This window comes from Nomascus leucogenys, unplaced genomic scaffold, assembly GCF_006542625.1.
Source record: "Nomascus leucogenys isolate Asia unplaced genomic scaffold, Asia_NLE_v1 Super-Scaffold_285, whole genome shotgun sequence".
NCBI lineage: Eukaryota > Metazoa > Chordata > Mammalia > Primates > Hylobatidae > Nomascus > Nomascus leucogenys.
Genome location: NW_022095770.1, coordinates 3694030 through 3821532, shown reverse-complemented (window position 1 = coordinate 3821532; position 127503 = coordinate 3694030). Strand labels below are relative to the sequence as shown.

The following is a 127503-nucleotide window of genomic DNA, read 5'->3' as shown; positions in this document are numbered from 1 at the left end:
CTGGAGTGCAATGGCACGATGTCGGCGCACTGCAACCTCCGCCTCCCGGGTTCAAGCGATTCTCCTGCCTCAGCCTCCCGAGTAGCTGGGATTACAGGTACCCGCCATCACGCCCGGCTATCTTTAGTAGAGACGGGGTTTCGCCGTGTTGGCCAGGCTGGTCTCGAACTCCTGACCTCGCTGTCCGCTCTCCTCGGCCTCCCAAAGTGCTGGGATTACAGGCATGAGCCACCGCACCCGGCCAAGACTAGCTTTTCAAAGGCTATTGGTATCAGGAATGCCTTATGAAAGATTAGTTTAACCTGAGATACTAGATGCAATAATTACTTCCTAAGAAAGATAGTGGCGCATTGTAACATGACGCCCAAAGCGAGCCTATAGCACAGTTAATTCCCCTTTTCTCATTTTTTTAGTTTCAAAACTTTTTCTGGCTGGGCGCAGTGGCTCACGCCTGTAATCCCAGCACTTTGGGAGGCCAAGGCAGGTGGATCATCAGATCAGGAGTTTGAGACCAGCCTAGCTAACATGGTAAAACTCCGTCTCTACGAAAAATACAAAAATTAGCCAGGTGTGGTGGTGCGCTCCTGTAATCCCAGCTACTCGGGAGGTTGAGGCAGGAGAATCGCTGGAACCCGTGAAGCGAAAGTTGGAGTGAGCAGAAATGGCGTCACTGCACTCCAGCCTGGGTGACAGAGTGAGACTCTGTCTCAAAAAAAAGAAAAAACTGTATCCTTTACTATCCTCAAACTAAGTGTTCTTTACTTAATAAGCATCTGTGGAGTCCTAATATGTGTATATTTGGAGCTGGTAATACAAACATGAAAACACGGCTGGTCGCAGAGCTACTCAGGAGGCTGAAGCAGGAGAAGCGCTTGAACCTGGGAGGCAAAGGTTGCAGTGAGCCGAGATCGTGCTACTGCACTCCAGCCTGGGTGGCAGAGCAAGACTCTGTCTCAGACAAATAAACAAACATGAAAACACAACCCTAGCCCTTGATAGGCTAATCTTATTTAGAGTTCTGAAAATATGATTGGTCACTATAATCATAGGGGCTCAAAATTTTTTTTTTTTTTTTTTTTTTTTTTTAAGACGGAGTCTTGCTCTGTGCCCCAGGCTGGAGTGCAGTGGCGCGATCTCGGCTCACTGCAAGCTCCGCCTCCCGGGTTCACGCCATTCTCCTGCCTCAGCCTCCCGAGTAGCTGGGACTACAGGCGCCCGCCAACACACCCGGCTAATTTTTTGTATTTTTAGTAGAGACGGGGTTTCACTGTGTTAGCCAGGATGGTCTCGATCTCCTGACCTCGTGATCCGCCCGCCTCGGCCTCCCAAAGTGCTGGGATTACAGGCTTGAGCCACCGCGCCCGGCCTTCAAAATTTTTTTTATAAATTATTATGCCTTAAGTACCAATGCCAGATACCCAGCTACACTTTCTCATGGAAACTCTTTATACAAATAAAAAAAAAATTCTGTACTAAGTGTTGCTAGGAAATTTTTAACTTTATAAAGCTTATAAATAAACTTTACTAACTTCTGGTTACAGAATGGAATGAGAAGTTATCATTTGTCATCTGAAAATGCAGATGAAAGACACCATTGGAAAAGTTCTACTCTAGAAGATAAGAGAGCAATGTCCTTTGGGAGGCTGAGGCAGGTACTTGAGGTCAGGAGGTCGAGACCAGCATGGCCGAAATGGTGAAACCCCATCTCTACTAAAAATACAAAAAAAATTAGCCGGGTGTGGTGACACATGCTACTGGGGAGGCTGAGGCAGGAGAATCGCTTCAATCCGGGAAGTGGAGGTTGCAGTGAGCCAAGATTGTGTCATTGCACTCCAGTCTGGGCAATAAAAGCAAGACTCAGTCTCAAAAAAAAAAAAAAAAGCAATGTCATTACACAAGAAAAGTATTCAAGGTACATATAGGAACAGTCTTTATATATAGCAAAATGGGTACAATGGGCAAATTGTAAGTAACTAAGCTTTGAAGGAGACTCCAAAGGACTCTTTTTTTTTTTTTTTTTTGAGACAGTGTCTCGCTCTGTCGCCCAGGCTGGAGTGCAGTGGCACAATCTCAGGTCACTGCAACCCCTGCCTCCTGGGTTCAAGCAATTCTCCTGCCTCAGCCTCCCAAGTAGCTGGGACTACACGTGTATGCCACTATGCCTAGCTAGTTTTTTTGTATTTTAGTGGAGACGGAGTTTCACCATGTTGCCCAGGCTGGTCTCGAACTCGAGCTCAGGCAATCCACCCACGTTGGCCTCCCAAAGTGTTAAGAGTACAGGCATGAGCCACTGTGCCCGGCCCAGAGGACTCTTTAAACCTAAAATCTAAACTAACAAATTGGTTTGTTGGGGAAAAAGAGCTATTGAAACTTTAGTTAAGGCCGGGCGCGGTGGCTCACGCTTGTAATCCCAGCACTTTGGGAGGCCGAGGCGGGCGGATCACGAGGTCAGGAGATCGAGACCACAGTGAAACCCTGTCTCTACTAAAAATATAAAAAAAAAATCAGCCGGGCGTGGTGGCAGGCGCCTGTAGTCCCAGCTACTTGGAGAGGCTGAGGCAGGAGAATGGCGTGAACCCGGGAGGCGGAGCTTGCAGTGAGCCGAGATCGTGCCACTGCACTCCAGCCTGGGCGGCAGAGCGAGACTCCGCCTCAAAAAAAAAAAAAAAAAAAAAAAAAAAAAAAAAAAAAAAGAAACTTTAGTTAAATATTTCTTCTTGTGTACAGCCTAAATGGAAACTTTCTGACTTGTTTTAGTAGATTTGCAGGCTAAGTATTGCCATCACCTGACTGATCACTTGGGGTTCAGATAGTTGCCCTGACTCTCTGCCCTTGAAGGTTATGCAAATAAAGCAAATGGCGCAGTCCTGGAATTTCTGAGTTCAAAGTTTTTCTGTAGAATGAAGCAACGCTTATTTTACAAAAGCACTATTCTCACCAGTTATTGGATCAATACCTGCAGTTTACAGTAGATACTGTGTTTTAAAATTTAGATACAGCCTGAGATTTTCTGGTGCAGAATTTTATTCACCAAAAAGAGGAATACCATGTTAGGGAGATTATTTAAAAGAAAAAAAGAGAGAGAGAGAGAGAGAAAGGAAAAGAAGGAAGGGAGGGAGGGAGTAAGGAAGGGTAGTTCAATACAAAGTATTGGTTTAGGATGTAGAATTGAAGTGTCCCGGCTCCAGGCACTTCCTACTCTTCAGTGTAAACATGGTCCAATCTAACTCCTTCTCAGTCTCAGTTTAACCTATATTAGATGTCAATAATATAGGCAGGGCGCAGTGGCTCACGCCTATAATCCCAGCCCTTTGGGAGGCTGAGGTGGGTGGATCACTTAAGGTCAGGAGTTCGAAAACAGCCTGGCCAACATGGCTAAACTCTGTCTCTACTAATAATACAAAATAATAGAAAAGAATTAGCCGGGCATAGTGGCGCATGCCTGTAATCCCAGCTACTTGGGAGGCTGAGGCAGGAGAATTGCTTGAACCCGGGAGGTGGAGGTTGCAGTGAGCCGAGATCCTGCCACTGCACTCCAGCCTAGGCCACAGATTGAAACTGTTCTCAATAAGCATAATAATAATAATAGGCCTGGTGTAGTGCGGTGGCTCACGTCTGTAATTGTGCCACTGCACTCCAGCCTGGGCGACAGAGGGAGACTTAGTTTCAAAAAAATAAAAATAGTAATAAAAATAACATAATTTCATTAGTTTATTTATTCAATCAAAACTTATTGACGGGATTAAAAGAGTTCCGTGAAAAATATTAAAGTGCTATAGAAATTCAAGATATTATAAGTTCAAAGTTTCAGGGATAAAGCTTCATTCATTCATTCGTTAGTGGTCTCTAATTGGCTCCAAGAGGCAGTAACAGATAATTTTGAAAGGTTCAGCCAGGTGCAGTGGCTCACGCCTGTAATACAAGCACTTTGGGAGGCCAGGGCGAGCAGATCATGAGGTCAGGAGACCGAGACCATCCTGGCCAACACAGTGAAACCCCATCTCTACTACAAATACAAAAAATTAGCCGAGCATGGTGGCGCATGCCTGTAATCCCAGCCATTTGGGAGGCTGAGGCAGGAGAATGGTGTGAATCCGGGAGGTGGAGCTTGCAGTGAGCCGAGATCGCACCACTGCACTCCAACCTGGGTGACAGAGCAAGACTCTATCTCAAAAAAAAGAAAAAAAGAAAAAAAGTTTCTGCTGGTGTTTAATCTGGATAATCAATTTAATTCTTCCAGATTTTGACACATCACCATGCCTTCTGTCATCTTCACTTTTCCATTCTACTGTGGGTACATCGTGAATTAAAAACTTTATCTCAGCCAGGCGCGGTGGCTTGCACCTGTAATCCCAGCACTTTTGGAGGCCGAGGCGGGGGGGATCACAAGGTCAGGAGTTCAAGACCAGCCTGGCCAAGACGGTGAAACCATGTCTCTGTTAAAAATTAAAAAAAATCATCTGAGCATGGTGGCAGGCGCCTGTAATCCCAGCTACTCAGAAGGCTGAGGCAGAGAACCGCTTGAACCCGGGAGGCAGAGGTTGCAGTGAGCCGAGATGAAGAAACTGCACTCCAGCCTAGGCAACAGAGGGAGACTCCATCCCAAAAAAAAAAGGCCAGGCGCGGTGGCTCACACTTGTAATCCCAGCCCTTTGGGAGGCCAAGGCAGGTGGATCATGAGGTCAGGAGTTCAAGACCAGCCTGACCAACATGGTGAAACTCCGTCTCTACTAAACATACAAAAATTAGCCAGGCGTGGTGGCATGCGCCTGTAATCCCAGCTACTAAGGAGGCTGAGGCAGGAGGATCGCTTGAACCCCGGGAGGCAGAGGTTGCAGTGAGCCAAGATAGTGCCATTGCACTCCAGCCTGGCAACAGAGCGAGACTCCATCTCGAAAAAAGAAGTAAAAAATAAAAATAAAAACTTGATCTCATTTAAAAGACAGAAAAATCAGGGTGAATTTTGTTGAACTCATGACAACAAACCCATGCCAACACTTACTGTGGCTGACTGGTCACTACATTTAATCAGCCCAGGAAGTCTCATGCCATCTGTCATCATGTAAAACATTCAAGGCCAGACACAGTGGCTCATGCCTGTATTCCAAGCATCTTGGGAGGCCAGGTGGGACGATCCCTTGAGCCGAGGACTTCAAGAGCAGCCTGGGCAACATAGCAAGACCCCATCTTTACAAAAAATAAAAAAAAATTAGCCAGGCTCTGTGGCTCACGCCTATAATCCCAGCCAGGAGAGGTTGAGGCTGGAGGATTGCTTGAGCTCAGGAGGTGAAGATGGCAGTGTGTCAGCCGGATGCGGTGGTTCACACCTGTAATCCCAGCCCTTTGGGAGGCCAAGGTGGGTGGATCACCTGAGGTCAGGAGTTCGAGACCAGCTAGCCAACATGGCGAAACCCCATCTCTACTAAAAATACAAAAATGAGCCGCGCATGGTGGCAGGCACCTGTAATCCCAGCTACTCAGGAGGCTGAGGCAGGAGAATCGCTTGAACCCAGGAAGTGGAGCTTGCAGTGAGCTGAGATCGTGCCATTGCACTCCAGCCTGGGGGACAAGAGCGAGACTTCATCTCAAAAAAAAAAAAAAAAAAAAGACTGCAGTGTGTCATGGTCATACCACTGTACTCCAGCCTAGGCAACAGAGCAGGACCTTGTCTCAAGAAAATAAATCCAGGGCGTCCTGGCAACACTGTACTCCAGCCTGGGCAGCACAGCAAGACCTTGTCTCAAGAAAAAATATCCAGGGTGTCCTATCCTCCTATAGCAGTGAATAAGGAGTGTCCACAACTGAGTTCCAGTACTTGTGTTTTTCTTTTTTTTTTTTTTTTTTTTTGAGACGGAGTCTCGCTCTGTTGCCCAGGCTGGAGTGCAGTGGCGCAATCTCGGCTCACTGCAAAGCTCCGCCTCCCAGGTTCACGCCATTCTCCTGCCTCAGCCTCTCCGAGCAGCTGGGACTACAGGCGCCCGCCACCACGCCCAGCTAATTTTTTGTATTTTTTAGTAGAGACGGGGTTTCACCGTGGTCTTGATCTCCTGACCTCGGGATCCGCCCGCCTCGGCCTCCCAAAGTGCTGGGATTACAAGCGTGAGCCACCACGCCCGGCCTTTGTCTTTTTCTTTTCTTTTTTTTTTTTTGGAGACAGTTTCACTCTTGTTGCCCAGGCTGAGTGCAATGGCACCATCTCATCTCACCGCAACCTCCACCTCCCGGGTTCAAGCAATTCTCCTGCCTAAGCCTCCTGAATAGCTGGAATTACAGGCATGTGCCACCACGCTGGGCTAATTTTTGTATTTTTAGTAGAGACGAGGTTTCTCCATGTTGGTCAGGCTGGTCTTGAACTCCTGACCTCAGGTGATCTGCTTGCCTTGGCCTCCCAAAGTGCTGGGATTACAGGCGTGAGCCTCCATGCCCAGCCCGTGTTTTTCTTTTTTCTTTTCTTTTTTGAGGCAGGTTATTGTTCTGTTACCCAGGCTGGAGTGCAGTGGCATGATCATGGCTCATTGCAGCCTTGACCTCCTGGGCTCAAGTGATCCTCCCGTCTCAGCCTCAGAGTAGCTGGGACTATAGGCAAGCACCACCATGCCTGGTTAATTTCTTGTTTTTGTTTGTTTGTTTTTTGTAGGGGTGGAGTCTCGCTCTGTCGCCCAGGCTGGAGTGCAGTGGCATGATCTTGGCTCACTGCAAGCTCTGCCTCCCGGGTTCAAGCAATTCTCCTGCCTCAGCCTCCCGAATAGCTGAGAATACAGGCCCACACCACCACGCCTGGCTAATTTCTTTCTTTCTTTTTTTTTTTTTTTTTTTTTTTGAGACAGAGTTTCTCTTTTGTTGCCCAGGCTGGAGTACAATGGCCCAATCTCAGCTCACTGCAACCTCCACCTCCTGGGTTCAAGCGATTCTCCTGCCTCAGCCTCCCGAGTAGCTGGGATTACAAGCATGGGCCACCATGCCCGGCTAATTTTTTTGTATTTTTAGTAGAGACAGGGTTTCTCCATGTTGGTAAGGCTGGTCTCGAACTCCCGACCTCAGGTGATCCGCCCGCCTCAGCCTCCCAAAGTGCTGGGATTACAGGCGTGAGCCACCAAGTCCGGCGGCTAATTTCTTTTGTATTTTAGTAGAGACGGGGTTTTACCGTGTTGCCCAGGCTGGTCTCAAACTCCTGAACTCAGGCAATTTGCCTGCCTCGGCCTCCCAAATTGCTGGGATTACAGGCATGAGCCACCTTGCCCGGTCTGTTATTTCTTGTATTTTTTTGTAGAGACAGAGGTCTCAACATGTTGCCCAGGCTGGTCTCCAATTTCTGGGCTCACGAATTCCTCCCATGTTGGCCTCCCAAATTGTTGGTTTTACAGATGTCAGCCACCACACTCACCCCTTTTTTCTTTTTGTTAGCCACTTTTTTTTTTTTTTTTTTGAGATGGAGTTTCGCTCTGTCGCCCAGGCTGGAGTGCAGTGGCGCAATCTCGGTTCACTGCAAGCTCTGCCTCCCGGGTTCACGCCATTCTGCCCCAGCCTTTCCAAGTAGCTGGGACTACAGGCGCCCGCCACCACGCCTGGCTAATTTTTTGTATTTTTAGTAGAGACGGGGTTTCACCGTGGTCTTGATCTCCTGACCTCGTGATCCGCCCGCCTCGGCCTCCCAAAGTGCTAGGATTACAAGCATGAGCCACCGCGCCCGGCCGCCACTTTTTTTTTTTTAGACGGATTCTCACTCTGTTGCCCAGGTTGGAATGCAGTGGTGCAATCTTAGCTCACTACAACCTCTGCCTCCCAGGTTCTAGTGATTCTCATGCCTCAGCCTCCTGAGTAGCTGGAATTACAGGCGTATGCCACCATGCCCAGCTAATTTTTTTTTTTTGTATATATATATATATTTTTTTTTTTTTTTTTTTTTTTTTGAAACAGAGTCTTGCTCTGTCACCCAGGCTGGAGCGCAGTGGCACACTCTTGGCTCACTGCAACTTCTGCGTTCTGGGTTCAAGCAATTCTCCTGTCTCAACCTCCTATCTGTGATTACAGGCGATCACCACCACTCCTGACTAATTTTTGTATTTTTAATAGAGACAGGATTTTGCTGTGCTGGCCAGGCTGGTCTCGAACTCCTGAACTCAAGTGGTCCTCCCACTTCGGCCTCCCAAAGTGCTGGGATTACAGGCATGAGCCACCGTGCTTGGCCTCTAATTTTTTTTTTTTGAGGCGGAGTCTCGCTCTGTTGCCCAGGCTGGAGTGCAGTGGCGTGATCTCCCCTCACTGCAATCTCTGCCTCCCAGGTTCACGCCATTCTCCTGCCTCAGCCTCCTGAGTAGCTGGGACTACAGGCACCCGCCACCACGCCCAGCTAATTTTTTTGTATTTTTAGTAGAGATGGGGTTTCACCGTGTTAGCCAGGATGGTCTTGATCTGACCTCCTGATCTGCCCGCCTCGGCTCCCAAAGTGCTGGGGTTACAGGAGTGAGCCACCGTGCCTGGCCTATTTTTGTATTTTTAGTAGAGACAGGATTTCACCGCATTGGCCAGGCTGGTCTTACTCCTGACCTCAAATGATCCTCCCCTCTTGGCCTCCCAAAGTGCTGGGATTACAGGCATGAGCCACCGCTCCCAGCCACTTTTTTTTTCTTGATAGCATTAATTTTACTTCCATAGAAGATCAAAAAGTTGTTGTGGAAAACTTGGTCTTTTTATTTTTTTAATTTTTTTATTATTTATTTATTTATTTATTTATTTATTTATTTTGAGATGGAGTCTTGCTCTGTTGCCAGGCTGGAATGCAGTGGCGCGATCTCGGCTCGCTGCAACCTCTGCCTCCCGGGTTCAACCTCTGCCTCAGCCTCACCAGTAGCTGGGACTGCAGGCGTGCGCCACCAAGCCCAGCTAATTTTTGTGTTTTTAGTAGAGACGGGGTTTCACCATGTTGGCCAGGATCGTCTCCATCTCTTGAACTTGTGATCTGCCCGCCTTGGCCTCCCAAAGTGCTGGGATTACAGGAGTGAGCCACTGTGCCTGGCCTGATCTTTTTATTTTAGAACCAATATTTATGGACTCAATCATTTAGGGATGGCGGGCGTGGTGGCTCACGCCTGTAATCCTAACGCTTTGGGAGCCAAAGTGGATGGATTGCTTGAGCCCAGGCGTCTGAGGTCAGACTGAGCAACATAGCGAGCCCTCCATCTCTACAAAAAAATAAAAATAAAAATTAGCTGGGCTGGTGGCCTGCGCCTGTAGTCTCAGATACTCAGGAGACTGAGGTGGGAGGATCACCTGAGCCCATGAGGTGAAGGTTACAGTGAGTTATGATTGTGCCACTGCACTCTAGCCTGGGAGACAGAGCGAGACCCTTCACACACACACACACACACACACACACACACACACACACACTCACAAAATTAGGCAAAAAAAAAAAAAAAATGTTTTGGACAACCCTGTGAGCAAAAGGAACGATTACAGAGAGTGATTTTTGAGAATTGAGACTACCTTAATTCAGAATGTTTTCTAGTCCTGAATTTACCAGCTGAACGTCTCCGTTTTGGACAAGCCCCTTCACTTCTCCACGCCTTAGTTTTCTCACTTATACAACCTATTTCAGAGGACTGTTGTTAAGATAGAATGACTTAAGGTACGCGAAAGTTTTTAATAAATGAGGGGCCAGTGTAAGATAGTGTTATTTTCTTGTTAATTAATACTATGCTTTTCTTGTTCATATTATAATCTTTTGTATGAGGATGAAAGGCTAAATTATCCAATAACAGCCATGGGAGGATCTCAAGATGGGATGAGCTTTTAAATTCTGAGATTTGAAGCAAAGATTGGTGAGGAGACAGCGCCATAGGATGGAAGAGCTTGTGTTTTAGTCTCAGAAAGACATGAATTTGAATGTTGACTGTGGCACTTGGACCAAATGATTCAACTTCCCTGAGGCTGGGATTCCTTTAGTATAAAACAGGGATGAAAATCTCATGTTTTGCAGGATAATTTTGAAAATTAGAGATAATGTATGTAAAATGCTTGGCACGTAGCACACACCCTATATGTGGGAAGCACTGGTAAAACTTTACTCAGGGAGTTGGGTTGAAATGTGCCGACATTTGTCTTTTGCTCTGTAAAAAATAATCTCGCCGGGCGCAGTGGCTCACGCTTGTAATCCCAGCACTTTGGGAGGCCGAGGCGGGCGGATCACGAGGTCAGGAGATCGAGACCACGGTGAAACCCCGTCTCTACTAAAAAATACAAAAAATTAGCCGGGCGTGGTGGCAGGCGCCTGTAGTCCCAGCTACTCGGAGAGGCTGAGGCAGGAGAATGGCGTGAACCCGGGAGGCGGAGCTTGCAGTGAGCCGAGATTGCGCCACTGCACTCCAGCCTGGGCGACAGAGCGAGACTCCGTCTCAAAAAAAAATAAAAATAAAAATAATAATAATAATAATCTCAACCGGGCGCGGTGGCTCAAGCCTGTAATCCCAGCACTTTGGGAGGACCAGGCGGGCAGATTGCTTCATTGTAGGAGTTCAAGACCAAGGATCGCGGATCGCTTGAGTCTAGGAGTTCGAGACTAGCCTGGGCAACATGGCGAAACCCCATCACTACGAAAAATAGAAACAAATTAGCATGGCGTGGTGGCGCGACTCTATAGTTCCAAGTACTGGGCAGGCTGAGGTGGGAGGATTGCTTGAGCCCAGGAGGTGGAGGCTGCAGTGTGCCGAGATCGTGCCACTGCACTCCAGTCTGGGCAATAGAGAGACCTTGTCTCAAACAAACAAAAAAACGGCCCGGCGCGGCGGTTCGCGCCTGTAATCCTAGTACTTTGGGAGGCCGAGGCGGGAGGATCACTTGAGGTCAGGAGGTCGAGACCAGCCTGGCCAACATGGTGAAACCCTGTCTCTACTAAAAACACAAAAGTTAGCCGGGCGTGGTGGCGGGCTCCTGTAATCCCAGCTACTCGGGAGGCTGAGGCAGGAGAATCGCTTGAACCCGGGAGGTGGAGGTTGCAGTGAACCGAGATCGCGCCACTAACACTCTAGGCTGGGCGACAGAGCGAGACTCCGTCTCAAAAGAAAACAAAAAACAAAAAAAAGTCATCCTGGTAGTTAAAAGATTTGTTAAAAAGGATGTTAAAATTAGTTTGTCACGGAGCCTGGGAGTGTTTGTTTAATCAGTTACCGATAAAGTTTTGGTTAAAAAAAAAAAAACTCGGTTTGTTCCGTTGCAATAAAGCTTTGCTCAAACGCGGAGCTCCGGGAGTTCATCGCGAGACTCAGGTGAAACGCGTTTCTAGTTTGGGACCTGATCTCGCGTTGTTTGATAAGCAGGGGAATGAGGTGAAAGCGAAGCACGAAACATCGCGAGAGGCTACTGGACTCTCGCGACGATTTCTGGGATTGCCCCTCCCCCCTTCTCCAAGGGCCGTTTCGGTTTAATCCAGTGTGTGACTGAGTCTGTGTGAGGGAGAGAGAGTGTGTGTGTGGTGTGGAGGTGAAACGGAGGCAAGAAAAGGGGCTCCGTCAGGAGCGAGGGACAAAGGGGGCGTGAGGCACCTAGGCCGCGGCACCCCGGCGACAGGAAGCCGCCGTGAGCCGGGCTACCGGGTAGGGGAAGGGCCCGCGTAGTCCTCGCAGGGCCCCAGAGCTGGAGTCGGCCCCATAGCCCCGGGCCGTCGGCTTCTCACTTCCTCGACCTCCCGGGCGCCCGGGCCTGAGGACTGGCTCGGCGGGGGGAGAAAAGGAAACAGACTTGAGCAGCTCCCCGTTGTCTCGCAACTTCACTGCCGAGGAACTCTCATTTCTTCCCTCGCTCCTTCACCCCCCACCTCATGTAGAAGGGTGCTGAGGCGTCGGGAGGGAGGAGGAGCCTGGGCTACCGTCCCTGCCCTCCCCACCCCCTTCCCGGGGCGCTTTGGTGGGCGTGGAGTTGAGGTTGGGGGGGTGGGTGGGGGTTGCTTTTTGGAGTGCTGGGGAACTTTTTTCCCTTCTTCAGGTCAGGGGAAAGGGAATGCCCAATTCAGAGAGACATGGGGGCAAGAAGGACGGGAGTGGAGGAGCTTCTGGAACTTTGCAGCCGTCATCGGGAGGCGGCAGCTCTAACAGCAGAGAGCGTCACCGCTTGGTATCGAAGCACAAGCGGCATAAGTCCAAACACTCCAAAGACATGGGGTTGGTGACCCCCGAAGCAGCATCCCTGGGGACAGTTATCAAACCTTTGGTGGAGTATGATGATATTAGCTCTGATTCCGACACCTTCTCCGATGACATGGCCTTCAAACTAGACCGAAGGGAGAACGACGAACGTCGTGGATCAGATCGGAGCGACCGCCTGCACAAACATCGTCACCACCAGCACAGGCGTTCCCGGGACTTACTAAAAGCTAAACAGACCGAAAAAGAAAAAAGCCAAGAAGTCTCCAGCAAGTCGGGATCGATGAAGGACCGGATATCGGGAAGTTCAAAGCGTTCGAATGAAGAGACTGATGACTATGGGAAGGCGCAGGTAGCCAAAAGCAGCAGCAAGGAATCCAGGTCATCCAAGCTCCACAAGGAGAAGACCAGGAAAGAACGGGAGCTGAAGTCTGGGCACAAAGACCGGAGTAAAAGTCATCGAAAAAGGGAAACACCCAAAAGTTACAAAACAGTGGACAGCCCAAAACGGAGATCCAGGAGCCCCCACAGGAAGTGGTCTGACAGCTCCAAACAAGATGATAGCCCCTCGGGAGCTTCTTATGGCCAAGATTATGACCTTAGTCCCCCACGATCTCATACCTCGAGCAATTATGACTCCTACAAGAAAAGTCCTGGAAGTACCTCCAGAAGGCAGTCGATCAGTCCCCCTTACAAGGAGCCTTCGGCCTACCAGTCCAGCACCCGGTCACCGAGCCCCTACAGTAGGCGACAGAGATCTGTCAGTCCCTATAGCAGGAGACGGTCGTCCAGCTACGAAAGGAGTGGCTCTTACAGCGGGCGATCGCCCAGTCCCTATGGTCGAAGGCGGTCCAGCAGCCCTTTCCTGAGCAAGCGGTCTGTGAGTCGGAGTCCACTCCCCAGGTGAGCTGTTTGTCTAACAGTCCTTATTTAGGATGGGTTGCGAGGAATTGGCATTCAGCGTGTTAACATTGTGTGGAAGCCCGCAGTGTTCATCATTGACTAGAACACTTTCCTGTTGGCTAGTCATTCCAGTGTGTGAATCTGTCTCCCCTTAACCCAGAATTCGAGAAGTGAAGAGTACGTAGGCCTCAAACCACCAAAGGTAGGTACTTCCAGTGGGGTCTTCAGTTGTAAGCTTCTGAGTGAGAAACGTCAAAGGCTTCTGCTTAGCGAGTGGTTGGAGTTGATACTAGTTCCCAGAGCATGTCTAGCTATTTCTGTTGCTTAGTTTTAAATTTTTAAAAATCACATTGGTATTTGTGCTTTAGACTCTATGGGACCTGGTTGAAGACTTAAGAAATTTGTATTGAAGTTACTTGCCTAGTTTATCCTATTTGTGTTGTCCACTGAGTCCCCAAACCTGTACATTTATTCATTTCCTACTTGGCACTGTTTTAATAATTTACAAAAGAGTCCTGTCTTTTAAGTGATGTTTAGTGGAAATTCAGCTGATTAGTCTGTTATCCTTTTAGTGGTATAACCTAGCAGAAATTGGTTCCAAGGACAATTTGGTTTTCTTTACAGCATCATCACTGACCTACCTTGTGACCGCTGACAATTTTCAAAATCTTTCTCTAAAACACATGGTAGTAATGCCTTCTTTATATTTTTGCGAGAAAGGCATGCTAGTTTGAAATTTTGTTGTTAGAGTGAATTATTTGGAAAACTGTGTTCTTGTTCCTAGGTAATGAGATGTACCTCCTTTGTGGCCTCACCTCTGTTCACAAAAACAGACTGTGGGCTTTAGTTAGACCTTTGTGGAATCCTAATGTTGCTTTGTGACCTTTAGCAAATAAGTTAATTTATCCTTGCCTGAGTTGCTTCAGGTGTAAAATGGGAATAATAAATACCTACTTTTAAGGGTTGTGATGATTAAATTAGTCAATTTGAAGTGCATAGCACAGTGCCTTGTACATAATATCACTCAGTAAATTATGAGTGAGGATGTTGAACACTAGTAGAGAAATTGTGCTAATTTGAAAAAAATTCATGCATGACTTTTTTTTTTCTTTGAAAGACAGGATCTTGCCCTGTTGCCTAGGCTGGAGTGTAGTGGCATCATCTTGGCTCGCTGCAGCCTTGACCTCCCAGGCTCAAGCAATCCGCCCACCTCAGCCTCCTGAGTAGCTGGGATTACAGGTTCATGCCACCACGCCTGGCTAATTTTTTTTTTTCTTTTTTTCCTTTTTTGTAGAGACTGGGTTTTGCCCTGTTGCCCAGGATGGTCTTGAACTCCTGAGCTCAAGAAATCCTCCTGCCTCCCAAAGTGCTGGGATTACAGGCATGAGCCACCACACCTGGCTCATGCATGGCTTTTGTATTTCAGTGTAATTTTTGCTGACTTAAAGTTACAATTCATAAATGGTGTGAGTACATCAAGCTGCAGAGTGTTCCTAGCTGTCAAGGGTTGGAGTTCTTAATGTTTCCTCCTCCATTTTATTATAAAAAATTTTCCAGCATAGAAAGGTTGAAAGAATTGTAGCGAACACCCATATATGTAACACCTAGATTCTACAATAAATATTTGCTGTATCCAGCCTGGGTAACATAGTGAGTCCCCGTTCTCTACAGAAAAAAAGAAAATTAGCTGGTCGTGGTGGTGCACATCTTTAGTCCCCACTGCCTGGGAGGCTGAGGTGGGAGGATTGCTTGAGCCTAGGAAGTCAAGGCTGCAGTGAGCTGTGATCACATCACTGCACTCCAGCCTGAGCAACAGAGTGAGACCCTGTCTCAAAAAAAAAAAAAAAATTGGGCTGGGAGGAGTGGCTCACACCTGTAATGTCAGCACTTTGGGAGGCCGAGGCGGGTGGATCACGAGGTAGGGAGCTTGAGACCAGCCTGGCCAATATGGTGAAACGCTGTCTCTACTGAAAATATAAAATTAGTCGTGTGTGGTGGCGTGCGCCTGTAGTCCCAGCTACTCAGAAGGCTGAGGCAGGAGAATCAGTTGAACCGGGGAGGCAGAGGTTGCAGTGAGCTGAGATCGTGCCATTGCGCTCCAGCCTAGGTGACAGAGACAGAATAAGACTCCATCTTAAAAAAAAAAAAAAAAGCTGTATGTTTTGTAATCTATCTACCTGTCCATAAATCTATCTTTTGTTTTCATTTATCTCAAAGTAAGTTGCAGACATCAGTATACTTCATTCTAAACACTTTAACATGTTTACCATTAGCTGGATTACCCTTTTTTTTTTGGAGGGGTGAGGAGTAAAATTTATATACAGTAAAATGCCTAAGTCTTAAATGTAGCATTTGTAAAGCTGCTTAGTTTTTTTGTTTGTTTTTTGGCTTTTTTTGAGACAGAGTCTTGTTCTGTCGCCCAGGCTGGAGTGCAGTGGTGCGATCTCGGTTCACTGCAACCTCTGCCTCTCAGGTTCAAGCTATTCCCCTGCCTCAGCCTCCTGAGAGTAGCTGGGATTACAGGCGCCCACCGTCACATCTGGCTAATTTTTGTATTTTTTTAGTAGAGACAGGGCTTTACCATGTTGGCCAGGTTGGTCTCCAACTCCTGACCTCAGGTGATCCGCCAGCCTTGGCCTCCTAAAGTGCTGGGATTACAGGCTTGAGCCAATGCGCTCAGCTCACGCTGCTTAGTTTTAAGGAAGTCTAAAAAGTATTCTTAGAATATTTGTTTCTTGATAGAGTAGTTCATTAAGGCTGTAAAAATTGTTAACTGTTTAGGGTATGGGAATAGAGAAGAGTGTGCTAAGACTAAAACACTAAAAGGAGTTTCAGTAAGAAGTGCTTCTTTCTGGTAATTCCTTTTGGATTCTTAGATAAAACAGCATATCTCATGTTCTCTTAAGAGAGTAGAGGAGGCTGGGCATGGTGGCTCATGCCTATAATCCCAAGCACTTTGGGAGGCCAAGGCGGGCAGATCACCTGAGGTAAGGAGTTTGAGACCAGCCTGGCCAACGTGGTGAAACCCTGTTCTTACTAAAATACAAAAATTAGCCAGGCATGGTGGCATGTGCCTATAATCCCAGCTACTCAGGAGGCTGAGGCAGGAGAATCGCTTGAACCCGGGAGGCAGAGGTTGTAGTGAGCCAAAGTCATGCCACTGCACTCCAGCCTGGGCGACAGAACGGGACTGTGTCTCAAAAAAAAAGAAGGTCAGGCGCAGTGGCTCACGCCTGTAATCCCAGCACTTTGGGAGGCTGAGGCGGGCGGATCACCTGAGGTCGGGAGTTCGAGACCAGCCTGACCAACTTGGAGAAACCCTTTCTCTACTAAAAATACAAAATTAGCTGGGCGTGGTGGCACATGCCTGTAATCCCAGCTACTTGGGAGGCTGAGGCAGGAGAATTGCTTGAACCCAGGAGGAGGAAGTTGAGATGAGCCGTGATTGCAATAATTGCGCTCCATCCCGGGCAACAAGAGTGAAACTCCATCTAAAAAAAAAAAAAAAAAAAAGCAGAGGAATCTCTACTCACATAATTTAGTCAGTAATAGTAAAAATAAGTTTAGAAAAAATTGGAGACACAATATGGTAGCATAGCATGCAAATATAAACATTATATAATATTCCGAGAGACACATGCACGCTTTTAGTTGGCTTATAGAGAGGATTATATGTTTGTATGTGTGCATTACATGTTTTTCTTCATTGATTGAAATTCTAAACAGTACAAAAATTTTGTAGAGTCAGAGGAACATACAGATCCCTTCTATGATATTCTCTGTGTTCTTTTCCTTGGGAGACAGTCAAAATGAAATAAGCAACATTTTATTTTATTTTATTTTTTTAATTTGAGATAGAGTCTCTGTCGCCAGGCAGGAGTGCAGTGGTGCGATCTCGGCTCACTGCAACCTCCGCTTCCCGGGTTCAAGCGATTCTCCTGCCTCAGCCTCCCAAGTAGCTGGCACTACAGGCATGTGCCACCATGCCCAGCTAATTTTTGTATTTTTAGTAGAGACGGGGTTTCACCATGTTGGCCAGGATGGTCTCGATCTCAAGACCTCTTGATCTGCCTGCCTCAGCCTCCCAAAGCGCTGGGATTACAGGCATGAGCCACCGCGCCCAGCCAAACAACATCATTTTAAAAGACTGAAAATGCTTTTGCACAAATGCAGTGACTTTGCATCCGCCAGATTAGCACTGATTAATAGTTGAGTGGAACCTAACTTAATTCGGTGAGTGGGGGGGAAATACATTTGTTTTTGAAGACATTTCTTGAAGACACATTGCTTATTGCTGGCTATGTTTACCTATTTGTTGTCTACTCCTCTGCTTTTCTCTAGAAGAGTGAACCTGGAACTTAAATGTAGCATTTGTATCACTAAAAATACCACAAGTAGGCCGGGCGCGGTGGCTCACGCCTGTTATCCCGGCATTTTGGGAGGCTGAGGCGGGCAGATCACGAGGTCAGGAGATTGAGACCATCCTGGCTAACATGGTGAAACCCTGTCTCTACTAAAAATGCAAAAAAATTAGCCAGTCGTGGTGGCAGGTGCCTGTAGCCCCAGCTACTCGGGAGGCTGAGGCAGGAGAATGGCGTGAACCCAGGAGGCGGAGCTTGCAGTGAGCCTAGATTGCGCCACTGCACTCCAGCCTGGACGACAGAGCAAGACTCCATCTCAAAAAAAAAAAAAGAAAAGAAAAGAAAAATACCACAAGTATATGGCCATCCAAATCTATTAACAGTAGGCTTCTGTGAGAAATTGAAGGGTTTCTAGCAGACTTCCTTAGGAAGATTTGGTCATGCTGACTAAAACAGTAGTACTTGGTAGCTAGCTAGCATTAGTGTTTTGGGTTTTACACGTTTTCCCTGGGATAGAGATGTTACTTAGCTGTATTTCAAGCAGAGAAAACCTCTTGTTTCAGCCAAATATGTACGGAAGGAATATTAGTTTTCTTAAGGGTAAGTGGATATTTGGTCAATATCAGTACCTTTCAGTATTTTATATTCTCATGTTCGTGTTTGTGTTGTTGTTTTTTAGTTCTATTGATGCCAACAATATTTTTAGTTTTAGTTTTTTTTTTTGAGACGGAATGTCTCTCTGTCACCCAAGCTGGAGTGCAGTGGCGTGATCTTGGCTTACTGCAACCTCTGCCTCCTGGGTTCAAGCAATTCTCCTGCCTCAGCCTCCCGGGCAGCTGGTATTACAAGCGCACACCACCATGCCCAGCTAATTTTTTTGTATTTTTAGTAGAGCTGGGGTTTCACCGTATTGATCAGGCTGGTCTCAAACTCTTTTTTTTTTTTTTTTGAGACAGAGTCTCGCTCTGTCACTCAGGCTGGAGTGCAGTGGCGCAATCTCGGCTCACTGCAAGCTCCGCCTCCCAGGTTCACGCCATTCTCCTGCCTCAGCCTCTCCGAGTATCTGGGACTACAGGCGCCCGCCACCACGCCCGGCTAATTTTTTGTATTTTTAGTAGAGACGGGGTTTCACCGTGGTCTCGATCTCCTGACCTCGTGATCCGCCCGCCTCGGCCTCCCAAAGTGCTGGGATTACAAGCGTGAGCCACCGCGCCCGGCCTTTTTTTTTTTTTTTTTGAGACGAACTTTCACTCTGTCACCCAGGCTAGAGTGCAGTGGTGTGATCTTGGCTCACTGCAACCTCTGCCTTCCAGGTTCAAGCGACTCTCCTGCCTCACCCTCCGAAGTAGCTGGGACTACAGGCGCATGCCACCACACCCGGCTAATTTTTGTCATTTTAGTAGAGATGGGGTTTTACCATATTGGTCAGGCTGGTCCTGAACTCCTGACCTCAGGGGATCCACCCGCCTCGGCCTCCCAAAGTGCTGGGGTCACAGGCGTGAGCCACCGCACCCAGCCGTGGCTGGTCTCAAACTCTTTTTTTTTTTTGAGACGGAGTCTCGCTCTGTCGCCCAGGCTGGAGTGCAGTGGCGCAATCTCGGCTCACTGCAAGCTCCGCCTCCCGGGTTCACGCCATTCTCCTGCCTCAGCCTCTCCGAGTAGCTGGGACTACAGGCGCCCGCCACCACGCCCGGCTAATTTTTTGTATTTTTAGTAGAGACGGGGTTTCACCATGGTCTTGATCTCCTGACCTCATGATCCGCCCGCCTCGGCCTCCCAAAATGCTGGGATTACAGGCGTGAGCCACCGTGCCCAGCTTCCAATAATAATTTTATATTTTAACTAACTTTTGGAAGCAAACTTGCAAAAAGCAGTATAGGTAAAAGAAAATCATCGCTGCCATTATGCAAGTTGTTTCCCTTACACATATATGTTGTTTTGAAACATTTTGGTTCTTGTCAGTCTTACTATATGTCAGTCTTACCATATCTCCCTGATCAAAGATAAAGGAAGATATGATCTAGAATGGAAGCAATTTGTTTTAGACTACTGGGAAAATTTGGTTTTGTCCAATTATGCTTTTAATGTTTTTATTTTATTTATTTATTTTTTTGAGACGGAGTTTCACTCTTGTTGCCCAGGCTGGAGTGCAATGCCGCAATCTCAGCTTACCACAACCTCTGCCTTCCAGGTTTAAGCGGTTCTCCTGCCTCAGCCTCCCGAGTAGCTGGGATTACAGGCATGCACCACCATGCTCGGCTAATTTTGTATTTTTAGTAGAGACGGGGTTTCTCCATATTGGTCAGGCTGGTCTCGAACTCCCGAACTCAGGTGATCTGCCTGCCTCGGCCTCCCAAAGTGTTGGGATTACAGGCGTGAGCCACAGTGCCCGGCACTTTTAATATTTATTTATTTATTTATTTATTTAGAGACAGATTTTCTCCCTGTCGCCAGCCTGGAGTGCAGTGGCACGATCTCTGCTCACTGCAACCTTGGCTTACTGCAACCTCCACCTCCTGGGTTCAAGCGATTCTCCTCCCTCAGCCTCCCAAGTAGCTGGGAGTACAAGCATATACCACCACACCCAGCTAATTTTTGTATTTTTAGTAGTTACAGGGTTTTACCATGTTGGCCAGGATGGTCTTGATCTCCTGACCTCGTGATCTGCTGCCTCGGCCTCCCAAAGTGCTGAAATTATAGGCGTGAGCCACGGCACCCGGCTTTTATTGGTTTTTTGTTTTGTCACACATTGAGCCCTTAGCAGGTTAGGCTTTAGTAAAAAGTCATGAGAATTAATGACATTTTGGTTTCAACTTAAAATGATCTGCCCCATAGATTCCCAGATTTTATTTCCAAAGCCTTCCTTAAGAAAATTAATCAAACATGCAATAATACCTTTAGGAGTTTCTAAAAAGTCTATTGGAAATCATTTTATAATAAAGATATTAGGAGCCCTCCTGTTTTTGAAAAGTTCTAAGAAGTTATTTTGGTAAAACATTTTCTCCACTTTATTTGTTTTGTAAATCCTAAGTCTTATGTGTTGGGAATTTGTTTAGTACTTTATTTTAAACTTTACAACTTTATTATAAACTGAGGATGCAAGGAACAACATTTTTCTTGGCTCTGCCAATTAACTCTCTAGCTAACAAATTTAGGTTTTGGTGAAGCATGCCTGTTGCTTTTAACTTCCTGATAGATATAACCTACCTTTACTATGGAGTATGACTTCTTTTTTTTTTTTTTTTTTTTTTTGAGACGGAATTTTGCTGTTGTTGCCCAGGCTGGGGTGCAACGGCGCAATCTCAGCTCACCGCAACCTCCGCCTCCTGGGTTCAAGCGATTCTCCTGCCTCAGCCTCCCAAGTAGCTGGGATTACAGGCGCCCACCGCCACGCCTGGCTAATTTTGTATTTTTAGTAGAGACGGGGTTTCTCCATGTTGGTCAGGGTAGTCTGGAACTCCCAATGTCAGGCGATCCACCCATCTTGGCCTCCCATAGTGTTGGGATTACAGGCGTGAGCCACCGCACCCGGCCGATCATGACTTCTTTATCCTGTTTTTACTTTATCAAAGATTAAATTCAAAATTCTGAAAGTAATCATTGTGAGTATGGCTGTTTCTTTTCCAATGTGGGAAAAAAAATAGTGACCCATCTTTTTTCAGATGAATAAGTAGTAGATAATTTTATTGTTATATGATTCAGATATGTTTTCATGTAGGATTTAGTTTAATAAAATTTTTTTTTTTTTTTTTTTTTTTTTTTTTTGAGATGTAGTCTCACTCTGTCGCCCAGGCTGGAGTGCAGTGGCTCACTGTAAGCTCCACCTCCCAGGTTCATGCCATTCTCCTGCCTCAGCCTCCTGAGTAGCTGGGACTACAGGTGCCTGCCACCACACCCAGCTAATTTTTTGTATTTTTTAGTAGAGATGGGGTTTCACCATGTTAGCCAGGATGGTCTCGATCTCCTGACCTCGTGATCCTCCCGCCTCGGCCTCCCAAAGCCAGTTTAATCTATTTTTTAAATGAACTTTATTTTTTTAGAGTAGTTTAAGATTTACAGAAAAATTGTGAAGATAGTGCAAAGAAGTCTCATATATCCCTGCATCCAGTTTCCCCTATTGTTAACATCTTAGATTAATGTGGTACAGTTGTTACAGTTAATGAACAAATATTGATACATAATTATAAACTGGAGTCCATACTTTATTTAGATTTACTTAGTCTACCTAATGTCCATTTTCTGTTCTAGGATCTTACTCATTATACCATCTTACATTTAGTCCTGTCTCCTTGGGGTGCCTCTTCATTGGGCTGGTTTCTCAGACTTTCCTTGTTTTTGATGGCACATAATCTATTTTAAGATTGATAAGTTACAGTTCTTCATAGTCTGTTTTGTTGATCTGTTTTCCTCCATATACTACTGTAGTCTATTCATTTAAAACTGCCTTTTTATTTTTCCAGTAGGAAATCCATGAAGTCCAGAAGTAGAAGTCCTGCATATTCAAGACATTCATCTTCTCATAGTAAAAAGAAGAGATCCAGTTCACGCAGTCGTCATTCCAGTATCTCACCTGTCAGGCTTCCACTTAATTCCAGTCTGGGAGCTGAACTCAGTAGGAAAAAGAAGGAAAGAGCAGCTGCTGCTGCTGCAGCAAAGATGGATGGAAAGGAATCCAAGGGTTCACCTGTATTTTTGCCTAGAAAAGAGAACAGTTCAGTAGAGGCTAAGGATTCGGGTTTGGAGTCTAAAAAGTTACCCAGAAGTGTAAAATTGGAAAAATCTGCCCCAGATACTGAACTGGTGAATGTAATACATCTAAACACAGAGGTAAAAAATTCTTCAGATACAGGGAAAGTAAAGTTGGATGAGAACTCCGAGAAGCATCTTGTTAAAGATTTGAAAGCACAGGGAACAAGAGACTCTAAACCCATAGCACTGAAAGAGGAGATTGTTACTCCAAAGGAGACAGAAACATCAGAAAAGGAGACCCCTCCACCTCTTCCCACAATTACTTCTCCCCCACCCCCTCTGCCAACTACTACCCCTCCACCTCAGACACCCCCTTTGCCACCTTTGCCTCCAATACCAGCTCTTCCACAACAACCACCTCTGCCTCCTCAGCCAGCATTTAGTCAGGTTCCTGCTTCCAGTACTTCAACTTTGCCCACTTCTACTCACTCAAAGACATCTGCTGTGTCCTCTCAGGCAAATTCTCAGCCCCCTGTACAGGTTTCTGTGAAGGCTCAAGTATCTGTAACAGCTGCTATTCCACACCTGAAAACTTCAACGTTGCCTCCTCTGCCCCTCCCACCCTTATTACCTGGAGATGATGACATGGATAGGTAAGTGAACTGGAAAAAACCCCCTTGATCTAAACATAAAGCGTTTTCTGTTTTAATCTTTGTCAACACTACCCTCATGGTTTTATGAACAGGAAATGTCTTTGATATTTTCAGTGGGAAGTCTATATTTATGACATTATTACTCGGGAAGAGAGAATTAGCATTTGAGGCCTGGTTAACCCATTTTATCATTAAGTTTATTTTATTTATTTTATTTTATTTTTATTTTGAGACATGGTCTTGCTCTGTCGCCCAGGCTGTAGTGCAGTGGCGTCATCTCGGCTTACTGCGACATCTGCCTCCCAGGTTCAAGCAATTCTCCCACCTCAGCCTCCCCAGCAGCTGGGACTACAGGCATGCACCACCATGCCTGGCTAATTTTTGTATTTTTAGTAGAGATGGGGTTTCACCATGTTGGCCGTGCTGGTCTCGAACTCCTGACCTCAAGTGATTTTCCCGCCTTGGCCTGCCAAAGTGCTGGGATTACAGGCATGAGCCACCATCTCTAGCCTAAGTTTATTGATAATGCTAATTTTGATTAAAATTTTAAAAAATCAAGAGTTTTTCCCTTAAATTTTTGTTGAAAACATTAATACCTATAGAAAAATTAAAAGAATAATAGGCTGGATGCAGTGGCTCATGCCCATAATCCCAGAACTTTGGGAGGCTGAGGCAGGTGGATCACCTGAGGTCAGGAGTTCAAGACCAGGCTGGCCAACATGGTGAACCCCCATCTCTACTAAAAATACAAAAATTAGCTGGGCGTGGTCGTGGGCCCCTGTAATCCCAGCTACTTGAGAGGCTGAGGCAGGAGAATTGCTTGAACCCAGGATACAGAGGTTGCAGCTAGCCAAGATTGCATATTGCCATATTTGCTTTAACTGTGGATATCATGACACTTTACTTCTAAATACTTCAATGTCTCTCTCCTAATAATAACGTTGTTCTTCATAATTACAATATCTTCATCACCCTGAAAAATTTAACATTGACTTAATAACATCAATAGTTATATAAATAACATGCTATCGGCCAGGCGCGGTGGCTCACGCCTGTAATCCCAGCACTTTGGGAGGCCAAGGCGGGTGGATCACGAGGTCAGGAGATGGAGACCATCCTGGCTAACACGGTGAAATCCCCTCTACTAAAGATACAAAAAAATTAGCTGGGTATGGTGGCAGGCGCCTGTAGTCCCAGCCACTCGGGAGGCTGAGGCAGGAGAATGGCGTGAACCTGGGAGGCGGAGGTTGCAGTAAGTCGAGACCCTGCCACTGCACTCCAGTCTGGGTGATAGAGCGAGACTCCATCTCAAAAAAAAAAAAAAAAAGCTATCAATAATCATAATATTTAACCAAATGGTCCTAGTAGCCCCCAAAATGTCTTTATTGTTGGTTTTTGTTTTCAGTTGGAATTCAAAATAACTCACAAAATGTCTTTTATAGCTGGGTTTTGTTTTTTCTCTCCTGATCCAGGGTCCAAACTAGGATTATTTTGAAAAGGGCTGCTTTTTAAAAAAAAAAAAAAAAAAATTATTCTATACAAAGTAAAAGAATAATATGTAAAGTATTTGCTAATTAGAATATAATTCACAATGGGATGATGGGAAGAGCTTTAATTTTAATGAGTCTTCTGAATATTGAGAACTGAAATGATTATGAAGCATGAATCTAATTTTATAGAAGGCATTAACAAAAATATTTCTTTAAGGCTGGGCTTGGTGGCTCACGCCTGTAATTTCAGCACTCTGGGAAGCCGAGGTAGATAAGATCACTTGAACCCAGGAGTTCAAGACCAGCCTGGCCAACATGGTGGAACCCCATCTCTACTAAAAAAATACAAAAATTAGCCAGGCGTGGCCAGGTGCGGTGGTTCACGCCTTTAATCCCAGCACTTTGGGAGGCCAAGGCGGGTGAATCACGAGGTCAGTAGTTGAAGACCAGCCTGATATGGTGAAAGCCCTGTCCCTACTAAAAATACAAAAATTAGCTGGGCATGGTGGCTGGTGCCTGTAGTCCCAGCTACTCAGGAGGCTGAGGCAGAAGAATTGCTTGAACCCAGGAGGTGAAGGTTGCAGTGAGCTGAGATCGTGCCACTGCACTCTAGCCTGGGCAACAGAGCCAGACTCCGTCTCAAAAAAAAAAAAAAAAAAAGAAAAATTAGCCAGGCGTGGTGGCAGGCGCCTGTAATCCCAGCTACTGAGAAGGCTGAGGTAGGAGGATTGCTTGAACTCAGGAGGCGGAGGCTGCAGTGAGCCGAGGTCATGCCACTGCACTCCAGCCTGGGTGACAGAGCGAAACTGTCTCAAAACTATATATATGTATTTCTTTAATATCTTGACAGGACTAACTAGGCAAGTACCACCAAACACACTTGCTTTAGCAGTGACATGTGATGGCAGTCTTTGTGTTACAGTTTGCTTATTCTACTGTGATCCTGTGCTCTTTGGGATGTGAATTGCATTTATTGAAACAAACTTTTCATTGTAAGCACAAAATTAAGTGCTACTGATCTTGCATCCTAGCCTAATTCCCAAGCCTTCATTCCTTTCAAGGTGATAATTGTAATTTTATTTCATTTTATTTTGAGACAGGATCTGGCTCTGTCCCCCAGGCTGGAGTGCAGTGGTGCGATCTGGGCTTATTGCAGCTTCTGCCTCCCAGACTCAAGTGATCCTCCCACCTCAGCTTCCTGACTAGTTGGGATTACAGGTGCACGCCACTACACCCGGCTAATTTATTTTTTGTAGAAATGGGGTTACATCATGTTGCCTAGGTTGATCTGGAGTTCCTGGACTCAAGTGATCCGCTTGCCTTGGCCTTCCAAAGTGTTGGGATTACAGGCATGAACCACCACTCCTGGCCAATATTTGTCATTTGAATGATGATACATTGCAGCCCTCTGGGTGAGAAAGTATGTTTTTTTCGTACCCTCTGTTCTTTAAAGAAGATGCAAGTACAGTAAATGGAAAGGGGGAGAAAAACTATTTTAAGGAATGGCTCCATCCTATTTATAGAAAGAAATATGATGTCTCCTTTTTTTTTTTTTTTTTTGGTGTGACCAGACTGCCAAAATCTGATTTTTTATTTTTATTTTTTTTGAGACGGAGTCTCTTTCTGTTGCCCAGGTTGGAGTGCAATGGCACAATCTCAGCTCACTGCAACCTCTGCCTCCTGGGTTCAAGTGATTCTCCTGCCTCAGCTCCTCTGAGCAGCTGAGATTACAGGCATGTGCCACCATGCCTGGCTAATTTTTGTATTTTTAGTAGAGACAGGGTTTCACCATGTTGGCCAGGCTGGTCTCGAACTCCTGACCTTAAATGATTCTCCCACCTGGGCCTTCCAAAGTGCTGGGATTGCAGGCATGAGCCACTGCACCCAACCCAAAATGTGATTTTAAAGAAAAATTCCATATACTCTTTCTAACATTAATAGGTATTTATGGACTGAGCTTTGTGGATGTAATCCCAGTACTTTGGGAGGCCACAGTGGGAGGACTATTTAAGGCCAGGCGTTCAAAACCAGCCTGGACAACAACATAATGAGACCCCATCTCTATAAAACATTTAAAAATTAGTTGGATGTGATGGCAGGTACCTTTAGCCCTAGCTACTTGAGAGGCTGAGGCAGGAGGATCACTCGAGCCCAGGAGTTCAAGGCTGCGGTGAACTATGATTGGGCCACTGTACGCCAGCTTGTGTGAAAGAGACCCTGTCTCTAAAAATAAAATTTTAATTAAAAAAGGGTAATAACAAATTCTGCCACGTGACGAAAATTACAGAAGAGAAGAAGAGAACCTGAAATTTTTTTTTTTTTTTTTTTTTTTTTTTTTTTGAGATGGTGTCTCACACTGTTGCCCGGGCTGGAGTGCAGTGGCGATCTTGGCTCACTGCAAACTCCACCTCCCAGGTTCAAGCGATTCTTCTACCTTAGCCTCCCGAGTGGCTGGGATTACAGGTACCCGCCACCACGCCCAGCTAATTTTTTGTATTTTTAGTAGAGACGGGGTTTCACCATGTTGGCGAAGTTGGTCTCGAACTTCTGACCTCGTGATTCGCCCGCCTAGGCCTCCCAAAGTGCTGAGATTACAGGTGTGAGCCACCTTCCCAGGAACAGAACCTCAAATTTATGTGGAAAAAATTAACTTGAGGTCCAAAATATAGACAGATAAAAGCCATAGATAAAAAGATAAAAGCCATATTTTTATGGTTTTTGTTGGAAAAGGAAATAGTTGAGCATTGTCCAAAGGGACTCTAGCCCTTTAGCTATAGGAACCTCATTTCAATACTTGTTTACATAGTGGCTAGAATATTAATGTGGGTAAGAATCTTGATTTTTTTTTTTTTTTTTTTAACTTCAGGAAAATGTTTAGGAAACAAAAAGAATCTTGATGATTTTATTTTATTTTTTTTTGAGACAGATTCTCTCTCCATAGCCAGGCTGGAGTGCAGTGGCAAGATCTCGGCTCACTGCAACTTCCCAGGGTTCAAGCGATTCTCCTGCCTCAGCCTCCGGAGTAGTTGGGACCACAGGCACGTGCCACCACACCCAGCTAATTTTTGTATTTTTAGTAGAGGTGGGGTTTCACCATATTTCTCCTGGATGGTCTCAATCTCTTGATCTCGTGATCCGTCCACCTCAGCCTCCCAAAGTACTGAGATTACTGGCATGAACCTCCACGCCCCAACTATTTATTATTTTATTTATTTATTTTTTGAGATGGAATTTTTGCCCTTGTTGTCCAGGCTGGAGTGCAGTGACGTGATCTCGGCTGCATCCGCCTCCTGGGTTCAAGCAGTTCTCCTGCCTCAGCCTCCCAAGTAGCTGGGATTGCAGGCAACTGCCACCATGCTCAACTAATTTTGTATTTTTAGTGGAGACTGGGTTTCACCCTGTTGGCCAGGCTGGTCAGGAACTCCTGACCTCAGGTGATCTACCTGCGTTGGCACCACAAAGTGCAGAGATTACAGGCATGAACCACCATGCCTGCCATTTTTTTTTTTTTATTTTGAGACAGAGTTCTGCTCTGTCGCCCAGGCTGGAGTGCACTGGGGCAATCTCAGCTCACTGCAACCTCCGCCTCCCAAGTTCAAGCGATTCTCCTGCCTTAGCCTCCTGAGTAGCTGGGATTACAGGTGCCCACCACCACGCCTGGCTAATTTGTGTATTTTTATTAGAGATGGGGTATCACCATGTTGATTACAAACTCCTGACCTTAAATGATCCACCTGCCTCGGGCTTCCAATGTGCTGGAATTACAGGCGTGAACCACCAGGCCTGGCCCTAATCTAATTATTATTATTATTATTTTTTGAGACAGTCTCACTCTGTTGCCCAGGCTGGAGTGCAGTGGCGCCATCTTGGCTCACCACAACCTCCACCACCAGGGTTCAAGCGATTCTCCTGCCTCAGCCTCCTGAGTAGCTGGGACTACAGGTGTGTGCCACCATGTCTGGCTGATTTTTGTAGTGTTTTTGTTTTTGTTTTTGTTTTTGTTTTAGATGGAGTCTGGAGTCTCACTCTGTTGCCCAGGCTGGAGTGTAGTGGCATGATCTTGGCTCACTGTAACCTCCACCTCCTGGGTTCAAGCGATTTTCCTGCCTCAGCCTCCCAAGTAGCTGGGACTACAGGCGCATGCCACCATGCCCAGCTAATTTTTTTGTATTTTTAGTAGAGACGGGGTTTCACTATGTTGGTCAGGCTGGTCTCGAACTCCTGACCTCAGGTGATCCACCCGCCTCGGCCTCCCAAAGTGCTGGGATTACAGACGTGAGCCACTGTGCCCAGCTAATTTTTGTATTTTTATTTTTATTTATTTTTTATTTATTTATTTTTTTGAGACAAGAGTCTCGCTCTGTCACCCAGGCTGGAGTGCAGTGGCTTGATCTTGGCTCACTGCAAGCTCCGCCTCCTGGGTTCACGCCATTCTCCTGCCTCAGCCTCCTGAGTAGCTGGGACTACAGGCGCCTGCCACCATGCCCAGCTAATTTTTTTATTTTTTAGTAGAGATGGGGTTTTGCCGTGTTAGCCAGGATGATCTCGATCTTCTGACCTCGTGATCTGCCCACCTCGGCCTCCCAAAGTGCTGGGATTACAGGCATGAGCCACTGCACCCTGCCTATTTTTGCATTTTTAGTAGAGACGGGGTTTCACTACATTGACCAGGCTGGTCTTGAACTCCTGACTTTGGGGTCTGCCTGCCTCGGTCTCCCAAAGTGCTGGGATTGCAGGCGTGAGCCACTGCACCGGGCCCATCTAATTATTTTTAAACATGATTTTTTTTTAGCCATCTCCTCCTCCACCTCTTTTTTTTTTTTTTTTTTTTTTTTAAGAGACGGAGTCTTGGTATGTTGCCCAGGTTTGTCCTAAACTCCTCAACTCATGTGATCCTTCCAACTTGGCATCCCTAAATGCTGGCATTACATGTGTGAGCTGCTGAGTTTGGCCATGATTTTTTTTTTTGAGATGGATTCCTGCTGCCACCCAAGCTGGAGTGCAGTGGCTCAATCTCAGCTCACTGCAACTTCTGCCTCAGGGGTTCACATGACTCTCCTGCCTCAGCCTCCCCAGTAGCTGGGACTACAGGCACATGCCACCACACCTGGATAATTTTTTTGTATTTTTAGTAGAGACAGGGTTTCATCATGTCAGCCAGGCTAGTCCTGAACTCCTGAACACCTGCCTTGGCCTCCCATAGTGCTGGGATTGGAAGCATGAGCCAACGCGCCCAGCCCTGGCCATTGTTATTATCAGTATTCTACATATAAATAAATTATTAAAGGTAGAAAAATGGAAATAGGCCAGGTGCTGTGGCTCGCTCCTATAATCCCAGCCCTTTGGGAGGCTAAGGCAAGAGGATTGTTTGAGCCCATGTGTTTTAGGCTACATAGCCAGACCCTGTTTCTACCATTAAACAAGAAAAGGCATGATAGCATGCACCTGTGGTCTGAGCTACTTGGGAGACTGAGGTGGGACGATTACTGGAGCCTGGAAGGTCGGAGCTGCAGTGAGCCATGATCGCACCACTGCACTCTAGCCTGGATAACAGTGAGATGTTGTATCAAAAAAAAGGAGATGAGGATGTCTTCCATCATCAGTTTTATTTTTTTATTTTAAATTCATGATGTGTTTCTGTTTCTATTTTGTATGTGTGTGTGTGCTGCTATATCCATGTACCAGCTGCTCCTATCTTTGACATGAAAAGTAATTTTTACATAGGAAAGCTTTTTAGAAGGAAATCTGAAGGCCGGGTGCGGTGGCTCACGCCTGTAATCCCAGCACTTTGGAAGGCTGAGGCGGGCGGATCACGAGGTCAGGAGATCGAGACCATCCTGGCTAACACGATGAAACCCTATCTCTACTAAAAATACAAAAAATTAGCTGGGCATGGTGGCGGGTGCCTGTAGTCCCAGCAACTCGGGAGGCTGAGGCAGGAGAATGGCATGAGCCCTGGAGGCGGAGCTTGCAGTGAGCCGAGATCGTGCCACTGCACTCCAGCCTGGGCGATGAGCGAGACTCTGTCTCAAAAAAAAAAAAAATCTAAAAGTTTTGTAAGGAGCTCACTTATATTCTCTGTTTTCTCACTCGAGACTGCAGCAGCATCAATGTTTGAGAATGTGACTTACACATCATTTTATTACCTACAGTACCTTATGGGTGGAATACAGAATGCAATTAGTAATGTTGGTTATTTTAATTGATGGGTAAATAAAACTTAGAGCCAGCATCAGGGCTTGTGTGAAATGACAGTGGACTTGTAAAAGAAATCAGTGTGCACATAAAGAACATAAAGCTTACATTAGAGGATTTGTCTGTGTTTTTTTGTTTTGTTTTGTTTTTTGTTTTTTTTTTCCCCCGAGACAGAGTCTTGCTCTGTCGCCCAGGCTAGAATGCAGTGGCATGATCTTGGCTCACTGTAATCTCTGCTTCTCGGGTTCAAGCAATTCTCCTGCCTCAGCCTCCCAAGTAGCTGAGACTATAGGTGGTCACCACCATGCCTGGCTAATTTTTGTATTTTTAGTAGAGACAGGGTCTCCCCATATTGGCCAGGTTGGTCTGAAATTCCTGACCTCAGGTGCTCCACCCACCTTGGCCTCCCAAAGTCCTGGGATTACAGGCATGAGTCACCACACCGGCTTTTATTTTTGAGACAGAGTCTCGCTCTGTCACCCAGGCTGGAGTGCAGTGGCACGATCTCGGCTGACTGCAACCTCCACTTTCTGGGTTCAAGCGATTTTCCTGCCTCAGCCACCTGAGTAGCTGGGATTATAGGCCCCACCATCATGCCTAGCTAACTTTTATATATATATATTTTTTATTATTATTATTTTTTTTTGAGACGGAGTCTCGCTCTGTCGCCCAGGCTGGAGTGCAGTGGCGCGATCTTGGCTCGCTGCAAGCTCCGCCTCCCAGGGGTTCACGCCATTCTCCTGCCTCAGCCTCCCGCGTAGCTGGGACTACAGGCGCCTGCCACCTTGCCCGGCTAATTTTTTGTATTTTTAGCGGAGACGGGGTTTCACCGTGTTAGCCAAGATGGTCTCGATCTCCTGACCTCGTGATCTGCCCGCCTCGGCCTCCCAAAGTGCTGGGATTACAGGCGTGAGCCACCACGCCCGGCCTAATTTTTATATTTTTAGTAGAGATGGGGTTTTACCATCTTTTCCGGGCTGGTTGCAATCTCCTGACTTCATGTGATCCACTCATCTGGGCCTCCCAAAGTACTGGGATTATAGGCTCGAGCCACCATTTCCAACCTAGAGGATTTAGTGTCATTTTGGGAAAAGAATGAAACTTTACTTTTTTTTTGAGACAGAGTCTTACTTTGTCGTCCAGGCTGGAGTGCAGTGGCGTGATCTTGGCTCACTGTAACCTCCATCTCCATCTCTGAATCCCAAGCGATTCTCCTGCCTCACTCTCCCAAGTAGCTAGGATTACAGGCATGTACCACCATGCCCAGCTAGTTTTTTCTTTTTTGGAGACAGAGTTTTGCTAGTTGCCCAGGCTGGAGTGCAATGGTGCAATCTCAGCTCACTGCAACCTCTGCCTCCTGGGTTCTAGCGATCCACCTTCCTCAGTCTCCCAAGTAGTTGGGATTCCAACTAATTTTTTGTATGTGTAGTAGAGATAGGGTTTCACCATGTTGGCCAGGCTGATCTCGAACCTCTGACCTCAAGTGATCCACCTGCCTTGGCCTCCCAAAGTGCTGGGATTACAGGTGTGAGCCATCACGCCCAGCCGAAACTTTTCTTTTCTTTCAAACATGTATTTTGAGTAGGAGTGTACTAGCTCAGGTATCAAATGCAAGAGTGAATTTAGCTAATGGTATTTCAAAAGCCTTTCTCATTTGTGGTCTATAATTATTGATTTCAAGAAGCAAGGCAGCCCACGTCCAACATAGTACAATCTACATGACCATAGCTATTAGTGGATATATTTCTGCCTTAAGTAGATCATCTGTATACTTTTCTTAGAAATTTCAGTTAACCAGCTGGGAGTGGTGGATCATGCCTGTAATCCCAGCACTTTGGGAGGCTGAGACTGGCGGATCACCTGAGGTCGGGAGTTCGAGACCAGCCTGGCCAACATAGAGAAACCTCGTCTCTACTAAGAATACAAAATTAGCAGGGTTTGGTGGCGCATGCCTGTAATCCCAGCTACTTGGGAGGCTGAGGCAGGAGAATCCCTTGAACTCGGGGGGCGGAGGTTGCGGTGAGCCGAGATCATGCCATTGCACTCCAGCCTGGGTAACAAGAGCGAAACTCTGTCTCAAAAAAAGAAGAAAAAAAAAAGAAATTTCAGTTAACCATATAGAATTTTTAAAGTCTTCTTTCTCTTTTTTTTTTTTGTGACAGAATCTCACTGTCACCTAGGCTGGGGTACACTGACGTGATCTTGCCTCACTGTAATCTCCACCTCCCGGCCTCAGCCTCCTGAGTAGCTGGTACTACAAGCACAAGCCATGCCTGGCTGGTTTTTTTTTTTTAACATTTTTGGTAGAGAGCAAGTTTTGCCATGTTGCACAGGCTGGTCTCGAACTCCTGAGCTCAAGCAGTCTGCCCACCTTGATCTTCCAAAGTGCTGGAATTACATGTGTGAGCCACTACGCCCAGCACTTCTGCGCTCGCTCTCTCTCTCTCTCTCTCTCTCTGTCTTTCTCTCTCTTTTTCTCTTCTTTTCTTTTTTCTTTTTTTGACAAAGTCTTGTCCTGTTGCCCAGGCTGGACTGCAATGGCACTATCTCGGCTCACTGCAACCTCCGCCTCCCGGGTTCAAGTGATTCTCCTGCCTCACCCTCCCAAGTAGCTGGGATTACAGGCAACCGCCACCACGCCCGGCTAATTTTTTGTATCTTTAGTAGAGATGGGGTTTCACCAGGTTGGCCAGGCTGGTCTCAAACTCCTAACCTTATGATCTGCCTGCCTCGGCCTCCCAAAGTGCTGGGATTACAGGCATGAGCCACCACGCCTGGCTTGCCTTTTTTTTTTTGTTTTTTTTTGTTTTAACAGAGTTTTGCTTTTTTTGCCCAGGCTAGAGTGCAATGGTGTGATCTCCACTCACTGCAACCTCCACCGCCTGGGTTCAACCAGTTCTCCTGCCTCAGCCTCCTGAGTAGCTGGATTACAAGCGTGTGCCACCACGCCCTGCTAATTTTGTGTTTTTAATAGAGACGGGGTTTCACCATTTTGGCCAAGGTGGTCTTGAACTCCTGACCTCAGGTGATCCACCCGCCTTGGCCTCTCAAAGTGCTAGGATTATAGGCTTGAGCCACCGCACCTGGCCTTGCTCTGTTTTTCTAATAGCCTTGTTCATTTGGAGCATACTGAACTTCAGGGGGGTCTACATTATTTTTAAAGGCTGTATCTCTATAAGTTCAGTAAACTCCAGATGAACCAGGATTTTCCTAGTAGAATGGGATGCTTGGTTTCCATTTTTTATGTACTTAACTAAACTTTTTTTTTTAGGGAACACTTCACGAATTTGTGTCATCTTTGTGCAGGGGCCATGATAATCTTTTCTGTATTGTTCCGGTTTTAGTGTATGTGCTGCCGAAGTGAACAATCAACTACATTTTTTTTTTTTTTGAGGCGAAGTGTCTCTCTGTCACCCAGGCTGGAGTGCAGTGGTATGAGCTCAGCTCACTGCAACCTACGCCTCCCAGGTTCAAACAATTCTTGTGCCTTAGCCTGCCAAGTAACTGGGATTACAGGCATGTGCCACCATGCTTGGCTGATCTTTGTATTTTTAGTAGAGAGGGGTTTTGCCATATTGGCCAGGCCTGGTATCTAACTCCTGGCCTCAAATGATCTGCCTGCCTCAGCCTTTCAAAGTGCTGGGATTACAGGTGAGAGCCACTGTGCCTGCCTCAACTAAGTTTTTTTTTTTTTTTTTTTTGAAATGGAGTCTCACTCTGTCCCCTAGGCTGGAGTGCAGTGGCACGATCTTGGCTCACTGCAACCTCCGCCTCCTGGATTTAAGTGATTCTGCTGCCTCAGTCTCCTGAATAGCTGGGATTACAGGCTTGGGCCACCACGCCTGGCTAATTTTTGTATTTTTAGTAGAGACGGGGTTTCACCATGTTGGTCACGCTGGTCTCGAACTCCTGCCCTCAAGTGATCCACCCGCCTTGGCCTCCCAAAGTGCTGGCATTACAGGCGTGAGCCACCTCTCCCTGGCTCAACTAAATTTTTGATAAAAGTTTGTAAATAGTGGTGAAATCACTGTTTCTTTTCTTTTCTTTTCTTTTTAAGAAACAAGTTTTCCCTTTGTCGCCCATGCTGGAGTTCAGTGGCCTGTGCACGGCTCACTGTAGCCTCTACCTGCTAGGCTGGAGCGATCCTTCCACCTCAGCCTCTCAAGTAGCTTGGTCTACAGGCACGTGCCATCATGCCTGGCTAATTTTTGTACTTTTTTGTAGAGATGGAGTTTGACTGTGTTGTCCGGGCTAGTAGAACTCCTAGACACAAGCAATACACCTGCCTTGGCCTCCTAAAGTGCTAGGATTACAGGCATGGGCTACCATGCCTGGTATGAAATCATGTTTTAAACAACCAACTTCAAGGGGAAGGAGATAAGTGATCATATTTACAGTAGTTTATGCTGTTAAAATGGGCAAATTATCTCATTGAAAAAATTAGTGTTTTTTATACAGTTATGATTTATTGATTGATTTATTTATTTTTTGAGGCAGATTCTTACTCTCATGATCCGCCTGCTTTGGCCTCCCAAAGTGCTGAGAGTGCAAGCGTGAGCCACCACCCCTGGCCTAAATATTTATAAATTTTATATTTTTTCTTTTTTTTTTTTTTGAGACAGGATCTTGCTCTGTTGCCTAGGTTAGAGTGCAGTGGCATGATCTTGGCTCACTGCAACTGATGCCTCCGGGTTCAAGTGATTCTCATGCCTCAACTTCCCAAGTGGCTGGGATTACAGGCATGAGCTACCACACTTGGCTAAGTTTTTGTATTTTTAGAAGAGACAGTGTTTCACCATGTTGGCCATGCTGGTCTCAAACTCCTGGCCTTAAGTGATATGCCTACCTCGGCATTCCAAAGAGCTGGGATTACAGGCGGTAGTCACCGTTCCTGGTCTATATTCTTTTTTTATTAACAGTATTTTTATTAGAAGTGTTTCCATTGCACCCACAGATTCAGTTCTGTCATCACAGATTCCAAAATACTATTCATATTCTAAAAGTTCGGCACTCCTAGAGCTTGGTAGGTTTTTCAATTACACATGTATTATGAAACCTGATTACCGAATGTGAATTTGTATATAAGTATAAATGGAGAACTAGGAAATACTGATATAGATAGGGTACATCAGCACTTCCTGGTAGTGACTTTTCAAGTAATGACTGTGATGTATGGTATCTGCTCCCCTATGATAGACTTACTTTGCATGTACCACATATCCTCAACCGTTTATAATACTGAGTGTCGTATGCTAAAGGTGATAATGTTAAACATTGTAGTTTTGAGGCTGTCATTAAATTTTCAAGGTTTTTAGTACATTGGAATTTATTGAAACAGGATTTTTTTTTTTTTTTGAGACAGAGTCTTGCTCTGTCGCCCAGGCTGGAGTGCAGCGGGGTGATCTTGACTCACTGCAACCTCTGCCTCCTGGGTTGAAGCAATTCTCCTTCCTCAGCTTCCCAAGTAGCTGGGATTTCAGCAGTGTACCACCATGCCCAGCTAATTTTTGTACTTTTAGTAGAGATGTGGTTTCACCATGTTGGCTAGGCTGGTCTTGAACTCTTGACTTCAGGTGATCTGCCTGCTTGGCCTCCCAAAGTGCTGGGATTACAGGCATGAGCCACTGCACCTTGCCTCTTTTTTTTTTTTTTTTTTTCTGTGAAACAGAGTGTTGCTCTGTCACTTAGACTGGAGTGCAGTGGCACAATCATGGCTCACTGCAACCTTGACCTCCTTCCCTGGCTCAAGTGATCCTCTCGAGAGCCTCAGCCTCCACAGTAGCTGGGACCAGAAGTGCATGCCACCACTCCCAGCTAACTTTATTTTTTTTAGAGATAAGGTCTTACTATGTTGCTCAGGCTGGTCTTGAACTCCTGGGCTCAAGCAATCTTCCTGCCTTGGCTCCCAAAGTAGTGGGATTACAGGCATGAGTCACCATGCTCAGCCTGATTTTTCTTGTTCTTCTAGTGAAGCCAAACCAAGAAGAAATCTATTTTGAATAATGAGGAATTGAGATTTGTAAAGAATATTCTGACAGTGGTTGAGAAATTACAAGTTTTTTTTCCCCGAACATCTTAAAAATTAGAATAATTTAAAAAATCTATATTGGTGGGGCACTCTACTAAAAATACAAAAAACTAGCCGGGCGTTGTGGCACACACCTGTAGTCCCAGCTACTTGGGAGGCTGAGGTAGGAGAATTGCTTGAACCCAGGAGGCAGAGGTTGCAGTGAGCTGAGATTGCACCACTGTACTCCAACCTGGGCAATAGAGGGAGACTCCGTCTCAAAAAAAAAGAATCTATATTACATTGTGACTCAAAGAGTCTTCTGGTAATAAGTTTTGTTCCTAGGATGGAAAAATTTGAGTGCAGATTATAATAGTGTTGCATGTTCATCTCTCCCAGTATTTCAACAGAAAGTTTCAGATGATCATTTTCTACTCCATTGACTATCCCAGTTCTGGTTGATGTGGTACAAACTAACCTCTGTTGTATTGTTCTGTCTGATTTACGAGGGATTAAAACGATAAAAATTGGCAGGAGTCAATAGCTGTTGAGATTTATGTTCTTATATTTTGACTAAATGACATTATTTTATGGAAAATTCACACACAAGGGGCAACAGTATTCTTTAAAAAGATACATTGCAAGAGATAGATCTTTGTGGTCTAGAAAATGTTCATGCAAAGCACCAATATTTTCCTTTATAACTACTTGTCATAAAAATAGAGAAGATTCCCTGTGGTTAAGGTTCTCAGATCTTTTTCAACCATCTGATAACTGTGAAGGAATAGAGAAGACCTATCTGGCCTGATTTTATTTGTAGACATGAGTTAGTCTGTTGTACTATAGATGTCTTATTTTTTCTGAGGACGTGCATGACACAATTTTTTTTTTTTTTTGAAATAGAGTCTTGCCCTGTCACCCAGGCTGGAGTGCAGTGGCACGATCTCGGCTTACTGCAACCTTAACCTCCCCAGTTCAAGCGATTCTTAGACCTCACAAGTAGCTGGAACTATAGGCACATGCCACCATGCCCAGCAAATTTTTCTATCTTTAATAGAGATGAGGTTTCACCATGTTGGCCAGGTTGGTCTTGAACTCCTGGGCTCAACTGATCCGCCTGCCTTGGCCTCCCAAAGTGTTGGGATTATGAGCGTGAGCCACCACACCTGGCTCTTGGCACAAAATTTGTCTACCACTTATTAATAAATTGAGATAGGCAAAAAATTGTATCTGGGCCATACGTGGTAGGAGGCGAGGCAAGAGGATCACTTGAGGTCCAGGATTTTGTGACTAGCCTGGGCAATATGGCAAGACCTTGTCTCTACAAAAAATTTTAAGAATTAGCTGGGTGTGGTGGTGTGTGTTGTGGTCCCAGCTTCTTAGGAGGCTAAGGTGGAAGTGTCGCTTGAGCCCTGGAAATCGAGGCTGCAGTGAGCCATAATTGTGTCATTGCATTCCAGCCTGGGCAACAAAGTGAGTCCCTCTCTCAAAAAAAAAAAAAAAAAAAAAGATTGAAAACTGACTTTTCTGATCTATTCCTGGAAAGCTATCTTTTTACAAAACCCCACTGACTACTATAATTTGCTGATTATTGTGAGAGGCTTCTGCCACCAGGTGACTTAATAATTCTGAAATAATTGCTTGGACCCTTTTTCTTTAGATTTTTAGTTTGATGATTGTCTATTTTGGCTGGTCAGAGAGGCTTGCCTTCTGCTTTGAAGTGAACGGAATGATTCAGTATATTTTTTATTAGTTTTGACTTACAACTTAGCTATATTTCTATTTTTTTGTAAATATCTTCGACAATTTATATTTCTTACAGGCAAAGCATTCTAAAATACTATTTCTTTTTTCCAAGATTTTTGCACCTCTTTAGCGATAGAGTAGTATTAAATTGTTGAGCTCTTCTTGTTTGTTAAATCTTTGCTAAAATGTAAATTCGATGAACTCCACGAGTTGCAGTGATACTTTGTGAATTTAAGATAATTACTTCCTGCATTTTATTTCTATTTTTAAATTTTTTATTTTTTGAGACAGAGCTGCCCTTTGTTGCCCAGGGTGGAGTGCAATGGCATGGTGATGGCTCACTGTAGCTTTGACTTCCTGGGCTCAAATGATGCTCCCACCTCAGGACTGCAGGTCGCCATCTGCCCCCAAGTAGCTGGAACCACACACTTACACCACCATGCCCAGCTAATTATTTTTGATACGAGTCTTGTCACCCAGGCTGGAGTGCAGTCGTGCGATCTCGGCTCACTGCAACCTCCTCCTCCTAGGCTCAAGCAGTTCTCCTGCCTCAGCCTCTCGAGTAGCTGGAATTACAACACCACACCCAGTTAATTTTTTTTTTTTTTTTTTTTTTTTTTTTTTTTTTGAGATGGAGTCTCACTCTGTCTCTCTGGCTGGAGTGCAGTGGCACGATCTCAGCTCACTGCACCCTCCATCCCGGGGGTTCAAGCAATTCTCCTGCCTCAGCCTCCTGAGTAGCTGGGAGTACAGGTGCACCCAGCTAAATTTTGTATTTTAATAGAGATGGGGTTTCACTGTATTGCCCAGGCTGGTCTCGAACTCCTGAGTTCAGGCAGTCTGCCCACCTCGGTCTCCCAAAGTGCTAAGATTACAGGCGTGAGCCATTGTGCCCGGCTGATTTCTGTATTTTCAATGGAAACAGGGTTTCACCAGGCTGGCCAGGCTGGTCTTCAACTCTTGACCTCAAGTGATCTGCCCGCCTCAGCCTCCCAAAGTGCTGGGATTACAGGCGTGAGTACTGTGCCTGTTCTAATTAAATTTTTTTTTTTTTTTTTTTTTTTTTTTTTGAGACAGAGTTTCACACTGTTGCCTGGGCTGGAGTGCAGTGGCACGATCTTGACTCACTGGAATGATTCAAACGATTCTCCTGCCTCAGCCTCCTGAGTAGCTGGGATTACAGGCACCTGCTACCACGTCCGGCTAATTTTTTGTAGTTTTAGTAGAGATGGGGTTTCCCTATGTTGGCCAGGCTGGTCTCAAACTCTTGACCTCGTGATCTGCCCACCTCAGCCTCTCCCAAAGTGCTGGGATTACAGGCTTGAGCCACCGTGTCCAGCCTATTTTTTTTTTTTTTTTTTAATTTTTTGTAGCATGGGGTCTCACTGTGTTTTCCAGGGTGATCTCAAACTCCTGGCCTCAAGCAATCCTCTTGCCTCAGCCTCCCAAAGTACTGGGATCACTGGGGTGAGCCACCATGCCCAGGTGAATTTTATTTCATCTCAATAAAAATCCAAATAAAATCTTAGGAACTATATATTAAGAGTTTGATAAAGGGAACTGCAAGTAATATCACAAATATTTCATTGTTTTTAAAATATACTATAGATTTCTTTTTATAAAATGTATCTCAGCCAGGCACGGTGGCTCACACCTATAATCCCAGCATTTTGGGAGGCCGAGGCGGGTGGATCATTTGAGACCAGGAGTTCAAGACCAGCCTGGCAAACATGGTAAAACCCCATCTCTACTAAAAATACAAAAATTAGTCTGGCATGGTGGCACACGCCTGTAATCCCAGCTACTTGGGAAGCTGAGGTAGGAGAATTGCTTGAACCCAGGAGGCAGAGGTTGTAGTGAGCCAAGATCACGCCACTGCATTCCAGCCTGGGCGACAGAGTGATACTCTGTCTCAAAAAAAAAAAGAAAAAATTTAGTTGTGATAAATTATATTTTTTTATGTTGTATTACAGGCTTTTTTCCTTAAAAATGAGATCTTTCTAACCTTTTAGTAACCAGGCATTATGATCTTTGAAAATTTTTATTTGTGTATCTTTAATTGTAATTTTGTCATCTCTTCTCCTTTATTGTTTAGTCCAAAAGAAACTCTTCCTTCAAAACCTGTGAAGAAAGAGAAGGAACAGAGGACACGTCACTTACTCACAGACCTTCCTCTCCCTCCAGAGCTCCCTGGTGGAGATCTGTCTCCCCCAGACTCTCCAGAACCAAAGGCAATCACACCACCTCAGCAACCATATAAAAAGAGACCAAAGTGAGTTTTTGGAGGAATCTGTCTTTCATGATAGTTTTCTCCCTTCCTTTTGAACTAAATCTCTCATGTTTCCTCTATAACCCACACCACTAAGATCATAGAAGTTTGGTCCCAAAGTATACCTTTTATTTTATTTTAATGGACAAAAGCCTTTCTTGGAGACTCAGGTCATTCATCTGTGCACTCAGATACCTAGCTATGTGTTTAGAACAACAGAAAATTCCCAAATCCAGATATACTGTGAATGTTTATCTCATTATGTCTTTTTTATTCATAGTATTTAGAGTACTAAGGAAGAATAAAAGCTTTTTAAATTCAGGATGTGTCAATCATGTACCCATTAATCAAAAATTAATAGATATGGGATTTTTTTTCCTGAAAGCATATAAATTGTCATGTCGTAAATAGAGTACAATCTGGGTCTAATCTTCTGATTGTTAGCATTTCTCTGTTAATAATAGAAATAGGTATCATTTATTGAGCACGTATTATTGTCGTAGATTTATATATATATATTTTTGAGACAGAATTGTGTTCTTTGTTGCCCAGGCTGGAGTGCAGTGATGCTATCTCTGTTTACCGCAACCTCGGCTTCCCTGGTTCAAGCGATTCTCCTGCCTCAGCCTCCCGAGTAGCTGGGATTACAGGCACATGCCACCACGCCAGGCTAATTTTTGTATTTTTAGTAGAGATGGGGTTTCACCATGTTGGCCAGGCTGGTCTCGAACTCCTGACCTCAGGTAATCCACCGCCTTGGCTTCCCAAAGTGCTGGGATTACAAGCGTGAGCCACTGCGTCCAACGCCTTATATTTTCATAGCAGCCTTAGCATGTAGCGATTAATTTCCCATTTTATAGTTGAAGCCATACCTGAGAGAGGTCAGAAAGCAAGCAACTAATCTATTATTTCAGTTTATGTCTTCCTAAAGCTATAGCCCGGTGTCTTAGCCACTGTGAGAGACTGTTTTTTGTTGTTGTTGTTGTTGTTTTGTTTTGTTTTTGAGACAGAGTCTCACTCCGTCACCCAGGCCGGAGGCGCCTGCCACCATGCCCGGCTGTGTCTTTATATATTTCATATCATTTCATTTCTGACTTTTTAGTAAAAAATGTATAAAAGATACAGGAGTGGCTGGGCGTGGTGGCTCACGCTTGTAATCCCAGCACTTTGGGAGGCCGAGGCGGGTGGATCATGAGGTCAAGAGATCGAGACCATCTTGGCCAACATGGTGAAACCCCGTCTCTACTGGAAATACAAAAATTAGCTGGGCATGGTGGCGCCTGCCTGTAGAGTACTAAAAAGAAAAAAAAAAGATACAGGAGTTAGTGAAATCATCATAGAAGAATCCTTTTTTCTTTGACTAGATTTCATTTTCTTTTCTTTTCTTTTTTTTTTTTTGAGTTGAAGTCTCGCTCTGCCGCCCAGCCTGCAGTGCAATGGCGTGACCTTGGCTCACTGCCACCTCCGCCTCCTGGGTTCAAGCGATTCTTCTGCCTCAGCCTCCTGAGTAGCTGGGACTAAAGGAGCCTGCCACCACGCCTGGCTAATTTTTTGTATATTTAGTAGAGACGGGGTTTCACCATGTTAGCCAGGATGGTCTTGATCTCCTGACCTCGTGATCCGCCTGCCTTGGCCTCCCAAAGTTCTGGGATTACAGGCATGAGCCACTGCGCCTGGCCAATTTCATTTTCTTTTTTTTTCTTTTTGATAGGTGTCTCGCTGTGTCGCCCAGGCTGGAGTGCAGTGGCGCATTCTTGGCTCACTGCAAGTTCCGCCTCCCGGGTTCATGCCATTCTCCTGCCTCAGCCTCCCGAGTAGCTGGGACTATAGGCGCCTGCTACCATGCCTGGCTAATTTTTTGTATTTTTTTTAGTAAAGACGGGGTTTCACCGTCTTAGCCAGGATAGTCTCGATCTCCTGACATCATGATCCGCCGGCCTTGGCCTCCTGAAGTGCTGGGATTACAGGCATGAGCCACCGCGCCCAGCCTTCATTTTCTTAAATAACTATTTTGTTGTTTTTACTTTTTAGAATTTGTTGTCCTCGTTATGGAGAAAGAAGACAAACAGAAAGTGACTGGGGGAAACGCTGTGTGGACAAGTTTGACATTATTGGGATTATTGGAGAAGGAACCTATGGCCAAGTATATAAAGCCAAGGACAAAGACACAGGTAAATATTGCCACAAAATTTTAGATGTCAGAATATTAACAATTTAGCAATACTAATATCTTAAGTGGATTTAGCAAAAGTAAATTCTGAGGTGTTATTTTTTTGTTTTTTTTCTCTTGAAATGGAGTCTTGCTTCCCAGGCTGGAGTGCAGTGCTGCAATCTGGACTCACTGCAAGCTCCGCCTCCCGGGTTCATACCATTCTCCTGCCTCAGCCTCCCGAGTAACTGGGATTACAGACCGTGGCAACCACACTCGACTAATTTTTGTTTTTTTTTTAGTAGAAACAGGGTTTCACTATGTCGTCCAGGCTGGTCTTGAACTCTTGACCTCAAGCAATCTGCCCGCCTCGGCCTCCCAAAGTGCTGGGATTATAGGTGTGAGCCACAGCGCTGGGCCTTTTTTTATTTTTATTTTTTGAGACAGAGTGTTGCGCTATCATCCAGGCTGGAGTGCAGTGAGTGGATCAATCTCTGCTCACTGCAGGCTCCGCCTCCTGGGTTCAAGCGATGCCTCTGCATCAGCCTCCCGAGTAGCTGGGGTTACAGGCATGCACCACCACGCCCAGCTAATTTCTGTATTTTTAGTAGAGATGGGGTTTTACCATGTTGGCCAGGCAGTCTTGAACTCCAGGCTGGTCTCGAACTCCTAACCTGAAATATCCACCCACCTCAGCCTCCCAAAGTGCTGGGATTACAGGCGTGAGCCACCACGCCTGGCCAAATTTTTAGTTCTAATTTTGTCTCCAAAAGTTACTGAGTAGATCAAAGGTTTCCAAAAGAATACCATAACTTTTAAAACTCTCCAGCTGGGTGTGGTGACTCATGCCTGTAATTTCAGCACTTTGGGAGGCCAGGTGGGCAGATTACGAGGTCAGGAGATTGAGACCATCCTGGCTAACATGGTGAAACCCCGTTTGTACTAAAAGTAGAAAAAATTAGCCAGGCGTGGTGCCATGCGCCTGTAGTCCCAGCTACTCAGGAGGTGGAGGCAGGAGAATCACTTGAACCTAGGAGGCGGAGGTTGCAATGAGCGGAGATTGCGCCAGTGCACTGCAGCCTGGGTGACAGAGCAAAACTCCATCTCAAAAACAAAAAATCCATGTCTTAAGAAAAAAATTAAAGCCAGGAAAGGGAATATAGAATTTCCTTTTTTGTTTTCGTATTGACAAGGAGTCTCACTCTGTCACCCAGGGTGGAGTGCAATGATGCGATCTCGGCTCACTGCAACTTCCGCTCACCGCAACCTCTGCCTCCTGGGTTCAAGCGATTCTCCTGTCTCAGCCTTCCGAGTAGCTGGGATTACAGGCATCCACCACCACGCCCAGCTAATTTTTGTATTTTAATAGACGGGGTTTCACCATGTTGGCTAGGCTGGTCTCGAATTCCTAACCTCAGGTGATCTGCCCGCCTTGGCCTCCTAAAGTGTTGGGATTACAGGTGTGAGCCAGTGCACCCGGCCTAGAGTTTACTTTTTAAAGGTGTGTAAGTATCTCGTGTGTAAGCATTAAAATAAGAACTAAGTTTGTCTTCCAGAGCAAGGGCATATATTGCTGGTTCACAATAGTGGCCAAAAATGCTCATTGATAATAACAGTTTACATTTGTTTTGGCAGGAGAACTAGTGGCTCTGAAGAAGGTGAGACTAGACAATGAGAAAGAGGGCTTCCCAATCACAGCCATTCGTGAAATCAAAATCCTTCGTCAGTTAATCCACCGAAGTGTTGTTAACATGAAGGAAATTGTCACAGATAAACAAGATGCACTGGATTTCAAAAAGGACAAAGGTACTAGCAAAGAATTACATTTTTACAGGGTAGACTGGTCCAATCTTTGCCTTTCTTTTTTTTTCTTTCTTTCATTCTTTTTTTTTTTTTTTGAGACAGAGGCTCGCTCTGTTGCCCAGGCTGGAGTGCAGTGGCGTGATTTCAGCTCACTGCAAGCTCCGCCTCCCGGGTTCACGCCATGCTCCTGCCTCAGTGTCCTGAGTAGCTGGGACTACAGGCACCCGCCACCACACCCGGCTAATTTTTTGTATTTTTTAGTAGAGACGGGGTTTCACCATGTTAGCCAGGATGGTCTCAATCTCTTGACCCCATGATCCGCCCGCCTGGGCCTCCCAAAGTGCTGGGATTATAGGCATGAGCCACCGCGCCTGGCCCTTTCTTTCTTATTTATCTATTTATTTTGAGACAGAGTCTCACACTGTCGCCCAGGCTGGATTGCAGTGCTGCGATGTCGGCTCACTGTAACCTCTGCCTCTCGGGTTTAAGTGATTCTTGTGCCTCAGCCCCCAAGTAGCTGGGATTTCAGGCATGCACCATCATTCCGGGCTTATTTTTGTATATTTAGTGGAGAGGAGGTTTCACTATGTTGGTCGAGCTGGTCTCAAACTCCTGACTTCAAGTCATCCGCCCGCCTCGGCCCCTCGAAGTGCTAGGATTACAGGAGTGAGCTACCATGCCTGGCCTTGTGTTTTTTTTTTTTTAATTATAAAATAATAAGTGAATGAATGGATATGATGCATGTATGCCTTTGGTGGAAAAACTGAAAATATAGAAGAAGAAGAAAAAGAAGATGATAGTGGCCGGGCGCAGTGGCTCACGCCTGTAATCCCAGCACTTTGGGAGGCTGAGGTGGGCAGATCACAAGGTCGGGAGATCAAGACCATCCTGGCTAACACAGTGAAACCCCAACTCTACTAAAAAAATACAAAAAAAATTAGCCGGGCATGGTGGCGGGCGCCTGTAGTCACAGCTACTCGGGAGGCTGAGGCAGGAGAATGGTGTGAACCTGGGAGGCGGAGCTTGCAGTGAGCCGAGATCGGGCCACTGCACTCCAGCCTGGGCAATAGAGCGAGATGCCGCCTCAAAAAAAAAAAAAAAAAAGATGGTAGTAATTTATCTCCCACTTCCTCCCAATATACTACCATCCATGGAAAACCACTGAAGTATTAATACATTTTGGTATATTTGCTTTTAGTTCTTTTTGTTTTTGTTTTTGTTTTGAGACAGAGTCTCACTCTCTCACCTAGGCTGGAGTGCATTGGCCCGATCTTGGCCCACTGCAACCTCCACCTCCCAGGTTCAAGCGATTCTCCTGCCTCAGCCTCCTGGGTAGCTGGGATTACAGGCACGTGCCACCACTCCCGGCTAATTTTTATAATTTTAGTAGAGACCAGGTTTCACCATGTTGGCCAGGCTGGTTTCGAACTCCTGACCTCAGGCAGTCACCCACCTCAGCCTGCCAAAGAGCTGGGATGACAAGGGTGAGCCACCACACTCAGCCCTGCTTTTAGTACTTTATGCCATATCTACTGTATTTATTTTAACAAAGCTAAGATTAAAGGTTATTTCGTGTTGTATAACTTGTCATAAGCAATTTCTCATATCAAGAAATTTTAATGTTTATGCATAAACATAGGTGAACCCAAATTTACCAGTTCCTGTTGAGCAATTAGTTGCCAATTTTCAGTTTAAAAAAAAAAAAAAATAGGCCAGGCGCAGTGGCTCACCCCTGTAATCCCAGCACTTTGGGAGGCCGAGTTGGGTTGATCACCTGAGGTCGGGAGTTCGAGACCAGCCTGTCCAAGATGGTGAAACCCTATCTCTACTAAAAATACAATAATTAGCTGGGCATGGTGGCTAGCACCTGTAATCTTCAGCTACTTGGGAGGCTGAGGCAGGAGAATCACTTGAACCTGGTAGGAGGAGGTTGCAGTGAGTTGAGATCACGCCATTGCACTCCAGCCTGGGTGACAAGAGCAAAACTCTGTCTCAAAAAAAAAACCCAAAAAAACAAACAACATAATAGCAATGCCTTGAGTATGTTTCTGCATAAATCTTTGCATTATGATTTATCTTCATTGTATAGCATTTTTGATATAGAGTTATTTGGTCAAATGGATTTTCATATTTAATGTCAGATCCCTTTTAAGAAAATTAGTATGTCCAGTGGGTGTCCATCTCAGTGTATCCTCCCGAACATTGAGTATATCTTTTTTTTTTTTTTTTTTTTTTTTTAATTTTGAGAAGGAGTCTCACTCTGTCGCCCAGGCTCGTGTACAGTGATGTAATCTTGGCTCACTGCAAGCTCCACCTCCTGGGTTCAAGTGATTCTCCTGCCTCAGCCTTTGGAGTAGCTGGGCTTACAGGCGCACGCCACCACGGCTGGCTAATTTTTGTATTTTTATTAGAGACAGGGTTTCACCATTTGGCCGGGCTGGTCTCAAACCTCTGTCCCTAGCTGATCTGCCCACCTCGGCCTCCCAAAGTGCTGGGATTACAGGCGTGAGCCACTGCACCCGGCCAACTATATCTTTTTAAAAAATTATCATCTGGGCTAAGTGTGGTTGCTTATGCCTATAATCCCAGCACTTTGGGAGGCCAAGGCAGGTGGATCACTTGAAGTCAGGAGTTTGAGACAAGCCTGGCCAACGTGGTGAAACCCCTCTCTACTAAAAATGCAAAAATTCGCTGGGCATGGTGCTGGGCACTTTTTTTTTTTTTTGAGACGGAGTCTCGCTCTGTCGCCCAGGCTGGAGTGCGGTGGTGCGATCTCGGCTCACTGCAAGCTCTGCCTCCCGGGTTCACGCCATTCTCCTGCCTCCGCCTCTCTGAGTAGCTGGGACTACAGGCGCCCGCCACCATGCCCGGCTAATTTTTTGTATTTTTAGTAGAGACGGGGTTTCACCATGGTCTCGATCTCCTGACCTCATGATCCACCCGCCTCGGCCTCCCAAAGTGCTGGGATTACAAGCGTGAGCCACCACGGTTGCTGGGCACTTTTAATCCCGGCTACTGGGAAGGCTGAGGCAGGAGAATTGTTTGAACCCGGGAGGTAGAGATTGCAATGAGCCAAGATTGTGTTACTTCACTTTAGCCTGGGCAACAGAGCAAGACCCTGTCTCAAACAAAAAAAATTGTCATCTGGATAGGTTAAGTATGATATTATTATTTTATATACTATTTTAATTTAATTTTTATTTTTTGAGACAGAGTCTCAGTGTGTTGCCCAGGCTGGAGTACAATGGTGATCATAGCTCATTACATCCTCAACCTCCAGGCTCAAGCAATCCTCCATGCCTCAGCCTCCTGATGAGCTAGGGCAACAGGCATGCACCACCACATCCAGCTGATTTTTTTATATTTTTAGTAGAAACAGGATCTCTCTATGTTGCCCAGGCTGGTCTCTAACTCCTGGGCTCAAGCAGTCCACTTGCCTTGGCCTCCTAAAGTGCTGGGATTACACACTTCAGCCACCGCACCCAGCCAGTGTCATTTTGGATTATATTCCTTATATTTTGGGTCTTCTCTATGTTACTAGTTTTATTTACTTTCTCTCCCTCTCTCTTTCTCTCTTTTTTTTTTTTTTTTTTTTTGGGACAGAGTCTTGCTCTCTCACCGAGGCTGGAGTGCAGTGACACGATCACAGCTCACTGTAACTGAACTCCTGGGTTCAAGTGGTCCCCCTGACTCAGCCTCCCAAGCAGCTAGGATTAGACACCACTCCTGGCTGATTTTTAAAAATTTTGGTAGAAACAGGATTTTGCTATGTTGCCCAGCCTGGTCTTTTTTTTTTTTTTTTTTTTTTTTTGAGATGGCGTCTCACTCAGTCGCCCAGGCTAGAGTGCAGTGGTATGATCTTGACTCACTGCAGCTTCCATCTCCTGGGTTCAAGCAGTTCTCCTGCCTCAACCTCCCAAGTAGCTGGGATTACAAGTGTGCGCCACCACACGCAGCTGTTTTGTGTTTTTAGTAGAGATGGGGTTTCACCATGTGGGCCAGGCTGGTTTCGAACTCCTGACCTCAAGTGATCCACCCGCCTCGGCCTCCCAAAGTGCTGGGATTACAGGCGTGAGCCGCCACGCCCGGCCATCCTTCTGTTTTCTTAATTTTTTTGTAGACAGAATCTTGCTTTCTCACCCAGGCTAGAGTACATTGGTGCAATCACAGCTTATTGTAGCCTCAAACTCGTGGGCTCAAATGATTCTCTTGCCTCAGCCTCCCAAGTCGCCAGCAATACAGGCAAGCACCGTCATGCCTAGCTAATTTATAAATTTTTTTGTGGAGATGGTGTCTCACTATTTTGCCCAGTCTGGTTTCCAAAGCTCAGGCAATCCTCTCACCTCAGCCCCTCACCATGTGGGGATTGCAGGCATGAGCCACTGAACACAGCCCTCAATTTAAAGGATTGAATTAGTTGATTCATTTTTCTCTCAATTTTTAAATGCTACGATTTTCTTTTTTTTTTCTTTTTTTTTTTTTTTTGAGACAGAGTCTTGCTCTTTTTGCCTGGGCTGGAGTGCAGTGTCGCTGTCTTGGCTCACTGCAATCTCCGCCTCCTGGGTTCAAGCGATTCTCATGCCTCAGCCTTCCTGTAGCTGGAATTACAGGTGCACGCCACCACGCCCAGGTAATTTTTGTATTTTTAGCAAGAGTTAGGGTTTTACCGTGTTGGGCAGGCTTGTCTCGAACTCCTGACCTCAAGTGATCTGCCCGCCTTGGCCTCCCAAAGTGCTGGGATTACAGGCATGAACTATTGCACCCAGCCTCTTTTTTTTTTCTCTAGACGGAGTTTTGCTCTTGTTGCCCAGGCTGAAGTGCAATGGTACAATCTCAGCTCACTGCAACCTCTGCCTCCTGGGTTCAAGCGACTCTCCTGCCGCAGCCTCCCGTGTAGCTGGAATTGTAGGCGCCTGCCATCATGCCTGGCTAATTTTTGTATTTTTTTTAGTAGAGATGGGGTTTCACGATGTTGGCCAGGTTGCTCTCGAACTCCTGACCTCAGGCAATCCTTCTGCCTTGGCCTCCCAAAGTGCTGGAATTACAGGCATGAGCCACCATGCCTGACCCGTACTATGAATTTCACTAATAATTTATAACACATTTATTATGCTGTCCCTGGCATATTGAATCCCATTAACTTGTATAAAAACCTTTACAAAATAGTCATCAATTGTATGTAACAAATGGGCATGGTTGTGTTACAAATACAACTTCATTTACAGCAACAAGCAGCAGGCTGGATCTGGTCTAAGGTCTGTAATTTGCTAACTGACTTAGGTCATTAAAGTATAGTAAGACAGGCTGAGCACAGTGGCTTATGCCTCTAACCTCAGCATTTTGGGATGTTGGGGTGGAAGGATTGCCTGAGCCAAAGAGTTAAGAGACCAGCCTGGGTACCATAGCAAGACCCTGTCTCTACAAAAATGAAAAACATTAACTGGGTGTGGTGGCCTGTGCCTGTATTCCCAGCTACACGAGAGGCTGAGGCGGAAGATTCGCTTGAGCCCAGGAGTTTGAGGCTGTAGTGAGCCATGATCATGCCACTGCACTCCATCCTGGGCAACAGAATGAGAACCTGTCTCAAAAAAAAAAAGAGAAAAGAAAAAGGCTGGGCACGGTGGCTGACGCTTGTAATCCCAACACTTTGGGAAGCTAAGGCAGGCGGATCACCTGAGGTCCCGAGTTTAAGACCAGCCTGACCAACATGGTGAAATCTTGTCTCTACTCAAAATACAAAAATTAGCCGGGTGTGGTGGCACATGCCTGTAATCCCAGCTACTTGGGAAGCTGAGGCAGGAGAATGGCTTGAACCCAGGAGGCGGAGGTTGCAGTGAGCCAAGATAGTGCCACTGCACTCCAGCCTGGGTGGCAGAGTGAGAGTCTGTCTTAAAAAAAAAAAGCCTAGTAATGCAACCTGATCAGGGCACTTGCCGCCATGAAGAGATGAGTAGTCCATACAGTACTAGACTAGGAATCAGAAGATTAATTCCTTTTTCTTTTTTTTTGAGAAGGAGTCTTGCTTTGTTGCCCAGGCTGGAATGCAGTGGCACCATCTCAGCTCACTGCAGCCTCCAGCTCCTGGGTTCAAGTGATTCTCCCACCTCAGCCTCCCAAGTAGCTGGGATTACAGGCACATGCCACCATACCCAGCTAATTTTTGTATTTTTTTTTTAATCAAGATGGGGTTTCATTCACCATGTTGGACAGGTTGGTCTCAAACTCCTGACCTCAAGTGACCCGCCCTCCTCGAGCTCCCAAAGTGCTGGGATTACAGGCATCAGCCACTGCGTCCAGCCACAGAAGATTAATTCAAATATTAGCTCCATTATTTATTATTAGGAAGGACTAATTATTCAACTACTATTCATTTCAGTTTCTTCATCTATAAAATTCAAGGGTTTTTTCTAGAGAGCCTATGGTCAACTCAAAAATTATATTAGGACTTGAGGCATTGTTATTTCAGCATTCTTTTTTTTCTTGCTTTTAATTTTTTTTCGTCTTACGTAGGTGCCTTTTACCTTGTATTTGAGTATATGGACCATGACTTAATGGGACTGCTAGAATCTGGTTTGGTGCACTTTTCTGAGGACCATATCAAGTCATTCATGAAACAGCTAATGGAAGGATTGGATTACTGTCACAAAAAGAATTTCCTGCATCGGGATATTAAGTGTTCTAACATTTTGCTGAATAACAGGTAACATAGTAACCAAATAAGATTAAGCACTTTCCTCTTCTCCTCTGACCTTTTTAGTTTCAAATGGTTAATTGGTATTATAATTAGACCTAATAGTGCAGTATTCACACACTAGTGATATTCCCTGCGTTCAGTGTGGGAGAAACATAACTGCTCCTTTAGCTGTTCTTGAGCCTTTCTCAGTTACCAGCTTTCTGAGTAAACATTGATGTGCAGTTGATGATTGGCCTTTTCTGCCCAGTACTTACTCCTAGGTTTTAATAGTGTAAACAAACAGGAATTTGGTTATGAACAGGTGTTAATTCATCAGAAGTTTTTATCATTTGCTTTCTTCTTTTCTGTTTATTTGCCTGTACTGCATTGGTGGTAATATCAGATGTATTATGCACACTAGGTTTTTTTTTTTTTTTGGAGCCAGAATTTCACTCTTCTTGCCCAGGCTGGAGTGCAGTGGCGTGATCTTGTCTCACTGCAACCTCCACCTCCCAGGTTCAAGCAATTCTCCTGCCTCAGTCTCCCAAGTAGCTGGGATTACAGGTGCCTGGCACCATGCTCTGCTAATTTTTGTATTTTTAGTAGAGATGGGGTTTCACTATATTGGCCAGGCTGGTCTTGAACTCCTGACCTCGTGATCCACCCACCTCAGCCTCCCGAAGTGCTGGGATTACAGGCATGAGCCACCGTGCCTGGCATACTAGTTTTTGCTTTATTTATTTTTTTTGAGACAGAGTCTCGCTCTGTCGCCCAGGCTGGAGTGCAGTGGTGCGATCTCGGCTTACTGCAAGCTCTGCCTCCCAGGTTCATGCCATTCTCCTGCCTCAGCCTCCTGAGTAGCTGGGACTACAGGCGCCCGCCACAATGCCCAGCTAATTTTTTGTGTTTTTAGTAGAGTCGGGGGTTTCACCGTGTTAGCCAGGATGGTCTCGATCTCCTGACCTTGTGATCCACCCACCTCGGCCTCCCAAAGTGCTGGGATTACAGGTGTGAGCCACCGCGCCCAGCCCTGGCACACTAGTTTTTTTAATAGCCCTACTTGCTGAGGGATAAAGAACAAGTCTGGTACCATTTAAATCGGGGAAGTGTTTCGTTCTTTAGATAATTAGGTTGGTTACATCTATTTTTGTCTGATTGACTCATTGTTTTAAACATTTCGGTTCAGTTTTTTTTTTGTTTTTCTTTTTTTTGAGACAGAGTCTCGCTCTGTCACCCAGGCTGGAGTGCGGTGGCACAATCTCGGCTCACTGCAAGTCCTGCCTCCTGGATTCACGCCATTCTCCTGCCTCAGCCTCCCCAGTAGCTGGGACTACAGGCGCCCACCACCACGCCTGGCTAATTTTTTGCATTTTTTAGTAGAGACATGGTTTCACTTTGTTAGGCAGGATGGTCTCGATCTCCTGACCTTGTGATCCGCCCACCTCGGCCTCCCAAAGTGCTCGGATTACAGGCGTGAGCCACCGCGCCTGGCCGGTTCAGTTTTATCTAACAGACATTATCTATATAGGAATATGGAAAGATTATGACACATTTCCCCTCTTTATGGTGTACAATAACCAATCTCGCATGGTTACCTGGGACCGTCCTGGTTTTAGCAGTAAAAGGCTCGCATGCGACAATTGAACACTGGAACTCAAAACTTTTGCAGGAGAAATAAACAAATAAATTACTCAATTCAGTAAACATTTATTAAGCTCAATTTTTTTTCACTTTGAATTTGAGAGTATCTGGAAAGATGCAGCCTTGAGGAATGAATAAGAATTTATCTGAATAACTGACAGTGGGTGATCAAATTTCTAGGCAGAAGCAGCTGCATGCACAAAAGTACATAAACATGAAAATAACATGTTATGTCTGGAAAACTGTAAACAGGTCAGTATTTCTAGAGCAAGAAGAGGGAAGCACATAATGGCCAAGAGATGAAGGTGGATAGTTACATGGAGCCCATTTATGGATCTTGTATGCCCCACTGAGGAACTTAAACTTTATCTGTATTTGACAGGGATCAGCATCACTTGAACCCAGGAGGTAGAGGTTGCAGTGAGCTGAGATCAATCCACTACACTCCAGCCCAGGCGACAGAGCAAGACTCCATCTCAGAAAAAGAAATAATCTTAGACTGAGTCTCACTCTGTCGCCCAGGCTGGAGTGCAATGGCAGGATCTCACTGCAGCCTCCAACTCCTGGGTTCAAGCGATGCTCCTGCCTCAGCCTCCTGAGTAGCTGGGATTACAGGTGCCCGCCACCATGCCCAGCTAATTTTTCTATTTTTAGTAGAGATGGGGTTTCACCATATTGACCAGGCTGGTCTCGAACTCCTGACCTCAAGTGATCTGCCCCCCTCGGCGTCCCAAAGTGCTGGTATTACAGGCGTGAGCCACTGCGCCCAGCCAAAAGAGTATTTCTTTATGTTGCTTTCTCTGACTCATAATTCCCAGTAAAGTTGGAAGTGAGTGACCCTACATCTATAGTAAATAACGCATTAAGAACTTAATAGCTATTAGCTTGCAACTTTCTGGCCTATAGTATAATATACTTTCTGCTGTTCTCTTTACTCCTCCATGAGGAGCTGTCTCAAAGCAGGGAATAATTGCAGCTCCGTTTAGTGTCCTTTCTGGTGGGTAAGGCCTCTTTTGGTTCCTGACCTTCCAGAGTCAGAAAGCTGATGAGGTTCCAGACTAAATTGAATTTCCTTGTGAGGTTGCTAAGCAGGATACAGGAATCCTGTGGTCTAGCCTGATCCATCCAGCCTCTTCCCTTACCCACTTAGCTCTGTCTACTCAGACCTGTGGGTGAGATGGCCTGGAGACAATGGTGAAGGGTCATCAGCTGGGCAAGGAAGAGAGAGAACAGTTGGCAAGAGAGAGAGAAGAGCAGAGTTGGATTCCAAATGAGACCAAATCATTTTATATAGAAGAGAGACACAGTCAATCTTCTGTTTTGGAAAGGTCACCAAATTATCAGTTCATGCTGATAAACTGGAGGCAGAGAGACCCTCTAAGAACTTTGTAAGAAATGGTCAGTGCTGGAAATAACCCAGACACCAGTAGTAGGGATGGACTCAGTAGATCTCTAGACTTCGCTTGAGTGAGTGAATGGTAGATAATGAATTAGAGAAAGTAAGATAACTCACAGGTTTCCTACTTGAAAAACTAGCTAGATGGGTGGCACTACTAGTCAATACAAGGAAGATGGAAGAGTAGGATGGATGGAGTAACAGGCAAATCTCTTTTGGATATGTCTTTTATATATCCAGGGTAGTGATATTTAATAGCATATGGTCATTTGGGAATTCCAAACTACCAGTACAGATTTGGTAGTTACAAAACATAGAAAAGATGTCAGAAATGTAACCCAGGAGAAATGGTCAGAGAGATAGGAAGAAAATAAGGGAAATATGAATGCAAGATAGGCAAGTTTAAGAAGGGAGTGGTGATTGATGTCAGATGATGCAGGCAAATTATAAGAGAATCTGAAAATTAAAAGGTCAGTAGTGATATTAGTGTGGAGTAAGGGGATGAGTAGCACAATTAATGTGAAGGTACTGGTAGGGGGTGTCTTTAATTTTTAATTTCAAGGATGGCAGAGATTTGAATATATTTAAATGCTAAGGGGAGGCCAACGTGGTGGCTCACATGTGTAATCCTAACACTTTGGGAGGCTGAGGTGGGCAGGTCACTTGATGCTAGGAGTTCGAGACCAGCTTAGCCAACATAGCAAAATTCTGTCTCTACTAAAAGTACAAAAATTAGCTGAGCTTGGTGGTGCACGCGTCTAATCCCAGCCACGTGGGAGGCCGAGGCATGAGAATTGCTTGAACCTGGGACGCAGAGGTTGCAGTGAGCAGAGATTGCACCACTGCACTCCAGCCTGGGTGACAGAGCAAGACCCTGTCTCAAAAAAAAAAAAAAAAAAAAAAAAAAACGCTAAGGAGGAAGAAAATCTATGAAAAGGGAGCTGTTAAAGATTTGGGGGCCAGGCGCAGTGGCTCACACCTGTAATCCCAGCACTTTGGGAGGCCGAGGCAGATGGATCATGAGGTCAGGGGTTCAAGATCATCTTGCCCAACATGGTGAAACCCCGTCTCTACTAAAATACAAAAAATTAGCTGGGCATGGTGGCACGTGCCTGTAATCCCAGCTACTTGGGAGGCTGAGGCAGGGGAATCACTTGAACCCAGGAGACAGAGGTTGCAGTGAGTTGAGATCGCGCCACTGCACTCCAGCCTGGCAACAGAGCAAGACTCTGTCTCAAAAAAAAGAAAAAAAAAGGCCAGGCTCGGTGGCTCACGCCTGTAATCCCAGCACTTTGGGAGGCCAAGGCGGGCAGATCACGAGGTCAAGAGATCGAGACCATCCTGGCCAACATGGTGAAACTCTGTCTCTACTAAAAATATAAAAATTAGCTGGGTGTGGAGGCACGTGCCTGTAGTCTCAGCTACTTGGGAGGTTGAGGCAGGAGAATCACTTGAACCCGGGAGGCGGAAGTTGCAGTGAGCTGAGATCGCACCACTGCGCTCCAGCCTGGTGACAGAGCGAGACTCCGTCTCAAAAAAAAAAAAGATTTGGGAAAGAACCAAAAATAATTTAAAGGAGCAAGGTTTTAGAATAGATGGGATCAAGGCCACAGGTGGAGGGATTGATTATCCTTGGTCAAGAAAAGAGATTGACATACTTTTTATGTACCGTTGACCCTTGAACAACGTGGGTTTGAACTGTGGCATGTCCACTTATACACAGATTTTATCCAACCAAAGACGAATAAAAAACAGTGTTTGCAGTATATGAAACCTGTTTATATGGAGTACCAGTGTGTCATATATGCAGGTTCTATAAAGCCTACTGCAGGACTTGAGTTTGCTTGAATTTTGGTATATGTGGGAGTCTTGGAACCAATCACATCAATATACTGAGGGATGACTGTAATTAAAAGGAAAGAGGAAAGTAAGATTATAGATGGAAGTAAGTTTACTGGTAAAAGGTAGGATGTTAAGGACCTCTCACCTAATGACTTTAATTTTTTCACTGAAAAAGGTCATTTACCAAGTAAGTGTAAGAGGGTGGGGGATAGATTAGAGCATTAAGGAGAATGCCAGAGGGCCGGGCGCGGTGGCTCACGCTTGTAATCCCAGCACTTTGGGAGGCCGAGGCGGGTGGATCACGAGGTCAGGAGATCGAGACCACGGTGAAACCCCGTCTCTACTAAAAATACAAAACAAAAATTAGCCGGGCGTGGTGGCGGGCGCCTGTAGTCCCAGCTACTCGGAGAGGCTGAGGCAGGAGAATGGCGTGAACCCGGGAGGCGGAGCTTGCAGTGAGCCGAGATTGCGCCACTGCACTCCAGCCTGGGCGACAGAGCGAGACTCCGTCTCAAAAAAAAAAAAAAAAAAAAAGGAGAATGCCAGAGGTCTGTAATGACAGCCATACTGAATGGAAGTTGCTGATTACAGACAAGTAAAAGGACTAACCAACAGAATTCAGGAATTAACAAAGAGAGGAAATCACACATTTTGCAGTGACACCATACAATATGATTATATGATTTTTTTTTTTTTTTTTTTTTTTTTTTTTTTTGAGATGGAGTCTCACTGTGTCACCAGGCTGGAAGGTAGTGGTGCTATCTTGGCTCACTGCAACCTCTGCCTCCAGTTTCAAGCACTTCACCTGCCTCCGCCTTCTGAGTAGTTGGGACTACAGGTGCATGCCACCACACCTGGCTAATTTTTGTATTTTTTTTTTTTTTGAGACGGAGTCTTGCTCTGTCCCCCAGGCTGGAGTGCAGTGGCGTGATCTCGGCTCACTGCATCTCCGCCTCCTGGGTTCACGCCATTCTCCTGCCTCAGCCTCCCGAGTAGCTGGGACTACAGGCACCTGCCACCGCGCCCGGCTAATTTTTTGTATTTTTAGTAGAGACGGGGTTTCACCATGTTAGCCAGGATGGTCTCGATCTCCTGACCTCGTGATCCGCCCACCTCGGGCTCCCAAAGTGCTGGGATTACAGGCGTGAGCCACCGCACCTGGCCCTAATTTTTGTATTTTTGGTAGAGACGGGGTTTCACCGTGTTGGCCAGGCTGGGTCTCAAACCTCTGACCTCAAGTGATCCACCCACCTCAGCCTCCTAAAGTGCTAAGATTACAGACGCGAGCCACCACGCCTGGCCAATTATATGATTTTTGTTTTTACACTTGTGTTCAGCTCTCTAGGTAGAGCAGAAAAGGCAAATTTTCTAATAATCCAGAATTAGGGACTTAGGGATTAGCTATATCACAAGCTAAGGAAACCAGGAAGACAGTAGTTTGGTTAATTAACCAAGGGGTCCAGGCAGGCAAGGGAAGGAAGTATTATGTGAAAGAGGCCTGAACTGGGAGTGAGTGGAGGCACTGTGTACTTGAAGGTCTTCTCAAAAGGCAAAAATGTTAAACCATGGTCTCAGAAAGGATTCTCCAGATATTTCTATATTCACCTTATTCCTTTGAGACAGGACATAAGCAATATGATGGCACTTCTTTTGTGTTTTATTTTATTTTGTTTATTTACTTATTTTATATTTTATTTTTTGAGATGGAGTCTCGCTGTGTCACCCAGGCTGGAGTGCAGTGGCACAATCTCGGCTCACTGCAACCTCCACCTCCTGGATTCAAGCGATTCTCCCACCTCAGCCTCCTGAGTGGCTAGGACTACAGGTGTCCGTCGCCACGCCCAGCTAATTTTTGTATTTTTAGTAGAGACGGGGTTTCACCATGTTGGCCAGGCTGGTCTCAAACTCCTGACTTAAGTGATCCGCCTGCCTCAGTCTCCCAAAGTGTTGGGACTACAGGCGTGAGCCACTGCACCTGACCTGTTCTATTTTATATTGCAAAAAGTTACGAGTACTTCCACACTGCATACTGAGTCACCTTAATGGTTTAGTTGGAAGGAAAAGCAGGAGTCAGTAAAAGTGCTATCAGCGGCCGGGCGCGGTGGCTCATGCCTGTAATCCCAGCACTTTGGGAGGCCGAGGCAGGTGGAGCACCTGAGGTAGGGAGTTCAAGACCAGCCTGACCAACATGGAGAAACCCCATCTCTACTAAAAATACAAAATTAGCCGGGCGTGGTGGCGCATGCCTGTAATCCCAGCTACTCGGGAGTCAGAGGTTGTAGTGAGCCGAGATAGCGCCACTGCACTCGAGCCTTGGCAACAAGAGTGAAGCTCAGTCTTAAAAAAAAAAAAAAAAAAAAAGTGCTATCAGCAGGTTCTATAGCAGACTAAATTCGTTTAATAAACATTTATTTAGTACCTAGTATGAGCCAGGCAGGAAATACGTTAGATGCTGGTGATATTCAGGTCTACACTGATTTCTGTAACTATGTATCCATTTCCATTTTGACTTTCAGTCCTACTATGTGCCTTGAATCTTACATCATTTCAGGCTTTCAGAGTAAGGATGCCAAGTAATTTGAGGAATCATCTTTGTCTTAATATAAGTTAACTATTTCTTTTTGCTTTTCTCACAATTTGCTTATAAATTGAACTTAATGTAATGGTGTTTGGCGCAAGTAGATAAGGTACCTTTAACTTCACTAGGAATAAGCATTGATTTAATGTAGAAGTTTGTTGCTAGTAGTTACCTTGTTTTAATATTGTCCTATGTCCATATTTTGGGGAGCACCTCTTGGCCTCTTTTCTGTACTAAATGTTGAGTATGCCCTGTGCTTGAGACGAGAATTCTTTTGGATTTCAGATTTTTTTTAGATTTTGGAATATTTACATTATATTTACTGGTTCTGAACATCCAAAATCTGAAATGTTCCAGTGAGCATTTCCTTTGAGTGTCATGTTGGCACTCAAAAAGTTTCAGATTTTGCTTCAGACAGAGAAGCGGGGGGAAAGGTTCTGAAAAATTTTGGATTTCCGATTTTTGGATTTGGATGCGCAATCTGTATCTCAATTTTTTGCCTGATCTGAGCTATTAGACACCTACACCAGCTTCCTATAAGAGAGCAAGCTGGCTTTTCATGTCCCAAGAAGTAGCAAGGCTGTAAATATGACTAAACAGGTTACATGAATTTAGATAAATATCATTAATCCAAAGTAGTCAATAAGTAGTTGTTGGGTTTTTTTGCATTGCCCACCGCCTCCAATAAATAAATAGTTTTTAAATAGATTCCCAACATTTTGTCTTGCAGTTTTCAAAAATATTCCTTCATGCAGGAGGAGAGAGAGCATTAGGAAAAATAGCTAATGCTTGCTGGGCTTAATACTTAGGTGATGGGTCAATAGGTGCAGCAAACCACCATGGCACATGTTTACCTATGTAACAAACTTCATGTACCCTGGAACTTAAAAAAAAAATTCCTTTATATCACTGTCAAGGATAGAACACTGAGCAGAGGCCAGTCATGGTGGCCCATGCCTGTACTCCCAGCCCTTTGGGAGGCTGAGGAGGGAGGATCACTTGAGCACAGGAATTTAAGACCAGCCTAGGCAACATAGGGGAACTCTGTCTCTACAAAAAATAAAATAATTAACTGGACATATTGGTGCACGCCTATAGTCCCAGCTACTCGGGAGGCTGAGGCTGGAGAATCAGTTGAACCCAGGAGATCATCAAGGCTGCAGTGAGCCAGGGTTGCACCATTGCACTCCAGCCTGGGTAATAGAGTGAGACTCTGTCTCAAAAAAAAAAAAAAAAAAAAAAAAATTACTGAGCAGAGTGAAACATGGTTGGGATCTCCTTGAAGTGATTCTCAAAGCCGGATTCTCAGGCCAGCTGCATTGACATCACATATGGGCCTGTTAGAAATGCAGATTCATGAGCCATGTTCTACTGAGTCAGCATCTCTAAGAATGGGACCCAGGAAACTGAGTTTCTTTGATTGTTTTTTTCAGAGATAGGGTCTTGCTCTGTTGCCCAGGCTGGAGTGCAGTGGCCTCCCAAAGTTCTGGGATTACAGGTGTGAGCCACCATGCCCAGACTGTTGGCCCTCTTAAATCTTTCTCAATCTAGAACAGCTCATTTCTTTTTTTTCCCAACAATAAGTATTTAATCTAGCAGGTTATAGGTACTGTTGTTTACCATGAAATAAATTTAGCTAAGGAGTCAAATTCAGAAAATGTAATAATAGTTGTTTTTTTTTTTAAAGCCTAAGGCATTATAATTGAAGTAGTCAAAAAAGGTTTAATTAGGGGGATTGAGTGTTAAGAGTAGAAGTAATCATGAACTGGGTATTGTATAAAATTTTTTAAAAAGAAAGAGAAAAGAGTAGAACAAAGAGAGCAGAAGTTAAAATTCATTTTTGTAATTCCTTTAGCTCCTAACTTGGCGCGTGACTTTTCAGGTGTATTTTGGAGGCCACTGCTATTGCTTATGAAAATAATTGTTTTTTGTTTTACAGCGGGCAAATCAAACTAGCAGATTTTGGACTTGCTCGGCTCTATAACTCTGAAGAGAGGTAAGGCATTAATTAAAATTACATGTGGGAAATAAGATTTGTTTTGTTTTGTTTTGTTTTGAGGCAGGGTCTTACTCTGTTGCTCAGGCTGGAGTGCGTGGCTTGATCTCGGCTCACTGCAGCCTCAACCTCTGTGGTCTCAGGTGATCCTCCCACCTTAGTCTCACAAGTAGCTGGAACCACAGGTGGGTGCCATCACACCTGGCTAATTTTTGTATTTTTAGTAGAGACAGGGTTTTGCTATGTTGCCTAGGGTAGTCTTGAACTCTTAGGCTCAAGCTATCTACCTGCCTCAGCCTCCCAAAGTGCTGGGATTACAGACATGAGCCACTGCACCTGGCCAAGAATCTCTTTTTTTTTTTGAGACAGAGTCTCACTCTGTCACCTGCGCTGGAGTGCAGTGGCGTGATCTCGGCTCACTGCAACCTCCGCCTCTTGGGTTCAAGCAATTCTCCTGCCTCAGCCTCCCATGTAGCTGGTATTACAGGTGCCTGCCACTACACCCAGCTAATTTTTTGTATTTTTAGTAGAGACAGGGTTTCACCATGTTGGCCAGGCTGGTCTCAAACTCTTGACCTCGTCGTGATTCATCTGCCTCGGCTTCTCAAAGTGCTGGGATTACAGGCGTGAGCCACCACTGCGCCCGGCCAAGAATCTTTTTTGTTCCTAGATGTTCTAGTATTCTGCAAGTCGTAGCAACTGTCAGAGTTCCCTAATTATCTGAAAGCGTTATCACTTACATTTTAGGCAGCAAATTTTATCTAAATTCTTGAATCGTCCCTTGGCTGGAATAAATAAATTAGAATGGAAGTTATTTTTTTCTCTCTTTTCTCTTCTCTTCCTTTGTCGTTCCCGGAGATTTGCTCTTGTTGCCCAGGCTGGAGTGCAATGGCACAATCTTGGCTCACTGAAACCTCTGCCTCCCGAGTTCAAGCGATTCCCCTGCCTCAGCCTCCCGACTAGCTGGGATTACAGGCATGTGCCGCCATGCCCAACTAATTTTGTATTTTTAGTGGAGATGGGGTTTCTCCATGTTGGTCATGCTGGTCTCGAACTCCCGACCTTAGGTGATCTGCCTGGCTTGGCCTCCCAAAGTGCTGGGATTACAGGCGTGAGCCACTGCGCCTGGCCTTTTTTCTTTTTTTTTTTAATAGGCCGGGTGCGGTGGCTCACACTTGTAATCCCAGCACTTTGGGAGGCCGAGGTGGGTGGATCATGAGGTCGGGAGATCAAGACCATCCTGGCTAACATGGTGAAACTCTGTCTGTACTAAAAATACAAAAAATTAGTGGAGCTTGGTGGTGGGCGCCTATAGCCCCAGCTACTTGGGAGGCTGAGGCAGGAGAATGGCGTGAACCTGGGAGGCGGAGCTTGCAGTGAGCCGGGATGGCGCCACTGCACTCCAGCCTGAGGGACAGAGCAAGACTCCATCTCAAAAAAAAAAAAAAATAGAGATGAGATCTTGCTATGTTGACCAGGTTGGTCTTGGACTGGCCTCAAATGATTCTCCCCTTTAGGTCTCTCAAAGTGCTGGTATTACAGGCATGAGCCACCACGCCAGGCCTGGAAGTTATTTCTTCATCTCCTACTTCTGACCAGTTTGCTTTTGGAGTGTTAGGTTGCTCTGGATTTGTTTTTCAGTCTCATCTTCATTTGGCACCTATTTCTGTTTGCATTTAGTTATGTGAATATTTTTCATCAGAAGCCATTGTAAGTTTATGTCATGGTTGTTTTTTATATTTCAGTCGCCCTTACACAAACAAAGTCATTACTTTGTGGTACCGACCTCCAGAACTACTGCTAGGAGAGGAACGTTACACACCAGCCATAGATGTTTGGAGCTGTGGGTAAGGTTCTGTTAACTTTTTCTTTTGTCTGTAACTTACATACTGTTGACTTGTACTTTATTTTCTCTGTACAATGGCTTTTTAGAGCTCTTCTTAAGTTCAGAAGGATGGCGATAAACTTTTGGCCAGATTTCCAGGAAATCTGTTGAATATTTCTTAATGTCAGAGACCCTTTTTTTAAAAAAAAGATTTCTTCTTTTTTTTGTTTAAACTTTGTTTGAATTGAGATCCAAATAAGATATCCAAGTAAGGTTCATAGCTTGCAGTTGATTACATCAAATCTTTTAATTTTACATTCCCCTTCTATGTTAGCTAATTTTGATTTATTTTGTTTCCTTATAATTTCATTAGAAGAAACTATTTCACTTGTCCTATCCAGCCTTTTATAGTCTGGATTTTGCAGATTGTGTCTTTGTGATGATATATATGTATTTTTTAGCATGATTTTTTATCTTTTTGTTGTTTGAGATGGAGTCTTCCTGTGTTGCCCATTCTGGAGTCCAGTGGCTGTTCATAAGTATGATCATAGCATGCTATATCCTTGAACTCCTGGGCTCAAGCAATCCTCCTGCCTCAGCCTCCTGAGTAGCTGTGACTACAGGCACATGTTGCCATACCCAGCTTATCTGTTTTACTTTTCGCAAATTGTAAATGGATTAAAGGTTGATTCCTAACCACCCACCCAGGGTCAGGGTAGTAGACCCTGAAACTACTTTACAGTTGGTTTTGAGTACTTCTAACAAAAGTTATATAATAAGTGGTACATCAGAGTTGGGAGGTGGGGAGCAGTAGAAGCCTCTGCCCAGAGAGTACAAGCAGTAAATGAGTATGTTGTCTGTGGAGAATTTTGAAACAACAAAACAAAACAATCCAGTACAAACTAGTCAGCTTTTTATTATGGCCTTATTAGGGCAGTTCTAAATGAGCAGATTTATACACACGTACCATAATATGTAATTGTCTTTTTTTGGGATGTTGTCAGTTACTTGGCCATTGCCCACATCTGTTAATTAATTTGTGGTTATTTTATGATGGTCACATTCTAATTATATCATTTCTTATTGGAATACTTATATAAAGATATCCTCCCATCTGTTTGGCTGAACTCAGGTCTAAATAATATAGAAAATGTAGGATAAAAGTTAATTCTTTCATTTTATATAACGGTTTTCAAAATAATGAAGTAGTTTCCTAGTATCCTTCAAAGATGACCAATGAAAAATGTTTTTGTTTTTGGTTTTATTATGAACTCGTGGATTTAAACTTATTTCATGTATCTTAATCCATTGTGGTTATTATGCTTATTCTTGTTCAAACTGTCCGGTCTGGGGCCAGTGGGAGCTTATTCAGGTTATATTTTGAGTCCTTTTGACACACCATAGTAGTGTTACAGTAGAAAACCATCTTGTTTTTGGTTCCACGCTTGTCCTGTTCATTTCCTCCCCCAAACCTGGAATCCATTTCTCTAAGGAGTCTTAGTTCCTGTTAGTGGAAAATGATATTTAGAAACTACAGTTTGTGTGTTGGGGCATGGATGTTTTAAATGGGCCATGTTTGTTAATTGTATCTTACGTTGTATGATTTATGCCCACTCACACACTGTCCTTGACCTTTATACTTTACAATTCTGACATATATACTTCCCAGTGGAACAAATCACTTCTTTCCATTCTTTTCCTTCCTCTATTAATGTCAGTCTTTAAGAGGAGCACTACAGGGGTTTTATTTTAAAATTCAACGGAGTGATGGAGAAAGAGCATAATTTCTGTGGTAGCCTACCCAAATCAAATAAAGCTTTAGTTAAATTTTACTAACTCAAGCTGGGTGTGTTTTTGTTCTGGACAATTTGCTTTAACAGTATTAGCATTTAAATTGTCACAACCAGGCTCTAAAGTTAACGCCCCATTAAGATGCATGAGGAAAGTTCATAGCTCTGTTCGGTACTATTATTTCAGTCTGTGCAGCCTGCCACCTCAGAGCTGTAGCAAAGTGTTGATTACATAACGAAGATGTCTTCCCACCAAAGGACTGGAAACCAAAAGAAAAGAAAACAGAAAAACACAATTGGAAATTAAAACTACAGAAAGTTAGACATTCTTCAAAGCCCAGTGGCTCATTGAATTAAGATTTTGTTTGAGTTTTGATGTGAACTTACTACTTTGGTGATTCATGGTAGTCTCTCTGAAGATATTTTTATGGGATTTTTTGTAGAGAATTGGTATGACAGTTCAGTGTGCAAATTAGAATCAAGAGGAGAAACTAGAAAGACTAGTACAGCAAATTATGTCAGGAGTCTGAAAACCTAGTGGTTTTTTTTTTCTTTTTTTTCTATTTTAAATGTCTCTGATTTTACCTGCTGTGACGACAACACTGCACTTAGAACTTGATGTGGCAGTTAATGTTGAAAACAGAATTAAATTTTACTTTTTTTTTCTTTTTATAGAGTTGGGATCTCACTACGTTGCCCAGCGTGGTCTCAAACTCCTGGGCTCAAGCAATCCTCCCACCCTGGCCTCCCCCAGTGCCAGGATTACAGGCATCAGCCACTGGGCCTGGCCTAAATTTTACTTTTACTTTTCCATCTCTGAATAGGGTTTGAGAGAATATAGGAAGTAAGAATTTGTCTTTGAAGTTGTTTTAACGTAATTCGTTTAAAGGTCCAAATTCTAACAGAAAAGTGCTACTTAAAAAGCTAGGTTTGTTTTGCTTTCTCAAATTAAGTCAAACTAAAGAATTTTAAAATAAAAGTATAAATTTGGTTTTGTATTTGTCTCATTTCAAAGCATAGATCAGACAGATTCATCGACCATTTTTTTTCTTTCCCCACTTTAAAAAAATGAAAAATTTCAGGCATATAACAAAAAGTATGGAATACTCATGTAATCTTTTTTTTCTATTTTAAAGAGATGTGGTCTTCCTATGTTGCCAGGCTGGTCTTGAACTCCTGGCTTCAAGTGATCCTCCTGCCTAGGCCTCCCAAAGTGCTGGGATTACAGGCATGAGCTGCTGTGCTCAGCCTTTATTTTAATTTATTTTGAAATAATTTCAATGTATGGAAAAGTTACAGGAATAGTACAGAAAACTTTAGTATAGCCTTATCAAATTCATTCAATATTTAAAACTTTTTTATTGAAGTATAAAATAAACTGCATATATTTTGATATGTTTTGACATAATATATCCACCAGTGAAACCATCAACACAGCCAAGATAATGATCACCCACCACAGTTTCCTTGTGCCCTTTTGTAATCCCTTTCCTCTACCCATACCCTCCCTTTCCCAGGCAAACCACTGTTCTGCGTTCTGTCACTATAGATTAATTTCTATTTCTAGAATTTTATACAAATGGAATTATATAGTATATACTCCCCCACTCTTTTAATCAGCATAAATGATTTGAGATTTATTCATGTTAGATTCACTAGATTCTACTAAAAATACAAAAAAATTAGCCGGGTGTGGTGGTGTATGCCTGTAGTCCCAGCTTCTTGGAAAGCTGAGGCAGAGAATCACTTGAACCCAGAAGGCAAAAGTTGCAGTGAGCGGAGAGTGCGCCACTGCACTCCAGCCTGGGCGACAGAGTGAGACTCTATCTCAAAAAATAAAAATAAAAAAAGTCCAACTGATCCTAGCTGATGACAGTAAATTATTTTATTTGCAATACAGTGCCAAGAGGGCTATAGTATAGTGCATCTTCTACACAGCAGATTAATAACAAAAATGAATTCAAACTTTATAGAAACTAACCACAGAGAGCATCCTTGTTTATTTATTTATTTTTTGTTAGTATTGTTCTTTAATTTTGAGCATCCTTGTAAAATTGTCTTTAGTTATTTCCTTAATTACAATGGCATGATAGAAAAGGACTCTTGACTCCCTTTCTCTGATCACAGAGTGTCCTTAATAGGTGGCAAAAGTTTGATCTGCTGGTAAATTTAAATCCTTTATACTGTCTGTTTCACTGCAAGAAATATTTTCTCTTTGGAAACTCAGACACTGAAATTTGGGGCCATTTATCTTGCTTGCAACCCAACATATTAATAATATAAAAATTTTTTGAGACACTTTAAATAGGCTCTAAGAATTTCTCTTCTGACCTCTCAATTTTACCTTTTCTAGATGTATTCTTGGGGAACTGTTCACAAAGAAGCCTATTTTTCAAGCCAATCTGGAGCTGGCTCAGCTAGAACTGATCAGGTACAACTGTACATGTGCTCTTGAGTGCCCAGGTGTGATAGGTATTCTCATCCTCCAGTTTCTAACACTTTCTAGTCATTCTGAATGAGTTTATGTTTCTTATGTCCAAGTAAGTTTCTCTTAGTCAGGTTTACCATATATTTTGTCATAGGCTATACATATAAAGAAGTTTTATTTCACCTAATTTTTAGATCTTACCTTGCGTATTTTTTATTAGCTCTTCATATAAAAGCATACCATTTTTGGGATGGCTCTTCCATTCATAGCTCAGATTAGATTAAATTTATTCAGCAAACATTTATTGAGCCTGTTATACAACAGATTACTTTTAACATTAAACTTTAGGATTCAGAGATAAAAAATAGGTCCCCGCCTCCAAAGAATTTAGAGTTTAGTAAGGTATATAGCATGTAAATAGTTATAAAATACAACCTATAATAGAAAATTTGGGGAAAGCCCAGGATTGGGCTGGCATTTGGGTGGGTTTGTTTTTGTTTTGTTTTTTTCAGTAAAATTAAAGGGAAGAATATAGCAGGCTAATGTTTTTTGTTTTTTTGTTTTTTTTTGTTTTTTTTGTTTTTTTGTTTTTTTTTTTGAGACGGAGTCTTGCTCTGTCCCCCAGGGTGGAGTGCAGTGGCACGATCTCGGCTCACTGCAAGCTCCGCCTCCCAGGTTCAAGCCATTCTCCTGCCTCAGCCTCCCAAGTAGCTGGGACTACAGGCGCCCGCCAACACGCCCGGCTAATTTTTTGTATTTTTAGTAGAGACGGGGTTTCACCGTGTTAGCCTGGATGGTCTCGATCTCCTGACCTCGTGATCCGCCCGCCTCGGCCTCCCAAAGTGCTGGGATTACAGGCGTGAGCCACCATGCCTGGCCAATGTAGACGTTTTTTAAAGGTGATAAAGGTGATTTTGTTGTTGTTGTTGTTATTTAGTAAACGGTTGATTATCTCTGAAAATTTTCAGTCTTATACTCTCTTCTCATCTCACAGTTTACCCTGTAGGGATACTATAGGACCAACTTAGCCCTTTGTAATTAGTATTAACTGAACAGAACAAAACTGGTAATAAAAACCTGTATGGGGGGATTAAAACATTTCACAAATCCAAATAATGTGGATCATTTAGGATTATTATCCCAGTATTTTTTCTTTGCTCTGTTATAAACAGTTCTTTGTATTCTATGCCTTTCTGTCCTTAAAGCAGTAATGTCATATTTTCCTTTCTGCATGCCCTCTAATGTAATAAGCAAAGATTCCCCAGACCTCAGGAGGTAATAATTTCTGCTTCTGAAACCTCCAGAATTCATGATGTTGACTCACTCACTCCATTGTTCTTGCTTTTGCTTTGTTTTCAGCCGACTCTGTGGTAGCCCTTGTCCAGCTGTGTGGCCTGATGTTATCAAACTGCCCTACTTCAACACCATGAAACCGAAGAAGCAATATCGAAGGCGTCTACGAGAAGAATTCTCTTTGTGAGTTTGGGGAAAATGTACATCTCATTTCTGTGTCTGGCTGGTGCTGGGACTTGACTTTTTCCTGGTCTGGGGAGTTAATGTTGTCCCAGTTTATCATGGCAACACAGTGTAGGAAAACATTTTAGTTTTGAACAGTATATGAGTTTTATCATAGCCCTTTTGTAATTTTCTCTTCTGAAGGCTTTCGACAATAGAAAACCATTTTATTTTGAACAATATATAAATTTTCTCATAGCGTTCTTGAGCTTCCCATGAGAAAAAGAGAATGGAATTGTTGGCTTCATGGGTTTTGTTTGTTTGTTTGTTTTTTAAATTGAGACAGGGTCTTGCTCTGTTGTCCAGGCTGGAGTGCAGTGGCACGTTTAGGGCTCACTGCAGCCTTGAGCTGCTGGGCTCAAGCAATCCTCCCACCTTATCCTTCTTTTTTTTTGCTTTTTTTTTTGAGACAGAGTCTCACTTTGCCGCCCAGGCTGGAGTGCAGTGGCATGATCTCGGCTCACTGTAACCTCTGCCCCCCGAGTTCAAGTGATTCTCCTGCCTCAGCCTCCCAATGTAGTTGGGATTACAGGTCTCTGCCACTGCGCCCAGCTAATTTTTGTATTTTTATTAGAGACGGGGTTTCACCATGTTGTGATCCACCCACCTCGGCCTTCCAAAGTGCTGGGATTATAGGCGTGAGCCACCACGTCCGGCCCCACCTTAGCCTTCTGAATAGCTGGGACCGCAGGCACCCACCACCACACCTGGCATTTTTTTTTTCTGTGTAGAGATAGGGTCTCCTAATGTTGCCCAGGCTGGTCTTGAGCTCCTGGGCTCAAGTGATCTTCCTGCCTCAGCCTCCCAAAGTGCTGGGCTTAAACTTTGAGAGGCTGAGGCAGGAAGATCACTGGTTGTGCTACCACGCCTGGCCATGTTTTGGTTTTGTTTTCTTCTTACTTTTTTCCCTCTCTGTTATTTTATTTTACTTTTTTTTAACTTTAATAGATGGATAGAACTGGCCATATTTTTGTATGTGTCACCCAGGTTGGAGTGCAGTGACGCGATCTTGGCTCACCACAACCTTCGTCTCCCAGGTTCAAGCAATTCTTCTGCCTCAGCCTTCCAAGTAGCTGGAATTACAGGCACCCGCCACCATGCACAGTTAATTTTTGTATTTTTAGTAGAGATGGCATTTCACCATGTTGGCCAGGCTGGTCTTGAACTCCTAACCTCAAGTGATCTGCCCACCTTAGCCTCCCAAAGAACTGGGATTATAGGTGTAAGCCCACCACACCTGGCCAGAACTGGCCATATTTTTTACTTGTGTTATAGCACAGCATTTCTCGTTTGTTTGTTTTTGAGACGGGGTTTCGCTCTTGTTGCCCAAGCCAGAGTGCAATGGCGTCATCTCGGCTCACTGCAACCTCCGCCTCCTGGGTTCAAGTGATTTTCCTGCCTCAGCCTCCTGAGGAGCAAGGATTACAGGCGTGTGCCACCACACCCAGCTAATTTTTTGTATTTGTAGTAGAAACGGGGTTTCACCATGTTAGCCAGGCAGGTCTCGAACTCCTGACCTCAGATTATCCACCCGCCTCAGCCCCACAAAGTGCTGGGATTACAGGCATGAGCTACTGTGCCCGGCCCAGCATTTCTTAAATCCTGTGTGAGAGCAAATCTGCTTACTTGTGTTAGCCAACCTCCAGCTTCCTTTCTTTGGTTTTACATGGAAATTCAAAGACTTTGTTTTTTTTTTTTTTTTTTTTTTTGAGACTGTCTCACTCTGTCACCTAGGCTGGAGGAGTGCAGCAGTGTGATCTTGGCTCACTGCAACCTCTGCCTCCTGGGTCCAAGCTATTCTCAGCCCTCCGAGGAGCTAGGATTACAGGCGTGCATCACCATGCCTGGCTAATGGGATTTCACTATGTTGGCCAGGCTGGTCCTGAACTCCTGGCCTCAAACGATCCACTCGCTTCAGCCTCCCAAAGTGCTGGGTGGGGCTATAGGCGTGAGCCACCATTGTGCATCCTTTTTTTTTTTTTTTTTTTAAAGAGATGGGCTCTTCCTCTGTTGCCCAGGCTAGAATGCAGTTGTGCAGTAAGAACTCATTGCAGCCTCAAATTCCTAGGCTCAAGTGATTTTCCAATGTCAGCCTCCTAAATAGCTGAGACTACAGGGTGCACAGCACTGCACCCAGCTAATTAAAAAATATATATATTTGTAGAGATGAGGTCTCAGTATGTTGCCCAGGTTGATCTCAAACTTCTGGCCTCAAGCAGTCCTCCTACCTTGGCCTCCCAAAGTGCTGGAATTACAGGTGTGAGACCCTTTGAAACAAAATTACAAATTTGAGAACTGTAGGGTCATTGTGAACTTGTCCTTTCTGTGTTCTTTTCCATAGCATTCCTTCTGCAGCACTTGATTTATTGGACCACATGCTGACACTAGATCCTAGTAAGCGGTGCACAGCTGAACAGACTCTACAGAGCGACTTCCTGAAAGATGTCGAACTCAGCAAAATGGCTCCTCCAGAGTAAGTGCTGGTAGCCATGTTGTGACCCTAAACCTTTCCCTGGGCCTTAGACGATGAGAAACTCATAAAAGAACCACAAATGCCCAGTAAGACCCAAATGAAGAGGTGTCTTTGAGTATTATGGTTGAGGTTTGTTTTTTTTAATCTTTGTTGTTTTTTTCTTTATATAAGTAATAGATTTAGCTTTGATACTCGTTCTAATTTGACTCAAGCTATCTTCTTTTGTCCCTGGATCTCCATCCCAGAATATTGTTCTATAGAGCCTCTTTGAAAGTATTCCTTTTAGATTTTTGTGGGGTTGTTTATTTATTTATTTATTTTTGAGACGGAGTCTCTGTCGTCCAGGCTGGAGTGCAGTGGCGCAACTCAGCTCACTGCAACCTCTGCAGGGTTCAAGTGATTCTCCTGCCTCAGCCTCCCGAGTAGCTGGGACTACAGGCACACACCACCACACCCAGCTAATTTTTGTATTTTTAGTAGAGACAGGGTTACACCTTGCTGGCCCAGCTGGTCTCGAACTCCTGACCTCAAGTGACCCACCCTGGCCTCCCAAAGTGCTGGGATTACAGGCGTAAGCCACTGCGCCCGGCGTGTTTTTTTCGTTGTTGTTGTTGTTTTGAGATAGAATCTTGCCCTGCTTCCTCCACCTCCCGGGTTCAAGCGATTCTCCTGCCTCAGCCTTGCAAGTAGCTAGGATTACAGGTGCCTGCCACCATACCCGGCTAATTTTTTTGTGTTTTTGTTTTGTTTTGTTTTTTTGAGACAGAGTTTCACTCTTGTTCCCCAGGCTGGAGTACAATGGCGCAATCTCAGCTCACCACAACCTCCGCTTCCCAGGTTCAAGCGATTCACCTGTCTCAGCCTTCCCAAGTAGCTGGAATTACAGGCACGTGCCACCATGCCCAGCTAATTTTGTGTTTTTAGTAGAGACAGAGTTTCTCCATGTTGGTCGGGTTGGTCTCGAACTCCCGACCTCAGGTGATCCGCTCGCCTCGGCCTCCCAAAGTGCTGGGATTACAGGCATGAGCCACCGTGCCCGGCCATTTTTTTTGTACTTTTAGTAGAGATGGGGTTTCACCATGTTGGTCTTGAACTCCTGCCCATCTTGGCCTCTCACAGTGCTGGGATCACAGGTGTGACCGACCGTGCCTGGCCTGTTTGTTTGTTTGTGTGTTTTGAGACGGAGTTTCACTCTTGGCATCCACGCTGGAGTGCAGTGGTGCAATATCGGCTCACTGCAATCTCCGCCTCCCGGTTTCAAGCAATTCTCCTGCCTCAGCCTCCCAAGTAGCTGGAATTATGCCACCATGCCTGGCTAATTTTTGTATTTTTAGTAGAGACAGGGTTTCATCACGTTGGCCGGGCTGATCTTGAACTCCTGGCCTCAGGTGATCTGCCCGCCTCAGCCTCCCAAAGTGCCGGGATTACAGGTGTGAGCTACCGCTCCCAGCCTTTTTTGTTTTTTCCGAGACGGAGTCTCGCTCTGTCGCCCAGGCTGGAGTGCAGTGGCGTGATCTCGGCTCACTGCAACCTCCACCTCCTGGATTCAAGCCGTTCTCCTGTCCCAGCCTCCTGAGTAGCTGGGATTACAGGCACAGGCCACCACGCCCAACTAATTTTTTTGTATTTTTAGTAGAGACAGGGTTTCACCATGTTGGCCAAGCTGGTCTCAAACTCCTGACTTCAGGTGATCTGCCTGCCTCAGCCGCCCAAAGTGTTGGGATTACAGGCGTGAGCCACCACTCCCAGCCTTTTTTTTTTTTTTTTTCTAATTGTAGAAATGGGGTCTCACAATGTTGCCCAGACTGTCTCAAACTCCTGGGCTCAAGTGATTCTCCCGCCTCAGCCTTCCAAAGTCGTGGGATTGCAGGCAGGAGACACATGCTTGGCCTTCTGGTTTTTGCTCTTAGCCATTCCTTCTGCTGGAATCATGCATGTCTCTGGTGACCATGTATATCTCACACTTGCAGAGATAGTCCCAGTTTTTTGGGGGTTTTTTAATTATTTTTTTTGAGACAGAGTTTCACTCTTGTTGCCCAGGCTGGAGTGCAGTGGTGTGATCTCGACTCACCACAAGCGTTTCTCCTGCCTCAGCCTCCCGAGTAGCTGGGATTACAGGCATGCGCCCCCATGCCTGGCTAATTTTGTATTTTTAGTTGAAACAGAGTTTTGCCATATTGGTGAGACTGGTCTTGAAGTCCCGACCTCAGGTGATCTGCCTGCCTCGGCGTCCGAAAGTGGTGGGATTACAGGCTTGAGCCACTGAGCCCGGCCGACAGTCCCAGTTTTAAATGGTTTGCATCACTGCCAGTTTTTGTTTTTGTTTTTGTTTTTGTTTTCTGAGACAGGGTCTCTCACTCTGTCACCCAGGCTGGAGTGCAGTGGCGCAATCTCAGCTCACTGCAACCTCCACTTCCCGACTTCAAGCGATTCTCGTGCCTCAGCCTCCTGAGTAGCTGGATTACAGGAGCCCAGCACTACAGCTGGCTAATTTTTGTATTTTTAGTAGAGACGAGATTTCACCATGTTGACCAGGCTTGTCTCCAGTTCCTGACCTCAGGTGATTCGCCTGCCTCGGCCTCCCAAAGTGCTGTGATTATAGGCGTGAGCCACCGCGCCCGGCCAGATTACTGAATTTTGATGTAAGAAATAAGATCTTTCGGTCAAGTGCGGTTGCTCACACCTGTAATCCCAGCACTTTGGGAGGCCGAGGTAGATGGATCACCTGAGGTCAGGAGTTCAAGAGAGCCTGGCCAACATGGTAAAACCCTATCTCTCATAAAAATACAAAAAATTAACCGGGTGTGGTGGTGTGTGCTTGTAGTCCTGGCTACTCGGGAGGCTGAGGGAGGAGAATCGCCTGAACTCGGGAGGTGGAGGTTGCAGTGAGCCAAGATTGTGCCAGTGCACTCCTGCCTGGACCATAGAGTGATACTCCATCTCAAAAAATTAAAGTAACATAAAAGAAATATGATCTTTTAATATGTCTATTTCATTAAAATCTTATGAATGCCTCTGTATTGTATTGGATCTTCAGAGGTTCATATCCCACATTATAGCACATAAAAAGTCTTTTATCTGGCCTGGCATGGTGGCTCACGCTTGTAATCCCAGCACTTTGGGAGGCTGAGGCAGGCAGATCACCTGAGGTCATGAGTTTGAGACCAGTTGGGCCAACATAGTGAAACCCTGTCTCTACTAAAAAATACAAAAATTAGCCAGTCGTAGTGGCGTGTACCTGTAGTCCCAGCTACTCAGGGAGACTAAGGGAGGAGAATCGCTTGAACCCGGGAGGCAGAGGTTGCAGTGAACCGAGATTGCACCACTGCACTCTAGCCTGGGCAACAGAGCAAGACTGTCTCAAAAGAAAAAAAAAGTATTTTATCTTTGAATTTGTCAGTGACAGTATTATAACATTAATGTCAAATTTTTGGGGTCATTTTCTTACCTTAAGAAAGACTGCATGTCTTAAAAATGGATAGGATGTTAGTTCATGAGTAGGTAGTAATTCTAAATCTGATTGCTGCAAAGAAATGTCCAAATTCATTAATTTTTTTGAGACAGACTCTTGTTCTGTTGCTCAGGCTGGAGTGCAATGGTGTGATCTCGGCTCACTGCAGCCTCCACCTCCCGGGTTCAAGCAATCCTCCTGCCTCAGCCTCCTTAGTAGCTGGGATTACAGGCACACACCACCACACTTGGCTAATTTTTGTATTTTTAGCAGAGACGAGGTTTCACCATGTTGCCAGGCTAGTCTCGAACTCCTGACCTCATGATCTGCCTGCCTCTAACTCCCAAAGTGCTGGGATTACAGGCGTGAACTGCTGCACCCAGCCAAATTCATTTATTACACTAGAATATTGATACATTGAATATGACTTGAAATATATAAGGGTTTTACTGAAATTTGGGAACTCCTATTATAAAGAGATTTTTATAGTAAGATTTGACCTACTTGGCCTGGTTGTATGGGAGAGTCTGGACTAAGTTATACATAGTGCTGAACTCCACAGACGAGCAAGTTGATATCCGGTCATGGAAATTCTGTGGGCAGAAAGGGGAAAGAACTAGTCTTTGGTCCTCACAAACCAAATTACACATAAGTTGATTTTGCACAGTGATGTTTTGATCATGATACATGGTTCCATGGTTTAAGTCACCACCTTTCCTCGACCTTCTGTATACATTAACAAGCCAGCCATTACTGTCCTCCTCTTTATTCCCTACTGAAACTTGACCAATACAGTTCTCCTTTATTCTTGTTATGCCAAGGAAAGACAGTATTTATATGGGAATTTATATAGCTAGTCTGTACCTAGTATTAGCAAGATCCTCCTTTCTCACTATGTAACTTTCTTGTACTTTTGTACTTTTATTTCCTCAGACTACCATCTCTCATGATTTATTTTACACTGCTGTTACCTACTTACTAACTTTTTTGGTTATTTTTGTTTTCCTTACTCTTTACATTTCCCACAGTCTTTGCCTTCCCATTTTAATCCTTTGCTCCTCCATTCATTCACTGCTGCATTCCCATACATATTTCCCCTTTGCTTTGTCTTTTTCCAGCCTCCCCCACTGGCAGGATTGCCATGAGTTGTGGAGTAAGAAACGGCGACGTCAGCGACAAAGTGGTGTTGTAGTGGAAGAGCCACCTCCATCCAAAACTTCTCGAAAAGAAACTACCTCAGGAACAAGTACTGAGCCTGTGAAGAACAGCAGCCCAGCACCACCTCAGCCTGCTCCTGGCAAGGTGGAGTCTGGGGCTGGGGATGCAATAGGTCAGTGCCAGAATGGGGCCTTTGTGCTTTTACTAAGCATATTTGGCAGGTTTTGAAGGTCAAGTGTAAGGAGTTTGTGTGTGTGTCTGTTTTTTAGTTTTTGTCCAGTGAACCATTAGGAAAGAGGTTAATGTCCTCATTATGGCGAGAAGGAGATTAACCAAGTTTTGTACATATGGTCCAGAAAGTCTACAATAGATCATTTTCCTTTCCTGAAATATGTACGGAACACTGTATCTCAATTAGATGTGTGGCATAAATCAGTGAATTAGGTAAGCCAAATTTAATTTAAGGTTAGTTCACCCATGACTTTATAAAACACATAATTTGGAGTCTTGTTTATATTAGATTTGATAAGACCTTCATAGAATCTAATCGTGTTAAATTACAATTGCTAAATGTTGTTCTATAGACTGTTATTTTGATCTAAATGTATCTGAAACTATGTCATATTGAACTATTATAACAAAGTAGTTCTCCTGCGTTATGACCAATTCTTCGGGACAAAAGATACTCTTTTTCTGGTTCACTTTCCCTCCCCTCTTCACTTATAGCAATGGCTCTCAGTACTGGCTATACATTAGAATCATCCTGGAAGCTTTAAAAACAAATATGCCTATACGATTGCCTATCTCTAGGGATGGGTCCTGAGGCATCTGAATAGGAGAGATTTTTTAATCTCTCTTAATAATTCTGATGTACAATAAAGGACTGAAAATCACAGAACTTGAAGAATACAGATAAAGTGAAGTCACTTTTATGCACAATCCAGAGATGTTTTAGTTATTAGTGCCTGTATTTCTTAAGCGAAAACATAAAGAATAACAAACTATGTCATGACATTTTGAGGCATGAAAAAATGAGACATTTAAAATGAAAATTTCATTTTTTGGATATTGTAAGTTGCTGTTGCCAGTTGAAGAAGGCAAAGGGCCCTTGGCCTATCTCATCCTCTTATATTGGCTTCACTGTCTTTCAACAGGCCTTGGTGACATCACACAACAGCTGAATCAAAGTGAATTGGCAGTGTTATTAAACCTGCTGCAGAGCCAAACCGACCTGAGCATCTCTCAAATGGCACAGCTGCTTAACATCCACTCCAACCCAGAGATGCAGCAGCAGCTGGAAGCCCTGAACCAATCCATCAGTGCCCTGACGGAAGCTACTTCCCAGCAGCAGGACTCAGAGACCATGGCCCCAGAGGAGTCTTTGAAGGAAGCACCCTCTGCCCCAGTGATCCTGCCTTCAGCAGAACAGACGACCCTTGAAGCTTCAAGCACACCAGCTGACATGCAGAATATTTTGGCAGTTCTCTTGAGTCAGCTGATGAAAACCCAAGAGCCAGCAGGCAGTCTGGAGGAAAACAACAGTGACAAGAACAGTGGGCCACAGGGGCCCCGAAGAACTCCCACAATGCCACAGGAGGAGGCAGCAGGTAAACAGACCGGTCATGAATCTCATTGAGCTCAGGTGCTGTTGATACCCTCTTAAAAATCTCTTAACATTTTTTTTTCCCCACATCAATGGCCTTGGTTTCAGTTATTCTGTAACCTAGTCTACAGGAGAACATAGCACCAAGTAATGTATTTCTTGCTTGGCTTCTTTTATTTAAGTCTCAAAGCTTCCCAAAGCACCTTTCCTATACTGATTGTTTTTCCACTTCCTAGGAGATAGGTAAGTAAAGCCCCTGTGTTCTAACCAAGGAAACCACAACCATAGCTAGAGATGCATCTTGAACCACACATCTTGAACTGTGTGTGGTGGCCAACTAGTCCTAGCACTTGGAAATCTGACTTCCAAACAAACCATTATCAGACTATACTTCTTTACCTCTAGTGGAGTGGATGCTGAATGCCAGTCTTTCCTGGAAGATACAATCAAGAAAACCCTAATAAAATATCATTGTTAATTTCCTGAAGAATAATTTGGGAATATTTCTGAGTAGATAATTAACACTATACATTTCTTTTCCCAAAAATAATAGTGTATAAGAACAATTCCTTTAAATCTGTTTCTGATAGAAGTAATTGAATGGACCCCAGATCAGGAAGTGCGTATATTATAAAGAAAAAAAAGGAAAATGGGGATAAGTTATGCTTTAATCTCACATGACCATAGCATGCAATTTATTAGAGGGAAAAGCAGTTTAAATTCTTTAATTCTGATTCACAGTATATTTGTACAATCTTTACTTATGTAAAAATGTTTTTAACTCCTTGGAAATTCTCACTGTCAATGAAGACCCCATGAATTGGGGAATAAGAAGAGGCTCGAGGGCTGAAGAGGTATACTAATCTTCAACTTTAGAGTCCTACATTCACATTTCATATGAGGTGGTGCAGAAAGTATATGTTTTAAGGCCTGGCCTATGGCCAGAAGTTGTTGGATTTACTTCAGAGGGAAGTGTAGAAATGCCATAACTAATTATTGCAGTCACCCCTGGATTATTCAGCTGATGCCTCTACAGTGGCTCACTTGTTCTTGTTTCACCCCTGCTATCTCTATTTGGCCATTTCACTGTTAATTAGCACTTCCACCAGAGGGCAGACTGTATAAGCCAGAGAAGGTGACAGCCTATTAATTGGGCTGCTGTTTTGCTATTCTGTACTTATTGGGAAGGGTGATAAGTTGAAATCAAATGAGTAAAATGAAGGGTTTTGTTTGTTTGTTTATTTGTTTGTTTGTTTTTGGAGACGGAGTCTTACTCCGTTGCCCAGGCTGGAGTGCAATGGCATGATCTTGGCTCACTGCAACTTCCGCTTCCTGGGTTCAAGCGATTCTCCTGCCTCAGCCTCCCGAGTAGCTGGGATTATAGGCATGCACCTCCATGCCCAGCTAATTTTGTATTTTTTAGTGGAAACGAGGTTTCACCATGTCAGCCAGGCTCGTCTCGAACTCCCAGCCTCAGGTGATCTGCCCGCCTCAGCCTCCCATAGTGCTGGGATTACAGGCTTAAGCCACTACCCCTGGCCTGAAGTTTTAAATTTATTTTTACATTTCAATAATACATCCTTATTGTTGTCAATCCTAAAAGTCCATACTTTTTTTTGTTTGTTTTGAGACAGAGTCTCTCTCTGTCGCCTAGGCTGGAATGCAATGGTGCGATCTTGGTGCACTGCAGCCTCCGCCTCCTGGGTTCAAGCAATTCTCCTGCCTCAGCGTCCCAGGTAGCTGGGATTACAGGCACCTGCCTCCACACCTTACTAATTTTTTTGTATTTTTAGTAGAGATGGGGTTTCACTGTGTTGGCCAAGCTGGTCTTGAACTGCCGACCTCAGGTGATCACCCACCTTGGGCTCCCAAAGTGCTGGGATTACAGGTGTGAACCACCACACCCAGCCAAAAGTCCATACTTTTAAGGATTGACAACATGGATACTTTAGATCATAACAATATGATTTATAATTCATATTTTATTTTTAATTCCTTTAAGAAGTATTAGGCTTACTTTAATAAGTTTTTTTGTTTGTTTGTTTTTGAGATGGAGTCTCGCTCTGTCACCCAGGCTGGAGTGCAGTGGGGTGATCTCAGCTCACTGCAAACCCTACCTCCCAGGTTCAAGTGATTCTCCTGCCTCAGCCTCCCTAGTAGCTGGGATTACAGGCGTGTGACACCAGGCCCAGCTAATTTTTTTGTATTTTTAGTAGAGGCGGGGTTTCACTTTGTTGGCCAGGGTGGTCTCTAATTCCTGACCTCAAGTGATCTGCCTTCCTTGTTCTCCCAAAGTACTGGGATTACAGGCATGAGCCACCATGCGCCTTTGCTACTTTGGAATAGAATTTTTATTTTACACATATGAAAGAATTTGACCTCAAGTGTTAGTTCTGTTGAAACATAATTAGGCTATTTACATAAAAGACAAAGTTTGAATACAAAAAAATGGCATAGCTGGAAGAATGTAAGTTTAGATTATCTCACTTTTACAGTTACACATTTTTAAGTTATTTGACCTTGGTATTAAAAATCCTCGTGTTCCATTTTATGTGTAGTCCAGAAATACTTTTTAAAATAACTGGTACAGTGATGCCCTTATATAGAGAGTGTTGAAAGCAAAAGGCTGTGAAATCTATCATTACTTGTAGTCCAGTAAGCCCTCCTTTTTCAGCATGTCTACTCTCCATGTTCAAAATTTTCCATGGCTAATTTTTTGTCCTTAAATTCATTTTCCCCTGCCACCCTGTCAACCAGCCAATCAGTCAACAAATAACTTGGGTGGGTACTATACATAGGGTCACCAATTCATTCCTGAACTGTCCTGGTTTTAAAGCTGAACGTTGACAACCTGGAAAACCCCCTCAGTCCCAGACAAACTGGGACTGTTGGTCACCCTGCCTGGATGTTACGTGTAACACCTGACCATCTTTTGTACTGTACAACCTTACAATTTTGTAGTGTTTTCAGAGTGCTTTCATCTGCATACTAAGGGAATACAAATTTAATTACTGATTGTCTTTGCAAGATATAATTAAGGTAAATATGCTACAAAAATATCTAATTATAACTAAAAACTGTTTTTGGCTTGTTTTGAGTAATGACTTTACATCACAGCTTAGATAATTGAAGAATGACTATATATATATATATATATATATGTGTGTGTATATATATATATATGTATATATATATTTTAAAATATGCTTCCATAGGGAAAAGAAAAATCAGTCATTTGGAAGATGTCCCAAAACATTAAATCTTTTCTTCAGCAGGATGACTCTCAATTTTCTAAAGGCATTGTTCTGACCATACTTCTGTCTCAGTGGTTTTCTTTGTCCTCAAACTCATACCATTTCACATCTCTCCTCTCCTGCCTTGGCAGGAGTTCGTTATCAGACAATGTTTATCATGCTTAAGCACATTTAGGCAGCAGGGGAAAAAAGAAAGTCTGGGGGAAGTAGTTCAAGAAAGACAAAAGATCTTTGTAAAGACAGAGTATAGTATGAATTTAATATATTTCTAAATACTCAGTTCTTGTCACTGTCTCCAAGATAAACAGATGTTTATCAACAGTTCATTCTGCATGACACTGCTATAGTGATTTTTTTTTTTATAGCATGGAAAAAAATGCAGTAGTTAGGAAAACAAAATAGAAAATTATGATAGAAATTAGTCTTTAAAATTACTGTAACATACGAAGCTGAATGATAATATGGTAGTTAAAATCCTTTCAGACTATGATTTTGGGGAGAGGTGACTAAAGTTTGGAGAAGCAAGTGTATTTTTTTACATGACAGTAATGAAAACTTTTTACTTTATTTTATCTCTCCTGTATATTCTTTAAGTTTTATTTCAGGTTAACCTATGTCATCAAACATTCTGTAAAATGTATTAGCCAAGTCCACCCAAGGTCTCTGTTGTACAGCAAGATTATGTCCTAGAAATGTGACCACAGCATGTATATTGTCCCCTCTCATCTTCCTTCCTTCTGCTTTGTTTTAATGTTTCCATCTAACAGCAAAAAGGGGCAGGGAGTCTGCCAACAGCCTACATATTAGAACAGTTCTTTAAAGGAAGGAAATGGAGGAAATCTTAGACAAAAATCAGGATAATCATTTGAAACATATGATATTTTTACACTAGCTGTTAGATCCAGGATGCAACTGTTTTAATCACTTGATTTATTTATAATTGCAATTTCTGATCCCAAGATTTTATTCTTTATATATCTGGTTACTTATATTGGTATTTGTTTATGTTGCACAGTGTGTGTTTGTGTTTATAATCACATGTGCTTTTTAAGATGGTGTTTAAAAGGAGTAACCCTTCCACAGCATGTCCTCCTCACATTCTTCCACCAGAGAAGAGGCCCCCTGAGCCCCCCGGACCTCCACCGCCGCCACCTCCACCCCCTCTGGTTGAAGGCGATCTTTCCAGCGCCCCCCAGGAGTTGAACCCAGCCGTGACAGCCGTCTTGCTGCAACTTTTATCCCAGCCTGAAGCAGAGCCTCCTGGCCACCTGCCACATGAGCACCAGGCCTTGAGACCAATGGAGTACTCCACCCGACCCCATCCAAACAGGACTTATGGAAACACTGATGGGCCTGAAACAGGGTTCAGTGCCATTGACACTGATGAACGAAACTCTGGTCCAGCTTCGACAGAATCTGTGGTCCAGACCCTGGTGAAGAACAGGACCTTCTCAGGCTCTGTGAGCCACCTTGGGGAGTCCAGCAGTTACCAGGGCACAGGGTCAGTGCAGTTTCCAGGGGACCAGGACCTCCGTTTTGCCAGGGTCCCCTTAGCATTACACCCGGTGGTCGGGCAACCATTCCTGAAGGCTGAGGGAAGCAGCAATTCTGTGGTACATGCAGAGACCAAATTGCAAAACTATGGGGAGCTGGGGCCAGGAACCACTGGGGCCAGCAGCTCAGGAGCAGGCCTTCATTGGGGGGGCCCAACTCAGTCTTCTGCTTATGGAAAACTCTATCGGGGGCCTACAAGAGTCCCACCAAGAGGGGGAAGAGGGAGAGGAGTTCCTTACTAACCCAGAGACTTCAGTGTCCTGAAAGATTCCTTTCCTATCCATCCTTCCATCCAGTTCTCTGAATCTTTAGTGAAATCATTTGCCAGAGCGAGGTAATCATCTGCATTTGGCTACTGCAAAGCTGTCTGTTGTATTCCTTGCTCACTTGCTACTAGCAGGCGACTTACGAAATAATGATGTTGGCACCATTTCCCCCTGGATGGGCTATAGCCAGAACATTTACTTCAACTCTACCTTAGTAGATACAAGTAGAGAATATGGAGAGGATCATTACATTGAAAAGTAAATGTTGTATTAGTTCATTGCCTGCACTTACTGATCGGAAGAGAGAAAGAACAGTTTCAGTTTTGAGATGGCTCAGGAGAGGCTCTTTGATTTTTAAAGTTTTGGGGTGGGGGTTGTGTGTGGTTTCTTTCTTTTGAATTTTAATTTAGGTGTTTTGGGTTTTTTTCCTTTAAAGAGAATAGTGTTCACAAAATTTGAGCTGCTCTTTGGCTTTTGCTATAAGGGAAACAGAGTGGCCTAGCTGATTTGAATAAATGTTTCTTTCCTCTCCACCATCTCACATTTTGCTTTTAAGTGAACACTTTTTCCTCATTGAGCATCTTGAACATACTTTTTTTCCAAATAAATTACTCATCCTTAAAGTTTACTCCACTTTGACAAAAGATATGCCCTTCTCCCTGCACATGAAGCAGGTTGTAGAACATGGCATTCTTGGGCAAGTAGGTAGACTTTACCCAATCTCTTTCCTTTTTTGCCCATGTGTGCTGTCTCTCTCTCTCTCTTTCTCTCTCTGTCTCTTGCTTGCTCGCTCTCACTCTTGCTGTTTCTCTCTCTTTGAGGCATTTGTTTGGAAAAAATCGTTGAGATGCCCAAGAACCTGGGATAATTCTTTACTTTTTTTGAAATAAAGGAAAGGAAATTCAGACTCTTACATTGTTCTCTGTAACTCTTCAATTCTAAAATGTTTTGTTTTTTAAACCATGTTCTGATGGGGAAGTTGATTTGTAAGTGTGGACAGCTTGGGCATTGCTGCTGAGCTGTGGTTAGATATGATGCCTCCATACCTAGAGGGCTAATAACGGCATTTAGCATATTGTTTACACATATATTTTTATGTCAAAAAAAAAAAAACCTTTCAAACAGAGCATTGTGATATTGTCAAAGAGGAAAACAAATCCTGAAGATACATGGAAATGTAACCTAGTTTAGGGTGGGTATTTTTCTGAAGATACATCAATACCTGACCTTTTTTTAAAAAATAATTTTAAAACAGCGTACTGTGAGGAAGAACAGTATTGACATATCCACATCCCAGCATGTGTACCCTGCCAGTTCTTTTAAGGATTTTTCCTCCAAAGAGATTTGGATTTGGTTTTGGTAAAAGGGGTTAAATTGTGCTTCCAGGCAAGAATTTTGCCTTATCATAAACAGGAAATGAAAAAGGGAAGGGCTGTCAGGGTGGGATAATTTGGGAGGCTTCTCATTCTGGCTTCTATTTCTATGTGAGTACCAGCATATAGAGTGTTTTAAAAACAGATACATTTCATATAATTTATCTGCACAGATTTAGACCTTCAGGAAACATAGGTTAAGCCCCCTTTTACAAAGAAAAAGCAAACATACTTCAGCATCTTGGAGGGTAGTTTTCAAAACTCAAGTTTCATGTTTCAATGCCAAGTTCTTATTTTAAAAAATAAAATCTACTTATAAGAGAAAGGTGCATTACTTAAAAAAAAAAAAAAAGAAACTTTAAAGAAATGAAAGAAGAACCCTCTTCAGATACTTACTTGAAGACTGTTTTCCCCTGTTAATGAGATATAGGTAGATATCGGTGTGTGTATTTCTTTATTATTCTCTGGTTTTTGATCTGGCCTTGCCTCCAGGGCCAAACACTGATTTAGAAAGAGAGCCTTCTAGCTATTTTGGCATTGATGGCTTTTTATGCCAATGTGTCCAGTTAGATTTACTAGGCTTACTGACATGCTATTGGTAAATTGCATTAAAGTTCATCTGAACCTTCTGTCTGTTGACTTCTTAGTCCTCAGACATGGGCCTTTGTGTTTTAGAATATTTGAATTTGAGTTATTGGGCCCCACTCCCTGTTTTTTATTAAAGAACTTGAGCCTGGGATACTTTCAGAAGTATCTGTTCAATGAAAAAAAGTTGGTTTCCCATCAAATATGAATAAAAGTCTCTATATATTTTCATTGTATTTTGGTTATCAGCAGTCATCAATAATGTTTTTCCCTCCCTTCTCCCACCTCTTATTTTTAATTATGCCAAATATCCTAAATAATATACTTAAGCCTCCATTCCCTCATCCCTACTAGGGAAGGGGGCGAGTGTATGTGTGAGTGTATGTGTATGTATGATCCCATCTCACCCCCACCCCCATTTTGGGAGTCTTTTAAAATGAAAACAAAGTTTGGTAGTTTTGACTATTTCTAAAAGCAGAGGAAAAAAACTTATTTAAATATCCTGGAATCTGTATGGAGGAAGAAAAGGTATTTGTTAATTTTTCAGTTATGTTATCTATAAACATGATGGAAGTAAAGGTTTGGCAGATTTACAACTTGACTATTTGAAAATTACAAACCCAATTCCATTCAAAAGTGGTTTTCGTTTTGTTTTAATTATTGTACAATGAGAGATATTAAGTCTATTAAATACATTATTTTGAACAGATGAGAAATCTGATTCTGTTCATGAGTGGGAGGCAAAACTGGTTTGACCGTGATCATTTTTGTGGTTTTGAAAACAAATATCCTTGACCCAGTTTCCTTAGTTTTTTCTTCAGCTGTCCATAGGAGTGATAAGTATTTGAAAGCAACATCAAATCTATACGTTTAAAGCAGGGCAGTTAGCACAAATTTGCAAGTAGAACTTCTATTAGCTTATGCCATAGACATCACCCAACCACTTGTATGTGTGTGTGTATATATAATATGCATATATAGTTACCGTGCTAAAATGGTTACCAGCAGGTTTTGAGAGAGAATGCTGCATCAGAAAAGTGTCAGTTGCCACCTCATTCTCCCTGATTTAGGTTCCTGACACTGTATTCCTTTCTCTCTCGTTTTTGACCCCCATTGGGTGTATCTTGTCTATGTACAGATATTTTGTAATATATTAAATTTTTTTCTTTCAGTTTATAAAAATGGAAAGTGGAGATTGGAAAATTAAATATTTCCTGTTACTATACCACTTTTGCTCCATTGCATTTCCTTCTTAATCTGTACCCCCCGAGCATATCTAATCATGTATAAAGGACGTTTTTCCTCCACTTTATCTTAGGGGTTCTCTGTCTCAGAATCATTATAGACTCATAAACTTCCCCCTCCCAGCAAAAGGTTATCAGGATTGGAAGAGGTGCTTGAAAACGCTAGACTAGGAACTACAGAATAAAAAATGAGTTGGGAAAAACCATAAAATGTGATTTTTTTTAAAGTAGAAAAGTTATACAGATAATGGTACCAAACCATCAAAAGAGTTGAGCTTCATGTACCCTGACTCCTCCTGACAGGAGAGGTAAGTGGGTTTGAGCTCAACTGTCATCAAGGGAAGTTGGTAAGAGGCTGTTCAGACCCAAAGGATGGTCTTAAACCAGACTTCACCACCCACCCTACCCCAGTTCCCATGTTATTACATGCAGAGTCAGCATGGGGATTAGTGTACCTACCTTTGTTGAGATTTCCCAATGTGTTGCCAATGCAGAAAATGAACCAAAAAGTTGTTTAAAATCTCTATTGTTTCCAAAATCTTTCCCATCTCCACCTGAAGACAGAATTGCTTCCCTTTCTCTTTCATGGCTTAGAACACAGGATAAATTTGCCCCTGTGGTATGTGCTGCAATCCTGCTAGTTATGACAAATAGGCAGAGGGCAGATAAAGTCCACTAGGAGAAAGAAAGAGGGGCAATAGGTATCTGTAGTTGTAAATGGGGTGAGCAAGTCATGCAAGAAGGTTAAGGGATACACCAGAGCAAGGGAAATTAGAAGGAAGTTGAATTCAAAAACTGGTGATGATGAGAGTTGCCAACCTGTTTTTGAATCCTCAAAAGTTTAAGTGGTGTTCCCTTGCCTGTGGGCTAAGTCACATCTTAGAAGGAGAATGGAGAGCTCAAGATTGTTCCAATTTCTGGAATTATGTGTTCCTGGTTGCAAGTTCATGATTGGGGTATAAACTTCAACCTACTAGAAAATATTGTTTTCACGTCATAGCAGTGAAAATTGAAGCAGTGTCTTTTCAATTCTGGGCCTAAAGGCTGAGGACCTTACTAACCTAGATTTTTCTGTCATACCCAAGGCCATTTCTAACCAGAAACCATGCTATTCAGTACCTCAATTTCTTAGGCACTGTCCTTTCCTAGATAGGCATCCTTAACTGAATGGTTAGTGCCTCAAAGAAGTAAACAGTTAATGCTCTTGGTGCTGATCTTGGGATTTCTGTTGTTATTAAAGATTGCCTCATAGCTTGACTGTTTTTTAACTATTGAGTGACTTTTCATATCCTAATCATCCATAAGGTCTAAGTGGAATGGGAATGGGGAATTCCTCAAGGGAGGAAGCACTCAACCATTCCAAGGGAGAGGTGGAACTGCTGAGTCTTCTGGTTGTCCTGAGAGGCAAGGTGAGCATTCCTGGACACTTTGGTTAATTTTACCGTCCAGGTGTGACAGTTCTCATCTGTAGGAACACCTCCAGTGTTCCTAACCTTAGGAATTCTCTCAAGTAGGAGATTACTCCAAGCCAGAGTTGAAAGACTTTGGGGGAGTACGACACCTCAAGGAATTACTGGTGGTACTCCTTACTGTATGCAACTGTCTCTCCATCTCCTATCCACCCACTTCTTTTTCTATTTCTCTTTCTCCCCACTCACCATTCAACTGGAATAATTTAGGCCTACCATCGGTATTGATTGCTTAACCCTACCAGGTATTTAGAGTTACTGCTATTTCATTGTTTTGAAAGGTAATGAGAGTCAATTCAGAAGACAAATGTCTATCTGGATCCTCAACCTACCGCAGTGGAAAGTGAAGGAGAAAGCAAACTAACCATACTTTCTTATTGCTAGGAGCTATGAAAGGAGCTTTTCATTCGTGTTATGTAGGGTACAAAATAATCTTTTGTACCCTGGCCAGGAAAGGCAGGGAGTCATCTTTCTGTCTTCCTGCTTCCCCTCTTTCAACCTTCACCTTTTTATCCTCTTCTTCCATATCCTGAGATTGTTGCTTTTGCTGATGACATTTCTAAGCTCAGTTGCAGATGGTGTCTGTGGGAAGTAAGGCTTGGTGAGAAGAGGGCTTTCTGGTATCTAAGAGAAAGCAGATAAGAGTTGCTTTAATGTCCTGGTGATTAATCACTGGGGTGCCAAAACACTTTGACCACTGGATTTCTCTCATCTCTTATCTCAAAAAACTAGTACTCCAAGGCTGAGAGAAAGAGACTGATACTGAGTTTGTCTTTCATACCCTCTAACTGGGTAGTTTGTTAGTGGACCATTCTCAATTTGCAACCTTCAGCTACAGCATACTTCTCTGGAATAAGAAGGTATAGCCATGAAATAAATTCACTTAGACCCAGGTTCTCTAGGACCTGTAAATGGATGGACTTTTTGATATCTTGCTCTGGCATGGTTGTAAACTACAGATAGTATTGACAGCTCTAAAGGAATGAAGGGCATTTTATCCAGGCCAAACCAACCCTGAGGGAGGCAGCATGAAGAAACCTTTAAGAAGTCCACCATATAGCAGTCAGCTAAGTAAAGAACAAAGCCTGAGTCTTGGAGGATGTCTTTTATCTACCTAAGGGGCCTATCTGATGGACTCTCTCTAGGAGGGGATCCTTCTCCCTCCTGAGTCTCAGAACTACAATAGTGCCTAATGAGGGACACCCTTGGTGAGGATCAGCTTGTAGGTGACCCTCCTCACCAAGGTTAATGCAATTTTGAATGCATTCGGCCCTGGAGAAAACAGGCTGAATTCCAAGACCTAAAGAAAGCTTAGTAGCCTGGTCCCTTTTTTAAAGTCTGGAACTTTTTAGTTTGGCCTTATACTAGTGTTAATATCTATAATTTCTGTTAGGGGACCAAAAGTCTCAGAAAATGAAGCAATATAAGAGGTGGAAATCAGGGTAAGAAGGGAGAACTAGAAGAGTCTGGTAGCTGGGCTGCAGAAAGAGACTTGGGGTATAATTGCTTATTTTTATTTATTTATTTTTGAGATGGACTTGCTCTTGGAGTGCAGTGGTGTGATCTTGGCTCACTGCAGCCTCCACCTCCCAGGTTCAAGCAATTCTCCTGCCTCAGCCTCCCAAGTAGCTGGGATTACAGGTGCGTGCCACCATGCCTGGCTAGTTTTTTGTATTTTTAGTAGAGACAGGGTTTCACCATGCTGGCCAGGCTGGTCTTGAACTCCTGACCTTGTGATCCACCCGCCTCAGCCTCCCAAAGTGCTGGGATTACAGGTGTGAGCCACCGCGCCCAGCTTAGATATAATTGCTTATAAAGAAGAGAGGGATATGGGATGGAAGGAAAAATTATGGTTGAGTTAGTGAAATTTATAGGGTAATTTTCTTAGAGATTCACAGTTCATTTCAGGAAGACCCCATTAAAGCACCAATACTGAGTAAAGAATTCCCTTTAATTACAGTAGTCTTACCTTTAGGGTTGGAGGATGGGCCAAGAACCCCTAGCATACTATGAAGACATTTTCTGTAGGGAAACTAGAAAATATGGGCAAATATGTTAAGCAATATATAAGGACATTTACTTAACACTGTTATCTACATAGTTCAAGAGAGTAATTCAAGAATAAGGAGGAATGACATGGATGCATCACATCAAACAGTTATTTGTATTGTTTGAATTTCAAAACTCCTGCAAGTGGTTTTAGGTATGCTAAGTCAACCTAGAGACTAGTAGTATTCCTCTGCCACTCATTTTAGATCCAAATGATGGCAGTGCATAGAAGAACAAACGAGAATATGCGAATTAGAGTCACAGAATGTTAGAGCTACAAAAGATTAGTTTGTTTAATTCAGTACCATCTTTAACCAGTAAAAAACACCCAGAAAGGCTGAGGAACCTGTATGGTGTTGCGAGAAAGAAGGAAGAGAAAAGGAACTAACATTGTTGGGTACCTGCTATGTGTCAGGCACTGCCAAAGTGCTTTGTTTTTATCTTGATTGATTAGCACCTTGAGGCTAAGGGATAGAATGAATAAATGGCAAACCCCAGCTAGCTGGGAGCGGTGGCTCACGCCTGTAATCCCAGCACTTTGGGAGGCCAAGGTGGGCGGATCACGAGGTCAGGAGATCGAGACTATCCTGGCTTACACAGTGAAACCCCATCTCTATTAAAAATACAAAAAAATAGCCAGGCGTGGTGGCGCAAGCCTGGAGTCCCAGCTTCCCGGGAGGCTGAGGCAGGAGAATTTGCTTGAACCTAGGAGATGGAGGTTGCAGTGAGTGAAGATTGCGCCACTTCACTCCAGCCTAGGTGACAGAGCGAGACTCCATCTCAAATAAATAAATAAATAAATAAATAAATAAATAAATAAATAAGGCTAGTATCCTGAGCAATATGTAGGAGATAAAGGGGAGCAGTAGACCACGTTTTCCTCTCTAACCACACAGGGCTAAGCTAGAGGAAGTAAAGAGTCAGCATTTGAGAGTGAGGTTAATCTAAGGAAGTATTTGCCAAACTGTTGAAAGAGACTCATAAATAACTTCTCCATTCCTAGAGACCTTCTAAAACATGTTGATAAGAGATAAGACTGATAGGGACCAAGATTACTCTTGGCTCTGGAATTGATTTTCATTTTGGAAAATCAAGTCATGACCTGAGAATGTGGGATTAATCGTACAAATAGGAAACAAAATGGAGCTTCTCATCCTAAGATGTCTTCAAAGAGAACAGTATTTATATACCATGAATGAAGGAGATAAATTCCTTTGGTGACTGTACTTATTTTTTGTTTTGTTTTGTAACACTTTGAAGTCATGAAACTGAATTTGTAATCTTGGGGAGATTCAGTGCCAAGTTCAAGGCAGGCGGCAGTTTGAAAATTGACAGAATAAGATTGTGTTCCTCGTGGTTGTTTGATATAATATCCCAATAGTTATACCATGAGGGCTGCTTCGGTGGGGAGCATTAATATCATTAGCAGAGGCATGTCCTGAGTACAGACAGGACAACCTCTGAGGAAGAAGACTGGGGGAGGGTCCCACCTTCAGGAAGCTTCTGGGTCTTGTGAGAGAGGTCAGTCTTACAGCTGGTGGAGAGTGGGGAATCTGTATTTGTAAGTCAACATATCAATGCAGGTTATAATATAAAACTATTATAAGAGGAAACCAAAGCAAAGAAATAATCAGAAAAAGTGGACTTATTCAGAAACAGTTACTTGAAAATAAAGAAGATAGGGGACAGAACAGAAGAGGAAGGTGAGCAGTGGGAGGAATCTCATGGAAGAGGGCTCGTGTATGTTTTGTGCAGAGGCTGTGAATTGGCTGACCAGAATGGTACAGGAAAGGAGTATTAGGAAATGAAGTTGGAGGAGCAATCTCATTGGCTTGAATGAGGAATTTGATTTGTTAAGCAGTAGCAAGGAACAGAGCATGATGAGATGAAAATCACATTGAGGACTTTTGTAGCAGTACTTGATCAGGGAAGTAGGAAAGTTCACTAGAATATTATTGTTCTTGCCAAGACATGAAGCACTGAGAGTTTACAATAGAGTAAGACAAGGAGAATCAGAGGAAAGAAAGTGGGTTCATAGGAATTATCAAGGCTTGGTCACAGCATGGATGTGAGGAGAGGGATGAAAGCCTCAGGATGATGATCCCAAGACACATTTGTGCTGTTGGTGGTGATGAAAGCTTGATAAGAGAGAACTGCTTTGTTTTTAAATAGGAAGTGTTTTATCTTATTAACCAATTGATAAGATGTGTCAATGTTCAGTATTGCAGAGTCTAGGAGGGGGCACTGCCCCTGGAGAATAGTGGAGCATGCACCATGTGTCCAGACGATAACCTGCATGCACCCTGCCCTTTTCAGGTTGAAGAACCAGGCAAGAGGGAGTCTGTTGCTAGGGTGTGCCCATAGACTTCAAGAATGCTATCCTACTCTGGATCTGGGAAAGAAAATAGTATTTTTGCCAGTTTCTTCCCCTTTAATGCTTTGAAAATGGGATATGACTAGCCTGTGGCAGCATGTGCCTGTGGATGCACAATTCTCTAGCTTGATTCTTGCAAGGCCTTTTTCTGTCCCTCCCTAGGGATCATTTGTATCTCTGATTCCTGCTCCCAGAGCCATAAAGTGGGAGCCCCCATTTATTAATTGGGCTGGGACTGGGGCGGGGGTCGGCGGGGGACTCTTTAGTGCGGCAGGCGGGGGTCTTCCCGAATGAGCCCATTAGCCAGCCCCAACGGCAGCTGAAACGGGGCCGCAGCCAAGTCCTCTCTGTTTCAAAAACCCTCCATCGCCTGCAGCAGATCAGAACAAGGCCTGCGGGAGCCCTTAGCTTCTGATTGCAGCTGAGAGGAAGGACAAAACAATTTATAGGAAGCCAAGTAGCTCCTGTCTCACTGTCTCTTCCTTTCCAACTTTGGGGAAGGGGAAGACTGGGATATGGTATTGCCTCCCACCATGGTTTCTTACAGGCTTAAAGTAGGAGAGAATGAGAGTATATGGACATTGATTGAACACTTACGTCAATGCTGTGGATGTGTTTACACATGTCCCTGCTTTCTTCTTCCCATCCACACACAGTTGAGTTGGATTAGCAGCTACTACTTATGGGGGGCTCCCTAGGTGTGTGCTAAGTCTGGGGAGTGGGGAGGTATGCTTATCATACTCCTTCCTGCCCCATACCTGCTTTCAGTCTCCCATCTGCTTTATCAAAATTCAGGGTTAGAGTTAGACTGCCTCAACTTCTTTTCCTTTTAATGGGAGGAGTTTGGCTCTTTTTTTTTTTTTTTTTTTGAGACGGAGTCTCGCTCTGTCACCCAAGCTGGAGTGCAGTGGCGCGATCTTGGCTCACTGCAAGCTCCACCTCCTGGGTTCATGCCATTCTTCTGCCTTAGCCTCCCAAGTAGCTGGGACTACAGGCACCCGCCACCATGCCTGGCTAATTTTTTTGTATTTTTAGTAGAGACGGGGTTTCGCCATGTTAGCCAGGATGGTCTCGATCTCCTGACCTCGTGATCGGCCCACCTCAGCCTCCCAAAGTGCTGGGATTACAGGCGTGAGCCACCGCGCCCGGCCCCGAGTTTGGCTCTTAAAGAAGGCCTCCTTCTGAAACATACTTGTCCCTTTGGTTAAGCCAGCAAGAGAAAGGTAGGCATCTATAGGGGAGTTTCTCTGCAGTGGCCCAGAGAGAAGCTGTAAAGGGCAGGAATGAATGTCTCACTTCCTGATGGAATGACACGTCTCCTCCCTTAGGGAATCATAGATTGCCAGGGCTAGGAAAGAGATCAGGTAATCTAACCTCTCCCTTTACAGAGCAGGAAACTGAGGCTTAAGGAAGGAAAGTGCCTTGCCCACACAGTCTCACAGCGAGTTAATGGCAGCCAGCCAGAACTAGATCCAAGAGGCCAGAATCTTGACTTCTGTGAGTAGAGTGCCCCCAACTTTAAGAAGACCCATTCCTGAGAGCCCTGAGCTTCTTCAGGAAAGGAAGGATGGACTGTGAGATTTCAGGAGGGAGACAGATTGAGGGGGAAAGGTAGATCTAGAAAGACTGGGAAATTATATATGTATATATAAAAATATATTTTTATCTTAAAGAATAATCTTTTTTTTTTTTTCTTTGAGATGGAGTTTCGCTCTTGTCACTCAGGCTGGAGTGCAATGGCGCGATCTCGGCTCACTGCAACCTCCACCTTCTGGGTTCAAGCAATTCTCCTGCCTCAGCCTCCCGAGTAGCTAATGGCTAATTTTTTTGTATTATGTAGCCTGGCTAATTTTTTTGTATTTTTAGTAGAGACGGGGTTTCACCATGTTGGCCAGGCTGATCTCAAAACTCTTGACCTCAGGTGATCTGCCTGCCTCGGCCTCCCAAAGTGCTGGGATTACAGGCGTGAGCCACTGCACCCAGCCTCTTATTTTCTTTTTCTTTTTCTTTTTTTTTTTTTTTTTTTGAGACGGAGTTTCATTCTTGTTGCCCAGGCTGGAGTGCAATGGTACGATCTCGGCTCACCGCAACCTCCGGGTGTGAGCAGCTCTCCTGCCTCAGCCTCCCAAGTAGCTGGGATTACAGGCATGTGCCACCATGCCCAGCTAATTTTGTATTTTTAGTAGAGACGGGGTTTCACCATGTTGGTCAGGCTGGTCTTGAACTCCTGACCTCAGGTGATCCACCCACCTCAGCCTCCCAAAGTGCTGGGATTACAGGCGTGAGCCACTGCGCCCGGTCTAAGAATAATCTTCCAATGACATGCAGATTATACAAGTGTAATTTTTATTTAAAGTCAAGAGTTCTGGTTCATTGGGAAGCAGATGGCAGCCACAGCCAAAGATCCTGATGCCCAAACTTCAGAGTTAACCCAAACTTCAAAGAGCATTTTGCAACTATCTCTGGAGGTTGGATACCAGGAAAAGATCCTTAGAGGCAATGTGAGGAATTCACCCTAAATCTCAACTGAAGCTCTTTTGCTATATTGAAAAGAAAAAGGGAATGGAGAAAGAAAACACATCTGCTAGAAAACTATGGTGGGGGAAGGGGTCCCTGAATGAGAGATGAGATGATAGAACTCAGCCAAAAGAGGTATGCTCTGAGATTACAGGAAAATGGTAAGGGGACCTTATACTCCTCTCCTTTATTTTAGTTTTTAAAGTTTTGAGTTGTTTGGTATTCTTCTTTGATGAGGCAGAAGGAAGGTGGTATGTGGTGATCCACAGTGGCCTAAATACCCTAAATAGTGTGTTCAGTTGGCTGACACGCATTGCTGGTTCTGTAAGTCATCTCAGTCTGGTGCCAAGATGCCTTTCCCTCTTTAGACCCCTCCTGGATGTATCTACAGTCCTTTCCAGTGCTTGCTTTCTCTGAGCATATGAGTCTGGGAGCCACTGATGAGCAGAGAGTGGAATGCTGGAGCATGCCTAGGCTGGAAGCAGAATGGTGAAGGGAGGAGGGCATCATTGGGCAGATTAGAAAGAGTTAATGGGTCTAGGGGAGAGGTACTGCGGATCTGCCAAGTGAATATTGTCTGCTGCTGATGAAGAAATGGATCCCAGTACATATCCTTTACATTTTGTTCATCAACTTTGATGGATAGCATAGAGGAAATGTGGAGCTGGTCTCCATGTAAATTTGTCTCTAGGGAATGTATGATAGACCTACTTGTCCAGATTACATTAAGTTTGCTGTCCTGCAAACCTCCCTTCTCACAGTCAGGATCCTTTTTTGCCTTAGAGCCCTTCCTGAAGGAGCTGTTATGGATGAGAGAGCCACAAGTCCAACCTGGTGATCTGATCTAAAACTGGGTGGCCTCCTCCCAGTCACCTTCTTTTATTAGCCTTATATTAACCATTAACCTTCATTGACCTTTATGATTCTGGGTTTCACAGCTTCTGTTTCTGTTGAATTTCCTAACTTTAAGAACCATGTTTTTGCTTTTATCGGCCTAGGAGCTAGGTCCCTGGAGACAAGACTTTTAGAACAGTTGTGACTCTCTCTGGGAGTATACTAAGGTTAGTCTGAATCCTTCGGGGAATTCAGGTTTGAAGGAGTTAGAAGAGTGCTAACATCACCATCACTGTTACCTACCAATGCCATGCTCCCTAGGTGCAAGACCAAAGATGTTCTTTGGTGTCTAGTCCCTTGTCTCATGTCTAATGTAACCTGCCATTTTCCTTTACAGGTAGGAGCAACAGTGGGAATGCCTTCTGAGGAATGCAGTGATGTCCATCAGTCACCTCTCACCCAGAGCCTGGAAAATTCAGTCTCTTTCACAGAACCTAAAGCCAAGCCAGGTAGGGACCTAAAGCCAATCAGAGGACACTGGCCTGCTTTTGTATGGGATGACCCTACTCCCACCCCACCCCACCCCTGGTCTTAGAGAAGTTTCTTTCTTTTTTTTTTCTTTTTTAATTTTTATTTTTTGAGACAGAGTCTCACTCTGCCGCCAAAGCTGGAGTGCAGTGGTGCAGTGGTGCAATCTCAGCTCACTTCAACCTGCGCCTCCTGGGTTCAAGCGATTCTCGTGCCTCAGCCTCTTGAGTAGCTGGGATAACAGGCGATCTTCTTTTTTTTTTTTTTTTTTGATGAAGTTTCGCTCTTGTTGCCCAGGCTGGAGTGCAATGGCATGATCTCGGCTCACCGCAACCTCCGCCTCCCGGGTTCAAGCGATTCTCCTGCCTTAGCCTCCTGAGTAGCTGGGGTTACAGGCATGCACCGCCACACCCGGCTCATTTTGTATATTTAGTAGAGATGGGGTTTCTCCATGTTGGTCAGGCTGGTCTCCAACTCCCGACCTCAGGTGATCCGCCCACCTCAGCCTCCCAAAGTGCTGGGATTACAGGCGTGAACCACCGCGCCAGGCTAACTAACAGGTGATCTTAGGGAAGTTTCTTATTCCAAAAGATCTCCAGAGGAGTTTCCTTAGCTTTTTATTTGACCCTATTCTGATGTTCTGCCTTCTGATTAATAGATTCTCCCTTCTAGCTAGAGCGGGTAACCCCCTTTCTTGGCATTCCTGTTCTTTCCTCTTGCCCAGCTGTGCTAATGGATGTTCCTCTACAGTGGGTTGCTGATGTCAGTTACTGGGTTACTCTCAGCCCTCTCCTCCAGGGCAGCTAGCCCTCTAGCCCACAACCCCATCTATATACACAGCCTACAGGGTCTCACTCCTGTTGCCCAGGCTGTAGTGCAATGGCATTATCATAGCTCACTGCAGCCTCAGGTGATTTCTCCTACCTCATCCTCCTAAGTAGCTGGGACTAGAGGCATGTGCCACCATGCCTGGGTAATTTTTTGTATTTTTAGTAGAGACAGGGTTCCACCATGTTGCCCAGGCTGGCCTTGAACTCCTGGACTCAAGCAGTCTGCCTGCCTTGGCTCCTAAAGTGCAGGGATTATAGACGTGAGCCACTATGCCCAGCCCCAAAAAGATTTTTTTTTTTTTTTTTTTGAGACAGAGTCTTGCTCTGTTGCCCAGGCTGGAGTGAAATGGCGTGATCTCAGCTCACTGCAACCTCTGCCTCCCAGATTCAAGTGATTCTCCTGTCTCAGCCTCCTGAGCAGCTGGGATTACAGGTGCCCGCCACTATGCCTGGCTAATTTTTGGTATTTTTAGTAGGGACGGGGTTTCACCATGTTGGCCGGGCTGGTCTTGAACTCCTGACCTCAGGTGATCTGCCCGCCTCAGCCTCCCAAAGTGCTGGGATTACAGGATTTTTTCTTCCTTCCTTCCTTCTTTTTTTTTTTGAGACGGAGCCTTGCTCTGTCACCCAGACTGCAGTGCAGTGGTACGATCTCAGCTCACTGCAACCTCCACCTCCTGGGTTCACGCCATTCCCTTGCCTCAGCCTCCCAAGTAGCTGGGACTACAGGCATCCGCCACCACGCCTGGCTAATTTTTTGTATTTTTAGTAGAGATGGGGTTTCACTGTGTTAACCAGGATGGTCTCGATCTCCTGACCTTGTGATCCGCCCGCCTCGGCCTCCCAAAGTGCTGGGATTACAGGCGTGAGCCACCGTGCCCGGCCCCTTCCTCCTTTTTTATGGAACACTTTACAAATTTGCGTCATCCTTGCACAGGGACCATGCTAATCTCTGTATCATTCCAATTTTTTTTTTTTTTTTTTGAGATGGAGTCTTGCTCTGTCGCCCAGGCTGGAGTGCAGTGGCACAATCTTGGCTCACTGCAAGCTCTGCCTCCTGGGTTCATGCCATTCTCCTGCCTCAGCCTCCTCAGTAGCTGGGATTACAGGCACCCACGACCACACCCGGCTAATTTTTTTTGTATTTTTTAGTAGAGGCAGGGTTTCACCATGTTAGCCAGGATGGTCTCGATCTCTTGACCTCGTAATCCGCCTGCCTCAGCCTCCCAAAGTGCTGGGATTACAGGTGTGAGCCACTGCGCCTGACCTCCAATTTTTTTAGTATATGTGCTGCCAAAGCAAGCACCAAAAAGCTATTTTCTATCTCTTTCTTCTCAGTCAAGATAGAGCAGTTCTGTCTCTTCTCACTACCTCTAATCAGCTTCTTCACTTCCTTTCCAGGTTCAATGGGAAATCCCACCTGTCCAAACACTGTGTGAGACACCAGAATTAGAGGCCTGCAAGCCTGCTTCCTTCATCTCCAGTGCCCAGATGGGACAGGTCACCAGCCTCCTGTGTCTACCCCCACCTTTCTTGCTTGCTGGTAGGTGTGCTGCTCCCGCTACCCATCAACCCCAAAGAGGGTTATGTTTCTCTCTCGGAGTATTTTTCTCTGTTATTAAATGTCTCCAACAAGGGGAAGGCCTTGGTGACTCGCCTGTATGTCTTCGTAACTTCCAGCCCAAATCTTTAAAGAGCTGCTAACCTCCTGGTATCAAATGTCCATCCCTTTTTCTATAGTTCATGACCATTTTTCCCATTTAGCGGGTGTGGGAAGGGACCAGTAAACAGATGGTATTTGGTAATGGAGAGGGAGAGTCTAATGACAGGTAGCCTTTCTTCTGGGGGCTAGAAATCTGAAGCCACAGATGTGCATTCTTCCTAGTTGCTTGCTATCCTGGGAGAGTACCAGGATCGTTTTTTTTTTTTTTTTTTTGAGACGGAGTTTCACTCTTGTTGCCCAAGCTGGAGTGCAATGGCACGATCTTGGCTCACTGCAACCTCTGCCTCCCGGGTTCAAGCTATTCTCCTGCCTCAGCCTCCTGATTGCCTGGCTAATTTTTGTATTTTTAGTAGAGATGGGGTTTCTCCATGATGGTCAGGCTGGTCTCGAACTCCCAATCTCAGGTGATCCGCCCGCTTTGGCCTCCCAAAGTGCTGGGATTACAGGTGTAAGCCACCGCGCCTGGCCTACCTGGATATTTTGAGGGAATGGTTTTGTGTGTGCGTTTGTTTTTAATAATATCCAGACCGGTCCGAAAGGAAAGATGATTTATCTAGTGTCTATTTCCCAGGACCAGGATCTTAGGCTCTGACAATCTGTCCATACTCATTCCCAGATGCCTCCAGGAAGTGGAGAATAGACGGCCATAAAACAGAATCAACTACTAGGTGTTACTGTCTTGAGCTCAGGTGTCAGCTCTCCTCTGGGGCCTGTTGAGAGTTGCGGGGTCAGGTGTGGGCAGAGCATCTCCCTGCATCCTGGGCATAGGAGGTGACATCAGCTTATCCTCTTGACCCTAGGCTTCCTCTCTCTGCAGTGCCTCTCTCATCCCTGCAATCCAGACAGCACATGCAGCAGCTCAAATAAGTGCCACCTCTGGGTAAGGTGCTCCCTCTCCTGGTAGGCATATGGGTTGAGTTAGAGGTGAAGCAGGTGGGCTGAGGTAGACAGAGGGATAGGGCAGGTGTTAGCAAGAAACGTCCCTGGATGTAGTCAAGCAGTTAAGTATGCGTGGGGTACCTTGAGCACCAGCATTTATAACTCATCTACATGTCTGTCTACCAGGTTATCTGATCGCACAGAACAGGCCTGCCAGTTGGGCAGCTGCGGTCATGGTTTCTGCCACACGAGGGCGCTGCTGGCCAATTAAAACTCATGCCCCTTAGCAGACAGTTTGGGGATGAGGGCACCCTTTCTCCAAAACTGGGGTCAGAAACACCCCCAGAGAGCATGGGCCCAAAAAGCGAGGCAAATAATTGGTACCACTTGTTCTTCCTTTAAAATGGCCTGAGACCCGTAAACACTTTGCCCTAGTGGCCTGACATCTCAATGTGCTTCCAGCTGAACTTGGTAAGCCCCCTCTTTCCAGGCACTTAACACCTTGCACAGGTGCATCTCTCCCTCAAGGTGTAGCAGGTTCCAGCTGTATGCCCCGTTGTCCTCCTGCCTTAATGGCAGTCACTTTCAGACCCAGACAGTGGAGGTGCCTGTGGTTTTTAGGGGGAAAAAATCTCTTACGATTGTTCTAAGAAAAGTATTTTGTTAGTGAGAAAGTGTTAGGGGTGACTGAAGCCTGGAAGAGTTAGTCTCCCTGTCACCTACTCCAGCACAAACCTATAGAATTCAAGATGGTCTAGTGGATGTTTGCAGCCTCAGTGGCTGGAATACACCCCAGGACATTCCAGGGCTCTGAGACAAAAATGGTGTCAGAAAGCTGGATAGGAGGGTGGGCTGCTTTGGGCCATGAGCCTCATACCCACCCTATATCAGGCAGTCTTTCTGCTAGGGGTGCCAAATGGCCCTGGGGCCTCTATGGGACTGAGGACTCCACAATTGACCTTCTATCTCCATGAAGCCCTTCCAGGCTGAACAGGCTAAGGGAAATGACAGAGGTTCTCCTCCTCCTTCCTACCCCCATGCCTGAGGGCCCCTCCCCAGGAGGACAGCTTGATTAAACAGTCGGTGCTGCTGGAATTGCTGCACAGCTGGCGCTCCCCCCAGCACCCCGAGCAGAGCAGCAGTGCAGATTAAAATCTCCAATTAGCGTTAAAGTGAAGTGAGGAGGTGCTGAGGCTGCCAAGGAGGCCAGGCGGGGGCCCTGGGTTGGCAAAACCCCCACTCTTGCCTGGATTCTGAGTGTCACCCTTAGTCACCCCTACTTTCCCAGCTCCTCTTCCAAAAGCTTTCAGTGCCCATTAGTTTTGTATCGCTTGGGGCCAGAGGGCTTTGCAGAGGGGTGGAAGGGGGCAAATGCCTTGCCTAAAATGCTAGGGACACCATAAGTATGGAGGAGAAGGAGAGCAGTCAGTGCTCATCAAGGGAGATAACCTATTCACTGCCTGCCAGGCAGCCAGGCCAAGGTGACTTCACGCTACAGCTCTGCTCCTTTTTGCTTGGAGAAAAGGTAAACAGGACAGGTCCTTTCAGGTCCTTTAACTATAAAGTGCTAGGGGACATGGTGCCTACATGAACATCTCTCTCTGCATATTTTGTCCTATCTGACCCATCTGCTCCCACCCAAGTTATGGCTCCTTCCTCCCTCTCTCCATTCTTCTCTCAGCTTTCCTGTGGGCAGGGGTAGGCACAGCCAGGCTTGGGAGCATCGCCATGCCCTGCCACCTGGGTCCCAGCCTGCTCCTCATTATAGTCTTCCCAGTTTGGGGAAGAGCAGTGATATGCCAAGAATGGAGGCCTCAGACTCTCCCAATCCCTGATTTTTACATGTCCCCCCACAAGGCCCCTCTGCCATCTACACTTCTGCCCTTCATCTACCAAGCCCAAAAGGAAGGCATTATAGCTAGCCATGCCCTCTGACTGCCCTCTGCCCCTTTAAGGGAAATGGAAATGGGTACCCAGCTGACTGAACCTACTCACACCTCCAGAAATTAGACACTAGGGCATGGTGCCACCCTCCCAGGCTGGCACATGCTACCCTGGCAGAGGATCAAATAACCCCCCCATCATACCCTGCCCCATGTCTTCCTCTACTCTCTCCCTCATGCTTTCTCTCTCTCTCTCTCTCTCTCTCTCTCTGTTTGTCTCTCTCTCTCTCTCTCTCAGCTCCAAGCACAGCTGAGCCTTAAAAGGGGGGTTGAGGGGGTGGAGAGACCAAGCTGGGGCAGGGGGGTATAGAGCTCCAATAGCACGTTTTCACCTGCCATTTAATTGGATGTATTTTTAATTAATGGGACCTCAGGGACCAACATGAGACAATCTGATATCTGAATAGGGACAGGGGAGGGATTGGGTAAGGGAGGAGGATTGGGCCACTGGGTGCGGTTACTGGGAACCCAGGCCCATCAATCACTGGCCACTTTGCGTTCTGGCATGGAGAATAGCGAGGTGGAGGAGGGGAGGCACTGGGGAGAGATGCCAGGATTTCCCCCCAACTGCCTGGACCTCCAAACGGATTGGAACTATACTGGTTGACTCAGGTCTGGAGCCCAAAATCACAGCCAGAATATGAGGTGAGGCTGTTTTCTTGCTCCTGGGGTTTTGTCTGGTTGGGCTTGTCCCAGGGAGTGCTGTAAAATTGTGAAAGGAAGGTCGGGACAGAGCTTTGAGGTCCTTGTAGAGAGAAGACAAGAGCTATGGACCATAGTAACCAGAGACTATGGAGAGACGGAGGAGAAGGGCAGGGTTCAGAGATATTTCTGTATGTTTTGACATAAAATAAGTGCCATGGAGATTACATGCAAAATGGCATGCAAATGAGGCCTGGTGCCTTTTGGGGTATGAATCATAGAACCTTGCTTTTGCAAGAAAGGGAACTTGGCCAGGCGCGGTGGCTCACGCCTGTAATCCCACTGCTTTGGGAGGCCGAAGCAGGTGGATCACTTGAGGCCAGGAGTCCGAGACCAGCCTGGCCAACATGGTGAAATGCCATCTCTACCAAAAAATACAAAAAAATTAGCCGGGCATGGTGATGTGTGCCTGTAATCCTAGCTACTTGGGAGGCTGAGGTAGGAAAATCAGCCTGGGCAACAGAGCAAGATTCCATCTCAAAAAAAAAAAAGGGAACTTGGAGCTCATCTTGCCCCACCCCTTCATTTTACAGATGTGAAAAACAAGACCCAGAGAAGGGAAATCATTTGAATCCTGTCCTGGTATTGCTTTGTGTTCCTGGATTTGGAGAATTTCTGGGAACACAGGAAAAGGAAAGGTAGGTAGGTGTTGGGGGAGGAAAGTCAAGGGGAGAAGGTATGCAGGATATTATTCTCCATTGCTTGAAGTCTCAAGTTTCTATCCCCTGTCTTAGAAGCAACTTAGGGAAGTCATGGACAGGTTCAGCTTCTATGGAGCACTGTTGGGGGACATTTCCTCTATACAGCCTGTTCCAGAGATCATCTTATCCATTCTCTTGCTTCCAAGTACACAAATCCCCTGCAGCCCCTGACCCCTATGGAATTTTACCATGTCTTATAAGATCTACAGGGAAGGAAATGCGTTATTTACCCCACCTCCTTAACCAAAAAGCAAATCCCCCAATCAAGACTAAATGTTGAGCTTTTTTTTTTTGAAATCTTATCACGTATTTCCCTGCTGCAATATAATAAGCCACTGGAGAAACTTATGCCAACAAATGTATTAAGGAGTAGTCTTATACCTCTTGTCCCATGGCGAAGCCTAGAACAGAGATAGAATTTAAATTCAAGGCCCTGAAGGCTGAATTAGAAATGCTCCTGAATTCATGTGGTGCCATGGCCTTAGAGCTCTTAGACCCCTCTGGCTCTTGTAGTATTGATGTACACTGGAGAAAGGGGCAAGTTTCCAGCTGTACCCATCCCCAACCCCTTGCTTCCTTCACTGTTCACATGCTAGGGTTAGGAGGGAAGAAATGAAGGAGAAAGGGGGCTCTCCCACTAGGTTGCCAAGGTGGCATTTCTTGCCATCCTCCTCCTTCCTCAGAAAACTCAACATTTTTAGTTCCATGCTTCATGAGACTAAGTTAGGTTAGGGGCAAGGATAGGCACAGAGCTTGGAAAGCAGTGCCAGTAAAAACTTTATCACACTCCCCAGGCCCCCAACACCCTTCCCCCACCCAAGAGTTCCCCATTTTATATCCCCAAATCTCCTGAGAAGAGCAAGATCTGCCTAAGTGCCCCCCAGCCTCACCCAGCCCTTCCTTCAGACTCTGAGTCATCTCCTTGGCTATCTAATTGCCTGCCTTCTTAACTGCAGACAGGATGAGAAGAGCTCTCCTCAGATCCCTCCAAAACAGTTTGGAAAGAATTTATCTAGGACCCCTTGCCTACTTCTAAGGGCCCCAGGGGTGTCAGCAGGGGAGGAAGGCTGTGCTAAGGGGCTGGAAAGGAAGATTCTCTTGTTGGGAGAGCAGATAAAAGCCTGAAAGTGGTGACAAGGCAGAGGGTGAAGTTTGGGAACTGAGACCTGTAGTCCCACCTGTGGGGCTGGCTGCCTAATGTGTGGCAGGACATTCAGAGCAAGTATTGTTTGTAGGATTTATTAAGTGGCTGCTGTTTACAGAGCTGCTGTTTCTACTCTGGAACACACAGCAGTGGAAAGGAGCATGCATTGAAGGAGAGAGGGTGGCAGGCTTTCTGTAAGCCCTCGTTTTCACCCTTTGTCCATCTCTACTCCAACATATTGCAGTCATGTTAGAGCTAGGGCTAAAAGGCCCTAAAAGCATTCAGTCTATATTCTGGGTGTTTCTCCAAGGAACAGAGCCTCCTTTCTTGTAACTCCTGTCAGATCTGCCTCCCACTCCTAAGGCTTTTTTGTTTGTTTGTTTGTTTGTTTGTTTGTTTGTTTTTGAGATAGAGTCTCACTCTATCGCCCAGGCTGGAGAGTGCAGTGGCGTGATCTCAGCTCACTGCAACCGCTGCCTCCTGGGATCTAGTGATTCTCCTGCTTCAGCCTCCCGAGTACCTGGGATTATAGGCGTGCACCACCATGCCTGACTAATTTTTGTATTTTTAGTAGAGATGGGGTTTCACCATGTTGGCCAGGCTGGTCTCAAACTCCTGACCTCAAGTGATCCGCCTGCCTCGGCCTCCCAAAGTACTGGGATTACAGGAGTGTGGCTCGGCTTCTCATTCCTAAGGTTTAGCCAAGGGTGCCAGATCTTTGCGGGGAAGAGGGGTGACTTGAAGTGAGTGAAAGTTAAAAATTGTAGTACCCAGAATTTCCTGCACTTTGGAGAAAAGGGACTAGGTGAGGTACTCAATGTTAGCCTACGGCTTAACTCTTACTCTAATAGGATCTCTTTCCTCCTTCTCCCCTAAATTTTTCCCACTGGTTGAAGAGAGATCTGGATGTCTAAACCTCCCATCTTGACACCTTGGAGTTTGTTAAGCAGGTCCCCTCTCTGTAGCTTCCAAAGCCATGAAGAAGGGGAAGGAAGACCAAGACAGGGGTAGATAGAGATGGCAGTGCCATGGTGTCCATCAGCACCCAAGGGGAAAGGCCAAGGAGAAGAAGGTAACTAGAGAGGAAGCCAGGAGGAGACGTCTGCTCCCGAAACAGCATTCTTACCCCATCCTCTCATGCTTCCCTGCTCACATGCCGACAGCGCTGTTTGCCCAAGTGTGCCAGCTCGCCTGGCTAATGATCCTGCTCTGCTGTGCAGGCAGCCAGCTCTCTGCCCCAGCACAGAGCACATGCTGAGGTCTCTCACAATCCTTTACTCACTCATTTCCATGTGTCTATATTGTGGATTCCTAGAAATGAAGGAGGGGACTGTGGGCTTGAAGATAGGAAGATGGCAGGCTCTGGGGCCCATTGGGCACATATCTGCCTGGCTGGAGGAAGGAAAGAGGGAGAAGGCTGCTGGTAGCTCAGCAAGCTCAAGGTTCTGGTGACTCACAGCAGTGGAGGTGGCTCACAAAAACAACAGAGGGGAAGGGATCCAGGCCTATTAGAGCTCTCTTTTGCCCCATATCTCCCCACTCTGAGCTCTGTGAATGAAGGTCCCTCATCTGGATTGTGGAGCAGGGGAGGCCCCAACTATGAAAAAAGAGGGAAATGAGAGAGAAGAGAGCAGGGGAAGCTGAGCATTCCCAGTGAGAGGTATCTCAGTGAGGAAAGGATAGGAGAGGCCAGTTATTCTTGCCCTACTGTATTCATTGGGTGCACAGGGGGTATGGGGCATCCACCTGTGCTAGGGTAGGGTAGCTCAGTGCCCCTGGGCACTTTCCAGAAGAGGGGTTTCTAGGCAAACACAGTTACTCCTCCCTGCCCTCACTTGCCTGCCCAGAACTCTAGGTACCCAGCTGACACTAAATTTTTAGAAGTAAAACAAGCTGTGTTATAACACCAGAACCTGGAAGGATAACTGCTGGGTCTCAGTCCTCTCCTTTCTGGAAACAGACACCTAGGACAAGAGAGAAGCAGCTAAGGACTCCTATGCTGGCTGAACCAAGGTAGTGGTGCAGGCTATGGAGGTGGGTGCAGAACCATAGATCTTCAGAAGTGTCGATTTCCTCCTCCCTTGTGTGCCAGGTGGGCAGTATGCATCGTCTCCATTTTTCTGATGGGGGGATAATAGGGTACTGTGTTTGAGGTCACACCAGGAGAAAGAGGCCAGAAAGTGGACCAGGAGAACCATTCATGCCTTGGACTCCAGTCCCAGGGGCCTATACTGGATCTGGTAAAGAGTAACAGCTAGGATAGCCGGGTGCGGTGAATCACACCTGTAATCCCAGCACTTTGGGAGGCTGAGGTGGGTGGATCACGAGGTCAGGAGATAGAGACCATCCTGACCAACATGGTGAAACGCCGTCCGTGCTAAAAATACAAAAATGAGCCAGGCGTGGTGGCGTGCACCTGTAGTCCCAGCTACTCAGGAGGCTGAGGCAGGAGAATCGCTTGAGCCCGGGAGGCAGAGGTTGCAGTGATCTCCGAGTTGAGATCGCACCACTGCACTCCAGCCTTCCAGCCTGGGCGCCAGAGCGAGACTCCGTCTCAAAAAAAAAAAAAAGGAGTAACAGCGATCTTGTTTGCCAATGTATCCAGACACATAATAGTAAACATCCGGCTGGGCGCAGTGGCTCATGCCTATAATCCCAGCACTTTGGGAGGCCGAGGCAGGGGGATCACAAGGTCAGGAGATCGAGACCATCCTGGCTAATATGGTGAAACCCTGTTTCTATTAAAAATACAAAAAATTAGCCGGGCATGGTGGCAGGCTCCTGTAATCCCAACTACTCAGGAGGCTGAGGCAGGGGAATCGCTTGAACCCGGGAGGCAGAGGTTGCAGTGAGCCGAGATCGCACCACTGCGCCACTGTACTCCAGCCTGGGCGACAGAGTGAGACTCTGTCTCAAAAAATAAATTAATTAATTAATTAAAAAATAAACATCCCATCTTCAGAGAAGGATGGACTAAGAGGAGGAGGGTTCTGTGACAGAGCCTGAGTTCTCATTTGCCTATTTCTGTTCCTTTCATTGCTGGCAGCTCTGCTCTCCTGCCAGGATGAGGGACCCTCTGCCCACTTGCTCTTGGTGGTCCAGAGATGGCTTTGGTTAGAAAAAGGACAGATGATTAGCCACTCCTTGTGTAGGAAGACAGGAACAGCTCCATTCCCCCAGCTCTCCCGGGCAGTATCAAAAGCCCCAGGTTCCCTGCTGGGACATGGGTAGTAAAGCTCAGTCCTGAACTAAACCAACACATCACCTGGCCCTGGGTATAAAAGTAGTATTGTGAGGGAGATCTTGGGTCTTCCAGGCCAGGTGTAAGCAGGCATAGGGAGTTCAGCCTCAGGAGAGATAAAAGAATCATGCCATGGCCAGGCACAGTGACTTATGCCTATAATCCCAGCACTTTGGGAGGCCGAGATGGGTGGATCACTTGAGCTTAGGAGTTTGAGACCAGCCTGGGAAACATAGTGAAACCTCATCTCTACACACACACACACACACACACACACAAAGCCAGGTGTGATGCCATACATCTCTAGTCCCAGCTACATGGGAGGCTGAGGTGGGAGGATTGCTTGAGCCTGGGAGGTGGAGGTTGCAGTAAGCCAAGACTGTGCCACCGTACTCCAGCTTGGGTAACAGAGTGAGACCCTGTCTCAAAAAAAAAAAAAAAAAAGAAAACATGCCATGATACCACATGCTCCCTAATCCTCTACTTTCTCAAACCCTATTTTCTGCCTGCCTTTCTTTCACCTCCCTTTAGCCAATTCCATTCCTGGCTACCTCATCCCCTCCAGTCTGAAAGGACGTGGTAAGTACTTGTCTGTTCCCTATGCTTTTCTCTCTCTCACTCTCCTCCCCTCCTCCCAGCTCCCAACTGAGAGCTATCCCTGTTTCAACTCTTGCCAGTGAATGCCACCAGGATCTGAACCCAAGATTCCAGCCTCGGTCACCACCCTGACCCTGAGAATGCCACTGGGATGGGGAGAACTTGTCAGTCTTCATCCTTCCCCACAAGTATACTGAGGCCAGGACAGGTATGTCCACTGCCATGAAGGGCCCTACCCTGGAGTAGAGGGCAGCCATAGGGGTACAGTGGGGTCCCAGCCCTAAATGTGTGTATGCCTATGCATTGGGCACACTGGTTTATTAGTGTTATTTCAGCATTGTGATGCAGAGAGAGTAAGTGTAACAGCTGCTCCTTGCTTGGAGTGTTTATTGTTACCTAGAGACAACCTCCTGGCTTTTTCCCAGCTCCCCCTCCCCCCAGCCCAACCCCCTCCCTGCCAACAATCCTGCTCTCCCCACACTGATGGGAAATTTATAGCTTGCCCATACCATGCCTTTAACCCTCTCCTGTCCATAGGGTAGATGGGCTGAGGGAAGCCAAGTGAGCAGCAGGCATGCTTGGGCACCAGCAGGGTAGAATAATGTGTGGAGGAGGGAGGGGGCAATGACACCCCTCCCTTCCATTCTATGTGTCCAGTCTTAGGCCCCCACTGCCCTCCTGGCTCTCAGTGGAGAGAAAAGAGGAAATAAATTTGGACCTAGCCTTGAGATCCTGTAAGAGCTCCTTTGGATTTAGCCTTGGGATCCTAGCATCTCCTCACAAAATTATGATCTTCCCTGGGCATCTCTAAGCCACCAGTTGGGTTGCCTGCACCTGAGCAAATACAGCAAGGTAGTATTGAAACAGAAGGGTAAATACAGAGGGGCAGAACCCTCAGATCCCTCCTTTATGCCTGAGCGAGAGGTAGCTGTAGAGATGTCAGATCAAGACAAGAGGCGCTGGCTTGAAAAATGCTGGCTGGACTTCTACAGCTGGGTAGATGTTAGACATGAAGCCCGCAGCTGAGTCTGGTGGGAGAAACTGCCCGCCTTAACATCACCCTGAGCGCAGCACTAAGATCCTGAGAGACCCCTGGGTCATTCTCTAAGCTGGTCTTTTTGATCTGGTTATGCTGCTGCTTTTTACTTTTCCTTCCTGGGTAATTTTCTCCTACACATCTAGTTTGACACCTTGGGGTAGATCCAAGAGACTGAGAAGATGGAGGCATCCTAGTCATGGCCTCAACAAGGCTGGGGAAAGAAAAACTCCTTCTGTCCTCTCTTGACCTTTCATGGAGGGGCACTGTGTCTTCTACTCACCATCCTCACTGGAAACAGAAGAGAGGAAAAAGCATCAGATTTTAGCAGAAGGGATAGAGGGTAGACATATGGAAAAACTTACTCATGGGATGAAAGACTTCAGATTGGACCTGCTTCTCTTCTGAGATTTTTTTCTGCCTGCCGGTTTGTTTTTGTGTCTACCTAAGAAGCATTGGATGAACCAGGGTTACTTTTCCAGGCCTCTTCCAGACAGCCTCAGCACAGTTTCCATACAGTGCACTGCTTCTTGGTTCTTCTAAATGTCATGATGTCATGTAGTATGTGTGGTGGTTAGATCACAAGTTTTGGAGACAGACAGCCCTGGGTTCCAGTGCCATCTTTGCCACTTGCCAGCTGTGCTACCTTGGTAATTCACTTAACCTCTTTGAGTCCTAGTTTTCTTGTAAAATGCAGATAAACAACTACTCCTTAAGTTTGTCGTGAGAATTTCGTGAAATAATGTGTGTAAAGCACCTACAACAGTGCCTGATACTCAGTAGATGCTCACTCAACAGTGGATGGTGCAAGAGTACTACTACTTTTATGAAGTTAGCAGGGCTGATATTGCTTCAAAGACTTTGCGAGTCCCCTGAGATTAAAGGCCAAATGTATGTGCATATGCTGGGGGAGAATGTAGTTTTCTACATGATGTGGAGTAGGGGTGGCCATCCTCTGGAAAGAAAGTAGTCCCAATACTTGACTCAGACTCCCCAAGAAAGCAGTTACCTCATTCCTATGCCTCTCAAGCCAGAGTACCTTGGCCACTATTCTACCTGGAAGTTCAGCTTCATCCAGGATGGAGCTGGGAGAGATAGTCATTAGAAGGATAGCAACAACTAGCATTTGCTAGGCACTTTACAGTTTGTTAATTACATTTATCTACATTAGCTCTTTTGATACCCAGAACCCAGTAAAGAGAACTCCATTTATTGATGCCCGTATGCCAGGCATTGTACTGAGTGTGTTTTTTAAAGTATGTTTAAAGCCTATAGAGTATTTCATCCCCTGGATATGCTGTGATTTATAAGGCTCATCCCCTACTTTGAATCATTTAGTTATTTTTGCTGTTATAAAAAATACCACAGTGAATATCCAAACAAATAAAACTTCATGCAGTTTATTTTATTTTATTTTATTTATTTTTTGAGATGGAGTTTTGCTCTTGTTGCCCAGGCTGGAGTGCAATGGTGCAGTCTTGGCTCACTGCAACCTCTGCCTCCTGGATTCAAGTAATTCTCCTGCCTCAGCCTCCCAAGTAGCTGGGATTATAGGCGTGTGCCACCATGCCTAGCTAATTTTCGTATTTTTAGTAGAGACGGCGTTTCATCATGTTGGCCAGGCCAGTCTTGAATTCCTGACCTCAGGTGATCCACCCACCTCAGCCTCCCAAAGTGTTGGGATTACAGGTGTGAGCCACTGCACCCGGCCTTCATGCATTTTAAATAGTTAATTCTGAGACATGGAATTATTGGTCAATGGATACAAATACCCACCTCCCATGGTTGTGTTCATTTTATTGATGTACCCTAATGAGAATATAATATTTATTAGTCTTCCTCGTTGGAATTCTACATTGGAAACACAAGGCGGCCCCTTTTCCTTCCTATACCCAACAGAGACATTAATAATCTATCAAGGCTTTTAAAATTGAGATCATTGTAGATCCACATGCAGCTGTAAGAAATAATACAGAGAGGTCTCTTGCACATTTTGCCCACTTTCACCAAATAGTAACATCTTATAAAACTACAGTATAATGTCACAACAACCAGAATATTGACCTTGATACAATCTACCAGTCATATCCAGATTTCTCTAGTTTTACTTGTTCTCATATGTGTATATATTAAGTACTATACAATTTTATTACCTGTGTAATTTTATGTATCTACCACTACAGTCAAGAAGCTGAACATCTAACACAACAAGAATTCTTCATGTTGCCCTTTTATAATCACACCTCCTTCCCTCTCAGCCACCTCATCCCCTCCTTAACCCTTGACACCACTAATCTGTCTTCTAAAATTTCGCAGTTTCAAAAATGGAATAATGTAGTACATAACTTTTTAGGATTGTCTTTTTTATTGTTTTAGAGACAGGATCTTGCTCTGTCACCCAGAATGGAGTACAGTGTCTCAATCATAGCTCGCTGCAGCCTTGAAAGCCTGGGCTTATTAGCTGGGCATGGTGGCATGCTTCCGTAGTCCCAGCTACTTGGAAGACTGAGGTGGGAGGATCTCTTGAGCCTGAGAGGCAGAGATTGTGGTAAGCCAAGATCATGCCACTGCACGCCAGCCTGGGTGACACAGCGAGACCCCATCTCATAAAAAAGAAAAAATATTAAAAAAAAGAAAAGAATTTTAAAATCCTGGGCTCAAGCCTCAGTCTCCTAAGTGGCTGAGACTACAGGTGCCTGCCACCATGCCAGACTAATTTTTAAATTTTTGTAGGAATGTAAAATGGGGCCTTACTATGTTGCCCAGAGTGGTCTCAAACTCCTAGCCGCAAGCAGTGTTTCTGCCTTAGCCTCTCAAGTTGCTGAGACTACAGGCATGAGCCACTGTGCTTAGGTTGTCTTTTTTCATGCAGCATAATTCCCTGAGATCTGAGTTTTTATGTGTATCAATAGTTCATTCCTTTTATTTATTCCATGGTATGAACATACCACAGTTTGGCCAGTTACCTGTAGAAGGACATCTGGACTAATTCCAGTTTTTGGCTGTTACAAATAAAGCTGCTATGAACATTCACTTACAGATTTTTGTGTGAACATAAACTTTTTTTTGTATTACCAGGTTGCCCATCAACAAGGTTCTCTCACTTTGTACTCATTAGCAATGAATGAAATAGCTCATTTCACTTGTTTGCTGAATGTTTTATATTCATAATTATTAAACTTCTTAATTGGGCATGGCACTACTAATATCTCCATTTTATAGATGTGGAAAATTGAGGCTCATGTTAAATCATTTCCCAAGATCACATGTTAAGTGACAAAGAAGAGCCTGGAATCCAAGATAATAAGGCTGTTTCCACCACAGCTGACTTTTCAGGTGGAGGCCTTTCTACACTTCACTAAGGTTGCTGAAAAGAGGGTGTGGGTGCTACTAGCAGAGAGATGTTGGGGGCAGGGAGAGCACTGGAGCAGCCTGGGTCAACTCAGGTCCTCACAGCCAACTTCAGTCCATAGATCAAAAGAGTGGCATAGGCCAGGTGGGGTGGCTCACACCTGTAATCCCAGTACTTTGAGAGGCCGAGGCAGGTGGATCACTTGAGGTCCAGGAGTTTGAGACCAGCCTGGCCAACAGGGTGAAACCCCATCTCTACTAAAAATACAAAAATTAGCCGGGCGTGGTGACAAATACCTATAATCTCAGCTACTCAGGAGGCTGAGGCAGGAGAATTGCCTTCACCGGGAGGTGGAGGCTGCAGTGAGCCAAGATCGTGCCGCTGCACTCCAGCCTGGGCGACACAGCAAGACTCTGTCTCAAAAAAAAAAAAAAAAAAAAAAGCAGCAGTGTCATGGAGCGGGGGACCTGTGCCCTTGAAATTGTTTCCCCTTTGCCAGAGAATAAGGCTGAAGTGAATGGTGCGCCTGAGCAATCTATCCAGACACCTGAGACCTGGAATGGGGAAGGGAGGACCCAGCCTTTGGATGCCTATCAGAGGATGAGATATTAAGGTCCTCTTTGGCCGGGCGCGGTGGCTCACGCTTGTAATCCCAGCACTTTGGGAGGCCGAGGCGGGCGGATCACGAGGTCAGGAGATCGAGACCACGGTGAAACCCCGTCTCTACTAAAAATACAAAAAAATTAGCCGGGCGTGGTGGCGGGCGCCTGTAGTCCCAGCTACTCGGAGAGGCTGAGGCAGGAGAATGGCGTGAACCCGGGAGGCGGAGCTTGCAGTGAGCCGAGATCGCGCCACTGCACTCCAACCTGGGTGACAGAGTGAGACTCCGTCTCAAAAAAATAAAAAAAATTAAAAAAAATAAGGTCCTCTTTGGAAATGTGCTGTTGAATGTGTCTATGAGGCCTGAGGAAATTGAGACCGATGATAAGTGAGCTGTCTATTCTGAGGGGTAAGGGAGATATAGCACTTTTTGTTGTTGTTTTTGAACAGGGGAACTATAGTTCATTTACAAACCCACACATCCACATACACCCCTTGGGCAGGCTCAGTGTCTAGGACGTGGTAGAGAGGGCATGAGCACAGTGGAAGCAAAAATGCCAGTTCGGTGCTTAGTGCTGACTTTACCACTGTTCTTCATGGCAGCTAAACTCATGGACAGCTCAGGAGAAGCTAGAGAAATTGTTTTGTCTGTCGCTCAGCCTCTGGGGCACTGGTTGAAGCTGACAGGTGGAAACCTAGAGTTGGCCCAGACATGATGAATGCAGAGATGCCAATTTGTAGGAGAGTAGGTTTGGCTCCTCTCCTGGGAGTTCTGTCTGGCCAAAGGCTCCCACCTCCCACCTCCTGCTGGAGCTAGCTCTTTTATAGTTGATGTTACCATTGCTCTCTTGGCCTATTCCAGCAGCTGTGGACGCCTAACAGTTTTCCCCACTCGCTTACAGCTGCAGAATCAGGCTAAGATTATGTATCACTCCTCCATCTTCTTGGGCCCATCAGGAACAGCATATCTCCCAGTGGTACCCACTGTCCCTGCCCAGTAGCCCCAGCCATGTGGGACATAAACACTGAGGCTAGACCTGGAATGGGGACTATAAGGATTATTTATTTTTTTATTTTTGGAGTCTTGCCCTGTCGCCCAGGCTGGAGTGCAGTGGCATGATCTCGGCTCACTACAACCTCCGCCTCCTGGGTTCAAGTGATTCTCTTGCCCCAGCCTCCCAAGTAGCTGGGATTATAGGCGCTCGCCTCCACACCCAGCTAATTTTTGCATTTTTAGTAGAGATGGGGTTTCACCATGTTGGTCAGGCTGGTCTCGAACTTCTGACCTCGTGATCCACCCGCCTCAGCCTCCCAAAGTGCTGGGATTACAGGCGTGAGCCACCATGCCCGGCTGGGGACTATAAGGATTATATAGGCACCGCACTATATCATCGAAACAACTAGAGATACCCATTCTGAACCTCTGTCCTCTGGTTGGAAGTTCTTAGACAAAGGGAGATCACTCTTTACTAGCTCTTTCATCTCTACCCACTCTGAGATTTTCTGGCTCTGGGAGGTCCTGACTGTGGCTGGGAAGACAGCTACCTTCTCTTAGAGCCAAGATGGTGAGGAAATCTCAAGACCCCTCCATGCCTTGTTCACTTTCCTTGGCTGCTTCTCTCTTCAGGTCCCCACCTCTCCTGGTACCATTCCATTCCCATTCCTTCTCTCTCTTCTCCTCTCTCTCTCTCTCAGCAAGTTTTTTATGTGATTACAGGCACTGCATGGTAATTAGTGCTAAACTCATTTGCACAACTACAGTTAATTGGCTACAACAATTAATTAATGTGTTGGAAATTTGGCACTGGAAAAAAAAGTTTGTCATCAAAAAAAGGGCAAAAAATTGTAGAGTGAGGTACCCATAAAAATCGAGGGTAGGCTTCAAAAGCCCAGCTGGGCCTCAAACTTCAGGCCTGCCTCAGCTGCTTTTCCACTCTCAACTTCAACGCATTTTCCTCTCTCATTTTTTTCCTCCTTTCTTTCTCTGTCTCCTCTCCTTTTTTTTTCTTTTTTCTTTTTCTTTTCTTTTTTTTTTTTTTAACAACTTAAGCAAACTCATTTCCCTGATAAAATATAGCATGACTAATGGCTAGAGCATGTAAAAATCATTGGGAAAATGTCCTTGGAAGACGAATGCATTTTCAGCAGAATAATTAACTTAATTAACAAATTCACATGCATATTCATCAGGCTATTAATGTCTTCTCGGCTCAGCTTGATGAACATTGCGGTAATAACCATCTCATTTACATACTGCATTCTACTGCGATCCAAAACAGAGACAACATACAGGCGTATATACACACACACACACACACTCTCTCTCACACACACGAATACACACAACATGCCTGGGCCACTCTTGACTTCCAGGTTGGCTGGGAGAGTGTGTGTGTGTAAGCGAGGCAGGGTAGGGAGTGGGTGAGTGGGAACCCTGACTGGGTGGTGTGATCTTTAGATGGCCATGAGTCAGGTGGGCTAGGGATACCCACATGTAAATATCTGAGAGAACTCAATATTTTCTCTCTCTCTCTGTCTCTCTCTCTGCCTCTTTTTCCTTGTTTCCATTTCTCTGTGTCATTTTCTCTCTTCTTCTCTTGCTTCCCGCCCCCCCCCCCGCCCCCATATCTCTCTAGGGAAAAACTTGGTATCCGTGCCAACTTTTTTCCCCCTCCCCTCCTCCCTCTCTCTTCTCCTTCCACTCTCCCAACTGCTGCCAGCCGGCATCAGCGCCGAATTGCCATCTCCTTGAGCTCTCTGTGGAGCAATCTCAGAGAGCAGTAAGGTGTGACGCGGGGCTCTGCCGGCTTCGCAGCACCGCCTGCGGAAAGAGCGCAGGATGGCGGAGGAAGATTAAGAGAAATCGCGAGCAGGGCTCGGCTGCCATTGGTGTGTGCAAACGCCGAGGAGGAAGGGAGAGGGAGAGTGAGGAAGGGGGGAGAGAAGGGGGAAAAACCAGCAGCTGTCGGCCTAATTCTTCTAACACTCTGCTTGTGGTCATATTAGAAAAACAGATTATGCCCCTCGGTGCCACTCACTTATACTTGACATACGTTAATGTTCTATATCTCCATTTTCCGGTTCTTGATGACGGTGGACTTGAGGTCGAGGAGGATGGGGGCCTGGGTGGCCAAGGGGCACAAAAAAACCCTGTCCTCTCATTCTCTCCTGACCTTGAACCCCAGTCTGTACTCGCCCTTTAAAAAGCAAACCAGTTTACGTCTGATGCCACCATTTGGCGTTTTGCAGCCCCTTATGAGATGAAGAGGTCAGAGGATACCTGGAGGACCTTAACCCTAAGTCACCCCTCCTTTATAGTCTTAATAGGTCACTTTAGGACCAAGTGAGACCAGCTTTTGTGGCACTACCCCCCAACCTTTCTATGGGCTCTCTCCCTCAAATCAGAAGTTGAGGGTCAGAGAAGGGAGTCTATGATAGTTTGTGTCCCAAGATGGGGTTACAGAGAAGCCATAAGCAAACCAAGGCCAGGATTGTTTCTGGGTTGCTATGGAAACCAGGTTCCCTCCTCCTGGCAGGAATGGAGGAGTGCCTGAGGCCTTCCTCCTACCACCAATCCTGAGGGTTGTAAAGGCGGAGTTTGCTAAGGCGTGGGGAAAGGGCTGGTCTTGGAGGACAAACCAACCATTCCCTACAGCTGGCCTGCTATTCAGAGGTCTTTGACCCCCACCTTTCCTACCCTCCCCCTTCTATATTCAGTCAAAGGAGGCTTTTTCCTCTGGTGCCTTGTCCTCTATGGAGACCTGTTGCTTAGCAACCACTAGTGCTTTCTTCTTAATAACTCACAGGGACGGAGAGATAAAATATCTGTGTCTATATTCAGTTTCCCTCCCCTGTCTATTTTTATTTAATAACTGAAGCCCTGTCTTGGGTTCCCTTAGCACCTGCCTTAGAGAGCTCTTAGAGGGATTATCTGCAGCCTGAAGAAAGAAGGTTACAACTGAGGAAGAACTTCTGAACAGGGAAGAGTGGAAGAAAAGACTGCAGTAGGTAGAGCATCAAGGGAAGCTGTGGAAACATATTTTCTTAAGTACAGGTAGAGAGGGGAAACAAAATATTTAGAACTTGGAATGTGGGAAGGGGATATCCACAGGGATTCTTAAGGGACAGCTCCAGATCCTGGAGTGGACCCTAACAGCTGCTTCCAGGCTGGCATTTTCCACTCCCCACACCCTTCCCTGCCCCTGCTTCCTGGCCACTTCCAGTCTATGTCCCTCTCATATTTCTTTTGTTTGTTTGTTTGCTTGTTTGTTTTGAGACAGAGTCTCGCTCTGTCGCCCAGGCTGGAGTGCAGTGGTGTGATCTCGGCTCACTGCAAGCTCTGCCTCCCGGGTTCACGCCATTCTCCTGCCTCAGCCTCCCGAGTAGCTGGAACTATAGGCGTGTGCCACCACGCCCAGCTAATTTTTTAGTATTTTTAGTAGAGATGGGGCTTCACTATGTTAGCCAGGATGGTCTCCATCTCCTGACCTTGTGATCCGCCTGCCTCGGCCTCCCAAAGTGCTGGGATTACAGGCATGAGCCACCGCACCTGGCCTGTTTGTTTGTTTGTTCGTTTGTTTGTTTGTTTGTTTGTTTGTTTGTTTGTTTAAAAAAAACGGAGTTTCACTCTTCTTGCCCAGGCTGGAGTACAATGGCGTGACCCCAGCTCACTGCAACCTCTGCCTCCCAGGTTCAAGCAATTCTCCTGCCTCAGCCTCCCAGGTAGCTGGGATTACAGGCATGCGCCACCACGCCCAGCTAATTTTTGTATTTTTAGTAGAAATGAGGTTTCATCATGTTGGTCAGGTTGGTCTCAAACTCCTGACCTCAGGTGATCCACCTGCCTCAGCCTCCCAAAATGCTGGGATTATAGGCGTGAGCCACCACGCCCAGCTTCCCTCTCATATTTCTATCTGTAAGCAGCCTGTTGGATCTCCAGTTTCCTAGTATCTGGATGTTGGTATCCAGGAGAGGGGGCTGTGCTGGTGTGTGTCCCTCAAGGTCTGGGTACCTCCCAGTTTTTCAGTCACTAGGAAAGAGTTCTTCTGAGCTCTCCACTAGAAAACCCCACACCTGACCTGGCAGTGGGGCTGTACAGTAACCAAAAAATGAGCAAGGAAGGTCTACAGTAGCCTAGGCCTGTATGTAGAGTCAGGAGACTTGGGTTTAGTCACTTCTCCTTACTCTCCCGTGATCCCAGGTTATTATCCACTTGATCTTAAAGCCCTTGTTGCTTCATCTGTAGGCCAGGAATAATAATAATGTTTACCTTACTGGACTTTAGCAGGATCAGTTAAAGTAATATGTGAAAGAAAATATGCTGCAAACTGTCACATTTAACTAAAATATTATTTTAAGGTCTGAAAAAGGTCTGATTGCTAGGGAGAGGGAGGCATCATGAATCCAGCCCAGCCCTGGGCTTAGGAGTGCTCCTTCCCACAGCTCTCATGGCCTCTGGTCTTCCATTAGTTTGTTGGCAAGAGGGGTATGACTCTGCTCTCTGGTCATTGGGGCAAGGAGCTATAAAAATCAAAATCAAACACGAAGTGGTCTAGGGAGAGTGGTGCAGTGTTGTCCCTATCATTTTTCTCACCTGGGACCCAACCTCTGGCCTCTAGTTTTCAGCTGCCAAGACAGCAGCCCTACCGACACCCCACCCTGACCCTCTGCCCCTTTCGGCAGTCAGCACCTTTGCTGCCATCGTGCTAGCTCACAGACTGTACAGTTTCACCCGCCATACCCCCCTTCTCTGCACCTCTTCCAACCCGAGCCTTCTGTGGCAGACAGATGGGGTGTCTGCGATGGAAAAAGCTCTGGGCTCTACGCCGTCTTGGGTGGGCAGCCCCCCTCCCCAACTCCCCATTACTCCCTCTCCCCACCTAAGACACTCAGATTCACCCCAGGCAGCACTAGAAGGGGCTGAGAATTCCAACTCTCTTCTCTTCTCAGGCTCAGCTCCAGAAGCAGACCCAGAATGGCATCCTTCTCCGAGACCCAGACCCCAGCCCCTCTTCATGGAAGACCAACACAAAGGAGGAAGTAGGTTAGGGAATGGTAAGGCTCCATGTGATGGGACTAATGTGGAGAGGCCTGGGGCCTTTCCCTGAGGACTGGATGGCTGGAGTTTGGGAGCTTGAGTTGACAGAGGAGGCTAAGCCCGGGCAGCTACTTTGTTCCAGAAATCTAAGGTCCCTGGAGGGAGGCTCAGCTTTGGGAGGGGGAAGGGAGCTAACATTGCAGAGCACCAACTGTGAGCCAGGTGCAATGGCAGAGCCTTTCCATACCTGTACTCACAACTAGCAGGTGAGGAGTCAGGGCAAATAAGTGTCTCATGAGCTCCCCATATCTCGGCAGTTGACCACCTCCTCCTTTGATTCTGTGATGTCACTGCCAGTTCTCCTCCTATTGCTCTGACCTGTCTTTCTCTGTGTCCTTTGCAAACTCATTCTCACCTCCTTAGACTCAGTCAAGTCCCCCAGTTACACACTTTCATGGTACTATATATCATTCCTTCAGAGCACTTAACACAGTTATTTCCTATGTATTTGTCCAGTCATTTGAATTAGTTTCATTGGATGGAAAGTTCCACAAGGTCAGTGACCATTTCTATCTGTGTTCACCAATGTGTTCCCAGTGCTCAGAAACAATGCCTAGCATAAAGCAGCTGTTTTGTAAATACTTGTTCAATGAATGAATAAATGACAAAAGAACATCTCTCTGGCCTAAACTCCCTTCTTGGCCACCCCCTCACGCTGAGCTCACCCACCCCAATGTGTGGATCAGGGAACAAAGTACCTGGGAGGTCAGGCCACCTCGTTCTCCCTCATCAGGACAGGACCAGTCCTAGTTTCAGGGTATGGGGCCATTGCTGGGCCAGAGCCTGGTCCTGCCTGTCTGCTCTTCAGCTTTTCCAGGGACTGACAGAATTCAAAGTCTCAACAGTTTTTCCCCACATAGAGGCCTGAAATCATTCATGTGAGCTGGAAAGGGAGGGGAGTTCCATCAGAGGAAGGTGCTCTGAAGAAAATCCCTCTTTTTTGCCTTGCCGAGACTGCAGAGACCATCTGTTGCCACCCCTCTGTTTGCTTCTGTCCTCTTACCCTGGACTTCAGGGAAAGAGATGGTTAAACCAAGTAGGAGGGATAGGCAGTTTACCAGATGCAGGACAGGCTGCTTGCTCCTGAAAATATCTGGGGAGCTAGGTGATGAGCTTCAGCCAGGTGATTGGAGCAGAGGAACACAAAATCCAGGAATAGCCAGTCCTTTGGGGCTGTACTCTCTAGACCCTGGGAAGCAGGGCGTGGATAAAATGACCTCTATAAGGTGTCCAGCCTCCAGCCCAGGACTTTATCTGACTCCTTTGCTACCCTTGCCATCTGACCTCAAACAATGTTCCCAAATCTGTTAAGAGTTAAAGTTAGGCCAAGCGTGGTAGCTCCTTGCTGTCTGTGGCTATTCCCCATTCTTAACCTTGAACAAGCACACAGATGTTTGCCCATCTCCCAGCCCAGAGCATCTCTTCATCCAGTTCAGTGCCAATACCCAGTGTTCACAGCAGCTTCTCAGCCCCCTTATCCTAACAGTGCCCGTCAGCACCCAGGTATCTAGGGTCCTGGATCTGGGAAGCCACTCTGGGTGGTGTTGCTCTCTCTGACCCCACCTGTTCTCTGGGCCCTAATGAAGCAGGACAACTCAGGCTTCAGGCCAAGTCCTTGTGTCCTTATCAAAGGCAACATCTGTCCCCTCCAAGAAGATAACCCCTGGGGGGAGGAGGGTGAGACAGGCACAAGGGAGAAATCCTGATCTTGCCTGGGCCCTCACCCCAGATTCCACTACAGGCATAGATTGGGGGTGAAAGCCAAGACAGTCACAGAGGCCCTCACACACACATGCCCCTGCATGGGCCTTCATGCCTCTGAGCCCCACATATGAAAGCCCCTCCTGGGCTCACCCAGCTACCTGGGCTGCTGCTGCTGCCAAGCGGCCTTCTTTTATTCATGCGTTGTTTTATTGCTGGCAAATGCTGCTGCTTGCTGCTGTTGGAGGTGTTCCTGCCAAATCCATCCCAACATCTTGGCCTGGCATCAGGGCGGCATGCTAATGTGGAAATTTAAAGAGCCGCTCGGCTTTAAATCGGAATTTTAAATGAGCAGCAGTGCTCCGAGGGGACCTGGGCAAAATCGAACAGTATCCGATCCACCCTTCCTCCTCCCACACCCACAGCATCACCCCAAGTTCCTCCCACCCCCCCTTTGATTTGGACATTAGAGGAGGTATTGGCATGGGACACCCTAAGGGAAGAGAGAGGTACCAGGGCAGAGGAATTTGTTCAAGATGGGGGTCTTCTGGACCAGTGAGGAGCTAGGATCACTCTGGACCAAGAATGGATCTACTCCTTGCTGTCATAGGCAAATGGCCAAATGCAGGATGTTCCACAAGGGAGAAGGGCTAGAGGTAATGAAACTGAAGTTACTCCCTCACTTCCCATTTTACCAGGAAACAAGAAGAGAAGGCCTGCTCTGCAGAGAAGAGGGAAGGTGGAATTCCAAGAAGACGCTCACATACAACATACTCTTGTTGCCAATGGGATGTGTGCACACGGCTATGCATGCAGGCTGGGATGCTTGATGAGGTCTCTGCAGCACATATACACATAGCTCACACATCACCCCTGCATGGAGAGGAATTATCTGCACATGGAGGGCGGTCTTTCTTTCCCTATCCAGGACACTATCGTAACCCCAGAGCAAGCTGGCTTCTGCAAGTTGCTAGCCTGAACTGTGCCCCAGGTTTTTCTGTGGATCCTAATTTCCCAGCTCTTGGCAGCTGCTTGAGTCAGCCATGGTGATGGATCTCTGCAGCTCTTCTGCCAGGACAGGGGCAGGGGGAACCTGAGGTCATCCTGTGCACCTGTCTTGGCCACAGTGTGGTGCCTTCTCTGGTGATCACCAAATGACAGGCTCAGACATCTCATCTGGGAGAGGTTTTGGACACAGCCTTGGTTTCAAAGGAAAGAAGGGGCTAATGGGAGGCGAGAGAGGCAGAGTCTGTGCCTCCTTGTGATTCCCTCTCCTTACCCATCTCCAGGAGATAGGTAGCCCCTCATTATCAGAAAACATTTTTTGAGTGCCTGCCCTCAGGAAGACACCATGCTTTATTTTAGCACAGTGCCTCACAATTTTCTGGATTGACAGCAGCCCTCAGAATCTGGATGTGCTGTCCCCATTGGAGGGTCCACAGTAACTCACATGGTGACATCTACCTTACTCATGTTAGGCTACCAGGCCAAGGGATGCTCCAAGACCTTCCCTAGAATTCCTCCTCCCTCAAAGAAGGAGCCAGCTCCTTCAGGGGCTGGTGTGGCTGCCAGCCAAGAGGCTTGGGGCAGGCCTGGGGCATGCAGCTGATACCTGCCCACCAGATCTCCAAGGAACACCCTCCTCCCCCACTCCCACAGCCTCATTCAGATGGCCACTGGGCTACAAGGAGACAGTGCTCACTTCTCCCCACTCCCAGAAGAAACTTCAGGCTGGACAGCCTCCCTTTCCATTGTAACCTGTTCCAAGATCCTCCACCCAGACTAGATACACTAATGACCCACCAAGCAATTTTGCCAGGCAGGACCAAATGTTTAATATAGTAGGGGTTGAGCTAGGCCTAGGTACGGAAACTTGAGGAGTGAGGCTTGGGCTGGAATTCTGGGAGAAGTTGTTGAGGTCAAGAGAGGTATGAGGAAGAACAACTTGATGTGAGTGAAATAGGACAGGGGGACATGAAGGGGAGGGCCTGAAAGAATCTGTCTCTCTCATCTAATTAGCAACATGTAAATAATATGCAAATAACACCCTCTTTGTCTAGAGACCACAAGGCCAGTGCTTTTTGGAAGTGGATTGCAGAGGGCCATCCAGACAGTGTCTCTGAGGTCCTCAGATATGGGACACCCAGGCTCAAGAGAGAGGCCAGAGTGCAGCCATGTGGTTCTTGCTTATTCCCTGGATTGGCTTTCTGTGAGCCTCTGTTTCCCTATGTGTGAAATGGCAAGACTACTGGATGGTCTCTAAGGGTTTTTTCCAGTACCGACAGTCTGGGATTGTATGACCTGGGCCCAGTGCCAGGGCAGAGTGGAGGGTTTGATTCCATTCTGGGTTGGAAGCCAAGATTCTTGGCTCTCTTGCCCCTGCTGCCCACCTCAGCAGTTCTGTCATGCTGCCCCCACAGCCCCCAACATACCTGCCATCCCAAACATGGGCAGTTTACTGAAGGCAGTGTTTTCTCCCATCCATGCCTTTACCTACAGTTTTCTCTGCCTGGTATGCCCTTCCTGTTTCAGCCCCTCAGTTGGCTAAGTCCTCCAATTCCAACAGCCTTGCCTACCTTACTCCTCCACTCCCCAGTTCTGACAAGGTGCCTCCCTTCTGGGTGCCTCTATGCACTGTCTGTTTACTTCTCTCTTGTCCCACTAGACCATGAACTCTTGGTTTTGTTCAAGACTAAATCTCCATTATAAGTGTATTAGTTTCCCAAGGCTGCTGTAACAAATTAACCACAACTCTGGTGTCTTAAAACAACTGAAGTTTATTCTCTTACACTTCTGGAGACCAGAGGTTCAACATCCGTTTTACTATACCAAAATCAAAGTGTTGGCAGGGGTATGCTCTTTCTGGAGGCTCTAGAGGAGAATCTGTTCCTTGTCTCTTTCAGCTTCTAGTGGCTACTAGCATTCCTTTGCTTGTGGCCCCATCACTGCAGTTTCTGCCTTTGTCTTCACATCACCTTCTACTCTTTGATATATGTATAATCTCTCTCTCTCTCTCTCTCATAAGGACACTTGTGTTGGCATTTAGGGCCCACCTGGATAATGCCAGAATAATCTCTGCATCTCAAGATTCTTAATCACATCCTCAAAGATGAACCCATTTTCCAGTTAAGGTAACATTCACAGGTTCTGGGGATTAGGACATGGACATATCTTTAGAAGCTATCAGACTACCAAAATAAGCAAAGACATTTTAAAATTTACCATTTATTAAGTACCATGTGCCAGACACCTACATACATTTTTCTCACCTCAATTAAGTTTTACAATAACCCTGAAATGTAGGTATTAATGCCTCTATTCTATAGATGAGGAAACTGAGGCTCAGGGAGATTGAGTCACGCGCCCAAAGTCACGTAGCTGGTAAATGACAGAACTGGGATTTGAAACCAGATGAGCTTGGCTCCAAAGCCAACATGCTTTTTGCCTCACCAACAGCCTCTGAGCCTACCCCAGGCCCTGGCACAGGTTTCTTGCCTGAATGGATGCAGAAAAAGAAAGATAGGTGGACAAGAGAACGGACGATGAGGCCCAGCATTTTTAGTGATATTGCCTCTAGCTTGCTTTTGCCAAAGCCCCCTTACCACCCCTCTTATTCTCCCCCACCAACCCTGACCCCTTGTTTCAGAAGCCTGGAATCCCCCCCCAGCTTGCAGCCCCCTGCCAACTACTGCTGCCCAGAAGGGTGGCACAAGTACCTGGACTTCAGGCAGGATCTATCAAATCACAGAACCAGAGGGTGTCTGGAGGTCACCTCATCTAGTCCTCTGTTCACATCCAGCCCTGCTCATGAGGATGGGGGCGGACAGGTTCAGGGTAGTGGGCAGCAGAAGGATGAAGTGCCCATCTCCCTTCAGCTGCCCTTTCTCCTTTCTCACTTCTTACACAATTTATATTGGAAGTCCTCACTCAGGTCTGACTTTGCAGACATCATGCATAATGAGAATTGGCCAGAATCAGGAGTCCTATGGTCATAGGACTGACCCAGTCCTAGATTCTCCAAAAAATAAAACGAGATTTTTGGCTAAGTCCTTTCACCTCTGTGGGCCTCTAATTCTTCATCTTTAAAATGGGATCGATAATAGGGGTAATAATACCCAACTCACAGGGCCTTTGGGATAATAACACAGCCCATGAAAGAGGCATCCAACCCACGGCCTGGAGCAAGGCAGGGGCTGCAGGAATATTTTATAATACCCCCCTCAGCCCTCCAGCCAAGCCCCTTTATCCTGGGTAACACAGGGCTCTGCTCACCTCAGCCATTCTGGTCTGCCTCGCGCGCTAGACTGTGAATTCCTCTTGGCAGGATCTTGTTCATTTCTAATCACCGCCCGTTCCCCTCCCTAGTGTCTAGCCTGTGCTCGGGTACGTAAGTTCAACACACATTTAATAAATGAGGCCAGGCGCGGTGGCTTACGCCTGTAATACTAGCACTTTGGGAGGCCGAGGCGGGCAGATCACTTGAGGTCTGGAGTTCAAAACCAGCCTGGCCAACATGGTGAAACCCCGTCTCTACTAAAAGTACAAAAAAATTAGCCGGGCATGGTGGCGGGCGCCTGTAATCCCAGCTACTCGGGAGGCTGAGGCAGGAGAATCGCTTGAACCCGGGGGGCGGAGGTTGCAGCGACCCTAGGTCGCGCCACTGCACTCCAGCTTACCCAACAGAGCGAGGCTCCGTCTCAAAATAAAATAAAATAAAATAAATAAGTGAGCGAGGGTATGAGTCGGCCCCCCAAGTCCTGAGAGGCTCAGAGCTTGACCCCCACCTGCAACCTTTCCCCGCACGACCATTTCCCCTGGGGTCCTGGCGGCGACCGCAATGGCGGAGAAAGAGGCGCTGCAGCTTTAAGATTTCTCTCGGGCGTCCCGGTTGCCAAGGCGTGGTTGCCAGCGGCCTGCGCGGAGCTGCGTCCGGCTTTAGCGCGCGGGCTTCGGGTTTCCGCCATCATCGCCGCCGCCGCCGCCGGGCCGCGCCGGGCTCGGCTCCTCCGAACCGTCTGGCGGACTTGGCACCGGCTCCCGCTCCTCAGTGCCCCCGCAGTGCGTGGCAGGCTGCGGCTTCATTATCCTGATTGATTCCTCCTGCTCCCCGACACCATGGGGGCCCCGGACAAGGAAGGGGGGCGGAGGCGGCATCTGCAGGCCCCTTCCCCGGCCCTCGCCCCCAGCCGCTTCTCAGGCCACCCTGCTGTGGCTGGCCAGGCAGGGCGGGGATGGAGGACCGGCCCGGCCTCTGCCCTCTTGGTGGGCGGGGAGTGGAGGGCCCCAAGAGGGAGCGGAGCAGTGTCTGGTCGGTGCTCTTCCAAGGTTCCCGCTCTGGGCCGCGTACACCCTGCCTCGGCCCGCCCTCAGCAAAGATTTTGCGCCTTCTCCGGGAGGATATGGAAAGGTGGGGGTGGGGAAAGAACACAGTGGACTGAGAACGTCAGGAAAACAAGCCCTGGTAAAACGGAAAAGGTGACATCTCTGAGGAGCGTTGGCCACGTGTGTCAAGGCCTAGTGACGCGTGTCTTATGTGCCTCCCTGGGCATCTTCTCAGTACAGTTCTCAGTAGAAGCAGGGGCAGGGTCTGGACCCAACCAACACAGGACACCTCGCAAGGATCTAAGCTCAAAGGAAGGCCAGGAGTCTGTGTGAGGGAGAGGACCTTTTCCCCAGAATCCAGCATGGTGTGCCCACCCCACGCCCAAACCAAGTACTGATACCTTAGTAGAAAGAGCATCTGGGCCGGGTGCAGTGGCTCCCGCCTGTAATCCCAACACTTTGGGAGGCCGAGGCGGGCGAATCACGAGGTCAGGAGTTCGAGACCAGCCTGGCCAACATGGTGAAACCCCGCCTCTACTAAAAATATAAAAAAAATTAGCTGGGCGTGGTGGCGGGCGCCTGTAATCCCAGCTACTCTGGAGGCTGAGGCAGGAGAATCGTTTGAACCCGGGAGGCAGAGGTTGCGATGAGCCAAGATTGCATCACTGCATTCCAGCCTGGGCAACGAGAGCAAAACTCCGTCTCAAAAAAAAAAAAAAAAAAAGAGCATCTGGGGGCCAGAACTGAGACTGGAGCATGTTTTTAGTTCCGCCACTTGGTTTGTAGCCTGGGCAAGTCGCTTTACCTTTCTTAGCCGTGGCTTATCCATCTATACAATAGGGATAAGCCAGTTGCCGATGACTAGATGGGATAATATGTAATGTGTAGATGGCAGGACCTTAAGTCCTCTGGCAAAAAGAAGAAAGGGAGATAAGGGGCTGACCTCTATCCCTGCTGCTGTTTTGGGTGGATCCCTTGAGGGAGGTGAGTCTTCTCCATCTGCTTAAATCCCTGCTTAACTGGAAGATTGCCTCAAACCTTCCAGCCAAAGCTGCCCCCTTGTCACAGTAGAGGGGCAAAACTGCTCTCTACCTCATTGGCATTGTACGGATTCAATATCTAGGTTTACACCAGGCTCACTACTACTGTCCTTTCCTTGGGGCCTCTCTTCCCGCAATCCCTGACAGTCTCCCTCTCGTGCCTCGCCCCTGTCCTGTCCAAGGGCCAGACCTGGGAAATTTCTTCCATAGACTCCAACCTTTGGTCCCTCTCAGCCCTGGGAAAGAGGGAACTGGTGGAGAATTTGAGGCCGTTTAATGTATACCTGTCATGCTTGTGAATGCGATCTGAGCCTCTCTGGCAACTTCAGTGTCTATCTCAGGGCCTGTTTCCTCTTCTGTAAATTCATTATTCTTGCAACCCACATTTACTGGGTGACAACAGCAGGGCAGCATGGTGCACCCAGCAGGTTGGGAGTATGGAAAAAACACAGGATGAAAAGAACTCCACTGAGGCCACGTTCGGTGGCTCAAGCCTGTAATCCCAGGACTTTGGGAGGCCGAGGTGGGCGGATCACCTGAGGTCAATAGTTGAAGACCAGCCTGGCCAACATGGTGAAACCTCGTCTCTACTAAAAATACAAAAAGTAGCCAGGCGTGGTGGTGCACACCTGTAATCCCAGCTACTCAGGAGGCTGAGGCACGAGAATCATTTGAACCTGGGAGGCAGAGGTTGCAGTGAGCTGAGATCGTGCCACTGCACATTGCAGCCTGGGTGACAGAGTGAGACTCCATCTCAAGAAAACAAAAACCCACTGTGAAACTACTGATCTGGGGACAACAGACCAATGCACACAGCAGGCTCTCCAATACTAGGGGTCGGTGCAGGGACACCTCCCAGATTCCAGGGCATTCCACAGTGTCATGATGCTTCCTCCTCTCCTTCCTGAATACAGCAGACTCTTCCCCTAGACTTCTGTCAGAGGCTAATTAATTTCCTATGGGAAAAGACATCCTAAAATTTGAGTCTGGGGCTTTTGTTCATTCCCTTTGGTTGGAATTCCCTATTTTTACACCAGTCATGCAGTACCTTTATATTCAAAGGGAAAACACAATAAAAATACTTCCAGTTTGGGAAAAAAAGATGCTCCTTGGCATCTTTTTTCCCCTTGGGTAGCCAGAATCAGGTTAGCTCATGTATCTAGGTTTGCAAAACTGCCCAGGACCTTTGTTCAGTGTGGCCCTGTGTGTGGCTGCCTCAGTCTACCCACTGGCCTGGCTGCACACCCACCCCTGGCTGGCCTGCCCTATCCTCAGCGCCTATAGCCCTCAGCTTCACTTCCTATTAATACAAACCACGCGGGACCCTCACTGTGGTGTCTCCAGGCAAAAGATGAAGCCACAGCCGCCTAGTGGCTGCCAGGGAGGCTGGCAGGAAGGGGCATCTCTACCCGGTGTCTCCTGGGAAACAGCGAGCTCCCCAGAGAAGGGACATTTGGAAATAAAATTTCTGCCGTTGTGTGTCAATGTGTATGTTGGGGCAGGAGAGGGAGTTAAGAAGCCTCCCCAGCCCCTCTATTCCTTTTTCCTCAGGAAAAGCCTCTTGGAGCAACTCTCCCACTGCCTCCCAAAACTCCAGCCCCTTGTAGGCTTTTCTGGGACTGGACAAGTGGCTGAAAATGTCCCTTCAGATTCATGATGCAGGTGAAGAAGACCACCGGACTGAGTCAGAGGCCCCAGTTCTGAGCTTCCTGCCTTACCCTGTAGCTCTGGCCTGTTATACCTCCCTTTCTGAGTCCTAAGTTCCTCCTCTGTAAAA

At 45.6% G+C, this 127503-nt stretch overlaps 1 protein-coding gene, 1 non-coding gene and 1 pseudogene across 18 annotated transcripts; 1 reads left to right on the top strand and 2 right to left on the bottom strand.

Annotated features, from left to right (window-relative positions):
• Nucleotides 1-11410: 11410 nt before the first annotated feature.
• CDK12 (cyclin dependent kinase 12) lies at nucleotides 11411-118280 on the top strand. 17 transcript variants are annotated; one of them, XM_030808108.1, is made up of 22 exons: nucleotides 11411-13040; nucleotides 21862-22743; nucleotides 40277-40453; nucleotides 42482-42621; nucleotides 44235-44405; nucleotides 50913-51102; nucleotides 60472-60528; nucleotides 62274-62375; nucleotides 66497-66574; nucleotides 67931-68047; nucleotides 70428-70559; nucleotides 75129-75340; nucleotides 76323-76775; nucleotides 81109-81526; nucleotides 94688-94799; nucleotides 97050-97191; nucleotides 98172-98251; nucleotides 101429-101533; nucleotides 106513-106560; nucleotides 106659-106786; nucleotides 115466-115574; nucleotides 117516-118280. In XM_030808108.1, exons 1-15 carry the CDS (start codon nucleotides 11995-11997, stop codon nucleotides 94689-94691), a joined length of 4179 nt encoding a protein of 1392 aa, XP_030663968.1. In that variant the 5' UTR covers nucleotides 11411-11994; the 3' UTR covers nucleotides 94692-94799; nucleotides 97050-97191; nucleotides 98172-98251; nucleotides 101429-101533; nucleotides 106513-106560; nucleotides 106659-106786; nucleotides 115466-115574; nucleotides 117516-118280. The 17 variants fall into 17 exon arrangements, with proteins under 17 accessions (XP_030663968.1, XP_030663957.1, XP_030663969.1 ...); XM_030808097.1 differs by having other exon boundaries at nucleotides 81109-81913; XM_030808106.1 differs by having other exon boundaries at nucleotides 11995-13040; nucleotides 21865-22743; nucleotides 81109-81913.
• Nucleotides 33692-33794, bottom strand: LOC115833615. The gene has a single exon (XR_004029006.1). It is a non-coding gene; the product is annotated as a U6 spliceosomal RNA (small nuclear RNA).
• Nucleotides 96543-96640, bottom strand: LOC115833616 (annotated as a pseudogene).
• Nucleotides 118281-127503: the final 9223 nt, after the last annotated feature.

Bases quoted from the DNA above. Each gene is read 5' to 3' on its own strand.
- CDK12 (XM_030808097.1), top strand. From the start codon at position 11,995: ATGCCCAATTCAGAGAGACATGGGGGCAAGAAGGACGGGAGTGGAGGA. The intron at 60,529-62,273 runs GTAAGGCATTAA...TTTATATTTCAG, and splicing joins CTCTATAACTCTGAAGAGAG to TCGCCCTTACACAAACAAAG. The intron at 62,376-66,496 runs GTAAGGTTCTGT...TACCTTTTCTAG, and splicing joins ATAGATGTTTGGAGCTGTGG to ATGTATTCTTGGGGAACTGT.